Source organism: Tauraco erythrolophus, chromosome 1 (assembly GCF_009769465.1).
Source record: "Tauraco erythrolophus isolate bTauEry1 chromosome 1, bTauEry1.pri, whole genome shotgun sequence".
NCBI lineage: Eukaryota > Metazoa > Chordata > Aves > Musophagiformes > Musophagidae > Tauraco > Tauraco erythrolophus.
The window spans coordinates 51,367,233-51,495,466 of NC_141465.1; the positions used below are offsets into that span (position 1 = coordinate 51,367,233).

The following is a 128,234-nucleotide window of genomic DNA, read 5'->3' on the forward strand; positions in this document are numbered from 1 at the left end:
AAGTCCATCAGTATTATACCACTTTAATTAGTTTTTGAACAGGCCTTTTGTAAGTTTGAGTAGTCAGAAGAGAGATTTCCACCTTTTAAACCTTCCAAAGTAAGTAAAGATCATTAAGAAACAGAGATCTAGACTATGACAGCAGCCAGCAGAAGTACTGACTGAACAATGACAAGTTCCAGGAAGGGAATTTTAATGTCAGAGGCAATCAGCTGTTTTGACCAATGACTAAAATTTGTGTGACTTAAAGCAAATAGGGTGCATATGCTATGGATTTTCAATCTAATTTATGTTAAATGGGGAAAAACCTACTCTTTGTAGAACATTTTCTTTGTATAATCATTATCCCAAGTGTAAAGAAGTTGTCTTTCCTTTCTTGACTGTGGGATTTGAACAGCTTTCAGTAATGGTTAAAAGAATATGGTACCGTTTCACCTTTCAGCTGCCTGTTTGAGAGAGTGCGTTTGCCGTACGTGGTCTTGCAGGGCGGGGATTTCAGTATGCACCGCTGTGTGGGTGTTGGGAGAAGGAGAATGGAGAAATACGCCTTGCACCGGGGCTGAGGTCTCTCCTGAGGCTGCTGGTTTGATTACCTTCGGGAACCCAACCCATTGCTTCATGTTGTTTCCTGAGGATACTTCATCTCCTCTACAAATTAACTTCATCCTGTTTATAAAAAGGTCTGCTGAGATGGGAGCTTCAACTGCAGACTATTCCTGGACTCCAAGAAAGCTTTTTAGAGAAGTGCTTGATTGACATCAAGTTTTGATGCTGTGTTATGAAACCTTAGGATAAGCCCAAGACCTCTTGGCAGCTGGACTGAAGCATATGTCTGAGCAGTAATGCCAGAAGCAAAGTAAGAACTGTGGTGACCGTGGTGAGAAGAGGATTTGCGCACTGATTTCTTGCAAGAGAAGGGAACTTTCTCTGAAGGTTGGGTCTGAGTTGTTTTGTGCTTTTCACTAGACATCTACAGAAATAAAAATGCACAGCAAAATTGTGGGTGTAGCAAGTTTAACCAGAAGTGGCTGAATTTGCAGCTACAAATCTTTGGACTGCTTCCCTCTTCCCACTCTCCTGGTTGAATCTGTTATATGGAACACGCAGTGTGTAGGTTTTAACATCCCCAGCATTTGCTGAATCTGCTAGGCGTCTTTGCAGCCTGCGGAATTGGCTGCGGCGGCTGGACCAGCGAAGCCTGCCAGACCGCAAAGGCCATTACTCCATGGTTGCTCCATCGTCCTACACACAAAAAGGGGTGCCTTTGGGCACGTCTGCCCTGTGCAGCGTGGCGCACTGTGAGGCCATCGAGACAAGCAAAGTGACAGGCAAGGTTAATTAGCCTCAATACAGTACACCCTGGAATACATGTTATCTTGCGGTTTGGAGGGTGGATAATACCCCTACGTGGTGCTGCCCTGCTCTGCGGCTCCTCGGCACGGGGCTGCTCAGAGTGGGCTGGGGACACCTAAAGTCGCCTTGTGGAGTGCAATAGAGACGTGTCCTGGTTTCGTTGCTCCCAGAGCCAGGCTAGTACAGCTTGTGAGATGGTGCTGCAGTCTGTCTGGATTTAGGGGAGCGGTCGAACATGTGCTTAACAGCAACTCTGTGCTTCACTTCTGAGCATGGCTTTAGGTCTCTAATGGCAGACATCCTTTTAAACCCAAGCTGTGTTTTCTTAAAACATTTTATCCCTTAAAGGATTGCACGTGTGTTTTAGGTTACTTGAGCTTGCTTCCTTTCTTCTTGCTTGGATTTTTTTTATGCTTTTTTTCTTTCCATCGTGCTTGCTAGTCAAAGCAAGAATTTAAATTTTCCGTGTACGTATACATATGCCCACTTTTGCTTTTATGCGTCTCTCACACAGTCTTTTGCCTTGGGTAAGCGGAACTTACTCGGCAAAGAAAGCAAACAGAGAGAACAGACCCATCGCCTCCTGCCCCTGGAAGGAGCAGAGGGCATGTGGAATAAATCAAAACGCAAAGCATAATAATGAGGTCCCATGGGAAAGAGAGCCTTGCGATTGTGTGTCTGTGTGCACTCCCCTTAGAGACGGCAGCTGGGGGGCTCCTTTCTTTCTCGCCCGCATCTCCCCTCCCGATGTCACCGATCCATTCACCACCCAGGGAATTGATTAACATTCGTCGGGAGCCTTGGGAGACGGGGAAAGAGAGGGAGGGCGGAGGGCGAGGAGAAGGGGGACGAGAGCTGGTGGTGCTGGTCCCCGCGAGGCGGCAAGCCGGGGCACGGTCGGGCGCAAGGTGGCTATTTTATAGCTGGGGATCGCGGTGACGTATGGCTGAGCGCTCGCTGGCACGGCTCCTCGCGGACCAGTCAGCGGAGCGAAATTGAAGCTGACAAGACTTTTCTGGCGTTTTGGAAAGGACTGTAATCTACTGTAGGGGAGAACAGAGCCGCTCAATCACCGCCGCCGTAAATAGGAGACGGAAGGGAGTGAGAAAGGAGGCGAAGAGAAAAAGTGCTTGCTGGGGGGGAGGGGGGGGTGGCATTTTTGGTGGATGGTATGAAGCCAGCCATGGAAACTGCAGCGGAGGAAAATGCAGAACAAAGCCAAGAGAAAAAAGGTACCCAGGGGTCTAACAATAGCCTGTTTAAATCTTTTGATGCAGGGGGCTTAAAGAGGTTTAGGCCAATTTTGTCACTTTTTCGGATAGCTCTTAAACAATCATTACTGCGTCTTCGGGCTTTCAGCCGTCCTTTCCTGCATGGCTTCACAACAAATTAATAGAGCAGCAATCTTTCTGTCTACGTCTGTATTTGTTCTGAATCTGTCCTAACTCTACCAGAATTGATGTTTGCAAAAAAAGTCTTGTTATTGCTGCGTCTTTGATGGATTTTGGTAAATTTGGGTTACAGAGGTAGCGTGTGCCTGTGTGTTTGCATGTCGTTTTCAGAGCCATAATCTGGTGTTTTCATCGAGACTAGCCATGTAGCAAGGATTTGCAATGCAGTGTGGGAGACCTGGGTTATAGTAACGTATAATAGATTATAATATCGTGCAACCTTCGTGTAGTTAGCTTGGTGCCAAATGCTACTCATAATTTTAAAATTCATTTTCCTTTTCTGTGGTGTCATCTGGCAAATTTTGCTTCTGTAGAGATCTGCCTGAGCTATGATAACGGGGAATAATGCAATGAGTTTCACAACATTAGGTTTCAGTATGTGTTAATGACCAAGAATTGCTGCTTAATGGAGAGAACAGTTCCATGGTAGTGGTTCTGCAGTAGGGAGAGGGCAGCACAGAAGGAGAGGTCCTTCATCCATCCCAGCCTTACAGGTGATTTATTCGATCTGGAGTGCTGAACTTCAGAGGGTAAATTCAACTGGCAAAGGATGTTTTGTTTCTGCATCATATAATTTATGCCAAATAAATGTCCCTCTTCAGTGTAGCAGAGTAGTACAAATCATAGCAATATTTTTTGGCTAAATAATACAGCAATAACAAATTAAAATTTCCACTGCCTTTTTATATTAGTCATAGTATACTGTTGAACCTGTTGTGTGTCATTTATAAGCAATCTGGGTATCTCATGGGCTGATACACAACTAATACATTTCCCCAAGTAGTATTGTTCCATTTATTGTTAAACAGTTTAGATATGAACGTAATGATAAATCCTAATAGTGTCCAGTACCAGATTTGTTTTCCTGCTTTGAATCTGATTCCTCCTACATGCTTTGTATAGTTCAAACCTAGCTTCAGTTTCAAGTAAATGAAATTTGTCAAGTGATTAGAGATAGTACTACATAATCCCTTAGGGATTTCACAAAAGGAGGTCCACTGATGAGAGATTAAACTCTGAAAGCCATTAGTCTATGTGGACAATAACCCACCTCACTGCAGATTTGGAGTAATTAATGTGCAAAATGTCCTAAATACCTTGACTATAAACCCACCTTGAACTCACAGATCATTCTTCAAAAATTAAAAGCAGTTTTTTCTTCTGATTGATGAGTTTCTTTTAAACTGATAGAACTCATGTACAATAAACACCAAAGAAAGTTATCCGTATGCTTTAGCAGCTGTGCAAAACCAAATGTGTTGCCGAGTGTGTTTATGATGAGTTTATGGTTTCCCTTTTATTTTGGCAAGGATGAAAGCACAACATGTAGAATAGTAAATCTGTTACCAAGTCAAGGTGGTTGATCTGTTCCTTTCATAGGATGCAAGCAGGGAAACTTCCTATCTTAATTTTACCACCATTTGCTAGTTTTTCTGTGATAATTTTATACTTTGGATCTGTTACATAGGTATGTGTATGTAAGACTTCAAGGCTTCGTTGTTGCCAGTTTCCTAATTTCTGAAAGTAACACATGGTCTCTCACATTATGCTCTTCATTTCTATTCACTTAAATTCCCAATATGTTTCACAGTGGATTGAAATGCAGAAAGCTATAACAGTCCTATTCCTGGTTTCAATAGCAAAATAAATAGCCCAGATCCCCCTGCAAAGTTGCTGCCATGAAGTGGTGATGTAGGAGGCACATTTGGGTTTGGGGGGCAGATTTCCCAACATCCTAAGACTGTCAAGCCCCATTGGGTTTTTAGATGGGCTCAGCGGGCATCAGGTACCTCTGAAATAGCAGGATTTTTCAAAAGGGCTCTTGGAAAACGCTGCTGCTTCATTTTGGGGTATAAAACAGAAGCTGACCCTTTCAAAAATGTGTCCATTTACTGTCTGGACTGGATCTCCTGCTTGCTATGCCTTACATGCTTGCCAGGCTTGCATCATTTGCTTCTTCCTCTAAGATGCCACCTGGACTTAGTGTAATGGCCGTCCTTTATGTGCGGCCCTAGACCCAGTGATTGCAAGGCAGCTGCCACAGCTTGAAGCAATTGAAGTGCTGTCACCAAGTCTTTTAACTCTTCCTTTCAGAAATGAATTGCAAAGTCCAAGGAGATGAACCAACATCTGAAGGGGTTTGGGGGATGTCACTGTTGCTAAGACTGAGCAAGAGAAGATCCTGAGCATTTCACTTTGGGTGTTCAGGTTCACACACAGTATGTTTTGCGCTGCTAAGTTCTGGGGAGAGTATCTGCATTTATCTAATAGCAAATTGTACTTTTAAGCTAAGCATTTTTTACCCAGTACCAGAATTTTAAACTGCAGGTTTGCGGGTTGTGTTTTTTAATGCAAGGACCTCCTCAATGATATACTGTAATTGTATGGAATAAACATTTCGAAGAAGTTGGGCTAGAACTACGTGCTTTCTATATACAGGGCTCCCCGTACTCGAGAGAACACTGGAGAGCAATGCTATCCAAGCACTTGGAATGAGCAGCAAGATCTAATTTCAGTTTGAGCACCTAATACAGTCAGATAGGAACGATGATGTTGCATAGGTACTGGTTTGTGTTTCCTATCCCTATAGCAAATGTGGATGGCCAGCTATTTTGGATTGCAGTGTAGCCGAGACAATTTACACAAGCTAATGTACTTTATGAATAACTACTGATGGATAAATGAAAATGGTTGATCTTATTTAGATTTTTAAAGTTTGCTAAATTGTATGTGAAATCCAGTTTTATATTTTAATAATTATTTCCATGAATCCCCTGCCTGATTCAGGCAGTGATATTACCCAGCTGATGGATTCAGTGTTTATCAGACATTTGTTTCTCTGCACCCAGATGAGTGGCTGCTGCCCCAGTTTTTTTAATTGGAAATGGAACAATACCCATGTTGATGGAGATAAGAAGTCAGCTTTATGCTGTGTATCAGCAGCCCTTATCAGAGGAGAACACCATGAGCAAGCCAAAGCAAAATGTTTAACAGATACTTTACAGGGCTGCAGGACAGATTGGATGCATTTTAAAGATGAAGGTTTACAAATTATTACAAATGACAGGGTTTATCTTGCAGGCATTAAATTAAATCAAAACGTGAGGACTGGGGAGGCAGATTTACTGAGGTGGAATAAATTAGAAAAACGAAATGCCGTTTTGCATCAGCAGAGAAGGGTATAGATCCTGATGCACATTAACAGAGACAAGAAGTTTCCCTTTTCATTTAATTATGAGAAATACTACCAAGTTGCAAAATGAAAAAAAAAACCACCAAACCAAAACCAAACCTAACTGTGGATGACCATGTTGAAATCACCAGTTACACAGGGGAGGATGGAAGAAAGCCATTACTTTAGGATATAGTTTCCTTATATGAATGCATACGATGTTCAAATCGCATATGGTGTGCTGAGGAATAATGAAAACCAGCCTGAGCAGCTGTACCCAAGGTTCCTTTTAATTGGCTCTTCCCTACTAATGTGCCCTCGATGAAAGAAGACCTCGTGCTCAGAAATGGCTGTGAGCTTTTTTAATTTTCATCATGTACGAAGTGATCTTTCAGCTTTTAAACTCTAAATAGACAAGTATATGCTGGTCAGAAAGAAAACAATTCCCTTTAACACAATTGTGCAACTGTGTGGAGTGGCGTAAATGAAGCTGCTAAAGTGCGCCGTGAGGAAGGAGCGAATTAATGTGCAGTTTATTGTTTTTTTAGCAGAATTCTTTTTACACAGTGAGCTTATGACATTTTGATGCATCATAGATAGATGTATTTTTCATTATAGCAAATTGAAAAATTGGGTTTTTTTTAAAATGTGTCATGGCTATTAACCAAAATTTTCAAACGTAGCCCCTTAACGCTAGGCTCATGCAGTAGTATCAGAGCTGTCAAGTCATGTAAAGATTTTTAGTGTGCTGCGTGCTTTTTCCCATTTCAAGCAGTTTATTGGTGTTTCAGATCCCCTGAAAACAATAACTGCTTTAAGTATGAGTCCCTGTAGAATACGACTGTAGGAAGAGAGGTCCAGCCCAGAGACAATCTAGGACACGCGATATTCTGGGGATAATAATTTGGCAGGCTTAGTGATTTAGGTTTTAATGAATAGGATTTGGTTTCTAAATGGGAGGGGGTTGAAAAGCACTCGGCGAACGTACTCGTACTGGTCTGAATGACCACATGAAAGCAGAAAACTTAGACATATGTGCCACAGGATATGGTAACAGGGCAAAAAAAAAAAACCCAGATGGCACTGTACATGCGCAGTGGACTTTGCAGTGGGAGCAAAGGGGCTGAAGAGGGGAGAGAAGAGGGGTGGGGGGGAACCCCCTTCAGTTACTCTGACCTTTCTCCATTTTCTGGCCAGCCTTGCTTCTAATGCAGTATTCATCACCAGATTGCCAGATCGTAAACAACCAAATGACAGCCCTCCCTCCGCTCCTGTGGACTGCTCCGTCAGCTGCGACCGACAAACGTCGCAACTGTTTTGTTTCCTCTAAAACCGTATGCTAAAGGCAGCAAGCGTGAGGATGTTGGGCACTGGGAATTTTATTAGGGGTGTGTGAGATGATTCATCCGAAATGAATATTGAGCACCGCAGTCGTCGCCATCAGTGTGCCTGCGTGGTGTGACATGGAAACGTTGTCAGTCCTGACTCGTCGGCGCAGGATCGAGCACAGCCCGGTTCGCACAGGAGGCCTCGAGCTGCGTGAGCTTGGCTGTGCGTGGAGAGTTTTGTAACCGAGGCCTGGGAATGCAATCAGTGTAGTTAATTCCTCAAAAAGATAAAGAAGTCATTTAAACCTATTTCCTTTCCTAAGTATTCGGGGCACAGAGATAAACTCTAATGCATATGCACTGTGTGCAGTGGTTTTTAATGCCACCGAAGCCTGTGGGACTTTTGACTTGGTGGTGATTTTGCATGAGGGGGCCTGGGTGGGTCCCAGCAAAGTCGCCAAAAGATGCTCTGCACCTTCAGAGGTCGTGCCAGGCGTAAGGCAGTAAGGGCTACCAAACAGCTGTTGCTAAGTGGCTCTTTGCAGAGCAGTAGAAAAACTGAGATTCCTTAGGGAGTTTGGACCGGCTCCTCATGAAGGGAGCCCTGTCATTGCAAAACCAGAAATTGCTAATTAAAAAAAAAAAATCCAAACAACTTCATAGAATGTTTTCACTTACTGAAATGATGCTACAAAGTTTAGATGATACTATCTCCACGTTTCAGGGTTTGATGTTTGTCCCACAGCAGGCAGTGGGGACTTCACTAGTGTCCACCCCTCCAGGCTAAGGGACAAACTATCTGTCTGCTCTGCTGCTCTGAGCAAGCAGGTCTTGTAGCCACTGCAGGAGAAATCTCAAATTCTGGGTTCAGGCCTAGTAAGACAAAATCCTTTTGGTCTAGATGCTGCTGCAATGCAAATGAAGATTTTTATTTTTTTTTCTGCCCCCAAGTCTTTGCAGCTGGTTGTCTTTAATTTATTTATTTTTAAATCTGAATCTCTTACCGATTTCCAGTAAGTAGCTTCAAAAAAGCAGGGAGCAGACAGTTGGGAGGGAGGGGGCAGACCATATGCAGTACTAGCAAGGAATTCTGTTTAATTTTATATCCAATTCAATTGTTATGACGTTCCTTGTGATCTCATAAACAGGATTGTTCCTGTGTAAGCTGAAGGAGATGATGCTATCCTGAGCATGCACAGTCATTTTGGAACAATACTTTCAAAACATTTTTAATTTGATTATGGTCATAAGATGGGGAATTTGCCTTTCCTGAAAGGAAGGGTAAGCTGTACAAAACAGAATAATGTCTTTTAGGAGAAACACACTACCTGGTACCTGCTCGCAGGTTCATGCTTGAGTCACAGAGAGCCGAGAAACTCCAAGCCACAGAGTATCCTTTAGAAAGCCATTGATACTAAGGTTGTATCCCAAACCCAAAAGACTGTTTTAGTGTTGGAGTTCATTTGCTGGTGTAGGAGATGAACAAATTCTTGTTTCAAATCTCTAGATCCAATATTTGGATTCGAGGCCAAGATTTTTTTTCTCTTCTTGACATATGTAAATCTAGCTGTGCCAAACTCCTCGTTGTACCAGCAGGAAAACCACATGAGAGAGGGACCAGGTCCAGGAGCTTCCTAGCCCCCTCACAGGCCAGAAATTTACGGCATTCCTACTCCTCTGACCCCCAAAATTTGTCTCTGATCTATGATAGGTGGGTTTTCAGCATTGTAACCTTCACTTCCTCCACCTGCTGGAACACTGCTTAAGTCGGATTTATTTTGGCCGGATGTGGTGGTTACTTTTTCATTTAGCCCCTGCAGAGTGGGACTCTCATACATTTTAAATAAAGATCTGTCTGTCTCGCCTTGATAGCCTTGACAAAGCCATAGCAGTGCAGAGGGGGGAACATGTAGATTCAAAAGCGGTTTGATGTTTTGCCAGTGGTCTCTTTCAAGGAGCTTGGGAGGCTGTGCCGATGAGCGTGCGAGCAGGTCGGGTGTGTTACTGCGCATGGGTCTTACTGCTGAGCTTCATCTGTCCTCTGAAAACACGAGAAGGATAACTGCTCTCCCTCATTGTAAACCCAGAATCAGTCTGGTTTAACGTACTTGGTCCAGGTTTTTGGATGTGAGTAAAGCCTATGTGAAATAAAGCCCATGACCTTTTTCCTTTTTTCAGTGTAAGAAAGTAATGGAGAAAGCTTGTGTGTGTGCCCTACCTCTGCACAAGACAATAACCGTTTTCTTTGAGAGATTTAGGGTCTTTAAAAAAAACGGGTGGCGTGGTTTTCCACGACTTTGTCTTCCTTTGCTTCTGGAGCAGAGCTCTGCCATGGACAAAGAGAGGGAGATATGGCAGTGGGTGGGGGTAAGGAATAGAGTCTCCTTCCTTATGTGTTTAATTCAAATCCTAGGTGAAGTTTTAGATATTCGACCTTTCTTAACACTTGTGTGTCTCCCTGTCGATGTCCCTCCCAGCCCCTCCCTTGGTTTGAGAAAGTTATGTCATTTCCATTCTGAAACTACAGCGTGTTTTTCTAGGCTCTTTTTTTTAAAGTTAAATGACTGAAAGTACTGAACTAAAACTTGCTGGTGACACTGACTTTTTACCACCTGAAATTGGCAGTGATCACCAGACCAGAAATGGAAATTGGCAGGTACCACTGGATGTACAAGAGTTCAAGGCCACACCGGTACCATCATGTGCCAGCATTGAGAGGCAATATTAGTCCTTTGGGGATTCAAGGTAAATAAAGGGCTGGGTGAAAGGGAAATGGAGAGTTCAGAAATGGTAGTAGCATAAACCTAATGCTTTGCACTAGTCCTAACAATTTAAGATAAATGTTCTTCTGTTTTTCATGTTTTGTTTAAGGCTATAAGGAGTCTAGTTCTTACATAAGAGTACTTGACATAAATTTAAATTCAGTTGTTAATGCTTGAAAGACAGTGTGTGTTGAGGGACACCTCCCTGTTAACTGCTGCCCAATTGCTTCAAAAATGTTTTCAGATGAGATGGTGTAGTATGGGTTTTGTATGCAGGTGAATCTATCAAACTGATCAGCCACAAATGCAGTAATTGACACTAAAGCAGTGACAACACATCTGATTTACTAGTCTCCTACAATATGCTTCCTAGACAATATTCCATGGTTTTGTTTGCATTTTTCCCTTGCTAGAAGCGCTGAGTGTGTACATCAGAGTGTAAAGGAGGATTTCAGCTGAGGCTTTATAAATTGTTTGGAGATTCTACATGCCTGTCCTTTTGATGTCTGCCTTGAGTCCTCAAAAAGATCCTATTTTGTTTCCCTGAAGCTTCATTTTGAGAGTCGGGGAGGAATTTAGTTTTGAAGTATCTCAGAGGGGCACCTGAAATCAAGCACATAACTGACCGTAGTGGAGAATTCCAGCCTGACCAAAGGTTAACACAGCAAAGGATATAAATGCTCAGAGATAGCATTTGCAGCTCACCCTATCCAGCAATCCTCTTCCCTTTATGGAGCTGACTGACTGAAGGCTGCTTGACAGCTTGTTTGCTGGAGATGCCTGCCTCCGCATCAGAGACACTAACAGCTGCAGGGAAATATTCACCAAAGCCTGCTGCCTAATCCTTCCCTTTCCCATTATATTTTCATACACATTTGTTCTTTAGGACTCAAATGTTTATGTATTTCAAAATGGCTTTTTTTTCCAAATACTTAGATTGCAAATTATGATCTCTGTCTGCAATATTGATATTATTTTTGGCCATGATTTATGATAAGACTCTGTGCTGCCAAAAGATGCTCCAAAACTTCACTGCACATGGAATGTTTTATACAAGGGAGAAATGGTTCAGGAAGGAGTGACAGATTATGAGTTCTGTCTGCCTGGGAAGGAGGACATGGAAGGAGCTGGCTAGGTGCCTGGCTATCAGGGTCTTGTGCCCTATCAGCTGTTCCCAGTGATGAGATATCTTCGTATGTGCTGGCACGGATGAGGCAGGACACAGAGGAGACATGCAGCCTTCTGTTGCAACAGCTGGGAGTCTGGCATCTAAAGTGGTGCTAGAAACCCTTGCAACTGAACCCTATGCAGGCTGCCTTAGGAAGCTTCCTGAGCTAGGGTGCAGGTAAATGTGGTGCCTGTCATGGAGGAGTTGAAGATGAAAGGGTTCTTGCTGATTGGGGGTAGAAAAAAACCCACCAACAAAGGCCAGAAATGCCAGTTCGAGGGAAGGTGCTTTAAATGGCTACACTTAAAGAAATAAAAAGTTTTTTAGGCAGCAATGGAACTGCTCTGAACAGGTCTTGAGTAAGACTGATCTACCGGTGATGGGTTAGCCACAGTGAAAATAATGGTCTTTGCTCCTTTCCCTTAGATCGGAGGGAAAACGTCACTTCAGTCATGACACAAGTCACAGCTGTAACATGCCTCCCTTCAGTACTAGCATACAGCTCCCAGCTGCTGGGTGGCACTGGCTCCTGTGCTAAGATAAACTCTCTGTTTCTTTGACAAGCCACATTATTTCTTGGGTGCCTTTGCAGTACGGATATTTCTATTTTGCCTCCTCTGTCAGTGTCCGAATGGACATCACTAGGAGACCACCTCTGTGGCAGTCCTCATGGCATCCATCGTTTCTCCCAGGGCCTCCATGTATGACATGATCTCCCTTTTCCATTTTAAGCTTTAATCCGGCACTTGAGCAGCAAGGGAAGAGTCAGCGTGGGATAGTCACTGTGGTGCTGGAGCCAAGACATCCCCAGAACACCTGCAAGCTTAATGAGCCTTTCAGAATGCCTAAACCAATTTTTTTTTCCCCAGGAAGCAAAGAACCATCTTTTTCTTTAGTAAGAGAAACTTAGCAATGGTTGTTTAACATCAGCTTAGCTGTAGGCACGCTTCCAGGCTGGGTGGGTGTTGTTTGCTTTATGGTAATTTTTTTTTTTTCCCTTAACTTGCTTCCCCCAGATGCTCGGAGGTGTTTCAGCTGCTTTGTAAGTGCTTAAGGGCATGCAAATGTGGAGTATCTCACTGAAACACTCTGCCCCCTTACCGAAGCAAGCTTAAACTTTGAAAATGGTGTGATGGGGACTCAACTAGGGAAATACCTTCATGAAAGCTGTCGCAAGGCAAAGGTCTTCTGCAGTTGTGGATCAGGTTTCTTACCACTTCTCTAGTTCCGTAGTTGGATAAACATCTGGGAAGATCTTGGCAGCTTCAGTTATCTCTGATATGGAGAATTTACCTTCCAAATCTTAGATCCACCAGGCTGAAATCCTCACACACCCTGTTTTTGGCCCTCAGCTCTAGGGAGAGAGAGCTTGTGTTTCTGTTTGCTTCTTTGTTTTCAGCTGCCAGAAGGGTGGAGCTAAGAGTCACAACTCCAGTCTCCCAGGTAAGATACTCACCTTTGATTAAAGTCAGCTTTAAAAATTGTATCAGCCAAGTACAGGTGAGTCTGGAGGATGGTTGAATCTAGGAAGCCCAGATGTCTTTACAAAAGATTTCACAGAACTGCTGAAGAAGCCCATGGGACTGAAGTGCTTATGCGCTTTTGGACCTCCCCTAGTGAGCCTCTCTGGACCTTCAAGCATTTCAATATCTTTGGCAGTCTGCCTATCACTTCATCTGTTCTACCTCTTTGGCCTGAGTTTATCCAAAATAATCACTTGGGCTGGCACCTACTGAATCAGCAGTTCTTGTGTGATCACCCTACTGAGTGTTTCGCCAAGAAGGCAAAAATAGGCAAAGCGAGGAGAGTGAGGTCAGGGTGAGGGCAGGAAGGAGGAATGTCATCAGGCACGTTGAGCCGTGGGTTGTTGATATGTCAGCTGAGAGTTAAAGTCACAGTTTGGACCAGAGGCTGCCCTTGCTGGTACGGTGCGTTTGCACTTCAACCTCTGTGCATCCAAAGAAGGGTTATGAAACTGGTGAAAAGTGTAGAGCACAAGTCTTATGAGGAGCAGCTGAGGGAACTGGGGTTGTTTAGCTTGGAGAAAAGGAGGCTGAGGGAAGACCTTATTGCCCTCTACAGCTGCCTGAAAGGAAAGGAGGTTGTAGTGAGGTAGGTGTTGGTCTTTTCTCACAAGTAGCAAGTTATAGGACAGAGGAAATGACCTCAAGTTGTGCCAGGGGAGGTTTAGATTGGATTTTAGGAAAGATCTCTTCACTGTTGTCAAGCACTGGAACAGGCTGTCCAGGGAAGTGGTGGAGTCACCATCGCTGGAGGTATTTAAAAGACATGTAGATGTGGTGCTTAGGGACGCGGTTTAGTGGTGGACTTGACAGTGTTAGCTAATGGTTGGACTCAATGGTCTTAAGGGTCTTTTCCAACCTAAATGATTCTATGATTCCATGATTCAATGAGCCCTTCCACATGCTCAGACTATGCAAAATCCCAAGGGTTATTTTGGATAGAAAAACACTAGAACGAGTCTTCAGGAGGAATAGTGCCAAAGCTTATATCAGTACTGCCTGAGGTATTCCTTATGTGAGAAGTCTTTTTAAACCACCTACTTATTTTTTTTTTCTGCAGAAGCAAATTACAGCTAAAAAATACCCATCTTCAAGGATTCCTATATAAACCTGTTTGAAGTACGGCCTTTTCCAAAATATAAGTTAGGTATTTTTCTTCTGCTGTGATTTCTGCTGTTTCGTGGGCCAAAAGTAAAACAGAAAAGACATGAATAAAATAAACAAACTTTTGCCTGACCTTTGTCCAAGAGCAGTGAAGCTGGACAAGAGCGATTCTCTTGTCCTACTGTCTCATGGGGCAGTAGCATTCTTCCCATGCAGGTCTGACTCCTTGCTCTCACACAGCAAGGGCCTGGGATGGGTGCTTGCAATAAGCATGGATGTAGTGATTCATATTTCCAAGACGGCACTGTTTGAAAAAGATGTCTTCAGAACACCTGTGAGCTCAATAAGCCTTGCAAAGGCTGGGAATGATACAGATGGGGATTGTGTGTATTTCAATAAATTTGAAGAAGATAAATTAGATAAGCCTGTAGAAGACCAGCCAGATCATCTGTCCTCGCATGAAACAGGCTTGATTCCTGCAGTGGGAGTGCTAATTTTTTTTTTCTATAAGAAGTGCTGATTTGGGCCTGAGATTTGAAGAAAAAAAGGGATTATGTTTACTGCTATCTGTTCTTAGAGTCTTCTCTGTGTCATTTAACAGCATCCAGAAGAGAAAAATTTTGCCTTGGTAAAACAGCCTTTTCTCTGATTCGAACATCATGTTTTCTTCAGCAAAAGGAAACAAATTTAGCTTGTTCTGTTGATGAACATTGATAACCTCTGCAAGGGTTTTTTCTTTGTTAATCATGTTAGAAAAAAAATGCGCTCGATTTTAAACCTTTGCTTAGTGTATTTTTGCTGGACTATTTAGTTTATTATCATTGCTTATACAGTACCACAGAGATGTTGGTGCTTTGTGGATATAAAAAGGGGTCTGTTAATGATGCTTCCAGGCTGTGAGATGCTTGATCTTAGTGTGCACCAGTTCTCCTGGTTTCTCTGTGCCCATTCCAAGACGGGCAGCAAGAAGAAGGATTTTTAGTTCTCTGCTACACGAGAACCTAATGAAGTTTAAAGATGGCAGACTTGAAACTGATGATGGACAATAAATACCTTCTCAGAAATGGGGAACTGGCTGTATGACAGTGCTAAAACCAAAAGTCTTGCATATGAATCAAGAGTATCTGGAGAAGTTGTAATTAATGCCGCAAACCTTCAGAAGGGAGCTACTTGTTCTTAGAGTAGCTCTTAAATAGTAGAGGTTGGAGTGAGATTTACTAGATGGATCAGACTACCTCAATCTCATGGTTTTTCACTTGAATGAAGCATCTTGTGCTTGTCACTGCGAAGGATGAGAGTGGTGATGTTGCTGGATTTCAGGTCTCATCCTTTGTGGCAGCCCCGATGGCTGTGGTTTCCAAAGGTCACGTCTTCTCCATCACAGATGCTGTGCTGGCTAAGAAGGAGTATTTATTGATTTACAGCTCTGGAAGAGGGGGATGCGAACGCAGAGGAGAGGTTATCGATCTGACTAGGCTAAAATACCCTTACATTAAGTTTTCTGGCTCTCATGAGGAGTTCATTTTCAGTATAAGTTAATTTCACAACTTCTGATTTGGGGAGGACAAAAAGGCAAAATTAGGAAAGGTTGAACTTGAAAGGAAGTTTTCTGTGAAATCGCTTTAAGAGATTTGTGGGAGGAAAATACACGGTTTTCTCTGTGTTGTGGTTTTAGGCTGATCCAGCAACTAAAACTCACACAGTCTCTCCTTCTCCAGTAAAGTAGAGAGGAGAGAAAAAAAACCAAAGGGACTGAGGGTTGAGACAAGAACAGAGGGAGCACCCACCAACCATGGTCCTGGGCAAAACAGACAGGGCTTTCTCAAAGCAAAACAGTTTATTAATGATTACTTAGAAGGACAAAGGGAAACAAAAGTTTTACTACAAGTTGGTAGTGATGAGCTAACAGAGAGAAGTCCAAAGGCCATCAAAAGGGACTTTAGGGCATTGGGACGATTGGTCGAAGGGTCAGGAGCCCAGGTAGTGTTTTCTTCAATCCCTTTAGTGGCAGGAAAGAACATAGAGAGGAACAGAAAATCAGATTTGATTAACAGATGGCTCAGAGACTGGTGCCACCGACGGAAATTTGGTTTCTTTGATCATGGGGAGGCTTTCCCTGAACCAGGTCTGATGGTACCAGATGGAACATGCCTTTCTCAGAGGGGAACCAGGGTCTTAGCTCAAAAGCTAGCAGGGCTCATTGGCAGGGCTTTAAACTAGATTTGAAGGGGGAGGGGGGGAATATCAAGAATGATAAAGATATGGTGGAAGTACCCGTAGAACAGAAGAAGGGAATTCCAGCCGCTCCAGCCAAGAAGTCAGATTCATACTGCTGTCAGCATGGCACCAGTGCCAGCACTGAGGGTCCAGAGGCTGGGGAAGGATCGCAGGTATGTTCAAACGAACTTACACTGCCGTCCAAGAGAACCCCTGTCGCTCCAGCCAGCGAGTCGGCTTTGTCGGAGGCCCAGCTGAAGTGTATGTACACCAACGCACGCAGCATGGGAAATAAACAGGATGAGCTGGAGATGCGTGCACATGAGCAGGGCTACGACCTTATTGGCATCACGGAGACGTGGTGGGACGACTCCTATGACTGGAGTGTCAACATGGAGGGGTATAAGCTTTTTAGAAAGGACAGGAAGGGGAGACGAGGAGGGGGTGTTGCTCTCTATGTCAGCAACCGGCTGGAATGCGTGGAGCTTCGCCTGGGGTCGGAGGAGGAGCTGACAGAGAGCTTATGGGTCAAGATTAGAGGACAGAGACGGATAGGGGATGTTACGGTAGGGGTCTGTTACAGGCCACCTGGCCAGGAGGACAGAGCAGATGAGGCGCTTTATAGCCAGGTAGGAGCAGCCTCGCGGTCACAAGCCCTGGTCCTCATGGGGGACTTCAACCACCCTGACATCTGTTGGAGAGACAATACAGCAGGGCACAGGCAGTCCAGGAGGTTCCTGGAATGCGTGGATGACAACTTCCTCCTGCAGATGATAGAGGAGCCGACAAGGAGGGGTGCCATGCTCGACCTTGTGCTCACCAACAGGGAGGGACTGGTGGGTGAGGTGAAACTTAAGGACAGCCTTGGCTGCAGTGACCACGACACAGTGGAGTTCAAGATCCATGGGGCAGCAAGGAAACCATTCAGCAAGCTCTGTACCCTAGACTTCAAGAAGGCGGACTTCGGCCTCTTGAAGCACCTGATGGGCAAAGTGCCGTGGGAGGTGGTCCTGGAGGGACAAGGGGCCCAGGAAAGTTGGTCCACATTCAAGGAGCACCTTCTCCAAGCTCAGCAGAGGTGCATCCCGACGAAGAACAAGTCGGGCAAAAAGACCAGGAGGCCGGCGTGGATGAGCAAGGAGCTCCTGGACCAACTGAAAATGAAGAGGTTAGCCTACAGAGGGTGGAAGCGGAGACAGATAGCCTGGGAGGAATACAGAGAAGCTGTAAGAGTGACCAGGGATCAAGTGAGGAAGGCTAAAGCCCTGAAGGAATTGAATTTGGCAAGGGATATAAAAAGCAACAAGAAATGCTTCTATAGGTATGTAGGGGACAAAAGGAAGTCCAAAGAGAATGTAGGCCCCCTCCGGAAGGATACTGGTGCTCTAGTTACCCGGGACATAGAGAAGGCTGAGGTACTTAATGAATTTTTTGCCTCAGTCTTCAATGGTAAAGCCTCTTGTCTTACCACCCAAGCTGTGGAAAGAACTAGCAGGGACTGTGAGGATGAACCACCGCCCACTGTACTTGAAGACCAGGTTCGAGAACATCTGAGGAACTTGAAGGTGCACAAGTCCATGGGACCTGATGAGATCCATCCGCGGGTCCTGAAGGAACTGGCGGATGAAGTTGCCAAGCCACTGGCTATTGTATTCGAGAAGTCGTGGCGGTCTGGCGAGGTCCCCGATGACTGGAAGAGAGGGAACATAACCCCCATTTTTAAAAAGGGGAACAAGGAGGACCCGGGCAACTACAGACCGGTCAACCTCACCTCTGTGCCTGGCAAGGTCATGGAGCAGATTCTCCTGGGAACCATGCTAAGGCACATGGAGAGCAAGGAGGTGGTGGGTGACAGCCAACATGGCTTCACCAAAGGCAGATCGTGCCTGACCAACTTGGTGGCCTTTTACGATGGGGTGACAGCATCGGTGGACAAGGGTCGACCAATGGATGTCATCTACCTGGACTTGTGCAAAGCTTTTGACACTGTCCCGCACGACATTCTTCTCTCTAAATTAGAGAGTCATGGGTTTGATGGATGGACCACTCGGTGGATAAGGAATTGGCTCAATGGCCGCACTCAGAGAGTAGTGGTCAACGGCTCAATGTCCAAGTGGAGACCGGTCACGAGTGGCGTCCCTCAGGGGTCCGTGTTGGGCCCGGCCCTCTTCAACATCTTTGTCGGTGACGTGGACAGTGGCATGGAGTGCACCCTCAGCAAGTTCGCCGATGACACCAAGCTGTGTGGTGCCGTCGACACGCTGGAAGGGAGGGATGCCATCCAGAGGGACCTTGACAGGCTGGAGAGGTGGGCCCGTACCAACCTCATGAAGTTTAACCAGGCCAAATGCAAGGTCCTACATCTGGGTCGTGGCAATCCCAGGCATAAATACAGACTGGGTGGTGATTGGATCGAGAGCAGCCCTGAGGAGAAGGACTTGGGAGTACTGGTGGACGAGAAGCTCAATATGAGCCGGCAATGTGCTCTTGCGGCCCAGAAGGCCAACCGCGTCCTGGGCTGCATCAAGAGGAGTGTGGCCAGCAGGTCGAGGGAGGTGATTCTCCCCCTCTACTCTGCCCTTGTGAGACCTCACTTGGAGTACTGCGTCCAGTTCTGGAGCCCCCAACATAAGAAGGACATGGACCAGTTGGAGAGGGTCCAGAGGAGGGCCACGAAGATGATAAGAGGGCTGGAGCACCTTTCCTATGAGGACAGGCTGAAAGAGTTGGGGCTCTTCAGCCTGGAGAAGAGGAGGCTCCGGGGTGACCTTATAGCGGTCTTCCAGTACCTCAAGGGGGCCTACAGGAAAGATGGGGAGAGGCTGTTCAGGAGGGCCAGTTATGATAGGACAAGGGGTAATGGTTTTAAAATAGAGGGAGGTAGGTTCAGGTTGGATATTAGGAAAAAATTTTTTACTATGAGAGTGGTAGAACACTGGAACAGGTTGCCCAGAGAGGTGGTGGATGCTCCATCCCTGGAGACGTTCAAGGCCAGGTTGGACAAGGCCCTGAGCAACCTGATCTAGTTGGAGATATCCCTGTTCCTTGCAGGGGGGTTGGACTAGATGACCTTTGAAGGTCCCTTCCAGCCCTAACCATTCTATGATTCTATGATTCTAAAAACCGATTACTCGAGAGGACAGAAAGAAACAAAACCAGATCTTAAAACCGACACCTTCCCCCCCCTTTCCTTTTCCTCCCGGCTCTACCTCCTCCCCCCAGCAGCACAGGGGGCAGGGACTGGGGGAGTGCAGGTCAGTTCATTCCGTGCTGTTACTGCTGCTTCTTTCTTAAAGGAGGAGGAGTCCTTACACCCTTTTCCCCTGCTCCAATGGATCCCCTACCCACGAGGAAAAATCCACAAACTTCTCCAGCATGAGTCCAGCCCACTGGAAACAATCCTTCCCCACAGATTGCTCCGGTGTGGGCTTTACCACAGTCTTGGGTACTTAGGGAGCTGTAGCCACTCGCTCCGGCGTGGGTCGTCACGCAGACTCCAGATGCCTCTCTGCCTTGTCGTGCACCCCAACACGACCATCCTCAGGCTCAGGCATCTTCTCCCCACGGGCTGCGAGTGGGTCTCTGCTCCACCGAGGCCGTCCTGGTTGCAGGGGGGCCGCCTGCTATCTCACCATCAGCCGCAGGGGAAACTCAGCTCCGGCACACCTCCTCCCGCTCCATCCTCACTGACCTGCTGTCGATGCGGCTGTTTCTCTCAGATCTCAGTCCTCTCCAGGTGAACTCAGCCCAGTGGGCACCCCGGGAGTGGGGTGCCCCCGAGATCCCCAGCTGGCTCCGCCGCCGCCATCCTCCGTGGGCGGTGCCGGCCCGACGCAGGCAGCTGCCCGGCCGGGAGCAAGGGAGGCGGGGGCAGTGCCCTCCTCCCTCCTCTGCTCAATCCTGGGCGAAGCACCTTTTCCGGTTCCTTTGTCCTGACTTAAATAGGGCAATTCGCAGAGGCGCCCTATTGGCTCAACCCCAAGGGGGATGGCAGTCTGATCTGGTGGCCAGAACTAAGCCTAACCCGGTTCCAAAACCGGGGAGGTCTCAGGGACCAAAACCCCTCTCCTGCCACCAGAACCACCCCCACCTCCACATCAAACCATGACACTCTGTTTGACCTCGTCACTTGTGTAATTTATGTTTAATGTACTTAGTCCAAAAGTGTGGTGAGTGAGCATTTATTGTAATTAATAACAGAGGTTTTAGCTTTGTGTCATGTTTTCTAAGTCAGCAGAATTTAAGATGAGCAGGAATAGGTAAGGGTAGAGCTTCAACAAAGACATCCAAGTGATTTAACACACAGCCTTTTTATTTTAGTGTGCCTATTAAAGTGTAGAGAGGAATTTGCCACATGCTTTAAACTTACCCTTGTAAGATCAAATGTTTTATCTTATTGTACTGTTGCCATTGACCCTTGGCTGCTGCTGTGGCTGATAGATGTGAGGAGAAAAGTTATCTTACTGCCAGATACTGGCTTATTCTCACACAAGGAAGAAGGAGGTAAATTCCATTTTTGCTTCTGAGGTATTAGTGTATTCTTGCATCCCGCACTGCTTCCCCCGTAGCTGTCAATCATGCTGTAAGGTATGAAAATGTACATCCTAGCATGCATAAGCCATTCAGAATGAAGATTTCAAAAATACAGTGGGTGGCAGAAAGTAAAATCGGCATTTGCTTTCATTGACATAAAGTTCATTTTCTACAAAGATCCACAGTGGTTTAGGGCTTCGATGGTGTTACGCACACTTGGTGTTGGGTAATCTTCAGCGCTGGAGAAACAGGAGGTGAATGTAGAGTATTGAGTTCTCCTCTTACATTTATTTGTGAATTGAGAGTAATGCTCCCAACACCAGGCTCCCGTCTATGTGTAATAATGAGCCTGATTTACACGCGTGGCTGCATTTGAGATGTTATCTAGTGCTTTTTCTTTCCTCGGGTCTCTCGCAGCCTTCTTTTTGTTGAAACAGTTCCTCCTTGAGTGCTCCCTGAGCTGGGTGCTGAAGCCAACAGAGATCATGGTTCTGTGGTGGAACATGCCATGTAATTTTCACCATGTATTAACTGGACAGGTATCCCACATGCCAGGATTTCTAAAAATGCATTACGCCATTACAGGAAGCGACGAGAAAAAATGAGGCCTGTTGCTTCATCTTTTAGAACAGCAGGACAGATTTATGGGAGGGGAAGAAATGAAACTTCTAAGGAAAAGAGAATGGGGACTAACTCAGAACAGCAGCCTGGAGGTTTAACTCCCTGAAATGGAGAGCTTTTCAAACCTCCTTTCAGGTTTTCTTTGTTCCTTGTTTTTTTTTGTTCCATACTGACCTTGACTGTGGGATCAATGGTTCATAGCCAAGATATATTGAGGGACTAGTTCAACCTAGGAGGAGTTTGGGACATTAGAGGACAGGCTGTTTTTCTGTCCGGGAGGTGTGGACACTCTTTCCTTACATCACATCTTCTGTGCTTCGCTTTGAGGGACGGCTTTGTGAACATGTGTCTGTCTCAGCTTTTCAAGTCTGGGCTTCAAGAGCTGATGTGTGAACTTCCTAGAGCAAGCCCTGGGAGTACTCAAGAGAGCTACCTGATCCCATTGCATTGTCTTTTGTCATTTCTGAAGCACAGATTTTGTTATTCCACTCCATGTTGACCTCAGTAGGATGAGTTAGAGTCTGAGAATTGTTGTGTTTGGTTTTTTTTAAAGACTGCTTTCCATTAATTCTGCATTACCTTGCTTTTCTGAGTTTAAATCTTAAAGCCGTACTTAAAGTACCAAAGAAGTTTTAGCCACACGATTGCCATTTGACGTGGGGAATTGAATGGCTAAGCCCCTGCATATATGCAATAGCTTGTATGCTGCTGGGTAGCTTGTATAATTGCTCTTTATACATTAAGCAACCAAGTGCCGATTTGTGTACATATGTAGGTTCATCCTTTACCAATTTCCTGTGACTGATAGTTTCCAGGAGATTAAAAGAATAGCTGGTTCCTGTTTTTTTTTCTCTTCTCTTTATTTTTGTCCTTTAGCAAGAATATTTTTGTGTGTGTGTTTAATAGCATTCATTCCCTAGAGAATAATCTCAGTCCTTGTTTTAGCTGGCCTCCTTCTGAGAGTGTGTTAAATCTGTAGCCAAGATCACAGGCAGCTCTGGGCAAATCATTGGGCTGTTATTAACCTGCCTCCATGGCAACTGCTGCTCGCCAGCCTGAGGACAAAAAATGTTTTTATTCTGCTGAGTTGCACAAAAGGTTCTAGTGCTGCCTTGCACAAAATGGCCATTGAAGGGGGAGATGCAGTGATGTGTGTTTGTGCTGTACAGTTTCATATTTAAATCGTTTTGCACTGCTGTGTTGGAAGTGGATGAACAGCTGAAAAGTTCAGCTGTGTTGGCCATATGAAAAGTAAAAGCTAGCAGAAAATTGGAACTAAACTTATTTTAATACTACCTGTTTTTGTCAGCTTGAGTTCACAGGCCTTCAGCCTGCGGTTGTCATCAGTGCGTTATCAAGTTACTTTGTGAGCATGAACCAGGCAAACATCATCATGGGGTTTAAGTTGCACTATATGAAGATACTTGCTTGGGGTTACAGAGAGAGATCATAAAGCAGGTTTCCTGGATAGCTTTCATTTTTTTCAGAAATCCTTTGATTTGCTTCAGTGCTTGTTTGGGAAGCTTGGTAAGCATAGCTTAGTGGTTGATGGGCTTCAAATTTTATCTGTTTTTGAAAGCTGCTTCTGGCAGTACTCTTTTAGGCTTGATTTGTAACAAAATTATAAAACCAGCTGTGTTGCTCAGGCTAGGCATGGATTTAAGCTGCTCATAAAAAGTGTTCGCAGTAGGATCTGTGGGGGGTCTGGCAGCCCCAGCACCATGATGAGGTTGCCTCCTGCAGTTAGTTGCCCTCTGGCAGGAGGCTGTGCAGCTCAGCTGTCAATTTGGGTGCAGAACAACTATGTATATATGGATGCTGTCTCTTGGAAACGTGCTGGTTTGGGATGCTTCCTGCGCTCACAAGCTGGCCGCACACTATTTCTCTGTGAACTGAAGTCCCTCTGCTGCCTGGTTTAGTCTTGGTGCAAGGGCGAGTAGTTTCTGCAGATCTATGTTTGGGCAGTTTTCTCTGCCTTGCTCAAAATAACATGGTTGCTTCTGAGACCTCTTAGGGCATCTGTTGGCCTTGATCTGCGCTGACGAAATTAAGTCCACCCAGATATTGTGGTGTCTTTTTTCCTTGGGCTGTAGAGGAAGACATAATGAGTATGGCCACAAAGATGCTATGTGCAGCTGCCAGTTGCTGGGAAGTGAGAGGGGATTTGCCACTGTTGGCTTGTGTTGGAGGGTCCGTGGATTAGCGGCAGACATTGTATGTTCGGGTAAGGGATCTGACAAACTCACCAGGGCGAATGTTCTGTCAGTGGCCTGGAAAGCCGACTGTGTGGTGTGAGGTGCTGAGGGTACACGTATCTAGTTGGGAAGTGTTATTTATCTATCCTGGGTCTACATGGTGTAGCCAGCAGGACTAGGGATGTGATTGTCCTCCTGTGATCAGCACTGGTGAGGCCACACCTCAAATATTGTGTTCAGTTTTGGGCCCCTCACTACAAGAAAGACATTGAGGTGCTGGAGTATGTCCAAAGAAGGTCAACGAAGCTGGTGAAGGATCTGGAGCACAAGTCTTATGAGGAGCAGCTGAGGGAACTGGGGTTGTTTAGCCCGGAGAAAAACCTGATTGCTCTCTCCTACTACCTGAAAGGAGATTGTAGTGAGGTGAGTGTCAGTCTCTTCTCCCAAGTAACAAGCTATAGGACAAGAGGAAATGGCCTCAAGTTGTGCCAGGGGAGGTTTAGATTGGATATTAGGAAAAATTTCTTCACTGAAGGGGTTGTTAAGCATTGGAACAGGCTGCCCAGGGAAGTGGTGGAGTCACCATCCTTGGAGGTATTTAAAAGATGTGTAGATGTGGTCCTTAGGGACATGGTTTAGTGGTGGACTTGGCAGTGTTAGGTTTGCAGTTGGATTCAATGATCTTAAGGGTCTTTTCCAACCTAAATTATTCTATGATTATATTCTACACCAATTTCTAGTTTTGTCAAGCAAGCTGCTACCATTTTTTGAAACTAGCAGCTTTTCTTCTGGACCTCATCAGTTCCTTGGCTTTGCTTCCAGCTGTTTTCACTTCCTATCTCTGATGGGATCCTTCTGCAAAGCAATCTGTGGATCAGCATGATTAGATGATCAACCTCCTGCACACCAAGCAATGATCTGTCATTTAGTCACCTTCTCTTAGAAGTGTGGTCTGAAAGGCCATTCATTTTCTGCTGGGCCGGGGCCACATGTGTGTTGAGCGTTGCTCGTTGGATTGGAGTGTGGTTGCTCTTGGATCATCCTTCACTGCTAATCCTGTGCCAGGTGCAAGGGTTTCTTGGATTAACTGTTGGAGGTTTGAGTCTGACCTGGGAGCAGATGCTGCGGAGGCGAGCCAGCCTCACATGTATGACTGCCATTGCATCTGGCGTATGGCTTGTGAGCTGCATTCAGGCAGATTCCCCAAAGTAGAGGATGGCTCTGCGAGATCTGGTGTCTGAACTTGACTCTGGACCTCTGTGATAAGATGAAAACCAAAGATATTTCCTTGAATAGCATGCCCTGTCACTGCTAAGCTGCAGTGTTTGTTCTTTTGACAGTATTTTTGTCGTGAAGATAGTTCCTACTGAGTGGACTCCAGCTGTGGGCTTGACTATAAAAGCTTCCCAGGCTTGTTTCTGTACAATTAAATTTCGTGTGCAGTTAGCGAAGTGGCGTTTTATAAGTCATTTTGGTGGTGATAGCTGTGTAAGCCTGACTAGGACACTTGCTAGTGACTCTCTAAAAGAAGAGTTTCCCACTTAGGAAATGGGAAAGCTTTCCATTATCAGATGCATATTATTCCCCAGTGCTTCACGGAATTGTCTGCTCTGCAGCTCATTCATTAGCGGGAAAGGGAGGGGGATAAAAATAAACTTGCTTCATGTGGCGGGTGAAGGCTTGCTGATCTTCGTGAGGAATTTTTGAGGCGGGAAGATGTGACGTGATGTACGGGTTCACCAGCTGTCTCCCTGCCTTCAAACACTTGGTTCGTTTAGTGCCTTCCTGTAGAAGCAGCAGGCTGTTCCTGCGACGTGCAACGCTGGTCGCTCCATTGAACGTTGTCTTAATGGCTTGCGTTTTGCGTAGTTGTATGAGCTGCACATTAATGGAGGCAGCTTAATGCCATCACCCTGAAGTAATGAATTGGTATGGATTGCCATTACTGTTATAGTGCAGTTAAAAGCTGTGTTTGTTTCCGATTTACGTTTCCCAGCTCTGCAAGCAGATGCGTTTTCAGGCCGCGCAATCAGGAAGAACCTGGCAATTCAGCTGCAACCTCCTTATTACAGTGTTTGTAGAGCAGCAGTTATGGGGAGATGTTTTGTTAACTCAGACTGCTCGAACGATGCATTTCATTAAAACTGTGATTATGCAACTACATACTGTATTCAGGGATAAGTGTAACCCCAGTGTATCCTGTAAAGCTGGAAACACGTTGTCTGCATAATACAGCTTCACCTCACTGCTCTTGATAAAAATTGCTACTGTTTGGCACCCATTCAGTTCTTCTGTTGTTAAAATACCTGTATCCCTATAACCTTATATGTATTTATACAAAAAAAGATATTTGGGAATGATTGGGAGAGTGTAGCATGGTTAAGTTTTGCAGACCTCAGTATGTTCCTCTTCAAGTGAAAGTGCAAAGTATCTTTTACTTTTCCAAAAGGCTTCATTGTCTTTGAGTATTTGCTTCTCTGGCTTCCTGAATGGTGCCAGTGTAGCTGATGCTCCTGCCGTTAATGTTGGTAATGCTGAAACGTGGTGAGCTCTGCACGAGCATCTGAATTGCCATGCATCACTTTGGACAAGTGGGTTTTTTTCTTTTTCCATTTCATAGGCTCTCTCATCGATCTCCTCTTGATCCTGTAAAGATAGGAGCACTCAGCCCACTTTCTGGGCTTTGAGTCCATACCAACAGATCTGTAGGTCACAGCTTTAGAGGGTGATGCTGTCTTGCACCACCTATAGATTTTTGCTTAGCATGTCAATGCCTGAGCCTTTTAGTCGCTATGGCTTTTACCAAGCAGAGGACAGATATTCTTTTCCTCACGATTTGCTTTTTGCTCATAACGTTTCTTTTGCTTTCTCTTTTCTGCTTAGGTTGCTTTGAATGTTGCATTAAGTGCCTAGGAGGAGTGCCATATGCTTCGCTCGTGGCAACCATTCTCTGCTTCTCGGGGGTAGCGTTGTTTTGTGGCTGCGGCCATGTGGCGCTCACAGGAACCGTGTCTATCCTCGAGCAGCACTTCTCCACGACTGCCAGTGACCATGCTTTGCTGAGTGAAGTGTAAGTATGCCTCCCGTTTCCATTATTCCTCATAACACCCTCATGCTAAATGAGTAGAGATGGATTCAAACCTCAGTCTCCATCTCGAAGTATTAGGTTGCTTGTTTGTTCAGCAGCACTCAGTGGTTTTTTGGTGTTCATGCACAAAGAACCAGAGCATGTATCCTGCTTCACCTGTTTATACTGGGACCAATACCTTTTAATATCTTCATCACTGCCATAGACAGCGGGATCTAGTGCACCCTCAGCAGGTTTGCAGATGACACCAAGCTGAGTGGTCCAGTTGATATCCATGAGGTAGGGCATGCCATCCAGAGGGACCTTGACAGCCTTGAGGAGTGAGACTCTGTGAACCTCATGAGGTTCAACAATGTCAAGTGCAAGATCCTGCACCTAGGCTGGGGCAATCCCCAGTATCAATACGGACTGGGGATGAATGGATTGAGAGCAGCCCTGCAAAAAAGGACTTGGGGCTACTGGTGGATGAAAAACTGAGTATGAGCCGACAATGTGCACTCGCAGCGCAGAAAGCCAACCATATCCTGGGCTGCATCAAAAGAAGGGCAGCCAGCAGGTTGAGGGAGGTGATTTTGCCCCTCTGCTCCGCGCTGGTGAGACCCCACCTGCAGTACTGCGTTCAGCTCTGGGATCCTCAGCACGGGAAAGACGTGGACCTGTTGGAGCAGGTCCAGAGAAAGGCCACAAGAATGATCAGAGGGATGGAATACCTCTGCTATAAGGAAGGGCTGAAAGAGTTGGACTTGTTCAACCTAGAGAATAGAAGGCTCTGGGGAGCCTTCTAGCAGCCTTCCAGTACCTAAAGGGGTGAAATATGGAGAAATACTTTTCACCAGGGCCTGTTGTGACAGAACAAGGGGTAACAATTTGAATCTGAAAGAGGGTAGATTTAGTGTTTGGTGACACAAAGTTTGAAGGGATAACAGGGGTATCAGGGAAGTGGTGTTCTGATTACCGGCTCTCAGAAGAAGGTGGACTGGTATTGTACAAATCAGAAAAAGGAAAGACTGGAAAGAGCTTGAATGTCTCTGCAACTGTAGCCTTTGGAAATAACCACTGATGAGTCCAGAGGAGGGCCACGAAGATGATCCGAGGGCTGGAACACCTCTGCTATGAAGACAGGCTGAGAGAGTTGGGGCTGTTCAGCCTGGAGAAGAGAAGGCTTCTGATCTTATTGCAGCTTTCCAGTACTTAAAGGGGGCCTACAGGAAAGCTGGAGAGGGACTTTTTACAAGGGTGTGTAGTGATAGGACAAGGGGTAATGGATTTAAACTGAAAGAGGGCAGATTCAGATTAGATACAAGGAAGAAATTCTTCACTCTGAGGGTGGTGAGGCACTAGAACAGGTTGCCCAGAGAAGTTGTGGATGCCTATCCCTGGAAGTGTTCAAAGCCAGGTTGGATGAGGCTTTGGGCAACCTGGTGTAGTGGAGGGTGTCCCTGCCCATGGCAGAGGGTTTGGAACTAGATGATCTTTGAGGTCCCTTCCAACTCGAACCATTCTATGATTCTATGAAATAGTTGGGGCTTTTGTGTTCCCAAGGCTTCTCCATGAAACCAGAGGAAGGCCCGGAGGCCTGTGCCCAGCGCCCGGCCCTCTGGCACGAGCCTCTCATTCCTGTTGATGCTGAGGGCCGTGCCTGTCCCAGGCTCCGGGCTGGTGGTCTGGACACAGTGGGCCTCACACGGCCCCTTCAGCCGGACCTCCAGGCTTTGGAGCAGCTTTTGTCCCGGCAGCAGCGAGGAGTTTATCTCGAGTTGCAACTCAGGACACCTGTGCAGCGGCGTCAGGATGCTGACCGGGCTGGGGCTTGGCCTCCTGCCCGCCGCTTCCCGCAGGCTGGCGCTGCTCATGGGCACAGCGCGCCACCGGTCTCTGTCCCAGGACAGGGCTGCCGTGTGAGGAGGGGATGTCGAAACCTTCTGACGGCCACCCGAGGGCTCTGGGGCAGGCCGTGTGTGCGAAGAACTGCCATGCACCTCCAGGACTGCAACCCACCAGGGTCCCCACCCCAGCACCTCGCACCCCGGCTGTGGCTGGGCACTGCGTCCCTGGCTCTGGTGCACGAGTCGCAGGGACTATGCAGTTAGCCTTAAAATTTAGCGAGAAACTGTAAGAACCTGTTCTTCAGCAGCTGAGTAAAAAAACGTCCTTGTGCTTGTATAGGCTTTGTTTGTGCAAAACAGAAGAAATTGCAAAAGCAACCGTAACAGGCAACGAGTTTTAAATTTTGGAGACTTGTTGACAATGTTTCTTATCAAGTCAGGAATCAGCAGCTGAGGAAGCACATAATTCCTACCAAAGCAGTTGAGATCTTGGACTCCGTGGAGGCCTAGCAAGAAAGGCAAGGGAGAATAGGTGCTAGAAAGAGGCAAAGTTTAAGACCACAGAGACATAAAATAAATGAAAAATATACACCCTTTGGAAGAGATTATTTTAACCATGTTTCACATTACTAATTTCTGGTACCATGCATTGAGTCCCTTTTAGACAGTGATAGTGAAGCAAATTCTTCTATACTCTCTCAAATCCTGACTTAATTTTTTCATACTTTACAGCACAGGTGCAACAGATTTATTGTTATTTTTAATCAGTTTGGAAAATAAACATAACACTTCCCACATATAATTTTAAATGAGCAATATCCTATTTTGATACAAGGGATGTGCTGTCTGTCTGGATAACATTTAACTATATAAATGGCAGTCATCAATTTTCTTTAAATTAAGCTAAAACAGGCAGATGCTCCTTGAGGATCTGTGCTAGCAGCTAGCTAGCAGAGAGTGGCAAGAATTGAAAAAAATATCTGAGGAAAAATATATTTATCCTTAGAAAATGGGCAGTATGGATGTATAAAGTTAACCTCTCTATTCTGTGAATAGCTTCATCCAAAATAACCATCTTACACTCAAATTATTTTTAAGAAGGCATAAGTTCTGGAGAAGCTGTGCTAATAACAAAGTATGACTTTTGGAGACCAGAAGTGTTGTACGGAAGACCTGGCATTCTGGTTCTCCTAAAACAATTAGCTTCAGGTACTGAATCTTATTGATAATATTTAGAGATTATTCTTTCCATTTACCTATTGTAGCCAGAGTTAAAGTGCTGTGTCATTGCAGATGGCAGATTTTCAAGGAATCGAGAACTTGCTCAAATAATATCTGAGGGAAGGCTTATACCATGTGCCCTGAGATGATCTTCCTCAGGATGGTTCCAGAATATCTCAAATGGAAGCATTTCCTAAATACTTCTTGCAGTTTTTTTTAAATTTAATTACACTTTGGGGAGCTCAACACAGCTGTGACTTAAGGCACTGAAAATAGCTGCTCACTTGGAAGTAGTACCCTTCTGGGCTGTAGAGCAAACCATTCCTCAGGAGAAGTCAGTGCACATTCACAGAGTTTTATATCAGACAATCATAGAATCACAGAATGGCATAGGCTGGAAGGGACCTCAGAGATCATCTAATCCAACCTCCCTGTCATGGGCAGGGACGCCTCTCAACTAGACCAGGCTACTCAAGGCTCCACCCAACCTGGCCTTGAACACCTCCAGAGAGGCGGCATCCACAACTTCTCTGGGCAATTTATTCCAAAGTCTAACCACCCTCATACTGAAGAATTTCTTCCTAAGATCTAATCTAAATCTGTTCTTCTTCAACTTAAACCCATTTCCCCTTGTCCTGTCAGTGGACACTCTTGTAAAAAGTCCCTCCCCAGCCTTCCTGTAGGTTCCCTTCAGGTATTGGAAGGCAGCTATTAGGTCCCCCCGAAGTCTTCTCTTTTCAAGGCTGAACAATCCCAGCTCCCACAACCAGTCCTCGTAGCAGAGGTGCTCCAGCCCTACATTTAACTGGATTTTAGAGGTGGAAACAGTGAATTTCAGGGTCTGCTTCCTTTCCCTAAGCCAAAGGAATCACCACGGAGCCTGGTAGTTCAGCTCTAGCCTTTGCCATTTCAGAGCCCTATGTTGACCCTGTCAGGCATTCCCTGAGTTAGGTGTCAGGATCAATAGTAGGAAAAAAAAGATCTCCATAGTGGAGACATGAAATTGCAGCTTGAAGCTGGTGACTAATACCAGTCAGTGTAAGAACAGAGGATGCTTGAGCAGATGCCAGACTAACGCACATTAGTGTTGCTTACCTGCAGAAGTAGGATAGTTGTACTGGTGCTCTCCTGCAGCCTGCTTGCTAAAAATGCATTAAGGAGCCTTGAACTGTATTTCTAGAAGAGGAGTTATCTCATACCTATTACGATTTAGGAGGACTGACTTTGTTGTTATAGGACTGAAATTTAATATTTTTTTTCTTTTCCCTTTTAGAATACAGCTAATGCAGTATGTAATTTATGGCATTGCATCATTTTTCTTCTTATACGGAATAATCCTTTTGGCAGAAGGTTTTTATACAACAAGTGCTGTGAAGGAGCTTCATGGAGAGTTCAAAACGACAGCCTGTGGCCGCTGCATCAGTGGAATGGTGAGTAGCGTTAGAAACGGGAACAGTCGTCTTTGCTTGCTGTAACCTCTTGGGCTCAGTTTGACTCCTGTGGTTTTGAACCTCAATATCTTGCTGCCTTCTTTGTTTAAATCCTTACGGGTTGTCAGAGTCAATCCCTGTTGCTGGTCCTTCTTGGTCAAATCCAAATTCTGCAGATGGACTGTCAGGGTGCTACTGTGGTCTCCCCCATCATAAAGCGACCCATTGGTGTAAACTAAGTTGATGGAGACTGCTAACTTTGAAACACTGAATGAAAGCCTTAATGAAATTTGCGCTTTTAAACATGGAGCAGTGCTTAAAGGCAGACTGTAGAATGGCTGTGGTTTGCAGAGCTATTTAAATAACAAACTGTAATGCCTCTGACTTCCATAGTCATTTCTGCTTGAGGACGTCTGGATGGAAGAGTAATGAATGAAGCTTTGCAACATCTTTGCACTTGAATCAAGTATTGCTGTCTTGCTTTTGCAGATGGCGAAAGGCATACAGATGTAATAGTGAGTCTTTTTACAAAGCTGAAGTACTTAAAGCCTTAAAGTTACAAGCCTTCTTCCCTTCAGTGTACTTCTGTGTTAGAACAAAATTTTAAGCAAAGTTTAACTGAAAATAAAACTTCAGATTCTCACCCACGTTGCCCCCCAGGGTGCACTCTGCAAGAACAGAAACATAGCTGTGTTGCAGAGACAGGATTTCAAAGCTATTTCTGAAAATCTGAATTCAAAGCTCATAGTTATGGAGGAACATAAGCAGTATGACAGATTGCCCACGGGAAAGTGTGGGTGAAAAGAGAAGAGGCTTTTGATGTGATTGTTGCATTTTAATATACAATCTATATCCTGTACTTAAAAAATATGTACTTTCAGCTGGTTAAATACAAAGGAGATGCATGTTTATTTTCAAGAGGTTTGACAATTTTCCACTGTGCTTTGGATGCTTGCTGAATTTTTCAAGAGCTAATAAAAATAAGACATCTGATCATTTTCCACTTAAGCAGCTATTCGCTTGCTCTTTCTCTAGCAAGTATGATCTTCACTGAGGAGCAAAATTGGCTCTAAAGCAGTGTTTTCCAAAGATCCAAAATACAGTAGAAACATACACCTATGTGCATCTTATTAGTACAGACAATTGCTTGAGCAGTTGAGTAGTTGCAGGCACGTGATTGTCAGCTGCTTATACAAATACCAGTGTGACACATGGAAATATGACAGGAAAATGTGTTTTCATGTTTGCCTCTATTTGTCCACGCAATGAAGGAGAGCATTTAGCAGCTAAGTAAGGGCTTGGAGCTCTGGTAAGACACATCAGTGTTCAGCGGTGGCAGTCATGGCATAAAAACATCTGTAGGTTGCTGCGTAGCAGTAGAGCCGCTTAAAACACCAGGGTTAGAACAAGGTTTGTGAGGAGATACAGTATCTTAACAGACTAGTGGCTGCAGCTGGGTACGGACACAAGCTTTTGGACATACAGTGATATTTTTTTTTCTTTTGCCTCTTTGATTAAGAGCTTCTCCACTTCTTCCTCTGTTACGTTACCAAACGAAGTCCTGGAAGTCAGTCCCTTCCATCTTGTGTAAGGTTATTGCAGAAGACAGACTTCCAACTTTCCTAAATTATTTATGTTGGCTGTGGTAATGCAGAATAGCGATTTCCCACAGTTATCACATTAAATGTGAGAGCGATTGTGTTTTGTCCTGGCTATTTTAGGAGTTAAAGGCTTTGTGTGCTTCCTGTCCATACGCAGAACCACGTTTTGTGTGTAGTGCATCTATAGGATTCCTTTAAACTGGTCCGCTTGGTCCATACCAAATCCTATAAGAGAATTCTCAATTCTCGCATAAAACATATAGGTCTGGCGTGTGTCACCGTCTAGTATGAAATAAGTTATTTTAGTTCAGTTGTGTATAAATTAAAGGCTAGCTGGGTCTTTTATAGGCCTTAGTTTTGCAAGCACTTCTGCCTCCCCCCACACTCTACCTCTGTGGACTGTAAAACCTAAACAACTGCTCAGCCTTTGCTGTAACATTTGCAGTGTTGTTCAGCACGTCTGGACAAAACCTATGAGGATGCAAACCTCCACCACTGCAGCATTGGTTCAGTCTGTCAGTTGTGGGTCAAGCTGAGACGACCTCCTCCCCCTGAGCTTTCCCATCCACGCTGCTGTTCTCTGGCACACAAGTTTCAAGTAAGATAGTACAGCATCAGTGCTTTACTGGAAGTAAAGCCTTGCCAGTCAACCTACAGTTAAATAACAGTGAAAAGGGAACACATAGAATCACAGAATGGTTAAAGTCGGAAGGGACCTCAAAGATCATCTAGTTCCAACCCCCCTGCCATAGGCAGGGACACCCTCCGCTACACCAGGGTGCTCAAAGCCTCATCCAACCTGGCCTTGAACACTTCCAGGGATGGGGCATCTACAACTTCTCTGGGCAACCTGTTCCACTGCCTCACCACCCTCAGAGTGAAAAATTTCTTCCTTAGATCTAATCTAAATCTCCCCTCTCTCAGTTTAAAGCCATTGCCCCTTGTCCTATCACTACACGCCCTTGTAGAAAGTCCCTCTCCAGCTTTCCTGTAGGCCCCCTTTAGGTACTGGAAGGCTGCTATCAGATCACCCCAGAGCCTTCTCTTCTCCAGGTATACACATGAGATGTAACAGCATTCCCCCGCCTTCTGAGTAGGATCCAAATTCTCATCTCACCAAGAGGAGGGAGCTGGGAACTGATGCCAAAGTTACTGTTTCACCACAAACCTTAGAAGAACAGGGAAAAGGGAAGAGGTCCAGTGGGAGGGGGAAGCTGGAGATTTCCAAAGCAATGAGTTCCATACCTTATAATCTTACCAAAGAAAATGCATGTAGTAATTCTTTTTTAAAAAAACAGCAAACTCAAATCAGCAAATTTCAATGGAAAATCCACGATTCTCTAAGGTGAAGTGACTACTTTTGTTCTTGGCAATGTGTGTTACATCAGTTGAAACTTTCTGATCTGCTGTAACGGTTGTGGTATGTTTTCAAAAATAGTTATTCTCAAATGTTCACAATTGATTTCAATAAATCAGGGAGTACGGGAGAGCTCTGTGAACACCAGTTCACTCTCTTGCTTTGATTTGCAAGTTGTATAGAAATGCTAGCATGTTACAGTTAACTAAAAAAACCTCCTTAAATTGATTTTTTTTTTTGGCGTTATATTGGTTTTAGCCTACAACCGGCATCCCTGCTTAGCTGAGAGTCTTGAGAAATTAACGGACTGCTCTTTGAGGAGGCCAAGCTGTTTACTCAAGCAGGCTGATGAAAAAGGAAATGTCTGAATTACATTCTCAGTAGCACTTAAACTACCAAAGTCTTTGTAAGCAACGAGAATACTGGTTTTGTTTGTGCCTGGAAATCAATGTTTTATTACTTGATTTCTGAAAGTATGCTTAAATATTACTTTGAAGCATTTTAAAGGAAAATTCAAGTACTGTCTTCAAAGAATAAATGTGAAGTGCTTGTGTTTTCTTTGCCCAGTTTGTTTTCCTCACCTATGTGCTTGGAGTGGCCTGGCTTGGGGTCTTTGGCTTCTCTGCTGTGCCTGTCTTTATGTTCTATAACATATGGTCAACTTGTGAAGTCATCAAATCACTTCAGACAAATGTGACAGTTCCAGGGGACCAGATCTGCGTGGATATCAGGCAATACGGTACTTATTTTAATCCTGATTAAATGCTTTATCCTTTCTCCTTGGTCTGTCTTCAGTAGTTTTGTCTCAGCCTTATCAAATGAACCAAATGCAAAAGCATCTTGTATCTCTGAATGTGCTATTACTTTTCTAATTAATTCAGATTACACTGATCTCTTTCCAGATGCAATCAATTTAACTGAACTGGCAAGTCATTTATCTAAAATGATGTTGTAGCCGTTTCCAGTACTATAATATTAGGTTTAAAAATAGTTCAGCCTCAAAATAAACTGCTTAGAAACAGTGCTGCGAAGTAGATAACCGGATTCTGTTTTTTGAACCCATATGCATACATTCTTTCCTTTCAAAAAGCTGGTTTTACATTTAAAGACAAAGTTAACACCTGAACTTTGCTGTTACTTTCAGTTAAAAGACCAAAAACCTGCAATTAAGAATGTGCCTTAGAACTGTTAATGAGTTAATACTGCTTTCTGATGACACACAGAAATCCGAGGGGGTGCAGGTAGCAGAGGAGTGGGACAATGGCAGAGAAGCAGCTGGCTTTAAAGTAAATCCTGTAAAATCTTTTTGAAAGCTGAACCATCCTGAGATAATTTCAATGACCTGCCCCTTACAGAGTGGCTAATTCCAACCAGCTGAGTTTGAAAGGAAGGAGACAAACTGGTTTCCTCCTGTTTCGAATGGCTTTTGCTTAAGCTTTACATCTGTTACGGGCCTAAAAGTTTAGGTTATTTTAAACCTTCTAGATCCTGTCAACTTTTCAGATTTTCAGTCATGTAGGAAAAGTAATTGGGAGTACGTGAGGTGCGGCAGACTGAATTTTCTTGTAGCAGTGTTCACGCTTTTTTACCTACTGGAACTAATCCAGAAGAAATTCCTTCTGTAATTCTTCCCTCTATCTCCATATTCACACTATTCTACAGTAGTTACTTGTTCAAGTAGAACTTAATCTAGTAAGTGCTATCCTGAAAGGTGCCAAGTACCTCTGAGATGCAGATTATCCCCTTCCGTGCTGAGTGGGAGAGTAGGCAGTATGTGGCTGGACCTGAAGCGCAAAACCCAACCATTTGGCTGCCAGATGGGAAAACCACATCTGAGAACATGCCTTGGCAGCGAGCCTCGGTATAGGGAGAAGGCACAACTTGAGTGAGTTGTTTTAATTCCTGCTGCCAACTCAAAGCCGTACTGGTCAAGGTGCAGATGCCCGAGACGGGCAAACAACTGGCAAGTGGGTGGAAAAGTTGAGAGAGGAATAGAAAGCGTGTGTTGATTGCGAAGATTAGTGGTTTCTTTTGCCGTGTTTTTTTCAGGTATTATCCCTTGGAATGCTGTACCTGGCAAAGCCTGTGGCCCGATTTTAGAGAACATCTGCAACACGAATGAGGTACGGAAACATAACCTATGTGCAGCTTTTGCCCCTCAAGTCACTTGGGCACAGTGTAATAAATAACCTGATGAAAGTTTTTGGAGAAAACTAATACTAATAGTATAAAGAGATTGATTTAAACACAACACTGAAATTGTTCTGTGTTAGGTCATCCCAGAAAATGAAAACTATTTCAGAACATTTTATTTTCTAAAACTTTGAATAGCTTGCTACAAAGATGGTTTTGTTATCCTTATTCTCTAGAACAGTTGAAACGTGTTTTATGCTATCCTCAGTTACTTCAATGTTTTTAACGTGTTTTTTTCTCTAGTTCTACATGTCTTATCACCTGTTCATTGTGGCTTGTGCTGGAGCTGGTGCCACTGTCATAGCATTGGTGGGTAGCATTTTTTTGTTGTTTTATTGTGTAACATGTTTCTTTCAGACTTAAGATGCTTTAAGATTAGATTTTGTGTATCTTAAATACTAGGCATTAAGGAGGGTGAGCTGTAAGCGCCACGATTTGCTGCTACGGTTTGGTCATTACAAGTCTGCAGGTCCCCAACTTTTGCTTGAAGAAGTCATCTTAACCCACCTTCCCCCATCCTTGGAATAAAATTCTTTGCATGTCCTTTGAAAATCAGATTCTACCCGCTATTACTATTTTTACATCCACTCTTTTTGTTTTTGTAGTTTATACAATCAGTCACTTGTAACCTCTTGGTTTTCTTGTCTGGATCCAGGCAGTTTGACTAGTCCCACTCTGCAATGCCAGTTCCCGGTAGCAGTTGGAAAAAGGGACATTAACAAGATGACTTGTTTCGTGTGTTTAACGCTTCCTCTAGCTGCCAGCTTCTAACCTCATGTCAGCCAAGCCCAGGTGTAATACTCGCTGTTTGTTGATGAAACAGCTGTAGGTCCGTAGGTAGATTGACCCCTCCAGATAAATGGCAAGTTACTCACCGCGCATCTTCACCCTGGAAGAAGTTACCTCAGAGTAACGTCTTTGTAAAAGTATCGAGAGTTGCCCAAATGGGCTTGAGCCGTCACCTTGCTGTGTCTTACTCTCCTGTATTTTGTTCTCTTCCACCAGCTGATCTACATGATGGCTACTACATATAACTATGCTGTTTTGAAGTTTAAGAGTCGGGAAGATTGCTGCACTAAATTCTAAATTGTATAAGCCCAGTAAAGAGCTGCATTTGCGTAGCTTGAAATACCACTGACACCCTAGGCTCAAAGTCTGGCTTTCTGAGTTTTGTTACAGTAATTGTAAATAGCTTCAGTGAGCATCATTTAGCTTATCAGATTAATAAAATGACTTCTTGTATATGAACTGTGATGTGGATGAGGTCTGGCTATTTCTTCATGTCGAGAGGATTCAGTTACTGCAGGGGTGTTTGTAAAGCATCCTCCTGAAGATGCGATGTTTCCATTGCAAGTCTCCGCTTGCTTTCTAACAGTCATCTCTCAGAAAAACACTGGGACAGTTCAGGGTCAGGATTACTCCTTTATTCTTCATCCTGAACACCAAATACAACCGCTCTGAGCATGCATACAAAATATCTGTGATACAAAAGAAAAGGAATAGTAAAGTAGTGCCGGTCTCTTTCGGCAGAAATTGGAAGCCCAGGTATTATGAATTAGTTGGCTTGTGTTTCCAGTGCACGGATGATAAAGTTGATTATTTTCTTCCATTTTCAAGTAATTGCCAAATTATGCTCTCTCTGGAATAAAATACATCCTTGTATTAGCTCTGCGTAAAACAATCACATCCTTTCTTTTGGACCTTGAACTAGTAAGAAACAGCTTATAAATAGCTTCTGTTCTTGAGTGGTGTGCACTTTAGTAACTGATTTCTCAGTAGCCAGATCTCAAAACTGTAAGTACGACTGCACGGGAAGCAAAACCATGCATAGATCACAGAGGCGTTTTTACACTGTTGGCATTAAAAAAAAAAAGAAGTGAATCAGTGTTTTCAGATGTAGATTTTTTTGCATGAAGTATGGTGAAAAGAAGTTGGGAAGAGATGGAATGTGCAAACTAGAAAAAATCCACACAATGGTGATGATGATGATGATAAAAAAAACCCCACCAGTTGCTAATATATGATATAAAACTCTTCACCTGAGGTTGGACAATGGAAGTTTAAAATGTAGTTATAAAAATATATGATTAAGACTTCTTAACTCAGAGATTGCATGCTTTTGCTTAGTTTTGGACTCATGTTTTGTTGTTTGATTTTTCAATATGTTCATGTAGCCTTGTTCACGAAAATAAACCTGTTTACAGTTTCAGGCTTTTTCCAGGGGGAGGGTGGAATTCTCATCTGCTTGTTGGGGGAAAAGAATTACCGGGATCTGGGCTTGGATATGCATAAACACCTCAACCTTAGAACGCAGTTCTTCTGAGCACCTCGTAGTTTACAGATCACATAAATTGCCACGTACAAAACTTTCTTCCTGCTTCCCCCCATTCTGCGTTTTAATTGATCCGTACGACTCTGTAGCTCATTTTATTACTGTTATACTAACTTTCTCTAAATTGTGAATAACCGACTGAAGTATTGGCATGCCAAATCCTAGAGATCTCTGAAAGTAGCCTCTGTGCTTGTTTTAATAACAGAATGCTTATTAACGTAGAATAACTGGTTTTTGGTCGTTATTTTGAAGAGCGTCTATTAATCTAACTAGCAGCTTGCTTTGCCTCTTGACATGCTCACTAGCCATCATGCTCACCCTTCTCTTCCAGATCCACTTCCTCATGATACTGTCTTCTAACTGGGCCTACTTAAAGGATGCCAGCAAAATGCAGGCCTACCAAGATATCAAAGCAAAAGAAGAGCAGGAGCTTCAGGATATCCAGTCTCGGTCAAAAGAGCAACTCAATTCTTACACATAAACGTGTTTGCCACAGTAATTCAGCAGAAGAATTCTGTAGCTCTGACAAATCAACAGATAGCTGCTCTGCAGTACAGATGTGTGTCTACCAAACAAAATTAGAGAGAAGTGCAAAAGCTTCACATTCCAGCTCCTGGATCACATTCATAGGGAAATCTTCCCGTGGGTAATCTTCCATCCTTTCTTACAGAGAATGGAGGTTTTATTACAGGCATTTTAAAAGGCAACACTTCACAATAAGTGACTAAATTATTCTTCTTCGAGACTTTTGGTGTTTAGTATTTGGCCGCGTTCTGCAGCGCGCCGTCCCGCGCAAAGCCACGGCGGGTGCTGCAAACCAGCCGGCAGTGAGTCCCTGTGCGGGCCTTTGCCGGCGGCACGTGTGCGGTTCCGTATCTCGGTTTGGGAACCAAACGCAGCTGCTGTGGCCGGCTCAGGTCTCCGACAGCTCCTGCTTATGCCGTGGCACGGCTGCAGCGCTTCCTAGGTTGCAGCAGGGCCGTCTTTGACCACTCTCTCCGTGGGCCACAGGAACAGCGCTCCGCTTCCGTGCCACGCTTTTTTTACGACGAAGCGGTCACGCTTCTGTGCTGATGGGAGCGTTGAGCAGATGTCCCAAGTTTTAATCTTTTTATTAACTGTTTAATGGAATGTAGATCCCCGGATCTGGATAATGATCCCCTTCTTTGAAAATAAATGTCAGCTTTGCCTTAATATTTATTTTCTATAAATGTCTTAGCATTTATATAGCAGCAGGAGACCATTATCCTACATTTTAAGTAAGTGAAAAGTGTTACCTTATTAAAATGACACTGATCTGACTTTTCCAAATGAGCGGATGAGGAAGTTTGCAGAGTTTTACACAAACGATAAAAATTACAGCCATAAAACAAAACAACAGGATGTCCACCTTTCTCTATCTTGGTGCTTAGCAAATTTATAGTCAGTGCTTACGTGTTTTCCTTTTTACAAATTAATTAGCACATTAAGAAAACGTGGTGTTCGGAAAACAAACAAACAAACTGGTGCCATTTTAAGGTCGTTTCCCATAGAAGTCTGCCTTCTAATTAATGTTTTTTTCAGAAGCATTCAGTGATAAATCTTGAGTATTAGTGATGGTATATTTGGTGTTTGTTCTATATGATATATATATATATAAATGTTGGGGGTAAAACACATCAGTCATTTGAAAAAAATTATTCAAGTCATACCCATGCTAAGATGACGTGTGGTTTGATGGTTCTGACTGTTTGCTGAATACAAAGGAAAGGAAGCACAAATTTCTTCCGAGTCAGTATTGAGAGAAGAGGCATTTTGGGGGGGGTATTAACTTTAAATACAATTTTTTTTTGTTGCGTATTGAAGTCTAATTTGACAGTTTCAAAAACGGGGCAGAGTTGATCAATGTAGAGCAAATATGAGAAAATAGCCTAGTGTATGTTCCTACCTGTTGCATGAAGGAGACATTTCTACAGCAACGCAGGTGATGTTCTAGCCCAGTGTTTGCATAAGGGTAATAATGGAGGCAGTGTCTTAAAGCCTAATTCTTTTCTAATTCAGTGTAGCTATTACTGGGAGTTTTTGAAGTTTTGTTTAAGTAGTCTAATATTTTTATGTAAAGAGCATTAAATTTTGCTATGTATAAATTTTTGTAACCTAACAGTGAATCAATATTTTCTATCAGTGCCAAGGGCTTCCTGTAGTTACATCCAAGTGTTAAAATAAATATTTGTAGATAATAGACCACACCCGTGTACGCTTATTTGAAAACAGACCTACAGCTACTCTCTACTAGCGCATCCTCTGGGCTTTATGTCTCTTTCCTGAAGTTAAACACCACGTTTTGTTCGGTGGTGTCCGTTTGCTCCCGCATGGGGAAGGGATGCCCTGTAGCTGTACGCTTCAGCATGGTGAGTCAGCGCCTGTTTCTAGCATGAGGCATTGGTAGTTGTTCCAGGCCAGCATAATGCAACAAGCACTACTCCTCCCAATCCGGACATCGAATGGACGGAGTCTCTCCTCAGAAATTTTGTAAATGGCAGCAGCGTTGCTGCAACACCAAATGAAGTGGCGTGTCAAGTTAGACCAGCCACCAAATAAATCACTTTCTGTCTTGATTTCTAGAAGCGAGGTTTATTTCTGTCACGTTTTTGGTACATGACGTTTCAACACCTGGTGAAGTCACAGGACAGAGCTTTGGGTTTTGCCCCTAAATTCTGTCAAACTTGGCTTCATGTTCGTGTAGCTAGGTCATGACGAGCAGCCTCAAATGCAGTGCAAGTTGTACAATATGCTGCCACCCAAAATTACTTCATTGATAAAAGATACTGTATTTTATACTGTAAATAAAGTTTAATGATCTTGCCTATAATCTACCTACAAAATACAAAGCTTAAATAAAGATGAGTTAAATAGCATTTTCATTTGAATCTCTCCATTCTGGGCTGGTTGATACCAACAAGGTGGTAACAATGACACAAGATAAGGCTGCCTCTAGAAGGGTTTGCTTCCCCTGCTGCAGCAGTAAACGGGGCACATCAGCTCGGGTCTGTCACACTCCGCTCTCTGAAGCTGCACCAGCCAAGAGTCTCCACAGGACACCTCTAAAAACACAACCATGACTGAATTTTTTTGCTACCTGAACACTGTTACCTTGACCTACAGTTTGTAATAGTTGGAGGGGAAGGGGGTGGGGGGGCACCACTTGAAAAGCTGTCAAAGTTTGTAGGAATTCAGTGCCAAAGCTGATCCAGCAGGACATACGGATTCATTTCTTTATACGGCTTTGTCCTTTCTCTCACCCCGCTCACGGGCCTCCTGGATTAATCATCAGGGCTCAGTGAAGTCAATGACTGAAGCGACAAAACAGCTCAAAAATCAGCTTTATTAATTTGTAATTGTACAGCCTGCAGTCTTTGTGCCTGACATTTATTACAGCTTCTTACAGGTAGAAATCCACTTTAAAAACATTTTTATTGTAGTAGTAATAATAGCAATTTTTAAAAGTCAGTATCTGTTATTCACCAGAAGTTTTCATCCGTGTCTCCCTGAGAAATGCCTGTAGCACTGTATTAAGGATAGGAGGGAGGGAAAGAAAGGGATAGGTGAGTCCAGAGTAGTTTCTTATTTTAAATACAAATACTTGTTTTAGAGAGAAAGTTCCGTGCAGTTTGAGAGACCGCAGATAATCACCGGCTTTGTTACGTTCACCCACGCTGCCCTTCTCTTACTGTTTCAGTGAACTGAGGTACATAAGCCTTTAAGGGTGAGGATTTGGGCCTTCAAGAGCAGAAAAGCCATCTCAGCTACCAAAGAGCAGTATGAGCTGTCCACTGCTCTCGCAGTGGTCACCCAGAGAAAAGAACACTGCACAGATACCAGTTCAGGCGCACCAGGGTCAGGTCTGGTATGTGAAACAGCACTTTGAAGGCACAGATAATGCTGAATCATTACTACGGTTAGTGCGGGCGTTTAATTTTGTTAACCATTCTATATTTTTTGCTTATGTATCTTTTCAATTCCACATCTTCAAATAAACTGAAAGGTTTGATAGATGTGGGGTTAGGTTTGGGTTTTTTCCTTCTCTTACCAAGCAACTGGAAACTACGTATCCTTATTTATCAAGGTCTAGAGAGACCCAGAGGAAATGCCCCGCTGTGGTAGCTGTGCAGGCAGCCAAAACCTCTGGAAAAAGTCTGTGAACTAGATGATTGTTGAAAGTCCACGCTGCTATGGATAAACCAAAGCTGGATTCAGTAACAGACCATCTGCAAGGTGCAGTGCAGGCGAACTTTCACGGGGTCATTACCCACGACGAATCCCTTGTTCTGTGAAAGAACGGGGATGCTGCTCCGTGGCAGATAAAAGGTTTTCATTGCCACAGCTACTGAAACAGATCACAGAGTGGAGCTCCCAGATCCCCATGCCGTGTACTGCAGAGCTTCTCTCTAAGAGTTGGAAGGATTCTCAATTTCTCCAACATGTTTGCTTTTGATTACTGGTTTGTTTATATTTTATTTGCTTTTTAAGAAGGCAGATGTCTCTTAACTGTAATTCATACCATAACTATTTATTAACATAGGGTAATAGAAGTGATTAATAATAATACATGAGCCTTACCTGTCATCCTTTTCACTAGCTGTAAGTCCCTCCTCTGTAAGCGACACGTCTTTTTCTTCTTTCTTTGAATCCTGGCAGACAACAGGAAAACACACTTCCTGTAACAGGTTCTTAAGTCAAAGTTTATGTGACTCTTAATAACAGCACCTGTACTTTAGGGCACCTAATTGAAAATAAGCCCCCTATTTCTACAAATGCTGCACTGCATCTAGAATAATGACCCTTTGGAAAATCAGGATGGGATAGCTGGAACAAAAATATGGCTGCAGTGTTTCATCAAAGTAACGTTCGCCCATGTACTAACCTGTGTAGATTCAAACTATTTAAACACAGTTTAAAATAAAAATGGGGGACATTTAAATTTAAATATTGTCCTAGTACCTAAAAACCAAACACACACACACCCCACCCCCACCAGCATACCAGGAAAAACCCCACAACTCTTACAAAAGAAAGAATTTTCAGGTTCTTTCTTTTGAATCAAGACATTTCTGCAATACAAATCCAAACACTCATCTCTGCAGGTTGTTACGTAAAGCTTCTGAATGAGAATATTGTTTTCATTCTAAGCATATTCTACCGAGACATAAATTCAGCCAGTAATATTTTTAGGACTGGGTTTTGAGAATAATTACCTTGTTTGCCAGTTCCTGCTCTCTGCTCTGCTGAATTATTCTCATGTATTTTTCTAATGGATTTGGAGTAGGATCTTTTAAGTCATCTTCAGCACCAGAATTACTATTTTCAAATTTTCCTCCCTCCTTTTCTTTGTCATCTATTTTCATTGAGTCTTGGGTCCACTTTAAGACACAAAATCAAAATTAAATACTGATCAGTTCCAGAAATAACACCTTTATACATAAATATCTGCACTACATGCAGGATTTCATGTCAACCTTGGTAAAACATGCCAGTCTCAACAGCATTAAATCTGTTACGCACTGTTCAAGATGAAGCGTTAAGCTATTGCTTCAATTCAAAAAGTGACATTGAAGTGGAAGTTCCCACTCTAACCCTGTCTGGATGTCTGGGATGCTGTGAGGCCTGAGGCTTCTACGTATGACATCTACACGAAAATTGAAGAAGATGAGCTGGCACAGGTATGCAAGTTTCTTGAAGGGCCTAGTTTGCCAGCGCAGAGGGCAGCACGAGCACGTCTGATCACTACCGCTGCTCTGAACCAAATTAACCACGGTTTAGAGGTGGGAAGAGGCAAGACGAAATGGGAGGGGGCAAAACCTGAGTTTTATACAGATCCTAGAATTCCAGAACACTACTTCAACACATGCCTACATCAGCTCAAAGGAATTTAAGCAAACTCCTTAAGGTCTCCTTATAACTTCCAAGAAAGCACCCTGGATACTCTGGTAGAGACTAATGAACAGATAGACATAAACATGTTCTGGTGGTGTCCCACCACCAGCGGTCCAGACCAGAGCAACGGCGAATGTGTAGCTTGTTCCAATAGCATGGTGACAGCTGCCTTGTAAGTTCTGGCCATAAAACTGTAGCTTCCAGTTACATGAAGCATAGAAGAAAAAGCATCTGTTTCCAGTGAAAAAGTTACTTGGCGTAAGGAGAAATTCTAGCGAGACTCTCTGGTTAATTGCACAAGTACATAAAAGAACTTGGCCTCTACTACTTTCACTTAAAGAATAAAATCTATTTTTAACCAAGTAACACACAGAGCAATCCTAAAATACATGACACTACAAAGCTGCGTTACTGTCACAAATTAAAATGCTAAATCACCACGTCTTCGTTAAGCTTTTCCACTTCTTGCTCTCCTTCCAAAGCTTCCTGTTGTTCTCTCCTTTCTTCTCTTGCTTTCCTTTCTTCTTCTAAGCTTTTCTCTTCTTCTCTATTCTGGTCTTCAATCTGTCTTTGATCCAGCACTGCTGTGAAAAATTATTTCAACATCTGTGATTTGATTTATGTAGTTCAGTAATCTACCACAGTAGCATGCAAATAAGTAACAGGTTCCTGTATAACATGAATAGTAAATGAAAAACAACTGGATATATTGATAATACATAAACCAAAGTTATTCTTAGGTATCTGGTGATATTTCTTCCCACCTCTATACATTTTCAGCCTGGTATATAGAATCATAGAATGGTTCGGGTTGGAAGGAACCTTAAAGATCATCTAGTTCCAATCCCCCTGCCATGGGCAGGGAAACCCTCCACTATACCAGGTTGCCCAAAGCCTCATCCAACCTGGCTTTGAACACTTCCAGGGATGGGGCATTCACAACCTCTCTGGGCAACCTGTTCCAGTGCCTCAGCACCCTCTGAGTGAAAAATTTCTTCCTTAGATCTAACCTAAATCTGCCCTCTTTCAGTTTAAAGCCATTGCCCCTTGTCCTATCACTACATGCCCTTGTAAAAAGTCCCTCTCCAGCTTTCCTGTAGGCCCCCTTTAGGTACTGGAAGGCTGCTATCAGATCACCCCGGAGCCTTCTCTTCTCCAGGCTGAACAGCTCCAACTCTCTCAGCCTGTCTCACTCAAATCTCTTAACACAATAACTAAAGTAGAGGCCAGAGAGTTGACAGATCTCTCTGTGCACTTCTCATTCCTACCATGGACTTTCTCATTAAATCTCTGTTATCCTACAGCTCATGTTGCTATATTCTCTCCCTCTCTGCAATATGGCTGGATGCAATTCTTTGTATTTATAAAGCAAAACATTTAAAAAACCTTTGAAAATTATTGCAGGACACACTGCTGATGTGACCAGTATGCTTAAAAAGCTGTGTAAGTATAACAGCATTCAGATAGTAATTAGATGGGCGAACTAGACACTGGGAGTTGTTAGAAGCTAGAAAGCTCTTCTCTAAATAAAAATAATCATAATGCTTCCATCTAGAACAATTAGAAAAGCGGCATATGCTGCACTGAAATCATCCTCATCTACCCAAAGAATTAAAACAGCATTGTGGTAATACAGTTTGTGAACAGAGTCAAGAAAAATTAAAAAAATCCAGACAGGCAGTATGTAAAATACTTTGAAAAAACAAAACAAAACCAAACCTTTCAAGTCTTACTTCCACCAAGAACAGAAATATTTAATTATCTTAAAAAAAAATAAAACTGTGTCTCTGGACAGGAGGGTGAGACGGGTGGCAAAAGTGTTTAAATTAAAAACGAATTTAATGCAATGCAGGGTGAAAAAGTCATCCTCATACCGTAAAGCAAAAGAAAACATTCCTTCCTCTTTATTACATAATTAGCACTTTGGGAAAAATGTTTCGATCGCTTCAGCATGCATACCTACAGAACGTTAAATATTTGGCTTTTTGGTTTCTACATTTGGCATTTACAAAGGGTGCCCGCTTTTGTTTCTGAGCTGAGAACTCACTCAAGTCCTGCAGCGAAGAGGCTGTTGCTCGTGTCGTGGCTGTGACATGGTTTCCATTGACCATGTCCCCAGATGGATGCACGGCATCACTTTCACACTGCTCTGGAATGTCCCCCTGATCTGGAGAAGAAATTTGAACAATGGCTTCATTATTTTGTAATTACAATAGCGGAGCACAGCAATGGACACAAAGTGTGGGAATGGCTGAATTAGAACACATAAATATCAGCACTAATTGAGCATGTTCCCTTCAACTTGACCGTTTCCCTGAGGATTAAGAATTATCATAGGCTGTGCTTGCTTCTTTAATTACAGAATTGTTAGTTTTGAAATTAGCCATTGGAACACATCTGTTATACAGAGCCAAAACAGACTCATGAATAAATATACAACAGAAAACCAAAACGTTTTCGTTTCTTTACATAATCAAGATAACAGGTCACAGAAAAATTACATGCCCATGCACATAAAACAACCTCTAATTATTTGATCATATACTATTTCTTTATTAGGATTCTTGCCTTCTTTAGTGCACAGGATGGATACTGCTGACTCAGATATTCTACATCATATTTTCTTCTCCCTGCGCAATGTGGCTCTGAATTTACAAAAACACAATTACTGTACTTCCTCTGTGACCATGGCTATCATCCTCAACTGCTTCTTAGTTACTTATTTGCAAAGTATGCAGATTGCCATTATCTCAATTTTAAGGGAGAAAACAAAAAAATAAAAAGTCAGACGTAGCGGTTATATCTAGGTAGCCAAACTGAAATACACAGGACCATTGCTCCAAGCACTTAGTGTAATATAGTACAGATACTTCATGTATCTCCTTATGTTTGGGGTAAAGGTTTAGAAAATATCGAGTTCACATCCTTTAAATATTATCAAGGTTTCAAGCATTTTTCTTTTCCACATTATAAAAAAATTGAAATATTTTGCAGGAAGGAAAAGAAGACACCCAAACCCATCAGCCTCTCTCTCAGAATGGTCTGATTCTCTTTAAATTAAAATTCTTTAAAAGGAATTACAGATGAAAGCACTACAGAAAATTTCTGCCAAACTGTTAAGTCTACCTAAGTTATGAGAATACTTTCAGTTTCTTACAAAAGCAACAGGAAGTCCTAACAGCTTTGCCTAGGAAAGTAAATTCTATACATGTTTTATGTAAGACCAAAATAACGGGCTATCACACTCAAAAGAAAATCTGTTCTGTTTTTTTTCTCTCTCTTTAACTTTAGGTTTAAATTATAACATTATTTCCATATGAGAATCAGTATGTTTCAGAGTATGTAATATTTAAATAGTCAAAAAATTCCTTTCACAAATAGGTTCCTGTTAAACATTATATCTAATTTCTAACAGTCTGCTAACCACACAAACCAAACACCTCAAACCCAAACCAATATAGTACGAAACATCTTTACATTAACCATTCTGCAATGGAGAAAAAAAAAAAAGGTAACACTCTTTGTACACCTTTACTCCTTTACAAAAGGATGGACATCAGGAGATGCATTATTTCCTTAAGATGAGCACATCAACTAAAAGCAGTTCCTGCCAACAGAAATTCCAATCTTTTCTTGCTAGAGCTCACTCACAGTAGGATTAAAAGGATTTGCATATTTTCTGGCATCTCCTTCAGCCATTGTTTTTTTTTTCCTACTCTTATCAACTTCTTCCTTCATTATATCTTATTCTACTTTTACTTTTTAGATTTTATGTTCTTATTCCACTTCAATTCCTCCTCCCCTTTTTAGCCATTCTGATTTCTTTCTACAGACTGAGATTATTAAACAAATAAATCAAAATCTAATTAAAACATAAGTTAAGTAGAAACCATTAGTGGCTATAGGCTCGGTTCACATTCAAATAATGCATTTAAAGCTTATAAAAAGAAAACTAAATGAGGTAAATTAAAACCCAACAAACGTGCAGAGTAAAGCTTCACAGGGAAAGGCATAGATGAGACATCAGCTTCTGCCAGTTATCACCAAATGCTGTCAGCACATCTGCTGTTTAAACAAACAGTATCTTTTTTGGTTGGTTGGTTGGTTGGTTTGAAAATACTGAAAGCCATAGTGCCACAGGTTCAGGAGAGTGAGCGAGGGCATCACTACGTCTTCCATACGACCTAACCACAACCAAAACAATAAGCCAGTCTCAGACCCAGGAAAACACTCACACCAGTTAGGAATATTTTCCTTGAAATCAGTGATTCTAACTCTCCCACGCAATAATTACAATCTCTTCACCAACTACGAATTTAATTATACCACCATCGATGTATCTCCACCAGTTGCAAGACTTTACAGGCCTAACAAAATTTGGAAATGGGAAAGATGTTTCGCTTACTGTTCATATCTTTCTCAGTGAGAATTACACTTCTTTAAACCCACAGTTTCATGGGAGAGGAGGCTGCTCAGGTCCAACATTAAGATGTCACTCAAATGCTGAAAAACTAGGAAATAGAGCCAGTAACTGTGCTTCTATTTCTCTCTCCATATACAAATGGCTGTAAAGTGCATTAACTTTTATTATCCTCCTCTTTCTACAGTACCTTAGTGACATCAAAAATTTTTGAACACTGACCCTGCAGGCTTGACTGCAGCATATAAAGAGAAGGAAACGCTTTATAGCATGCAATGCAAAACACCACATAACAAGAAAGTTCTTCCTGCAATCAACAGAAAGCAGATATGTAAATAAACAAAATGCTGATCTCGGAGGAAAAAAAAAATTAGGATAAAATTCATGTTTCAGTAACTGAACCGTACGTTCCAAAACTACTCAGAGATGCTGATTAATGACAGCATAATTGCAAGTGTTCTTCACACATTTACACACACTTCTAAAGTAACTTCTTATTCATAATGCTATTTAAGCCTCAATTACTGAAGGAAATAAATCAACAAGACCATATGTAACGGCTGCAGAAACTTATCTTCAGAATTACAGCCTGGTAATACTGCTCTGATATTGGTCCATGATGAACACTCCTTGGAGTTTTACTTTATGCAGCAAATATAACACAGCCTCAAGTTAGCTCATACACTAGTACGCTCTGCTGTTTAAAAAAAAAAACCTACACAATTTAAAAACATTCTGAAACAACTGTCAGACCTACATGCATGAATCAGAACAAGGTCGTGCAAGATTTCTGAACAAAAAGTATCCTCACAAATTTCAGAACCAGATTTTAGTGTCTAATTATTACTACATACCCTTCTCTACAGATGCAAACATGAAGGAAATTAGTTCCTCATCACCTGAGCCAGTTTCTTTTTCTTATTTCCAGCATGAGTCGAAACTTTTTCTCTCCAACCATGAACTATCAAGACAATTGTCTTGCAACTGTTAAGCCCTACCGCGTTAAATAAGCCCTCTAAAATGTACTCAAACTTACACTCAAGAGGAGAAATGCGTTCTTCAAGGTCCTCATACGTTAGTTTCTCTGGTTTGGGGATATCACTGAAATTTTGTTTGTCTGTTTGTTGATTATGAAGTCTGAAGGAAGAAGGAAGAACATAAATAATTTAATAAATGCTAAACTTTTAAGCAAATAGCGATCTGAGATTTAAACACAAGGATTACTCACATGCTTAGCAACAGACTAAACCAAACATAAAAAACATGTAACCAAAATGCTGTAACTGTAATGACTCAAAAGTTAAGGTATTTAAACACGGTTCTTTCACTTTTACCAAAAGTCAGCTCCATCTCTCTGATAGCCATCTCCCTGCAGCCTTTCCCCAAGGCCTGTGTATGACATAAAGGCATTACATTAAAACAAAATACACTCTCAAAGAGCATAAAAAGGAGTAAGGAAAAAAAAAAAAGATAAATACAATGAAGTGTGATACTTAGTCAACTAAAACTAAGAAATTTGCCTTTTAGGCTCTGTGTTACAGTCTCTAATTCCTGCTTTGATGTCATCTTAACAGATGTGTTTGAAATATATTAGGATTAGGTGTCTGGCAAAACATATATGCAGGGGTGAAAATCTGGGTGCTATGAAAAATGAGGTTAGTGCCCTCATTCTAAATCCCCATTTATCTCACCAGAAAGATCATATGAAAGAACAATATCTCCCACGTGACCCAGCTACTAAACTCTGACCAGAACCAGAATAGCAAAAGGAGCGTAGGTCACTAATGAAATTCAGCAGCAGCACTTCATAAAGGAGCTTACTTCACACCAGCTGGTGCTTTTCACCCTGGCATAAACATGTTTGTGATTACAATTTCCAAGGAATTCAGATCTTCTATGGGGCAAAAGCAGAGAACAAACAAAACATACCCTCACAATGAGTCATGTTCAATAAAAAATGTAAATTTGCGGACAAAGAAATAAATCTGCATTGTCAGAAGTTCAGTAACATCACTGGGGAAAAAAAAAAAACTTGTAAATTAAATATGACAGAGTAAACGGAACTTCAAGTTTTTGGAAGTCTACTTCATGTTTTTAGTCTTTCCTTCACAGAAATGGTGAAGTGTTAAATAATTCTTACGGTTGCAAGGTTAAAGGACATGCACACCACTTTCTTCAATACTGTGTCCTGCAACACTGCTAGAAAGAGAGTCAATACACTGCCTCGGATTCAGCAAACGGAAGAGGTCTGCTTCATGAAGACCAGTAAACACGTGTATTTCCAAACAGTTTTCAAAATTCATTCCATCAAACAAAGTTGGCAACCAAACCCTGGACTGTACCTCATGTCAATATTCCATAAAACAGTACTGGTACGTGCCAATCAACACCAAATTATTAAATTGCATCAGGTATGCTTAAAATTTCCTTAATATGCTTAAAAACAGAAAACAAAAGCACCACCATCTAAACTATTTCGTTAATGTGCAAAATTACTTTTTTAGCCTAAAACTGGTAACAACCCTCACAATCGTTTTCTTCAGCCCCAAACAAAAAAAAGGAATGGTTTAGATAATAATCTGCCTTATAACTCTAGTCTTCCTGTCTGTGTTTATTGGCTTCCTTCATACCGTTCATATCTTGAAACATAAACAAACAAGGAGCTCCTGTAGTCACAGAAGCAATTGTTCTTCCCCACTGACAGAGGTCTAACTTGTAATGGCTTACTGGTGTTACAGCATCGTATTTTCTTTTATTTTCTTCTTAAAGAAGTTCCCACTGCCACTAAAAATCTGCAGGCCATAAACTAATCCCAGAATACACTTCAATGATGTGGCATTTGCCTAATAATGAGAGTAAATAACTGGAAAAGCCCACACATGCATTTCTCAAATATTTTATGTAACAGGAAACAGTCCAAGGCACAACAAATTAAAAAAATACTCAACAAAAGAATGTTTTTCCTTTAAGTCTTGGGAAAGCAGCAAGTTCAAGAAAATTATTGGGACCTCATACCCTCACTTTGTCACAAGGAACCCAAGAAAGCAACCACAAGCCCTAGCTGCCTGCCCAGACCCTGCCCTGTTCTCTGCAACACGACTCGCTCGTGCTCTTCACTCTTCAGGCCGTGGGGACTCTACGACACTCTTCGAAGAAGTACAGCCCCTCACGGCACTAGAGCTTTGTACCGTATCACCTTAACGTGCAGGTTAACATTCAGCCTTCACTTTGGAAGGTCTGTCACAGGAATACAGGAAATCTGAGACATACTGTGGAGCAGGGAAAGAAGAGACAGCCACTTAAAGGAACTAATCTCACAGTCCCTAGAAATCTCAACAGCTTCTTTTCAAGGCCAAGAACATAAAGGCTCCCCCTAAATTCTAACAACAAAAGAGACCCTCTCTACATTAAATGTATATTGAGGACTTGCTAACAAGATAAGAAAGCCCTACGAATGCCTGCTAGAGCTGCCTCAGGACAAGCCGTCTTTCTCCAGCCATCAAATCTGGAATGATGGCTAGCAGGTCAAGGCCAATTCAAGTGTCTCTTCTTAGGAAAGAAACATTAAAAATTAATTATTCGAGTTTTTTCTGAAGACATCCATGCAGGATTCTCAGTTTTGGAGAGTGGAGGCAGCAGTGACAGTTAAAACCAGAAGAATTTCATACATGGAAATAGGAGATACAGAGAGGAAAGAGAAGTCTTTTTTATGCAGCTTGATTTTGCCAAGTTATTAATTTACTTAAAAGAGATCTTAAAAAATAAAAACGAAAGAAAAAAGAAAAGTTCTGCCACCCATCCCCTTTCCACATGCAAAGGAGACTGGAGATTCCTATTCGGAAAATGATTACACAGGCATGCGAACAAGCTCTTCAGAGGAAAAAAAGAAAATTAGCTTTACAGCTTGTTGAACGAAGTGAGAGTGTACAACTGCCTTAATTTAAATTCTCAGACAGACAGCAGAAACTACCGAGCTTCAATCACCAAAAGCTCGTCAGTCATGAAAAACAGAGACACAATAAAAGACACAACTCTGCTCAAGGAATTAGTAGCCTTTTTCTATGAAGGGTTTTTGTGTGCATCAAAAAACATGAACATGAAGCGTATACAAAAGGCCTCTTCTGATACAGGAAAGACAAGAGATTATCACTACTGTGGAGAGGAATTTGTGATGAGCTTGTAGTTTTACCTTTTTGTTGAAAAATTATTTCTAGCCATTGAAACATGAAGTCTACCCCTCTGAAGACCCAACACTGTCTTCTGAAATGAAGTTTGTTCTCAAATTAGTCTACCGTGTCATCAGGAGTTGTTGTTAGCCTTACCAGGATCACATTTGTATGGATGGTACAGAAGCCTACTAAAGGGATCAAACCTGTCAAATCCCAAAAGAACTCATGACAACAAACTGCTAAAAATATGTTCACATTCAGGTAATTCATATGAGGGTGAGGATCTCTGATAAGACTGTTATAAATAAGACATGCCAAGTGATAGTCAGTTAATTGGCCACTGTAGTACCTTCACACTCCCATTTGCAACACAGTACAGGAATTATTCTTACTCAAAAAAGTATACAGTCTAAATGTTTAAATTATCAATACGGTCCAAAGTTATGGGACACCTGGAGAAATCTGATATATCTTGGACACGTGCATACATTCCTCATATGTTTAAAAAACACATTATTTTCATAGATACTCTACATAGGCATGCAAGTCAGTTGTTGTTTAACTCAGATTGACTTTTAGGAACAGATTTTATGTTTTTAGGAAACTTTTAGAAAATACATTTTCTGAAATTAGTGATTAATGGAATGTTTATTTATCAACACTGAATCTTTGCTTAGCTGTCTGAAAGTGATCTACTGTGGAAGGAAATACAATCAAAGAGAAGGTCTACACTGACACAACAGATTTCAAGTGCTGCAGAACTTGCAGCTCTCTTGAAATATGAGGCTCCACAACACACCTGGCCTTAAATAATGGCATCCAACGCTTTCAAAAGTTCATCAGAACACTGACACATGAAAAGTAGAAAAGCGGAGAAGAAGGGGGAAAGCGGAGAAGAAGGGGGAAAGCGGAGAAGAAGGGGGAAAGCGGAGAAGAAGGGGGAAAGCGGAGAAGAAGGGGGAAAGCGGAGAAGAAGGGGGAAAGCGGAGAAGAAGGGGGAAAGCGGAGAAGAAGGGGGAAAGCAGAAGTTTACTGTTTAATCTGTAGCTAAGATTAACAGCTAAGATTAACAGGAGGTATCTACAGCTGCCTGAAAACCAACAAAGTAAATCAGCATGATCTGAGCCAAGGAACATCTAAGCTTTGTCTGACTTGTACTGGTCAGGTGTGCCTTAATGGTGACAAAGCCAACCACATGAACCACCTTCTGTCTTCAAAGCCATACACAGTCACTGAGCGATACTTACATTGGTTGAAGCAGTGCAAACTGAAAGTGCTGAGAAGCACAGCTCCAAAAAGTGTTTTAATCACAAAGAACTAATATCCCTAAACAGCAGAATTTGACCTAAGCTTCAATGATGGATGTTTACCAATTTGCTACATATGCATTAAACTAACATGCGCTTAGGACGTCTCACATTCTAACTCTCCAGGCTTTTCAGTCCTTTGCCTAGCACTTTTCCACGGCAGTGGACTTTCTAGGCTCTGGAGCTAGTGGTACCATTACAGTTTCTCCCCAACAGAAAGAATCTTTGGAATAACCTTTCATCCTTGCTCAACGACAACAGTGAAATGACTTTACAAAACACTTTGTAAATCAATCAAGTTTTACTTTGTCATAGGACAAGACTTTTTTTTTTTTAAAAAAAAAAGGTTGCATTCATCAGAAGTTTCCAATGCACTTGAGGTTTAAGTATTTCACTGCACATAACTTTGCACTGTAAGGAAGCACAAATTTAACAGAGGTGAAAATGTCAAATTGTATTTGCCAAAGGTGTTTAGACTTGGGAGGAGAAGGTGTTTGATTTTTTAAACGAAATTCCTCTTGAGGCATGATACTGAAAATAGAAATCCTTATTCAAATTTTCTAAAAATTTCTCACTTATAAAATTAATGGCTTACTTGAATTGTAAAAGCAACTATTGCCATGAACAGTTACATAGATGTTTCTTTAAAAAGCAGGTTAAAAATGTTGCTTTGTAAACATGTTACCTGATTTTCTGGCCATGACTGGATGGTGAGGAAGAAACAGACTCAGAAGATGAAAGTAGATGTGGCTTTGAAATAGGAGAAAGCACCTGGTCAACACTCTGCTGCGAAGAGGCAAGATACAAGCCACTGGTGTCTGCAGAATAAAAATACCACGATTCGTATTAGTCAGTTATTTGTCCTACCATTTCTCAGACAAGGCTGTTTTTTTCAACACTTGCATAATTGGACTGTGCAGGCACCACCACTATAGGGCAACTAACATCCAGATCTTAACATGAACTTTCTTACACTGGTTATTTCTTATTTCTTTTTTTTTTTATTTACCTCTTCTGTAGGGGAATTCTCCTCTACATGCCTTCACCATCATAAACTTACTCCTCACAAAGCCTATGATTGTCATCACCCCATAATATGTCCACGTTCCCCACAAACTGTAGTGCCTCTGCCAAACACCAAATAACTTCTCCCATGCTGGGCATTAGAGGAAGCAGTTATGGACTCGGATTTCAAGCTAGGAATGTGCTTACTAGCCAGCAAAAGATAGTGCTTGAGGTCTCCCAAAGGCCATTCTTCATTAGGAAGTTTAACTTGGAGGTTTCATTTTCTACAGATTTATGAAAATGGGTGATAAAGGAAAGAAGAAAATCTTTGAAGATTTTATCTTCTTATCAACAGCTGTAAAATTAACCAGGGAAGGAAACAGACAGACAGTATGACTGAAGAAGTCTTGAGTTTCCTAAGAAACCAAGGTAAAAAACAAACCCTCTGCATTAAAAAGGCTTTTAATCAAGCTTGCAAAGTCCAGTGCAATTTGGTTAAATTTTGCTTTGCAATCTTAATCTTCCTTTCCTGTGCAGTTGCACAGGTCTTTCTTTACTAGACTATGAATTCCTGTTTTTTCCACAAGATACGGTATTCACTCAGTAAGCAGGTACCGTTTTTTCTTCTCTTTATAGACCAAATAACTTTTACTGTAGGCGGTGCTAATTCAACTCAAGAGATAGAGAAAAAGCCATTATTAACACTCCCTGACCTGAAGTTCTTCCAGGTGGTCGTATAGAAGTGCATCTCGTTCACGGTGCACATCACACTGCAGAAGCCAGGATGCTTCAGACTAGGGATTGCCAATGGATTTTTATCTCCAGACAGCCCCTATGTCCATGCAACGCAACACCCTCTCAGAAAGCTGAGCACTAACGGAACGGGACCCAATAACTACGTCATACTGGTGTACCAGCAGTATCTGTTTGTGGTGGGAACCCTCAGCTCACCCACATCCAATCTTTTACAAAATGACTTGTCAAATTTTCACACGCAGAACAAACGGAGAACAGCACGTAGTATTTAACGCATGCACCTCCTCAGCGTAACACATGCTGCATGTCAGGGGACACAGGTGGCACACCAGCCATCTCATATGGTAATTTACTACAATCTACTACTATTTAGAAAATATCTCTGACTGAACTTACTGATTTTCTACTAAAAGACAAATAGTTGAGGTCTTTGGCTCACAGTACGCTGTCTGCAAGAGTCACCAACCTTGCTCTTTCTCATCAGAAGGTATGAACTTTGGTCAAGTAATGATCAAGGTGAGAAGTACTGATCAAGTAATAGGGAGCATGGGTCAGATGGCAATCTGAATTTTTTTCTTAATAACCTTCTTGGCCTGTGTTACTGCCTAGAGACTGCAGACAGCAAGCAGGGGAAAACAGAAGAAGATGCTGTCCTGCTTTTAGTTGCTCTTAAAGAAATGGGCTTACTCCTTCCCGAAAGAAAGTCGAAGCCTGAAAGATGTCCAACATGCACAGGCTTGGGCAGGAAAACAGTCAAACGCATGAGCTAATTTAAAGGAAGAGAGAAACCCGCATATATTTCCTCTGGAAGATTATGCAGTAAACCAGCTGCTGGATCTGCCAACTGCAAGTATTTTACAGGAGGACACACTTCTTTCTTTCATCCTTCGAAGACAGGTGCTGACAACTGAGAGACAGTTGTCTCTGCAGTATACCTCACTTAAAGGAAAAGCAAATCTCAGACTCACGTGCACAGTATCTTTTACCTCTTAAAATTAATTCTGAGCTGTTCAGACTGGCATCTTCAACAGCACTGAAAAGCTCCATGGAAGCTTCCAGAATGACTTATGGTCTTCTAGCAAAACACATCTGGTGCTTCAGCCATCTCTAGCACAAAGGATAACATATATACTGGTACAAAAGCACTCCTTCTCAGAAGACTCTTGAACCAGAGATGACAGATCATCAGGGAAGCAATCCCACTGGAAGCAGATAAGTCACTCCACAGCACGTTAGCACTGAAGCTACCATGCTTACTGGGGCAATTACCACATCAGTTCACCTTGAGAATAGATCACCTAGCTGCAACCTGGTTTCCTCCACTACATACTGCTCAATTTCTGTAACACCTAAGTCAGGTAATTCCCTCCTTTGTTACTCAACTCTTATTCCTCTCCAGAACAAGTCAGTCTTGTGTATTAAGCAAAGAGCAGATCCAATGGAAAAAATACATCAGCAGTCACGTAACCAGCCTCTGACAGGTACAAAGACAGGAAGGATTGTCAAGGTTATGGACACAACTTTCATTTTTACATTTCCCAATTTTACAACACCACCTTACTTTTATGAAAGACTTGGTGTGCGTGTGCTATATTAAACAAATAGTCTGTAAGTACTGTATATAGAAGATGACGAAGGAAACTTAGGACTGCTTTGGAAGTTCAAGTTTTCAAATATGTTTTCAGTAACAGAGCACGGTGTTCTACATGCAGAAACACAGGGAGAGCCACAATAGATCAGACTGTAACTTATTTGTAACAGTGCTCATTACTAAACAAAACTAAACTAAAATTCAAAAAGGAAAATACTCAGATCTTACTTCTGGCAATACCCACCTCGATTTTTCCTCAATCAATTCTTTTTTGGGTCGTCCTGACAGGGAAGTTTTATTCCTCCATCTATACTTAATGCCACATAAGCCATACATTCCACAACTTACTCATAATTCCTTACAAACTAATTCAATCTCTTTCATTTCAATTTCATAGATTTCTGGGGTCTGTGAAGCAGTGATTAATCAATCCCTCTTTCCCTTTTCTGCATCACTCATTGCCTTCCAGATTTCATCAGCCAATTCTTTTCCAAACTAAGCTGTCCTTCTTGTATTTAACCTTCCTTCATGCAGAAGGTGATTTTTTGTTGTTGTTACTTCTCTTTTTATCAGGCTATTAAATCCACTTTGAGCTAGGGTGACAAGAATTGCATGAATCAAGAAGCAGATGTACTGCAGGTTTGAAACAACACAATGTTGTTTTGATTTTAAATTCCTTTTGATTTTGCTTGCTATTCTAAATACTGCCCTTTTTAAAAAAAAAGACTGAGTATTAGACACACAATTTTCCAAATCACGACCAAACACTAATCCCCTCCCCCTCACAATTGCTCAGGAATATTTGGTAAAGATGTCACAGCAAAAAGAACAAACAAAAGCAAATCTGGACCTTTCAGACTGGAAAACTCAAGAGGAGTCAGGCAAAGCAGTCTTCTGCAGCACACGTTAACTACAATAGCTAAATGCAAGGACAGGAACAGAGAGGGAGGGTTACTAAAACTACGAAACGACAATTAATGTTGCAAAGTAGTTATACTTAACAGTGACTTTTGAATGAAACTCTGCACATCATAAGGTTACACCTGTAGTGCATTATATGGATAGTCTCCTCTTTAAAGCTACCTCAATTAAGTGCAGTTTAGCCTCCCCTCAACGTACTTCTCCAGTACTTCTTTCCATGAAGCAGCAATACTCCAGGCAGTTAGCATGTTTTGTCTCTGACTTCTCCTGCCTCTTAGCAGACAACAAATGAGTGAAAGGCTATCACTGCTAAATCTTTCTCCTCCCATAGCGCAAGAGCAACAAAAAGTAAAACTCCACCACACCACATTAACAATCGTGACTCACCATCCGAAATTTTCTTGTTACTGAGATCTCTCTCCAATTTAGAAACAGGAGTAGAAGAAAGGCGTCTTGAAGAAGACGCTCCTCTGTGCGGTGGTGTTAAGGGATTTTTAAAGACATCAACCTCCCCACTTCTTTTGATGTGTTTTTCACCTCTTGGGCTGCTCAGGGGGGAATGCTGCAAGCTAGGATTATCCTCTAGAAGTTCATGCTGGGTAGTCAAGGGGGGTCGACTAATAGCACACTGTAGAAGTAAAGGGGACTGCATCTTTCTCGGCGTTCTGCTCGCAGCCGCCTCCTGCATGACTCTGTGTTGGTAGCTCCTGTAGGCTTCTTCCAAACACTCTGCCTCTTTTTCTAGTTCTCTTATTCTAGCCCGGGTTTGCGCCATACACTCCAGGTCAGAATCCGGAGAAGCACTGCGAGGCTGTAACTGCGGACGATAGCCAACTCTTGGTACAGCATTTACCTTCATCACATCTGTCATAACCTGACTCTTCAGGAATGTGCTATCCACATAAATATCATGAGGTACAATTCTGTCACCAGCGAAGTCAAGGACAGAGCGATCGACAAGCGAAGGCTTTGGGTTCCGATACACTTCATTTTCCAGAGCTAAACGACAGCAAGAGAAAGTGAGCGACGGTAAAAAGTGAGAGGGGAGATCCCTAACAAAACAGAAACAGTAAAACATGGCGTTTAAATTCCAACTGGATCAAAACTATTTTAACATGGAATTGGCTTAAATTTTGATAATTTAAGGGATTGATTTAAATGTATTTTTAAAGTAGCTGCATAGCTGCAAATTACCACTGATACTTTTTTAAAATACATAATTCTTCTGTGTAAAACTACCTGAAGCATGCACTATACATGTTATTTCTTCATTTATGCTTAAATAAATAAATAAAAATGAAAACGTCACCACTTTGGGCACATTATATCCAGTCATGCTACTAGAGGGTGAGGGACATAGGGCGGGCCATATGTCTTCACAGTTTCTCTGTATTCAGATCAAAAAAAAAGTTTGGAGAAAAACAACATAGCACATAGCTAATGTTGTTGTTTTTTTAAAAAAAGTACTTCTCCAAAATTGTCAGTTAAATTGAATGTTTCAGGGCTGTCTGCTTCCTGGCTAGCAACTGTATGCTTCAGCAAGCCCAAAAGACCAACCTATAGGGCTGTATCTTTCTCAGCAAAATGACAACCTTGTTTTTTCTTCTACATAAATGATTCTTCAATGGCGTCCTTAACTCTGATACAAAATACAAGTCCTGCGCTACTTTCGGTCATTTAATTAAAATATATATTTGCTATTTTGACAATAACAAATTTCTAATTCCAAATAGCACTGATACTTGTACCATACATGAAAATGTACATATAGGTCCAGTGAATAATATAAAGTATTGCATATACTGAACTATGATGCAACACATGCAGTACATAATGTATACTTGTTGCAGAATTCAATTTCATATTTTCAGATTAAATATACGTCCCAAACCTTTTATTTATCATACTTGGTATTAGCAGTTTGACAGATAGGCATCTTTAGAACTACATTTCTTCAGCAGACTGAATTGCTTTACGCAAGTGCTTCTCCCTTTCTAATGCCCATACGATGTGCACAGTTATCAGCCTTGACAACAACTGTTTACAAGTTACATTGAAATTTGCGAGGTACACAATACAATTTCAAATTGATTATTCTTATTATGAACATCCGAGCATCAAAATGCATTAAAACACAACTTGTCTCCTGGAAAACGGTGATTATATTATCACCAAACATTAATGTCTTCATACTGAAGAAAAATAGACAATAAAAACATGCAAGTACTCAGGGAGGAATGTTTTCCCTTCCTCCTGTATGTTTGTTTTCTGAAAGGAAGGGAAGTTTTAATGAGTCTGCTTTTTAAAGTAGGCTTTTAAACTTCCATTTTAAACCTGGAATCTACTCATTGTTGTTATATTAGTTCTATGCAACTGCAGCTTTTTTAAGCTTCTGAAAATTCTGACAAGTGAACTTCATAAAGGACTACTCTGGTGTAAGATACAAACCTGCCTGTGTTTGTTTCACCTGCAGTTTCAGTTCTTCAACCTGCACATTTAACTTCCTGACAGTAGCTTCGGAATCCAACAGCTGGGTCTTTAACTGAGCACAACGCTCAACCTACAGGACATCGAAAGAAAAACAAAACCCAGCATAATTCAAACAAAAAGAATAATCTCAATCGCCTGAATAGTTGTTTCTAAACATTTTTCAGGTCCAGTCAAACCATACATACATAGTACCCTATTGAAAGTCAGTGCTGACAACTTAATGACTTGGAAAGATTTACTTTGGTTATATTGGGGTGGGGTATTTTGGGTCAGTTTGGGGTGTTTTGTTTTGCTTTCTTTAGAGTTGTTTACATAAAAATAAGCAAAATACAAACCATCCTTGTCACTACACGCTAAACAGCCTGCACAGGTACATAGATAAACATGAACAAGATGCAAGGACAAAGAAAGGATTCAAATTATTTAGAAAGAATAATTTACCTCACTTTGTAGCTGCTTTTCCAAAATCTGCCTATGACTTTCAAATTCATCCAGCGCCAGCTTCCTAGAATGTTCCACTCTCCTCAGCTCCACTTGGCAGGCCAGGTACTCTGCCGAGGGCTGGGACAGCTCTACCCAGAAGAGAAATATCAGACGCTCAGCCACTGAATAACAAGTGCGCACTTTTCTACCTGACACCCCTTCAAAACGTAAAGCTGATTTGTTTTTAGGAACATAACAAGGCTTTGTTTGAATAAAGGACTTAGGGATATTTTTTCTTCCTTTTACAAAAGACCAAAATTGTTGTTGGCACAGTAATTTAAGAACTAGACTCAGACTGTCCTGTCTGGAAGAAAAACATATATCCCTACCTTACATAACTAGGTGTACATCTCTACTTTCTTGTCATCTCAAACGCATGTTTAAAATACTTGGCATTTTATAACTATAGTCAGGTGAGTACTGAAAAATAATAATGTAATGTTCTTTTAGCATTATTAACCATACTAATGCTATGGTTAGAAATATTGCACTGCTTCTTTCAAAGGGTGAAAGGGATATTATTCTTCTTTTTATAGCTACCACAATTCAGGATTTCTACTACAAAGACATAATAAAGAAAATGAACTTGTTATGTCAAAGACTGTTTCATTTTACACAAAAAATAGTTGGAGTTTAATGCAAACTACTCACAAGCATAATACAAAGAAAGTATTTTACTAAAAAATTATTTCTAAACAAATACTTGTAGGGAAACAGAAACAAGGAAACTACTAAATCATTCACACTGACTGTCTCGAAGATGCTGGTTCTCACTGCGAGTCTCATCCAACTGTTGCCTAAGTAGTTTATTCTGCACTTGGAGCTCCAATTTCTCCTCCTTTAGCAAAGGATAGTCTGATACCTCTTTCAGTTTTTCTGTCAACAACTGATTTTGTTTATTTACCAGCAGAACCTGGGCCTTCATTGACTCCAAATCCAGCTGCAGACAAAAGAACAGTTTAGAAGCTTATGAACTGCTGTACTACTTAACACTTTTATTTTACATTTTCTTCTTTTTTTTTTTAATGTACCTCAAATGCACTGATTAGAATACAGCTTCTTTAAATTCATGTTTACAATTACCTCAAGCTCTTTTGTGCGTGACACTGCTTGCTTGAGTTCCTCCTTTTTTGAATTAACAGCAATGGCTTCTTCATGCAAAAGCATAGCTTTCTCTGAAGGGGGGGATTACAAATGCTGAATTAGAATTAGTGGAGTATTACAGTAAAAAAACTGTATCAGCAAAAAACAGTTTAAGCTGCGAAGCCCAACATTCAGTTTAATTCAAGACATGAAAATGACTGAATGTCACACACACTCCTTGAAAATTAAGTAAATCACACTGTGAGTGTATATATATATGCACACATACACTCCTTTAGACTTTAGTAAATCAAATTCATGTGCACGACATGTAATTTCTTTCACATGTCCGTAAATTAAAAGCCTAAATATGTTATCTGTCCCAGCTCTCTTCCTCAAGCTCCAATTAATCACCTTGTGCACAATACATGTAGAAACTGGCAACTATTAAAGAGTATGACACCAGACTGTACCAGAGTTCAGTTAAAGAATGAACAAGCTCGTAGGACTTCAGAAGATGGGAAACGGAAAACCAGGATGCTTTGCAGCCTCTGTGCAAAGCACCAGCTCACAGTCCCCACTGCATTCTGAACTGCGAGGAGTTGCTCACCTGTCACAGGATCCTGCTGCATGTTTTTCCAAATCTATTTTGATGGCTTTTCTGTCACTTACACCATGTTACTGAACACTGTGACTGTTTAGTAACAGTGTTTTGATACCTGTTAGTAAAAGTTGTAGAGATAAACAGCTACTTTATTAATATCAGAGAGAAGGTTACCTTTATTTTTCTTCTCATCTTCAGTAACTTTATTGGTCCTGGCTATGTATTCTTCTTTTAATTCAAGCTGATATCTAAAAGTAAAAAGAATTATTTATTCCCAAAGCATAGTGTGCGCATTTGTGTAAATTCCAGCCTTTCCCAGACTAAGCTATACTCACAGCATTCTTTATTGACAAAACTAGTTATCACAGAGCCACTTAAATGGTTGGAAAGGGCTGTGTCAATCACCTCATTCAACTACCTGCTCAAAAAGCAAGACTGCCACCAACTCTAGATCAGGTGAGCTGTGGCTCTTCCTAGCCAAGTCTTGAAAACCTCAAAGTATGTATATTCCACCACCTCCCTGGATGACCTGTGCCAGAGCTGCACTATCCTTCCAGTAAATTTCCCCCCCCCCCCCCCCCATGTCCAAGCTGAACTTTCCAAGCCACAATTTATGACTCCTGCCATATGCACTCAGAGGTCATGTCTGATAGTCCCATAACTATCTTAACAGACTTCTACTAGGCTCCCTCCAGTTTCTTCATGACTTTCTTCAATGAGAAAGCCCCCAAACCTGGGCATCATATTCCTAGAGCAGCCCTCACCAACACCTAAAGGGGATAACAACCTCCCTCAGTCTGTTGGCCATGCTGCTCCTAATATCACCCATCATGCTGTTTGTCTTGTTTGCCAGAGAGTGCTGCTGGATTGTAGCCAACCTGGCATTCACTGTAACTCCCATGTCCTCTTCAGAAACACAGCTACTCGGTCAATTCCTTTTACTCATTCATACTACTTCATAGGGATATTCTGCCCCAAGCACAGAGCTCTGCAGTTCTCCTTGTTTCTAAGATTTATGTTGGCACAATCCCCAAGTTTATCAAAGTCTCATATCCATCCTTCTGCATTTTTGCAAATGGCCCAGACCACTCAGATCCTTCCCCCAAATACAGCATTTTATGTTTACCATAGAAATAAAAAAAGATTCCTTTTCCAACAAGCAACGTTATTTCTATACAACAAATAGTAGCTCTTCACTGCTTTTCATCAAGGATTTAGGACAAAAGGACATGGATTTTATCTTTCTGAGCATCTGCAGCATGTTTAAAGTATTTTGTGTGTTAATAAAATAAGTTGAGCAGCAGTTCATCCTTAAATAATTTGCTTCTCCTCACGAACCAAAAGTACTTTATAAGCATTATTTGTAACTAGCTGTTATGGACTAATAAAACAAGTTACCAAGGTGGGTCAACTAGTTGCATTTCATTGTTCTCTGATAAAATCCTCAAATCTACCCTGTTTCAGCTGAGGCACCATTCTGGCCAAAACCTACTCCTTACATCTTTCCTCTGTAACTTACATAAAGACACACTAACACAGATAATAATTCTTGTTCACCGGTTTGCAATAAAAAGCAATGATACATCAGTTGTTTGGTTTAACTGCCTAACTGAAAGACCGTTTCATGCCACCGAATACACATGAGCAATAAGATGCCAAGAGCACCTGCCTGCACTGAAGCATCAAGTAACCCTTCAACAGAACGAGGCACTCCAAGAAAGTACCACAGCAAAGTTAGGATATACGCACTGAAACACCTCAAAAGCAGTCACAGATGATGTCTTATGCTTTCAAAGAACATTTCTAAGCAAATTCCCTGAAACCATGTTCAAGCAGATGGTAGTCAATAACAGAAGGGTGGTCTATAACAGAGAATCTATCTCCAAAAATGGGGAGGGGTTAAGGTAAGAGCCAACCTATCTGTACAACGGGCTAGTGCGCCTCTCACTTTTTCCAAAAACCTCTAACATCTCTTTAATGCTAATTTCACCTTCGTGCCTCTTCTGCATTCGTAAAATGGTCAGTTCTTTTAATTGCCATCAAAGGAAGTCACTAATACTGCTTCACATTCTCTTGTCTAAACATACAACTGATGTCACATCTCTTTCCCAGATAACAATACAGAATTAAAACTACAACAATAATGTAACCTATAATCAAAAGATAATTATTTTCTACAGCAAACCTTTTTTTGAACCTGACAGACCACTTTGTATCACTAGCAAAGAGCTAATCAATAATGTAAAGAATTCAAGCTGATAAAAACAAAAATGTAAGTGCACATTTTCAAAGTCCTTGCTTTGTTACACTTTTCAAAACAAATCCTATAGAATTTATTATTCTATTTTCATAGGAATTAACATGTGTCCTATTAAAAGAAAAATTTACTTTAAGAGTTCAGTCTTAAGCTTTTGGTCATATGTTTCCTCTACGTTCTTCACAGCAACCTCCCGACGTCGAAGTGCATCATCAATAGCTTTATTTTTCTCTTCCTGAAGTTTTTGAGTGCTGAAATATCCAAAAATATACAGACAATGACCAGTTATAAAGTCAAAACTTTAGGTTTTGGGTTTTTTTTTTTAATAACATTTACAGGCATCAAAGGGTAATGTGCTTGCTTGGAACCGTGTAGCAATTTAAAATTATCATTAGAATCTGTCATTGTAATGCATTAAGAACAAGGAGATGTGACACAAACTAAATTGCCCTATTTAAAATCCAGTACCAATCAATTATGCAGCTACCCCGGGGTAACCCTAGCTCAGCCTCCCAAACCAGAAAGCCTTCAGAGAAGATAGTGCTGAGCATGCTACTCTACCAGCACCCTCTGCTGGCTTGTTAAAAAAATATAAAAGTTTTTGTTAGCGGGATACTACTCATTCTGCTATAAAAACAGATGACAAAGTAATGATATCGAGTAGTATTGAAAATCTGGCAAAAAGTGGTTTAGTTATTTTTTTATTTAACCAAAGAAAATTGATCTTACTAAAGACAAGTTAAAAAAAAAAAACACAGGTTTTGACAAAGACAATCCCTCCTCAGACAAAATTTGCAAAATATCATACACAGAATCATAGAATGGTTTGCTTTGGAAGGGACCTCAAAGATCATCTAGTTCCAACCCCCCTGCCATGGGCAGGGAAACCCTCCACTACACCAGGTTGCTCAAAGCCTCATCCAACCTGGCCTTGAACACTTCCAGGGATGGGGCATCCACAACTTCTCTGGGCAACATGAGCGTTAGGATTACCTACTGTGTTGCTTGGTTGTGGGCTTTTTGGTTGGTTGGTTGGTTGGTTTTGGGTTTTTTCGTTGTGGTTTGTGTGGGTTTTTTTTTAATTTAAGCACTTCAAAGCAAACATCTGGTTCCTTGCCTCCAAAGTTACACTGCGCTATTTTGGTCAGATGAGGACGAATAGGAAAAAAACCCAAAACTACTTTTTATACAGGGTATCCCTGCTAATAGAGACAATATACAGTACTGCTCAAAATGGAAAACACAACTCCAGGGATACATAATCTATTACAACATCATAGCAGCAGCAACATCTGGAAGCATGCTTTCCAGAATAAGAACAATAGCATCATTTAGCATTGTATATGCCCTTCAGCAACTTACACTTCAAATGCCTCAATTCTTTGCTTCAGTTCCACCTCTCTGGTCCTTATGACTTCAATATCTTTCAGCAGACTTTGTCTCTGAGCGTATACTTCCTTTGCTTCTATCTGAATCACAAAATATTATCACAAGTTTTACTTCACACTTTATATAGGAATCTACTATTTAATATGTTCAAACTCTTAAGGATCTTTTTCAAGAATTGGTCTTACTCCAGTAAATATTATTTACCTAGTCATAATTTGAAATAATATCGGAATCGATTGTAATTAATTTTTTTTTATTCCCTTTCTCCTTTTACTCTGAGTAAAAATGTTTTAGATGGAGTCACTACTGGCTACCTGTAAACATTTTTCTCTTAAGAAATAGCACTGATTAAAATCTATGTAAAAGGAAAAACTGTTTTAAAAAGTCTACAGAATAAACATGTTCAGATATATGAATTTTTAAAACAAACAATAGTTTTGTATGTTCTTCATCAAAACAAAATTGAAAAAATAAATAAAAAAAAACCTGACAAAACAAGATTTAAAACAGAAATTGAGTCAACCAGCATTCCTTGAGTTTTTGCAGTTTAACTTATAGAAATCAAACAAATTGTAAAAGTTTTTTTTTTTTCACATTATAAGCACGTGAATACCAAAAGTCACATATCTTCTTATTAATAAAAAATAGCTTTTCTTGTCCTTAAGCACACAAGGCAATATTTCTCTCCAAAGAAATAATAAGTGTCTAAGAAAAAGAAAAATATGATTTCGTTTTACAGGTGGTGATATCAATTTTGCAAGTCTTACGCATTTGACAGTGCTGAAAGACTCAGCTGCTGATCCTGGGGCAAAAAAATGGAACAGTTTGTCAAACCATATCTCCTGGGCATAAAGTTATAATACAAGTAAGATCTGAAGGTAAATCTCCCAAAGATAAAAGAACAGTTTAATCAACTCACTGAATCATTTTGTACTAGATTAAGAAAAAATATTTGGAATTTTACCTCTTGCTGTTTTTGAAGCCTCTCAATAGCATTCTTTTCACGAGAGATCAAGGCTTCAGACTTTGCCTGATGTGTCCTCTCTAACTCATGACGTAGCTCAGATATTTCCTTCTGGGTCTGCAATTTCTCCTCCATTTTAATCTTTGCTATTTCAACTTCTTTAAAATGTTCTAGCTTTTACAGAAAGGAGGAAGAGAGGCTTAAGTAGGGCCATCTTCAAATTGACAAAGACAATCCCTCCTCAGACAATTCTAAACTTCGCTTAGAAATTCCTGTTATGAAATACAGGATAGTTCAATGAAATTAAATTACTGTGATAAAAGTATTTTAGCAGCACATAGTATCTGCATGCCTCATATAGTTTTCATGCATTTATCTGGTATCCCAAAGCAGATTTTACATAAAACTACTAGCTTTAGACAAAAGCAAAACAGAGGCCTATGGAGAAAAGCACACTGCAGGAGTGATGCTCTGCTTGCAATTAAGGAACAGACACACTCTTTAATCCCTCCTCTGACACTGTCTCTATTCTTGTCCCTTCCCAAAGAACCATTTTTGACTGGTGATGCAAGAAATGGCAGAAGCAGACCCATCCTGAATCACTCAGGAACAACAGAAATTCATCTGGATAAAAAAAAAAAAAAAGACTGAACATGTTAAAAATGCAGAATGTGTAACTGCACATAAAAAGAGTTACAGAATGAAGTTCTGACTCACAGAGTTCTTAGCACAACTGGAAAAAAATAAACGCATACAAACAGGAAAGTATGCATCTTGCAGCTGCGCAGAAGAATTGTAGGGAATGTGCCTCCGTACAATGTGCAAAGTGCAATGTATGCAGGAATAAACAGAATTAGAAAGAATTATAATAGAAATTTGGAAGAAAATGAAAAGCAAGCATAGAAAAAAAAAAAAAAAACAGAAGAAAAAATGAGCAAAAGAATAAAAAGAGGATGACAGAAAAAATTGAGAGACCGGAAAAAACAAGGAGGTTAAAGAGAAGGCAAAAGCATGATCGGAATGCCTTATCCTGGAATCCAGGTCTGTGGGCATAAATTTTCCAGAAAAATAAAGAAATGGTGAGACAGTACATCACCATTTGTACACACACAAATTGGATTAGAAATGCCTTACAGTAACTCGCGTCACATTGCTAAGGAATCCATGAAAAGTTAACTGCATTTGGAAGTGATTTATATTTGGTTAAGATTCCAATCTCCTTTGTTGCAAATGCTTTGCTTAAACTGAGGCAAACTCAGTAACACACGTATTCACATGGTTTACACACTAAAAAGACAGTGCCTGTTGGGGAATGAAGACTAAATGAAAAGTGAAGGTAAAACATATTGGCAGTTTTAACTCTCCATCCTTCTACTTGTCTAGATAAATAAATATGACTAAATTGATTTCCTCAAACAGTTTATATGCAGATGAGTGCCTTTAAAAGTGTGTCTATTAACTGACTATCAGATTATCATTTTTTTATCCAAATAAACTATTGATTGTGACAGAAAATCATGGGAAAAAACATCTTTAAATGAACTACAGATAAATTTTTCTATCCAAATAAACTATTGATCTTGACAGAAATTTACAAGAAAAAAAAATCCATATTTAAATGAAGTGCAGTGTATTCTCTCTGCTTCATTTTTCAGACATAAGGATTATCAATGGATTACATGACCAAAAAAAAAAAATCTAATTTTACTCCCAAAATGAAGGTCAAGTCCCTAAAAGAGTTGTCTTCAATTACAGGAAAAAAAAAACTTTCAGAAATAATTCATAATACTGATAATACTGTTATGATTTCTGTGTTTCTGTGTAATGTTCTGAAGTACTATGAAAATTCCCATCAGTATTAAAAATTAACTCAACTATCCGTCAAGCTACACAGCAGCAATTCACACCTCTCAGTCGCTATGCACTACATTGAAACTGAAGTTTCAAAAAATTAACTGGGAAGGAAAACGAATAGTATGACTAAGCAGAATAAATATTTCTCCATTAAAAAAAAAATACTCAAAAAGCAAATAAAATTTACCAAATTAAGGCAATCAAAATAAGAAAAAGTTGTGTTACAAACTAAGATCAGAATAAAGAGCTTAACATTCTGTGCACATTTAAGAAAAAAGAGGAATGGAAATATACACATGCTGTATCATCAAATTAACAATTAATACTGCATGAACGTAGCCTTTTGTGTTTGTTTTAACTCACTATTAGATCTTTTCTTTCAATTTACCTTAGGTAGTACAAGTTTGTAACGTGCAAAGTCAAGATTAACAAATGTCTCCCTCAAATTCAATGACCAGAGTTATACCTTTTGACACATTTCTGCTTGAAGCTGCTTCTCTATTTCTTTTCTATATTCATGAAGTTTTACTTCTAAAGATTCATATTTCTGATGCTGGGGATAAGAGTCTGCAAACTGTTCATCAATCAGCTGAAGCTTCTCAGCTATAAAAAGAGCAACATGTCCATCACAATTCAAAAGCAGTCACCACAGTTACCCTGCCAAAGAGTGTAGGAACCTGTCTTTCTGTAGGAAGTTCTTTAGTTCCCCTAAGTAGCACTGTCATAGAAAGACCTGTGTGGCACACCAGCAGAGGCAGCACAGAAATGCCATTTGTCAGCACTTTGCCACACCACATACACCTAGAGGGAGGCACTGAGCTGTTTAGGCGGTATTTGTGGTATTACATGGTCATTCATCCTCTTTATGATGGATGGACAGGAAACTTCTTTTATATGCAACTTTTAGGTCTTTTGTATTACTAACAGCATGCATATTACAACTCAAGAACTCCCAATCTACGGCTAACTTTCACTGAAACACTGTAATAGAAAGAGAAGCAAGGCATGCATTTACGAGTAAGTTTTCCAGAACATATTTCAGCACATAACATTTACAGTCCATCTAAGATGTTACAGTTCTTAGCTAAATGCCTAAGGAAACATCTGAGTGATTAAAAAAGAAAAAAAAAAAGAAATCATAACAAGAATTTTGCCTTATTTTAAGAAAGGTTAGAAATCCAATGTACTAGTGATAGGTATGACCTTTACTTATTATTACTTTAGGCTGCATTTAAGTGATGAATGAATACCATTCATACAATTTATACATCTTTGCTGTTTACCAGTATGAAAATGCTTGAGGAGACTTGCTTGCAGAGACTGCACTTACCAAGAGATTCTCTGTAAGGAGGCACTGAGGTTGTCTGAGTTTCTGTGTCATGAGTTTCCTTACTTAGATGATGCTCTGTAAGTCCGATTAAAATCTGCATAAGAAAACCTATCAAGACCCAATATATTAGTTCTGATTTCACAACAAAACTGAATTTTTGAGCCTGTAATTAATGAAGTCATTTTCACTGTACAATAAAACCTATTCAATTTATGGAAAGAACAAAGTATTTAAGTACAAATCAATACTAGTAAACTATTAAGATTTTTATTATAAGCATATTCCAGTCTATCTCATTCTGCAAAAGCTGTCCTTTTGCAACTTATCCTTTCATCCATTTCTCTTTGTTTCTTTGACTTCCAAGGTCATTTGAGAGAACAGATAACTACTATTTTAATTATGAGGTCATTAGGCAACAGAGGTTTCTGAAGATCAAGCTACTTTAGGCTATACAATATAGCTAGGTTTCATCATACAGACATAAGAATCATTTGCTATATAAACTGATGCAAAGTCAATTATATTTTTAACTAGTTTTTGAAGTACATTATGCAAGCTAATAGAGTCAGTTATAAACACAAACCAAAATTTGAGCTTGTCAAAGTTAGGGTGAAAAGCTTCCAAAGAGCGTTATATTTAATACTTGATTACAGACTTTTTTTCATATTTCTAATGTTCAAGTCATTTGTTTTGTAGGCGAATATTAACATTCAACCCACCACAAATAGGAGCTGGATAATCCTGAAATATAATATTTATCATCCTGATGTACTGCAAGTTTCAAAATCTTACTGGTTCCATATTATTCCACACCAACATACACTCAAGAATCTTGAATTTCTATTGCTCGTATCTTAATAAATATGACGCTGACACAATTATCCTTGTCTGCATCAGGTATAAGCATCTCGTACCTTTATTTTCCTTCTGAGTTCCTGAAGTCTGTAAGAAAGAAAAGATGTTCTAGCCAGTCTATTTCATCACAACTGTAATTTAAGCTTATTTTCAAAATCAAAGTAACTTTACCAGTGATTTGTAAAGACTGGATTTTGGATTGATCCTCATTAATTGAAGAAGATCTTGCAGAGTCCACAGCTTTTGGCGGGGGGGAGGGGGGAAGATAAGTTAGAAAAGATTAACTACCTCAAAACATTTCAAATACATCATAAGCACTATTTTACAGTTGTAGAGTGTTTTTCATTTGAGAAAGGTCTATTTATTGCCTTGCACAACCATTTTCAGAGGCCTGCTGTTCTAGTACTACATTTACTTATCTCCATAACCAAAGACATACGGCAGCCAGTGTGCAGTTTCATGACCAACTGAAGCTGTGTAAAGAGATAGTTTTGTTTCCTCCTCACCTTGGATACAGGCTCTTGCTACTGTCCTTGATGTATCGTACAAATCGCATGAGCTCATTAACCCAAATCATGACTAACCACTTAGTAGGTCAAAATATTAATTTTCAGTTAGAAACAACTTCACCCTATCACATGCTCATAGAGGAGAAACAAAGAGAGGTCAAGGACTACCCTTTTAAGCCACAGCTTCTAGTTAGATTTGCTTAAATTGACCATGAACCACACTTTCAAGGAACTGAATGGTCTAACAAGAGGCCAGCTTAGAATATAACAACCCCTAGAAAGCAAAGCTCCTAGAAGTCGTAGAAGAGGTACATTACTGGACTTACCTTCTTCTTCTCTAATCCACTTTCCGGAAAGAAAACAGAAAGTGCATACTCATAGCCACATCTCTGTAGATGATCTGCCACCAAACTGTTGGAAGCTGTGATCAAAAGTGAACTGTCATCATTTGGAACAGCCCGTGGCTGAAGTTCTCCACTTAAAATTGGGTGCATTAGTTCATGGATTAGCTGGTTTCGGAGCTGTGTCTGGTACAGAAAAGACATTATATTCTCAGTTTACATGTTATTCAACAAGCGTTTTTATTTTTCAAAATTGACAGGGAGTCTCAGTTTACTTGTGCATGTTATACTACAACCTACGTAACTGAAACGGGCAGGCTAACTTTGGCAAAATTTACAAAAGTGCTTAGGACACCATGCCTTTCTTCAAAACACTCTTAACGGTGGCTACAGTGATCTTTGACTTTCCCTCAAGATGCATCAAATGTAGAACTGAAAAGAAGTATTGTTCTCAGTCAAGAACTCACATAAACGCCACTCTAGTACCCCCAGCTTCATTTTTAGATCACTGCTTTCCTGTTCTCCTTCTCTCTGGCTTAAACAAAGCCTTCCTGATGTGTCCTCAAGTTCAGGTGTACACGGAAAACTCACTGCTCCTCTTCTGAGTCTCACATCAAGAAGCTGCCAATGTCATTACAAAAGCAGATGGGAAAATAAACAGGAAATTCAATGTCTTTAATATCAATTATTTTGTCAGGAAGCAAAAGTGTACTAATCGAAAAAGTTTACAGGCACTAATAACAACTGAATTGGTTTTCTTATTATTTATTTGCATTCTGTGAGATACAATAGAGAAAAAAAGTAACTTAAAATCAGAAAGTCTCCCTCCTGTAAAAGGAATACTAATTTTCACTACATAATTATAAAAATTGTTTATAACATACTAAAAGATCATGACAGAAATAGCATTTTCAGCTGTCAACAGCAGGCATGCAACAGTGACAAAGTAGATTAAAGAAATAGTGTGTCACCAAAAAATGGGGTGAAACGCTAAATGCTTACCAAAACAACAAAGCTAGATCATCACACTTGCCTGATATTTTAGCGCAGCTTTCTACAGAAATTAGGCTGACAATAGAGAGCAATGAAGACAACTGAAAAAATTGTTCTCCTTACTAATTTCTGAACTTGTCCAGTTTCAACCCACTTTGACAGATCAGGTGGTCTCAAAAACAACTGAGACCAAGCACTTCTTATACGCCTCATGAAAAAAGGCAGGTGGAAAACCCAGGGCTAAATCCCTGCCCCTACTATGGGAAAAGAAGGCAGAAATCAGTTGTTCTATGTTGGCTATTCAGCATATCTGTAGCTCCAGATCCGCCCTGCAGAAGCAGTCAGATAAGAAAGACTACAAGAAACTTGAGAGCATTCTCATTAGAAGATGTAACAGTGTTTGCAGGAATCCATAAGAAACCCAACTCTGTTAATTCTTCAGCTCAGAAAAGCTCCAAAAAATGCAATCCGATGATGTTTAAAGACTAGCAAAACTGAAACTGCACAAAATACAACATTTCAGCATTTAAGGCCCAATATGAATTTCTGCTGTAACACAGGGGATCTATTGTTTGGACACAGCAAGATGTGGATGTGTCAATCAAGCCATTACTAGTGCTACAGGTGTAACATGCATCAAAAAGAGACAGATGCAGTCTTCCACAGACTTTCCCACAAAAATAGGGAAGAATTAATACCATTCTAAACTTTGTCTGGAAAGCTCACAACAATCATGATCTACTTCCTTTAAAAAAAGGGGGGAAAGACTTCGAAGTGATGCAGAAGACTACTGGGATAACCAGCAATGAGACTACTGCATCTTGGCTTGCTTAGCATTGTAGAACAGAATGCTGAAGAGAAGGTATGCTGCTGCCTGTAAATTCATTAAGAGGAGCAAGAGCTACTTAAACTGAAGGACACTTTCAGCACAAGAAAAAAGGCCAGAGTAACCATAAACAAACCCGGGCTCCAAAACAGAATAAAGTTTCACTCTCGACACAATCATACTCTAAAACATTCTCCTCAATGAGCGGACAAGGAGAAAACAACTCAAATAGTTTTAAAACAGAACTGGAATATTTCAGGAGGGTAATTCGCACAGCATATTTACTTATAATCAGTAACAAACAGACTCTGCACCCTAAGAGGTCCTTTCCAATATTGTGTGTTCTCATTTATTCCTCTCTTCCCTGCTTGACTTCTTTCTCAAGCACGGAAATTTTCTAAGACCCGATACAGGCCTTTAACCTTCCTGAAAAAAGACTATAAGACTAACTGACAACGAAAAACACTTCTGTTTAGGAAGCACCCTGTTTCCGAGAAAAAAAAAAACAACGCAAGCACTAAATACGAATTAGGCTGTGGTAAAAACAACACATTTGGAGAAAGTAGGAAACACACTGAATCGGCGCGACTTTCACTGCTTTCGATGTTAAGTAGCACAGCGAATCACAGGTAGCACCTGCTGAAAATGAAACACACCTTCAGTGTGTCCAGCACACCTCGGTTCTTAAAAGTCTGATAGAGCCTTTTCCGGAGCTCATCCTGGGACAGCGTCTCCCTTTCAACTGAAGCCATCCTGCCCTACAACACCAGAAAAAAAAAAAAAAAAAAAAAAAAAAAAAAGAAAGAAAGAAAAAAAAAGGGGTATTATTGATTCCTATTATTGATTCCCAGCGAGACAGCGAGCGACCGAGCTGCCCCCGCCTCCCCCTCTGGCAGGCCCAGGCTTTGCGGCGGCGGCAGCCTCCCCCTACCCGCGGGGAGGGCGGCAGGTCCCGACCCGAGCCCGCCGCGCCCCGACGCTCTGGTTCCAGCCCGAGCAGCTCCGGGCGCCCCCCGGGACCAGCCGCCCGCCGCCAGGCCGAGAGCGGCGCCGCCTCCCGCCCGGCTCCCGGCGGCCGCTGAGGCGTCACGGGGGCGCCGGATGTGGGGGCGGGCAGAGGGCAGCGCTTCCGGGCGGCCGTTGGGAGCCGTTGGAGGCATCGCGTCGCGGGTGAGGCGGCGGGCCCGGGCGGGCCGCGGCGGGCGTACACCCACTCTCTTCTCACTCCTCCTTTCCTCCTTTCCTCCTTTCCTCCTTTCCTCCTTTTTCCTCCCCTCTTCCCCTCCTTTCCTCCGTTGTGCGGGCAGCCCCCGTGGCGTCCAGCCCTTCCCCTGCAGACGGCAGCCCCGGCGGTGCAGAGAGGAGCCGCCGGGAGCCCGGGCGGGCCTCTGGGCGCTGGGGCGCGGCGAGAGGGGTCAGTCGTCCCCCCGGGTAACTCAGGAGTCCCCGGGGATAGAGCCGGGCTGTGGGACTGTCCCGCGGGCGCTCTGTGCGAGGGAGGACGGTGGCTGTCGTCTGGCACCCTTGCCCTTTCTGCTGCCTGTTTGTAGGGCCTCTGGGCAGGGACAGATGAGAGAAGGTTCTTCAGAGGATGATGCACCACGTTACTTCATGGGATGGTTGCCGTCCAGGACACTAGGAGGGTTGTCGGGATAAATCATCAGTCAGTTGTAGAGCAAGACTTTTTAGGTATTAGTGACTAGATTCGCTCCCAGGAGATGTTCCACTTAATAAGGAATTTCTTTCTGCCTTTTTTAAGTAGAAATGCACATACCTTAAAAGGTGTTGGTATCTCTCTTTAATCTACGGTAAATATGAAGTAAGTAGGCTGATTTTTAGGAAGACTTTGAGATGGATTAAGAGTTTGTGTATAGGGTCATCAGTAAAGCATGTCTTATATATTTTATTTTTTTTTTCAAGGAGCACTATATTGAAGCATGTCTGGAAGCTTCTACTTTGTGATAGTTGGTCATCATGATAATCCCATATTTGAAATGGAATTTTTGCCTCCTGGAAAAGTAGAGTCCAAGGTGTGTTTTTTACCCTGTAATACTCCAATGTTGTAATTACGGTGCATTTTCTTTGATAATTTTACAGTGTGTTAGAAGCATGACAAGCATGTGGTTAAAAGTGTTACTAAAACACTAGAAGTGTTTCCTGGGTTTTTTTTACAGAAACTTTTTCATAGGGAGTAGAACTCTGGAGTTCTTGAGTCTTTTAAAAATTCTTTGCCAGATCATACTTGTTTTTCCTAAAACATGGTTTCCTTAAGTATTTGATGCTGTATGGTGAAGAATATATATGCTAGTCATGCTTCGGTCATTGCTTTAGTGTGTAGAGCTTTTATAATAACTGTTTATTATTTAATGCTACTTACTGTCATTCTCTATTTTAAGGCATCTTTATACAGTAATAAGGTAAAGTAAGGAACATAAATTTGAAAGCTCCATTCAGGCCTTTGTGCTATGAAAAAATCTTTTTTTAAATCATCTTCAGTAATCCTACTTGCTTATAATGAAGAAAGGTTTAAAACTTGTATTGAGAAATATAAGTCTGAAAATGTGAGAAATGTAAGACAACTCAGTAAGTAGTGTTTCCAGTGGAAAAATAATAAATCTATCCATTGTGGTATTACACCAAAGAAAAAACAGACTTCAGAATAAAAGTGTGTGGATCTGTATGTCCAAAAATGGAAGTATATGCTGTCACTGATTTGAACAGCATGATGTCGTCTGTATTTTGAACTAGCGTCCCACAAAAAATCGTAAATAAGACTTGTCGGACTGGACTTGGTGAGCGTGAGGATGTGTGAGATAGTGGAAAAATTCATTTCCTACATTCTGCTAATGGAATTAACTGGTACGAGTAAGCTTCTTGTCTGACTGAGGTTGAAATACTAAATTCTCTCCTAAGAGAGAATCTAAACTTGGTGTGCACTGAAGGAGAACTAGTAGGCATTGATACATTTTGGCAACTATCGCTTCCGTGTCTGAGACATGCCGTTTAGGAGTGCATTCAGCGCAGATGCACAGCTGCCTGAAGTAAGTGGTTTGCATAATGTAGGTAGTAAATCAGCACCATTTCTTGCCCCTTAAACTTCACTACTTAAGTCTCTTCCTCGGTAGGGTTTAATGGAACTTGCAAAGCCGTTAATGCCCTGAGCCAGACTTGATTTGGGGGAAAAACATAGTGCACTGAGAGGTGCGAGAGTGGCTTTAATAAGCATGCCTGTATTATGAGAAACAGTGCAAAACTACTTATGTTTCCAGTCTAATAGAAGCTGACAGTATGGAGAAACCTTGGGAGATGTCCTCCAATGTTCTAGTTAGTATGCAAAGTAAATAGCTCTTTCCTCACTCGACTCTAGTAGTGTTAGGGCCAAATGCTGTGATTACTCTATGAAGGCCATTCATGTTTATTATAGGAAGAGGTGCAACTTATGTCTGCAAGCATATATTTAATGCCAGTTGCAGGATGTTTTTCTGCACTAGGCTCTTAGGAAAAAGAAAACCCCCCAAAACAGTAAAAAAATCCTGTATTTCTAGGCAAATAACCTGAAAAAAACAGAATCTTTAGGTGATAATGTTATCAGTGTATCTGTCCTCTGTACCTCTCTGCTTTCCCCATCTGTGCCTCAATTTTTATGCATTGTAACCTGTTAAATTTCTGCCAAATTTGACGGAGACATTACGGTCCAAAAAATGCTAAATTGCTGTAAAAGTCACGAAAACAGGTGACTGGAAAGCAGAGAAAAAGCAAAAAGAATTCATGCTTAAATTCATTCTTGAGCTATAAATGTAAGCTTTGTTGGTTTTACTGCTCTCAAGATTGTTTTTATGACAACCTTTTTATTATGACCTTCTTTCTTCCTTGAAACTGAGTACCGTGACAATATATACTAGTTTCACTTAATTACAGGATGGCAGAAACGAAGGGTTTTTTAACTTTACGTAACTTGAGCAGTATTGTTTAGCCACTTGAACAAATTATTGTTTATATTTCACTCCTTTCACTGAATTACTAATTCTCTGTCTTCTGGAAATACATTAGGATGATCATCGCCATCTCAACCAGTTCATTGCCCATGCTGCTCTTGACCTAGTAGATGAGAACATGTGGCTTTCTAACAACATGTATCTGAAGACTGTGGACAAGTTTAACGAATGGTTTGTTTCTGCTTTTGTCACAGCTGGACATATCCTTCCCTCTTCTCTTTCCTTATATTTATATAGGAAAAGCCTTTTGCCAGAAAGTGACAAGTTAAATAAAATGAGTTTGGAACAGATTTCTCTGGCTGTTCACGACTATTATTGTCAGAGAGAGTCACCAGCTTCAGGATTATGTAAGTTGGCAGGCACAGCAGTTGTTTAAAACTGGCACCAACTGGAAAGGTTGTTTTTTCCTTTTGGAGGAGCTGAAATAGCCTAATGAAATGTGGACCTCACATGGATTAGAGGAAGGAGGTATGAGAGGGTCCGAGCAAGCTTATATAATTCTCTGGTCCCATCCCTTTGATAGCACTAGAGAGGAGGAGGAGGAGAGATAAACATGGTTGGTATCAATCACACCCATCTTGAAAATGCAGGGTCAAAGCTTGATCTTATGTACAGATATTCCTTTGAAGTGTTTGTTGCGAAACATTTGTTGTACATAGCAAGTAACATCGAATGTCATTTTAACTTCAGGGATATTTGGCAGAGGTGCTTAGAGTGTCATCCACATTCAGAATTGTATAGCTTTAAGAAGAATAACCTTAAATAGAGAGGTGATAATTTTCAAATAGGGGAATTTTTAAATATAAAGGTAATGCTTTCTAAATTTCACTGCTTCACTTACTTCTTTAAATGCTTCCTCCTACAGAGTCACTGTTATTTCCAGCACAGCTAAACATTTTAAGTATATGCAGAACTAGGTGTAAATGCTTATCTCAGGATATGTTAAATGTCTCTCTTCTTTGTCAAAGTTAAATTTTCCTTAATTGTTTTACATATGAGATTCATAATGCTTCATGATGTAAGGCAAGAAGACGGAATTAAGAACTTCTTTAATGACGTTTATGACTTGTATATAAAGGTAAGAACCCATTTCTGATGGTCTCACTGCAGTACTTTTAAGTGTGTTCTGCTGTACATGCCCAGGCATGCCTGTGTTAGCATGTTTTCTCCTGGGAGCCTATGTAAGACCCCACCTGGAATACTGCATTCAGCTCTGGAGTCCCCAACACAAGAAGGACATGGAGCTGTTGGAGCAGGTCCGCAAGCGGACCATGAAGATTATCCGAGGGCTGGAGCACCTCTGCTATGAAGACAGGCTGAGAGAGTTGGGGCTGTTCAGCCTGGAGAAGAGGAGGCTCCGGGGTGATCTTATAGCAGCCTTCCAGTACCTGAAGGGAGCCTACGGGAAAGCTGGAGAGGGACTTTTTACAAGGGCGTGTAGTGATAGGACAAGGGGTAATGGCTTTAAACTGAAAGAGGGCAGATTTAGATTTGATCTAAGGAAGAAATTTTTCACTCAGAGAGTGGTGAGGCACTGTAACAGGTTGCCCAGAGAAGTTGTAGATGCCCCACCCCTGGAAGTGTTCAAGGCCAGGTTGGATGAGGCTTTGCGCAACCTGGTGTAGTGGGGGGTTTCCCTGCCCATGGCAGGGGGGTTGGAACTAGATCTTTAAGGTCCCTTCCAGCCCAAACCAATCTATGATTCTGTAAGTGGAGGAACACCAGTGCTGTCCACGTTAGCCAGATTGATAATGTGTGATATAGAGGTTGTCGTTTCCATTAACAGAATAGATTTTTATAAATTACACTTTTTCAGAATTTATTTCATTTTAGTCCAGTGACTTTTTGGCAGTGCTGTGTCATTCATGGCGGTAACGAAAGCAGGAGCATTGTGCAGAAGCCTGGCCTCACAGCCTGGCGGTACTTCCACTAGGTGGGGCAGTCGCAAGCACTGAGGGGAGAATCGCCATCTCGGCCTCCTGACGGGACTCGAATGATGCTGATTTCCAAAACTGACATTTCCACCAGTGTCATGATGGATTTGTTGTGAGGAGCTGGTACTAAGGGAGGGCTGTGCACATATATGGGGAGAACGTAAGGGCCTGGAAAGCACGTGACTGTTTAGAAGCTCTGTGCTCTTAAGTGGCGCTAAATAGGCTGAAAGTTAATAATCGTTGCCATTTGAAATAACATTTTCCAGTGCTGGACATTGTGCTTATTGAGATTTTCTTCTTTCCTCAGTTTGCAATGAATCCATTTTATGAACTCAATTCTCCTATTCGATCCAGTGCCTTTGAGAGGAAAGTACAGTTTCTTGGGAAGAAACACCTTCTAAGCTGAGTAACTAGCTATCCTGAGTGACTTTTTCCATACTTACCTGATGATTTGTACTGTAGTTCTTCCAGTTAGTTCTCAGCATGTTTGATACTCATCTTTCTGAAGATTGACAAATTGGATGCTGAAGAAGGTTTGGAGTTTTTTTTTCTGATGTAGATAAGAACAGCCAAACTTCTCTAGTTAAAATGTGGATCTTAAGAATTTCCTTCTGTGTGTTACAAAAACTAAGTTTAAAAATGTCAGGGGCTGAAATGTACAAACTGAGACATGTAGGTGTCAATGTGCGTGCAAAATGGGAGCCTCTTGCACAGGGCGGGAGGCCATCAGATCTGAACGCAAAAGACATCTCCAGTCATGCTGTTTAATGTGGGTGAAAGGCAGTTCTTGACTGTAGGGCCTCAGTGGTTAAGTTTGTTACAAACTTCTCTACTTCCAGTCCTTTGCTAGAGAACTTGATCTGCAGACTACTAGACTAACTTTACTCTTCATGATACTAAATCAGGTCTATATTTATATTGTAATGTATAATGTATGTATTGTCAAGGGAAGTGCTCAGTAGAAAGAAAAGAGGATGTATCAGCAAAGCTGTCTTCAGTATTTCAAGAAGTTTAGAGAGAAAACCTTGAAGTTCTAAAGCTTAAAATTTCAAATTTACCAGATGTTTAGTGCAATACATGTTTAGTTGTAGTGTTGCATCAAGGAAATGACCAAATGAAGTAGACCAGAACAGCTATGTCTGCTCTGACTTTAATTCTAATTCACACATGTGAAAAACAAACAAACAAACAAATTAAATTTACATGTTTAAGCCCATCTCTTTCCATTATCTCTGCAAGGGCTGAAATTTTCTTTTCGAAAATAGAGTAGCATCTTTGAACTGTGAAACTATTTGCTGAGGTTTCAGAAAGGCATTATTTGGCCTGTCATACTACTATTCCATTCTAAAATGTGGTTAGGGACCCTTTTGCAAAACTTATTATCCAAAACTAATTTTTAAATATGTCATTTGGCATGCATATGTACCTAATATTTTGGTTGGTTTCACAATCTTTTAAGTAGTCTGTTTCTTTTTGCAGATAATCTGTGTAAGCCATCTTCTTGGGTGTTTTTTTTTTTAAATGTCTGAAAAGTAATTTCCAAAGGAAGTGGCATGCTGTTCCAGGAAGTACATTTTGCATAGTTTCTATAAAAGGTACCCCATGTGTATGTGCTTTAAATGTACAGTCAATCCTTATTTCTTTGTCATTTACGCTTACTGCTAAGCTGTCACTGTAAAATATTCCATGAGAAAAAGAACACGATATAAAGGTTGCAATATTTACCTTAAATAAACTGTAGAATGATGAGTATGGACGCCTGTAGAGTATACTTGAAATGATTTAGGAGAAAACTACATGATCACGATAAGGCTACCTTTATTGGCAGGGTGGCAAATGAAAATGGTCTTTGCAGTATTATTTCATAAAAACTGCATTGCATTGCACAGCATTTTGATAATGTCATCTAATCTTAGTTAATCAACTGTTTGGGTTTCTTTTTTTTTTCGAGGGGGGCGGTGCTATATACATGAAAGCAACAGAAACATACCTGAGGTAAAGCATTCTCATTCATATGATAAGGAACCATTAAGTTGGAGCTGTTACACTGTTTCCTCCCTCCTCAGCACGATGGCTGGAAAAACACTAACAGTAACTTTCAGTGAGAAAATACTTAAGTTAAATAATCATGTATATGACAGTAAGAAAAGTTTTGGCAAAGAGAAAGGATTAGTGCTAAGAGTTTGCACCACGTTTAGAAACTGGGGTTTTTTATAATCCTGTTCTTTTCTGCCAGCACAGTAGGAAGTTATGTAAAAAGAAAGCATTTTATCTCTTGCCTGATCTCTCAAGGCAGTTACCTAAATAAATGGTGCCTGTACTTACGCCCCCCATACGAATATAGGAATTATAAATAGGAAATGCAGTCTCATAGGTCCATCCAGGCTTTATGAAAACAGACTGTTACTGGCCACAGGCAAGGGAGAACTATGTGCTAACTAGTTATGTATAATCATGATTGATAGAGTTTGCACTGAGGAACATTGTCTCATGACAGAATTCCAGACCTGTATTCACAAAATACAGAAACACCTGTTTGTTACTAAGCATCTGATTTTTATTTTTTTGTACCCATCATCCACATCCGCTTGTCATAGGACTTTTTCTTCTTTCAAGTACTGAGTAGTCTCCCTCTGAGACCAAATCTGACCTCAACATCATTTCTATACTGTCTTATTTACCACAGCATGTAAACCCTCCTCACAAGCCACTTTTGTGATTAGTGTACAGTTGTGGTACAGCAGATACTCCCAGGGCACAAGTAATACACTTCTGTTGTTTTATTCAACTTTATTAAACCTAATTGTCAGATGGAGGCTTGGTAACCATGATGTTACATGGAAAGGGGACAGATGGGAAAACACAGATGGACTCTTTGGCACCAGACCGACCCCAATGGTTCTCATCCTTGTTTCCTTTTAACAATCTTACTTGAATCGTATCTACAGTACTCTAGTCACGGTAACTTCGTCTCCTGTTTTGTTTCAACCGTAGCCTCTGCTAAAATGAAGGTTACAGGAAGCTTTAAGTAGTAAGGTAGTAGCAGTTTTACAAAATTTCATGTCACTAACTTAGTAGCCCCCAATGCAAGCAATCTTAGTTTTTAAAGCTTTTTGCACTCTCAGTTTAAGAGGAAGGTAGCTAAGATTTTCTTCACAGATCTTTTTGTTCATTGATTAGAAATTAAACGTAACAGAAGTAGCAGCTCAACCTATATTTAGCTTAAAACACAGTCTGTTGCTGTATAAGCAGGACTGCTAGAATGAGTTAGACTTAGAATGTACAAAAAGTAAAGAAATGCCACTTTCAAGCAGGAGCAGCACATCTAAGGAGTGAAGTTGTCCTGGAGAGGTTCAAGCAAGAAGGCAATGCGTTCAGAAGAGTGTATTGAGAGCAACAAGAAGGGTTTGTTTTGCAAGCTTTACTTCCAAATAATTACACCTGGTACAGACTGAACAGATACATTAAGAAAAAACTCTGGCTGTTACTGTACCCTTAAGGAAAGCTTTTCTACTGGAACCAAAGTGTTGCTGTATAGAAAGCAGAATCTGTGTCATTTAGGGAATAACGTGGCCTGTCCTATAGGCCTCAGGCTTCCTTTTGAAGTCCGCACGTTGTGCACATGCACGCCTGTTAGCAGTCACATTACACACTGAAGCAATAGTGCACTATCAAGTTTGCTGTTACAGGGAAGTGGGTGCTCTGAGAGCCAACATTCAACAGCCTCTCGGACAAGCATTCTACCATTTAACTGCAACGGAGAGCCTCAGATACACCACCTGTGGTTTTGTCTGCGTTACTGCAGAAGGACTGTCCATTAAATACAGAATGCTTCTGTCCATCATTGTGTGATGAGTACAGTAGTAAAAAAAAGACTGTTTTAAATATTGAAGTCCATATCCTAAAATGGCAAATTAAATAAGGATCAAATTCAGCTCAAACACGAGCCGTAAGTATACACTTGTATTAGGGCTGAAAGCTGTCACAAGAGCTTCCTGAGTTCTCTACGTATTGCCAATCCTTAGTTTCACAGTGCAGAGATTACTGGTAAACACACTCATAGCTCAGGTTAACAGGAACAAGAACTTTGAACCTTAAGGCTGTACACTAAAAGTTCTCTTACAAATTTGTCATAACGTGGATCCCTGCAAGTGCTATTAAAGCTGACGGAATACAGCATATCTGTTTCATAACTAAAAATGGTTATACTTCAGGGACTCAGATTTTTTTACCTTATTGATCAGAAACATGCTAGAATGGGACTTAAGGCAAAGACACGTATTAACTTAAAAAGTCATAGTGTCTTGCATTAAACTGCTGGAGAAATTAGTACAGCATTAGAATACTAAATGAAAGGAAAATGGACATTAAATATGTAGGAAATTTATTTCCTACTTAAAAACCTACACAAATTATAGCAACATTAAGCAATTAGAGAAGACCTGAAGGTAATTTATATTAACTTATAATAAACACATTAGAGATGAAGTACCACTCACAGTAAAAGGAATGTAGTGAGACTGAAGTTTAATACCTAGCATTGTTAAGAAACTGACTTCTAGTGAAACAAAAATGGAATGCTGATTTCATAAAAATATACATATAAAAGTATCTTTGTGCCTGAATTCCAGAACAGTTTGTCCAAAGTAGTGCTTGTAGAACTTTCAAGTTTTAATTATATTCAAAGTATTTATCATTTGAATAAATTGGCAAATTACATTCTTATATTCACGTTTTTACTTGACACCTTCCTAAACAGAAAGCATTACTAATTCAATAATGGGTCTCTCACGAATGGGAATTTTTCTTTTGCTCCCCCAAGAAAGCAGCAGAATATTACAATTTTAATAGTAGAGTGAAACCCATTTGTTATTTGATCTACTACACCTTCCCCATCCTTTTACAGAGCAAGCTACTCAAAAGTAATTTGGCAAAAAAAAAATAATATTTAAGTCAACAACACGATGAACTGGGTTTCGGTTTCCGATGAAGGTTTACTGTATCTGTTTGAATAAAATGATCTGATCTGTCTTCAGAGGCTAGAACTCTTCTAACAGCTTCTTCAAATGCTGCTGCAACATTAGTGGCATCTTTTGCACTAGTTTCAAAATATGGATGGTTGCCATTATTCCTGCACCAGTCTTGGGCTTCTTCTGTAGACACTTGCCTGTCATCGATATCAACTTTGTTACCCAGTATCACAAACGGAAAACTTTCAGGCTCCTTGACATCAGCATAATAAATGAATTCTTTCTTCCAGTTGCTTAAGTTCTGGAAGCTTTGAGAGTCATCCACACTGAAGGTTAGCAGGCAACAGTCAGAACCTCTATAGAAAGGAGTCCGCAAGCTCCTAAAACGTTCCTGGCCTGCTGTGTCCCATATCTGCATTGTAACAAAGTGTCCATCGACTTCCAACTCTTTATTTAAGAATTCCACACCTATGGTATGAAACAGCTGTGCATCAAATTTGTTGGTGACGTATCTGTTCATAAGGGAACTCTTCCCAACTCCACCATCTCCTAGCAGTATTACTTTAAGGAGCGATGATTTTGCTGCCATTGTTACGGAAACAGATCTTCCTGTTTTTCTAGACCTGTAAAGATTAAAAAAATCATTAAAAAAGGAAGAGTTGTGAGCAAACAGTTTTACATGCGTAAATATCTATAAAGTGGTGAAGTCCACCGCACCAACATCGAGTTCCAGGTACGAAAGCAGGAGGACAATGCTAAATGGATGAAGCATAGACACTGATGGTGAGAATACCCGCTATGTGTTTAGAGGAGTCTCCTCCACAGACCACAGTCTGTGTGCCAGTCTAAGCAGTACACGGCTGGTCTGTCACTTAAAACTCCCAAACCCTCCAACGTTCACCCAGAAGGGGGACTGCATCACATTCAACGAGGCAACAATTAATATAGTTTCACTGGAAAAGATCCATGGAAGAAAGTGGAGTGAGAGAATTTTATAGAGCACATGCCTTGAACTAGTCGCTTCAGCACCATATTTCATTAGCAGCTGTTTTTTTAACATGCAAAAGTGGAGAGGAAGCTTGAGGAATAAAGCAGGACACTATCTGCTATACTGGAATTACTGCTGCACTTCACCCAAAATTGCAACCAGACAAGGAATTTTAAATCAACTCACAGGGAAGACAGTTACCTACAGAACAAATGCAAATGCTGTAGTTTTATTTTGAAAGTCAGACGACTAGGTATTGGTACACAAACATGCAGTATTTTACAGTTTATTCCTTGCAGAACAGCCATGATGAATGGAATACTATTACAACTACTACAAAAGCAAATTTGCTGTTGGTACTTCAAAGGGTACCCGAGATGCCAAACAGCGAGGCCAAGCCTGCACCAACAGTTCAGCTGGTAGGCGTCGACTCCCCATGGTAAAAATGTCAGAAAGAGCCTGGTAGTGCTAGTGAGTAGCCTGGCTGCCACCACAGGGATGGTGAATTAGTGGAACCAATGAAGCTTTTTTACTGTCAGATTTTAATGTTCAAGGATTAACTATTGTTTTTTTGAATTGGTTAACTCATTAGTGTTTTGTGCCAGCCCAAGGTATGCCCTCATTATGGTTGTGTCATCTAATACTGTAAAAAAGTGTTTTAATTGCTTGGGGTTTCATTTTAAAGAGCTCAACTTAAGTTTCTGTACAAGGAAAACTGCTGTTCCTATTACCTACCCATTACTAAAAGACCTCAAAGTAATTCAGCCAAAACAGGCTTCTCTGAAACCAGCACCTATTTAAAATGGAAATGGGTCACAAGTTGCCTAGTCCATCTCCTCCGAAGGAAGGAATGCCGTCTTGAGAGTTGTGATTAGCATTACTGGCATATACATCACCCGCAGAGTATCATTATGGAATTAGTACCTGATACACGCTGGTGTGAGAGTCATATGACTCTGTGCTGCCTTAGCATGAAGGCCTACGTTAGAAGCGAGACATTTCAGGAAATGTTTTGTCTTTAGCTTTCCATTTTTTAATATTTATTTGTCGGACACCATCTACAGCTGAAGCTGCAACACAGAGAAGTCTCAAAATACAAGGAACAGTGGCTGCTTCCATTAAAATTTTTTTCAGAGCAAGTAAGTTTATTCCTTCATACTATGTAATTAAAATCAACATTTGTATATCCTTAATTTCTACAAGTTTGTATCACAACTGTTAAAACTGCCTAAGAGCTACAAGTGGGTTGTTCGTTTACCTTTCACAAAGCTGCAGGATAACTGCAATGACTCGGGACATGAACACGTACCTTTTATGTTATGTGAAAAGCCTTCTTAAAGCCATCAGCCTGCTTGCACATGAGTTCCAGGTTCATGCTGAAATATTTAAAATGGTCCAGTGTCTTCATTTATCTCCCTAATTCCTACTATTGGTTAATGAATAAGTTATTTCAGCTATGCTATTAGATAGTAGGATCTTCTTAATAAATAATGCATTCATGAGAACAGAGGGTACTCTCTGTTTCCCTGTTCTTCCACTTCAGTGTGGGAACAAGTTACAATTACTATTTTTTTACTGACATCACAAGTTCCCCAGAAGACAAAGCGAATAAAAAAAACTGGCTTATGTGGTTCTGACTGGCACTATGCACTTGTTTCTTTAGCTTAGATAGTAACTAGATAGTAGTTTTCTAGATTCCTTTAGCTTAGATAGTAACTAGATAGTAGTTTTCTAGATTCCTTTAGCTTAGATAGTAACTAGATAGTAGTTTTCTAGATTCCTTTAGCTTAGATAGTAACTACAGTTTGAAGAACTGTAGTTACTATCGTGAAATTCTCCATGAAGCCACATGTAACACAATGTAAGCAAGGAAACTTCGTTAGCAGTATTAGTACTTTTGCACATCCAGAACCTGTCAAGTCAAGTTTCCACAATTGCAACTACATGGACCGTTATAGTGAGGTCCAGGAGACTAGTGACCATAAAAATACTTTCACTGGGCAGGCAATTATAGATCAGCCATAAACCATTAAAAGCGTATTTTCAGCTAGAAACAAACTGGTCTTTCTACACAAAGGCCACAGAAACAGCCTTCCCAAGGCTGATAAGCATGTATCTCAATGTGACGTTGCAGGCAACCTCACTTTTCAGGATATCCAGCATCCACAGTAGAAGCTGTCATGCTTAGCTAGCAGTTAATGGTTTTGTAAAGTTTTTAATCCCAAATTAATGGGATATATGTTCAGTCATTTAAGTACATACTTACAAGCTGGATCTGAAGCAGCAAAGAAGCATGTTCAAAGGCATTATTAAGCATTTTTGTTTGGAAGCAGCAGAGACTTTAATACAATTACGATTTTTTTTGACTATTAAGGGACCCACTGATTATGTGATTTAAAGTATCTGCAGAACCAAGATAGTAGTTTTCAGCACAATAGGCCACTGCATTTTTTCCACTTAAACATCTTTAAATAAGGTAAGATATTTAAAGAGCTCAATTTTTGTAATTTTATTTTCTAAGTTATGAAGCCTTAAAAATCCAACAAATAAAAACAAAATCCTTAAGACGCCTGGAGAATTAATGTTATTTCTCCTATTACATACTTTGAACTTATCTGTGTAATGTGCTTTTTGATAATGTTTTTGAAAGGAACAGTCAACATCTGATATCATATTTCTGAGCATTTATTACCTTAATAGCTCAGTTTAAATCATCATTCAGAAACCGAAAACAAAACAAAAACTTAATTTCCAATGTGAATCTGATTGTTTTAACCAACGTCAGGAACCGCAACACATCACAGAATTACAAATAACTATTTTGCTCCAGTTATTTCTTACGTTAAACTAATTGTGCAGCACAGTAAGAGTAGTCTCAACCTAGTACACACAGGAGTCTGTAAAGACAAGATTTTTCCCTCATGTTCCTCTATCATTTCAATATTGAAAGAAACTCAAAGCAAATAAAAAGCAGCCCCACTGTGGCTTATTTTAATAACAATCTCTGACCTGCCTCCACCAACTTCCAAGGACTCAAGCTCTTAGACCATTGCCTTCAATATTCCTGTTAAAAGCAGGAAACGGTTTCTACTAAGTGCCATTTCTAACACGATCATATACCATAATACAAATAGTAATTTGTCACCTCCCAGAATCTCCCTTTTAAACAGTGAACTAAATTACCAAACATTCCCATTAGCAGTCCAAACATTTACTGGCAAGACTGAAAACAACATGCTAAGGAACTTAAAAAAAAAAATCAGTTTGCATTTAAAAAAAAAAATCTTTGATTCCCAGTCCCTCAAAGCTTAGAGAAACACCACTACCTTGTCCAATCTATTCATCTAGATTTGCTTAATTCCATGACTGTCGGCTTCATAGCTGTCTTTATTTTGAGTGCAGTTACCTCTTTTAATACTTAAGTCCTGAGGCAGCACTCAAAGAAAAGTGAGGTTTTTGGACTAGAAAACCACATCAGCAACACACAAACTTAGTTTAGGAATTCGGGGGTGTTTGTTGTTTTGTTGTTTTTGTTTTTTTTTTTTTTACTATAGAAGTCATTTAATAGATTAAGGACAACCTGCTTACACCAGAGTACTGAAGGCTGAGGACAGGTGCTGAACTCAAGTTATGTCTATGGAAAAATAGCGTTAGCCAACATGGTAATGGCACTGTATCTATGATGTCAGCAAGCTACAACCCTACTTAAACTATTAAGCAAACCAAGTCAATTGAACCAATTTACAGTTTCACTTTTACCATACTGACACCAGGCACAGCAGCACACCATAAAAAAAAACAACCAGCACAACAATAGCAACTGTAATTTCATCTCTACCACCTCCCCTCCCTGATTTTTTAATTCAAGACACCAAAAACTGGATCTGTTGCACCGAATTCTCTCCATATTCTTGAAGAAACAGATGTAAGGGGAACTTCAAATTTCCAGACTATTGTTTATCCACTTGCACCTAATTTTTAACTTGGAAACAAGCAAGCAAATTTATTTCAATCACCATTTTCAGACAGAGGGCACTGATGAACCACCTGCTGCATGAAATCAAGCCTACACCCAAAGGTTTCCTTGAAGATACATGGTATGCTGCCCTTTAGTTGAAGTTGTTAAAGAGCACCCATTTGACTTGGAGAAGGAAAAAAAATCCAAGGTATGGCAGACTCAAGTTTGTTCCAACTAATGACACTTATTTACAGCCTAATACACTTTCTACCAAGATTTCTTTAAAAAGGGGCCATCCTTGGTAAAGATTTCAGGAAAAAACCTCTCAAAGTTACTGCCAAGCAGAAACAGCAGTTCCATAACTAGCGTGACAGTAACACTGACCACGTTTCATAACTTCCTACCTATTCTCTAATTTACATATATACAACACAACCATTTCAGCTCTGAAGCTTACTCACAATTTTCTTCGCTAAGCCATCTCATTTTGTTAAACCACAGGTATCAGACATAAACAGTTCAAAAAGGCCCATCAACACTTCAAGTATTTTGTCTGACAAAACCACTTTTCAATAGCATAATGTAAACTTACTCCCGCATTACTAATTATTTTTTTCTTAACACTAACAAAGCATTTGACAATATTTACCGGTAGCATAAAAAAACAAGCAAGCTTTGCTTCCTGTGGTTTGTTAGCTGCAGTGGCTCATGAAAAAGTTACATAATTGCTTTTCCGTAAAATGTGTGAAAAAAAAGTCCCAAGAACCATCAGATTTGCAACACAAGGTGCAGAATCCAAAGCTATGTCATTTTCAACGCTTAAACTTACTCTTTGTGGAGTTTTTACATCTCTCAGCCCTCAATCACTACAGAGTAGTTATACTTGTTACCTACAGCAGATTTGTGAGTTTCCAGAAATCTGAAAAGAAAGGACAGAAGCAAATTGTCTCCCTTTTCTCTGCTTAGCCAATCCTTGTTCTTGTATGTAGAAAGTACTGGTTTACACCTTGGCCAATTAACTGGCATGAGGATGGCTTTTTAGGGTGTAAGAGGCCACAAGCCTATTTGACCTGGAAGGATTTTGCTCTCAATTCAATGGGAAACATACAGATGGAAAGTCAAGATGCTACACACTTTGTACATTACAAGCTCAGACATGAGTCAGCCTCCAAACTGACCTTCCCCTCCACTGACACCGATGCAAGAGCTGTGCATCAGGAACATCCTTTTACTTGACAGCCACTTGACAGTTGCTTACTTCTCTGGAAGCCCTTCAATCATATGGCTAGACCTACTGAGATCTTAATCATCTTGCAAGTCTTCCTTCCTTGATCTACAATTTCACCACTGCACTATGAAGGTAGGTTGTGCTTTCTGTTGGACAGATCTTTAATAAGAGGTTATCCAAAAATTGCCTCTAGTTGTAAGCAGCCTAGACACACTTTATCTAACACCAAAATATCACTAGAGTTTATTCACAGCAATACGTAATATGAATACAACCCAAACTAAACTGATATACAGCTGTTGCCACCCATTTGTATACCAAAAAAGTTACAATTTTGGGGTTTCTTTATAAGGTTATTTTTAACTCCTATGTAGTTCAGGACTCTAGATCAAACAGTAGCCTGGCAGGACTCAGGACTATAAGAGAAGCAGCAGCCAAGGGAAGGAATCCTTAAGTCTGCATAACCCCTGGATCATGAAATCATCCCAGTACCTACTGCCAGATTCACTTCATTTATTCCAACTCACATCTAGCCACAAACTCACTCAGCAAAACTTTTCAGGAGAAATACCTACATTTATACCTCTGCTAGTTTAATCTTGCAGAGACCTGGCCTTCACTTTCCATCTCATTGCCCACATTCAAACAGAATAAGCAAACTATTATTTATTCTGATTTAATAAGAGCTGACGTTTCTCAGCAGCTCACAGTTGAGCATCTCCCAACTTAAATAGTCTATTACTTTCAGTCAACTTCAAAACACCCTGAAGTCCAACATTTCTAACAATTCATGAGTTAACTGACATGCGCCTTGCAACCTACTTCTATGTTACTACTTCCATGCTTTCAATAACCTATCAAGCAATTGTTTCTGCTCATATGTGCTCATCTTTCTCCCTTGCATTAGTTTCCCTTTTCCTCCACAGACCCGTAGCAATAGCAGCCACCACTGGCGAGGCTACATTCTGCATTCATATTCTTCCCTATGTAACGATGTGACCAAAGCCCATCTCTAAGAGTTTAAGTGGGTTACACTGTACCAGGCCAACACAGTCTATGCTGTAGAGAATGAAAACAAAAACAAAACAAGGAGAATGAATACCATAAAAAAAAAACAACCCAAACTTTTATGGAATTCTTACAAGCCTTTTTGCTGGGAAGCTTTTATTCATATTTCTGTAAAACTCCAATCCTAAGGAGCTGAAAGATCTGTTTCTCATGATTTATTACTAAATTGACACAAAATAAAATACAGCTTGAAATCTAAATACCTCATTTGACCCTCTGCAATTTTTTCCACATATTTTCAATTTAAGGAAACTGATGGTTTGTTTGAGCACTCAAAAGCAAAACAAAGACTGCTAGAGCCCCCTTTTTTTTTTTACTACACACTCCCTATTTTTAACTTAACAGAAAAGGCTTTACTAAAATTAAGGCAACAAACAGAGCTCAATACAACCTGAAAGAAAACAGAGAAAAGTAACAGTTCATTATAAATTCCACATTGGTACTGAAACACACATGTAGTTGTACCACCCTTTGGTTAGGTTTCTCTAGAAATAAAAGTGCCAGGGAAAAAAAGGTTTGGATTTGAGTGTGTCTGAGAAAAAGCACTCCCTCCAGTTTGACATTACAGCTCGTTACCTTTGTAAGATACTAAAAAGCCACAAGAAAATCCCCCAAAATACCCACCCCCACACAATCACCCTTGCTCTAAAAAAGCAAGCACTGACAATTTTGGTGTTGTATAATGCTTTGAAAGTAAAAACAAATAAATGCCACGTGCTTATTTTGTAGAGCTGTAAATTATTGTGGACAAGAAGGGAAGCAACACGTAGGGCAGCAGACTGCATGACAGTTATCTGCAGGCAAGCAAGCATTTCAATTCCAAAGCAAAATTTAACCAAGGAGTTCCCTACTTGCCGACCCCACCCAAATTAATAAAATTAAGGGCTCTCCATGTATTTACTTATACGTAACCTTGCTAGAAAGGTCACCAACACAGGTTTTTAAAACTAGTTTTCTTGCACTTTTCTGCAACTTATTCAATTGTTTTGCACAACTTACATTTAACATGGAATACTTAGACTGAAACTGCTCATTAACCACCCAGACGTAAGCGATTCAACAATCTTAACCTAATCCTTTTGGCTCTGCAGGCGCCACCACATTTAAGTTTGTATAACCATCTGCCACGATTAGAAAAGCAACCGGCCGTGGCAGAGAGGAGCTAAATCAAGTCACAGATTCAAAACAGAAGAACCAAAAATCTACATTGCTCAGGGTCCCCCTGGGAACGCAGTCGTCCTTCAGCAGACAGCGACAGGAAAAGGCGATAAAAGGATTTTTTTTTTTTCCGGTTTGAAAAGTGTTGAGGAGACAGGTACAAACCCGAGTTTCACCCAAACAGGTCAGAGATCTTTATCGGTGCTGAGGAGGCACCGTGGAGTCGGAGACTGATCACGCGCCGGCTGGGAATCGCCTGGCAGGAGCCGTTTCCCAGCGGAGCCCCCGCCTGCCCCGGAGTCACGGGATCCCCGATCACGCCACGCTTCCCCGCCGCCCGCACCGGCCCCGAAGAGCGCCCGGGGCCCGCTCCCACCGCGGCCCCGGCAAGGGGCGCACCGCAGGCGGGGGGGATCGGCCGGGGCCCCCCTCCTGCTCCCCGGAGGCTCGGAGCCGGCAGCGACCGAGCAAGCACCGAGGAGCGCGCCCGGGACCCGGCGAGCTCGGACAGCGGCGGAGGGGGCGGAGAGGCGAACGGAGCAATAAGCGGAGGGTCAGGAGGAAGGAAAACAGCGGAACCCCGGTCAGCTTCAGGCCGCTTCCCCCGCCCCCGCCAGGACTGCCGGGGGGGAGCGCGGCGCCGGGGAGAGCGACCCCCTCACCCCTCCGAGGCGGGCGAGGAGAGCGCTCGGCGCGGGCCGCCCTCAGCGGGACACTGGCCCCAGGGCCAGCGGCCGCTGCTCGCCCCGTGCCGGCCGGGGAAAAGGGGAAGGAGAAGCGGCGAGGAGAGGAAGATCTCGCCACGCCGGCCGATACCTGCCCACGAGAAGGCGGCTGCCGCCGGTCCCGAACCCGGACTGCGCCACCACCCGAAGCCGCCACCGCTCCCGGGTGCCGCGCAAGGGAGAAACAACATGGCGCAGGGGGCGGGGCCTGAGGCGATCACGTGAGCCAAGACCCGGGCACCCGGCCCCGCCCCCCGCCCCCGCCCCTCCAGGCCCCGCCCCCGGCCGGGGACGCGGGTGGCCCCGGGGATGCTGGGGTCGGGGGGGGCGAGTTTGTTCAACCACCGACTTGCGGAAAAGTGTTGGAGTTGGCAAGCACGGGAACGGGAACGGCTTCGCTCACAGCGAGCGCACAGGCCTGAGGTGTCCGCAGAGGGCCACAGGGCATTTAAAAGAAGGACCCACTGTTCCATCACAAGAGGATGAGACTTTCCTTTGCTCTGGAATGCTCTGAGTTATTAAGATTCAACACATGATTATATAGTATTTGCAGGTCAGAGTTTTTTATTAAAGGCGGTAGCCTCACTGCGCTCCAAGCCAAGGGCCCCATGTAAGCAAGCTCATGGTTGTAAGGCAGCTTCGCTTTGCAGGTAGAGACATTGGAGCAGGTCCAGAGGAGGGCCACCAACATGATCTGAGGGCTGGAGCACCTCTGCTATGAAGACAGGCTGAGAGAGTTGGGGCTGTTCAGCCTGGAGAAGAGAAGGCTCCGGGGTGATCTGATAGCAGCCTTCCAGTACCTGAAGGAGGCCTACAGGAAAGCTGGAGAGGGACTTTTTACAAGGGCGTGTAGTGATAGGACAAGGGGCAATGGATTTAAACTGAAAGAGGGCAGATTTAGATTAGATCTAAGGAAGAAATTTTTCACTCAGAGGGTGGTGAGGCACTGTAACAGGTTGCCCAGAGAAGTCGAGGATGCCCCCCCCCTGGAAGTGTTCAAGGGCAGGTTGGATGAGGCTTTGGGCAACCTGGTGTAGTGGAGGGTTTCCCTGCCCATGGCAGGGGGTTTGGAACTAGATGATCTTTGAGATCCCTTCCAACCCGAACCATTCTATGATTCTATGATTCTAAAAATTTGCATGTGCTAATGAAGGAAGTAACCAAAATCCAAACTATGCTATTCAGAAAGAGTAGTCACTTTTTTCCTGCAGTATTTTAGTCCACTTGACTTTTTAAATAAAACCATGGGAAGAAAGTCTAAAGAAGCTGGTGATAAAGAGTCTTTTCTGTGCTCTTACAACTCATCACAAGAACAGGGCAAAATGTCACTAAAATAAAAAGAGCCGAAATTATTTAAGTATATTTAAAGACATTCCCACATCATCAAGAGGAACAGGTGATTACAGGCATAAGGAAAGCATTTGAAATACATCTGTTTGCTCGAGCAGTCATCACGTGCTTCCGATCATCAGAGAGATGTAATCGGACTGGAATTGCCACTTGCAGAGTCATCTTGTTTTGGATCAGATTTACAACACGGAGCAAGGAATGGAAAACAAGATCTCAGTATCATCAAAGGGAAATGTCTCCTCCCAACAGGAGGAGGATTATTAAAAGGCAGTCCATGCTAGAGGCAAATCTGATGATACTAGACCCGTTCTTTTTTAACAAAGATGGACTTTTTTGAAGTACTTTTTTCCTGGGATCTGCTTTCATCCAATGCTAAAGTAAAATACAAGTAAGTGCTGGAGGGGTAGAAAAGTGGCCTCTTTAAATAATGGTAGTTCTAAGACATAAATTCTAATCAGTTATGGCATTATTTTGTGATTTAAAAAGAAAAAAAAAGTCTGCATTTAGAAGCGGAGGAAATAATTACTCTATTTTTCACTTGATAACCTGGTGGGATGAAGCTACAATCTTTTTTTCTTGAGATAACACTAGTTCTCAGACACTTAGATACATTTAAGGAAATTTAAAATCACGGAATCAAAGAATGGTTTCAGTTGAAATGGACCTTAAAGATTATCTAGTTCCAACCTCCCTCCCATGGGCAGGGACACCTTCCACTAGACCAGGTTGCTTACAGCCTCGTCCAACCTACCCTTGAATGTTGCCAGGGATGGGACATCTGCCACCTCTCTGGGCAACCTGTTCCAGTGTTTCACCACTCTCATTGTAGAAAATGTCTTCCTTATGTCCAATCTAAATGTGCCCTCTTTCAGTCTAAAACCATTATCTCTTCTCCTATCACAACAGGCCCTACTAAAAAGTCTGTCATCTTTCTTGTAGGCTCCCTTTAAGTACTGGAAGGCTGCTAGAAAGTCTTCCTGGAACCTTCTCTCCTCCAGGCTGAACAGTCCCAACTCTCCCAGCCTGTCTGCATAGGAGAGGTGCTCCAGCCCTCGGATCATCTTCGTGGCCCTCCTCTGGACTCACTCCAACAGCTCCATGTCCTTGTGTTGGAGACTCCAGAGCTGAATGCAGTATTCCACGTGGGGTCTCACCTGGAATTTCTTTTACATGAGAACATAATAGAAAAGGACCATGCTGTAGCTATGGCCTATTATGCTCATGATTTTATAGGCATAATGGAGTATCAATAGAGTTACTCTTACAGTTAAAACACAGAGGATCGGGAACTGAAGGCCCTTTTCCCTTGTGTCCACTGCGTTACTATTATTCATGTGTATAACAAAACCAATAGTTGCTGTAGAATGATCAAAAACTGTAGAACAAATAGGGCTGGCCGCGGGAAGTACACCTGCCAGTTCTTATGAACAGACAGAAGGAAATGCCCAGCCAAGATGTCATTTGAAACATGTACATCAAAATCGCTCCCATATTAAATTCTGCAGACTGCACAGGGTCCCAGCGGTGGGTGCTGTGGGCTCTGTTCCTACCCCAGGCCACTGCCTGACTGTCCCAGTGGTGGTAGGCAGGGCTGGGGCCATGCTGGTGGTGGCACTCACCTCAGGGTCCCACCACCAACGGGAGCCACATTTTGGCTCGAGCCCTGTCTGAGCCCAGAGGCCCTGGTCCTGCACCCCACCTCATGCCCAGACTCCCTCTTCGACACGGGGCCCCACCTCATCACGGCATCCTCCCTGTGGACTTGTCTGGTGCTCACTGGAGTTTTGGCTGATTATTGTCGCCAGACCCGCCCTGCTCTTCTTGTCTGGGTGTTGTGGGACGGTAACTCTTTTACTAAAGTCACTGTCCCTGTGTGCCTTGTCACCCATCCCCTGCACAGCAACCCACCCTTGCTTCTTCCTCACACATACGTTCATCTGGAAGCTGACTTTGCACCTTAAGGATTTTATTCACAGAGCTGTATTCATGAAGAGATAATTGTTGTTATGTCACGTGCTAGCTAACGGGGCAAATAACATCCCAATGGCAAATAAAGGGCAATTCTGTGTGTCTGTGCATGAGAAAGTTCTGTATCAGCAAAGCTCTTGTATAATAGAGCTTCTGAATAATGCTTTTTGCCATCTGTAGTTGGCAAGGAGACTTTGTCCCATCCTGGCAAGTGATGACATGGCCTCAATAAAACATGACTTTGTCACCTCCTGGCTGATTTACAGCAGTACAAAATAAGGGGATATGATGTCATCTGCCTTTATGGCTCTGCTAATACCAGAATGCAGCAAGTCAGCCCCCAAGCAATCCAAGAAATTATCAAAGTGCTCTTGTTTCTTTCCTTATCTTCCAGGCACTCAATGAACTGGGCCATTACACCCTGAACATTCCCTGAAGGACTGTAATTCAACATATTTGCTCCTTAACTACAGCCTGTTACTAGGTAACTTTTCTTTTTGCCAGAAAAAAAAGAGCTGTTCTTTTCTTGTTTAAAGAGTTGCAGTTCTTGGCTTTAGTAACAAATGTACATAGCACAGCAGACTGAAGGGAACACATTTTAAATAAACAATAAACAGCACCATTTTACTCTTGGCTTGGAAAGGAAGAAAAAAGTTACAAACAACAAATGGCAGCAAAGTATCTCCCTGAAAAGTGATGCAGTAAGAGGGTTATGAGGGAGATGCAAAAGGCCCTCGACAGAATGGAGTGAAATGGATTCTGCAGTGGATCTCCAGCAACCACAAGAAGATGATTTCATAGATTTCATTGATTTCTAGGTTGGAAAAGACCTTAGAGATCATCCAGTCCAACCGTCCCTAATCCCCCATTAAACCATATCCCTAAGTAGTTCAAACTACTGGGGAGGGCCACGAAGATGATAAGAGGGCTGGAGCACCTTTCCTATGAGGACAGGCTGAAAGAGTTGGGGCTGTTCAGCCTGGAGAAGAGGAGGCTCCGGGGTGACCTTATAGCGGTCTTCCAGTACCTCAAGGGGGCCTACAAGAAAGATGGGGAGAGGCTGTTCAGGAGGGCCAGTTGTGATAGGACAAGGGGTAATGGTTTTAAAATGGAGGGAGGTAGATTCAAGTTGGATATTAGGAAAAAATTTTTTACCATGAGAGTTGTAGAACACTGGAACAGGTTGCCCAGAGAGGTGGTGGATGCTCCATCCCTGGAGACGTTCAAGGCCAGGTTGGATGAGGCCCTGAGCAACCTGATCTAGTTGGAGATATCCCTGTTCCTTGCAGGGGGGTTGGACTAGATGACCTTTGAAGGTCGCTTCCAGCCCTAACAATTCTATGATTCTATGATTCTATGATTGAAACACCCTTTTCTTAAACACATCCAGGGATGGGGACTCAACCACCTCCCTGGGCAGCCTATTCCAGTGGCTGACAACACTTTCAGAGAAGACATACTTTCTAACATCCAACCTGAATCTGCCCTGACTAAGCTTATACCCATTTCCTCTTGTTCTATCACCCATCACTAATGTAAAGAGCCATTCCCCTACCTCCCCACCATCCCTTCTCAAGTATTTGTAGGCTGTAATCAGGTCTCCCCTCAGCCTTCTCTTCTCCAGGCTAAACAGCCCCAACTCCCTCAGCCGCTCCTCATAAGTTTTATTTTCCAGTCCCTTGACCAGTTTAGTCGCCCTTCTTTGGACCCGCTCCAGGAGCTCAATATCTCTCTTAAAGCGAGGGGCCCAAAACTGGACACAATATTCCAGTTGAGATTTGTGTTAAGGGAGCAACATTGCTTCCGGGTGATCAGGCCCAGTCATCATGGGTTTATGAAAGGCAGGTCTTGCCAATCAAACCTGATCACCTTCTATGACAGGGTGACCCGCCTGGTTGACGAGGGAAGGGCTGTGGATGTAGTTTTCCTTGACCTCAGTAAAGCCTTTGATACAGTTTCTCATAGTGTTCTGGTTGAGAAACTGATCACTGCTGGCCTGGATAGGCACACCCTCCTTTGGGTTAAAAACTGGCTGGATGGCCGGGCCCAAAGAGTGGTGGTAAATGGGGCTAAATCCGGCTGGAGGCCGGTCACCAGTGGGGTTCCCCAGGGCTCAGTGCTGGGTCCAGTTCTGTTTAACATCTTTATCAATGACCTGGATGAGGGGATTGAATGTACCCTCAGTAAGTTTGCGGACGACACCAAGCTGGGAGGCTGTGTCGATCTGCTCGAGGGTAGGGAGGCCCTTCAGAGGGATTTGAACAGACTGGATCGTTGGTCTGAGGCCAATGGCATGAGCTTTAATAAGGCCAAGTGCAGAGTCCTTCACTTGGGGTGTAAAAACCCCAAGCATCGCTATAGGCTCGGTGAAGAGTGGCTGGAGAGCTGCCTGGTGGAGAAGGACCTGGGGGTGTTGGTTGACTACCGGCTTGATATGAGCCAGCAGTGTGCCCAGGTGGCCAAAAAGGCCAATGGGATACTGGCGTGTATCAAGAATAGTGTGACCAGCAGGAACAGGGAAGTGATCCTGCCCCTGTACTCGGCACTGGTGAGGCCGCACCTGGAATATTGTGTCCAGTTTTGGGCCCCTCGCTTTAAGAGAGATATTGAGCTCCTGGAGCGAGTCCAAAGAAGGGCGACTAAACTGGTCAAGGGGCTGGAAAATAAAACTTATGAGGAGCGGCTGAGGGAGTTGGGGCTGTTTAGCCTGGAGAAGAGGAGGCTGAGGGGAGACCTGATTACAGTCTACAAATACTTGAGAAAAGATGGTGGGGAGGTAGGGGAAGGGCTCTTTACATTAGTGTTGGGTGATAGAACAAGAGGAAATGGGTATAAGCTTAGTCAGGGCAGATTCAGGTTGGATGTTAGAAAGTATATCTTCTCTGAAAGTGTTGTCAGCCACTGGAATAGGCTGCCCAGGGAGGTGGTTGAGTCCCCATCCCTGGATGTGTTTAAGAAAAGGGTGTTTGAACTACTTAGGGATATGGTTTAACGGGGGATTAGGGACGGTTTGACTGGATGATCTCTAAGGTCTTTTCCAACCTAGAAATCTAGGAATCTATGAATCTATTAACTGAGTGCTGTTCAGAATAATATCTTCGCTTTTACACTGAAAGTTGTGCGAAATTGTTAATTTAGCTCTAATCTTAAAACACGTATTACAAGTTCTGCACCTACCAGTTGCTTGAGCTTTGAGTGTAATCTACATTTAAGACCTTATTGCTACTGTTAAATCGTAGGATTCAAGAAGCAGCTGAATTTACAGCATCTCTTGAAAATCCAGTGAAAACAAATACAGACTTAAGCCTTATTCAGCGTACATTTGTCCTATGTCTGTGTGGATCATCTCAATGTCATGCTCCTTTGTGGAGCAGCATCATGGATATGCTAAACGTACCAAAATTAATTGTCTCTGCTTTAAATAGCTAAGGGATCTTTTTCCCATCTGGAACAAACTGAAAAGAGATAACTTCAACAACATAAAAGAATCTCACTTTTCAAAGCTTTCCTTTTATTCTTGTTTCCGGACTCTGATATCCTTGTACTCCAGTAATCTAGACCCTCCTGTTGGCACATATGCTGCGTAGTAGCAAATTGACTTTTTAAAGCCATTTTGAGCCAAGGCATACAATCTTATCCAGTGAAACATTTTAAGCCTGTGCAGTTACACAATCTGGGTAGGGACAACATAACCTATTGACAAACTGGGGCCTGAAGCAGTACTTTGCTTAGTGAAACTGTGACCACACCTTTTCAAATAAGAGCAATGATTTACTTGAATGACTGTCTCTCATATTTGGCATTTCATGATTGTACAGTATTCTGATTTATAGTGGCACATAACACTACGAGACACGTGCTTTCTACTAAACCTTTCAAGTTACGAGAATTGGATATAAACACAGATAGAAAAATGGCCAAAGCGGCAATGAACTGTGTTAGATGAAAACAACCAATGGCATAAGATGATCAAGAAGGTAATGCAGTAATTCATGAATTTGTACACAGTTTCACTGTTGTATGTGGAGTTGTGGGCAGTATGTTTACCAGCATGAACTAGGCATAAAGTGAAACTGAACCTAGATGAGCTTTTTCACAAGCCCTGGAACAACAAAGCCTCATTTCCTATAGATGTGTGCCTTCAGCATACTTAACAATGGGCCCAGTCCCCTCTCCCTGCCTCCCAATACTTTCTGCTCCTTTCTGCCGGTATTCCCAGATGTTCTCCTTGTCCCAGACTACTATCTGGGCAAGCAGCAGCATATTTCATGTCTGACTTTCAGGTAATATTAACCACCTAGCAACTACATGTGTGTTGACTCAGCAGCTAGCAGCTTGGAATAGGTAACTCCTGAAAAAAGGTAAGGGCTTCATCTCTTTCAACAGGAACATAATTACTTTTCATGATTACTGAATTTCACAAAATTTACAAATATATTCTCATATTTTAATGTCTAGCTTTAACTGGATTTGTTACAAAGCCGGCTATCAGGTTCCATTGTTACTGGGAAGGAAGGCAATGGAGGAATGCCTGCTCACAACGTATTACCATGGAAAACCATTTTAAAATTCTGAGTTTACAACTGGGAGGGTACCAAGGACTTGCCCTAAGAGTTCTGACTGCTCTCAGTTTGAAACAGAAGGAAGAAAGTTAAGGGATAGTTGTAAACGGGGCACAGTTATAATCCATTTTTTGACTATTTGTAGTTACTGACAGTTGTTTCTATGCCATAAGCTGCAACCGCAGTTGTTGGCAGTAACTGCATCTTAGGAGAAAAGGCAAGATGTGAAACACTAGAACCAAACGACCCTCTTGCTGCTGGAGGTACAGCTCACTCAGATCCACAGTGAGGCACGCTTGCTCAATGACATGAAAAAGTTCTAAAACATCCGCTGTTTATGTTTTCTTAGCTGCTCAGTAAATATGGATCGGTAGAAAATCCCAGTCATTTTCAGGCATATAGCTTAGCACTATACATTTCGTGATGGGCAGTTCAAAAGAAAATCATGTTACACATTAAGCTACAAATGTAGTCAGTATTAAGCTACAAATTTTACCCTTGAAATATGTTATATCAAAAACACCACCCATGCTTTGTAACATTTCCCTTCGCCAGGACAAAACTTGGATGAGCTGCACATGACTGGAATGGCTTCAAAACCACCCGCAAGCAGAAATTATTTATAAGTGTCTGTTGTTCATAGCTAAAATAAAGTCTCCTGCTACACGGTGTTCTGACACAGCACAGCACTGGCACACAGCTCTCCTCAACAGGACCATGGCCTCCAAAATGACAGCACAAAACTCCGTGCTTACTGCGAACCAGTGACACAGAAGTGTTTGCTTTCCTACGGTTTTATTTTTAGCTTTCAGTAATACTTTGCGCAGAAGCACTGCCACTTAAGCAAGCAGGACTACTTGTACGCATCGATTCCAGCACATGGGTAAGGGCTGGAAAGGAAGGTCTCATCTTAACTGGTTGGTCACAGAGTTGAACACTGGGGGTTTGGCCTATTGCTTTAATGTTTGTTTTACATCAGTGCAATTCCACTAAAACACAGGTTTTCCTATGATAAAAATCTAGGTAATACCACAGTAAAGCACACCGCTGAAAGTTAAATGTTAACACTTCACAGAATGGAGATGTTTCTTGTTTTTTTTTCAGTAGAGTAACTGTAAGCACCTCTTTGTAGCATCAGGTCACACGCCATTTTCACCACATGTGGATAAAGGCCTATCTACGGTTTTATTTTTAGTCCTGGCTCACTTTTAGTTCACCAACAGCTATTTTCTCATCTCACACCCCTAACTCCTTCCTCTGACAGGTTATGTGGCTGGAGAGCTCCAGGGCAGTGCCTTAGCCTAGAGAAGCTGATGGGTCTCAGCTGTGTTACAGCTGGACGGGTGCAGGAACTGAATCCTTAATTCCTCCAGCAAATACCTACTCGGTTTCTCTCCTCAGCTGATGCATCTTAGCCTTGAGCTGCAAAATGCCTGTTGTGCGTTTGTAAAAGATATCTCCGTTAATGCCACGTATGCAGCTATATTGTGTTTACACAATGGGGTGAAACGAAACATTTTCCTCCGTGCCTAAAGCATGACTTCGGCAATTTGTTGACCCATTTCATCATCTTGTCCGTACTCCAACAAGGAAACTCATTATGAAGGTTATGTTTCCAGGCGGTACTACTGCTTTGCTGCAAGAACCTAACCTCTCAGGCAGGGCAGGCTTATTCTTCACTGTATTTCCTTAGGTCTGTGAGTTGACACATGCATGTGCTCAGAAAATTAGGACTCAATGTGAGACCCATTTCCTCTCATTTGAACATTTAAAGTAACTCAAAACCAGGGAAGAAACCAAAATAGGGACACAGAGTATGAACACAGTCTTTTACAGACCAATAGACAGCTGTGAAAGACACCTGGAATCAGGTGGTCCTCTCAGTTCCGAAAAGAAACATATCCCTGAGCTCTGATATATACTCCATTCGAAGTATTCAGATAGCTGATTTTGAAGTAATTTTAAGTTTTCCAGAAAAAACAAACAAACACAAAACAACAGGACTATTACTTGAGTGAGAAGAATGCTAAGGTGGTATTTTTTGATAAATACATGCTTCTAGTATACAGCTAGTGGGAATCCTGCTAACTCGGGAACAAAAACATGCATAAAAACTTTAGTTATTAGATTTCCTTCTATTCATTTTTTTCTGAGTAACTTGCACTACATAAAAAATTAATTTGCTCAGTTCAGGACAGATGTCCCAGTTCAAGACAAGAAAACCATTCAGAAAGTAACTCCTGTTAACATCATGCTTTTATATATTGTATAACAATAAATTTATTTATGTATTTACATGATTTCCTGAAACAAACCGCTATCTGATCTTGCCTTAATTTCTTAGCAGTTGCAGGACACACCATCCTACATTGCAAATCTGAATTGCAAAGTCATAGGTTGTCGCAAGACATATTTTCCTCCCAGTAGCTATAAAAAGCTAAAACAGAATTTCATTTTTGCTTTCATTTTCTAATTGCCTTCTCCCTCTTTTACACTCTGCTTTTCATTCCTTTTTTCCTGTTAGACATTACCTCTCAAACCAACTTAATAATCTAACACTTACTTGCAAAAAGTCATTTCATTAAGGAGTGAATCCATGCTGAACATTCTGCAACGCACCCAAGTATGTGAACTGCAGTTTTGGAAACAGTTTGTTTACTGTAAACAAAACTTATATTCTATGCAAGAACTCGGGCTGAAGATAATGAAAATTCCAGGTACTCAGTACCTCGGGGGAAAAAAACTGCAGCACTTAGAATATTTTTAATGGATTTACTAGTGAATTTATTAACTCTCTTGGATACAGTGTTACCATTTTTTTCCTTTTTTGTTTATTTCTTTACATATTGATATTACTTAAAACCACATAGATTTATTCAACTTATCTTAAAAAAATAACTTTGCAAAATCAGTTTTAAAAAATTGCTCTTTTTAGTGGCAGCATCTACACAGTATCAACACAAAATTTTAAATTATACAGTTTCAGCAGAGATACCTTCTCATATCTATGTTTCTAAACCAGTTACTAAAGAGGGATAGCGTTACAAACAAATCCATCTGCTGTGATACCACTGTTCTCCGCATTCATTACAAATAACGTAAGTCAACATTTGCTCATCTGGATTTGTGTTTCGCACCCAGCCTGGAAGAAAGAGAGTTCCTCTGGCAATCATAGTGACAGTGCAGTCAAATTTTTCACAGCGCCTACACTTTATTTTGTTTGTTTGTGTGCCATTAATAACTTGTGGAAGCTGATGTTCCTGAACAGATGATTCTGTATACAGAGCCCTGAGCTCTTTCAGTTCATTGCTGGCCATTTCCATCACTGTCATCTCAGCAAAAGCCTTTGGACTCAAAGTCCCTGAAAAAAGGTTATGTTTTAAGTGGCAACTTTTTGGGTTTTTCAGGTTAGAGATTTTGCTTCTGATGCAATTTTTATACTTTTTGTCATTTTTAGCATAAAGAGCAAAAACATGTTCTTCTATTTCTTTAGATAGCTCCAGCCATTTACCAGTTTCTTCTTCATCTTTGGCAGAACCAGCCAAAGCTTTATAAAGAAGATCCATGCATTTACACCTCAGAGCTCTAACTGGATCCTGCTGCATACTCGCTTCATTAACAAGAGGTTTAGAATCTTCATTATCAGCATGTTGCTCCCGAAAAGAAGCAAGCTGATTCATGCTGCCTTCTGCGTCGTTACGTACTACATTTTTAACCGTTTGCGAAGAGACCAAAATTTTAGAACTAGTACCATCTAGAGTCTCCTGCTGACATGGTCCTTCAGACAGCAACTGCTCTCCAGGAACCACACTGAGATGTTCAATTTCCTCTTTCACATGCACAGAAACTGACTTTTTAACTTGCATTGACTGAGCACAGTTATTCTTGTAAAGTGCTTTCCACCTTGATAATAACTGCTTCGCTTTCTTTTTCAGCTCTACTGAAGGGCAGCTCTTGAGTACTCTGTATACAGCCTTGGCAACGTCTGTCCCCTGAAGATATTCTATAGTCATATCAACATCTTCAAGTTCTTTAAGATGATCTTCAATATCTTGGAAATTGTTCTCAGACAGTAGTTTTTCAATACAATGGGCTCTGTGTACAATATTTTTCTGGTCAGACATTTTTAAACCTGAAAGTGAAAAAATGTTTATCATATTTATTGCAGTTATGACATGAATTCATTTTCTGTACATTCTCAGAAGGTTTTATTTTTATGTTATTTTACACTATTTTATTTGTATATCTCACTGGTTTTGCCAGCTTTTTCTTGAAATGGTGTAGTGCAAACGCAAAACACAGAGGAGACCAGGTCCTGGAAAAATGCAAGTGGGCATGCTAGTCTAACTTGCACAAGGAAAATACTGGTGGAAAGGAGAGGCCACAGGGACTTGGGCTGGGGTAGGGTTAACAATTTAAAAAGTAGAGCATGACACTAATTTTTAAGGAAAAGCACACTGTCTTGCCAAAAACCATACTAACAAAGACACTGCTAGCATAACAAAAATGTTTGTCATACTTGTTTTCCTACGCATGCACACCACAACAGAAGTTCACAAGGAGACTCTCAACTGCTACAAGAAGGCAGGTAACTGCACAACCACTTCTCTGTAGGAGATCACAGGTAGACTTCGCAGCGTTTGCGCATTAGTAGGCTCCAGTACCACTGGACTACCAAAAAGCGACAAGTTCTCAAATTCAGCATTTTTCATCAAGAGCACCAGATGATCACCTGTTGATGTTTAAAATCTAGACACTGTTATCAAATGATACACTTTTCAAAAAATAAAAAGGAGGCTTTATAGGGCATGTATCTCCCCCTCCTCACACATACAGAGAAACAATAAAAATATTTGTAGGGCTTTTAAAGTCCTAGTGTCAAGAGATTGAATTTAGTAAGAACACTGTTTTCAGAAATTCAGTTTGTTTTTCTATCACAGAAATTTCAACTCTATTAAAAACCATGTCTGAGACCTTCTGCTACAAGTATTTGAATAGCATAATGATCTCACACCGTTGAGTACATTCTGTAATAGCTTCCTGATAATCTCCAAAGGCAGATTTGTAAGCAAACACTGCACTAATTTAATCTGAAAGTTGCAATGACGAGGAAGTTTACTGCAACTTTTATTTGCCACCATAACTTGATGTTAGGGATTTCTTCAATTACTAAAGAGTAGGTAGCTGAACACATTTTATTGAGAGCTGCAAAGTGAAGGTTTGGAGCTACTCTGCAGCAAGTTTAAGTGAGCCTGACATAACTCAGTGGATCTTAAGCCCAAAACGCCCTTCTGGTTCCTACGCAATCATCAACCTTTCACTTGCTAAGCAAGAGATTACATGTTATATCTCTTCCAAAAGTTTCTCTTTACAGCTGCTAACAGAGAAGCAAGTTGGACTAGTAAACTTTTAACTGAGGTCCTTGCCGCTGCCCTTTCCCTTGCTAGCTTTGGCATCACATTACAGCTTGGTTATCAAGGCAGGGCAGCTCAAAAATACTGGCACTTGCAGAACACTTTCTAAACAGTGACATCTACAAACTCCTAATTGCTATTTTCAGAAATTCTTAAAAGTTAAAGACACAACCTTCTACATCCTAAGAAGTACCTATTTTCTTACAGCCGTAGCATTGTAAAAGCATGCTCCCATATATTCTGATGTGTTAAATGGAAAGAAAAAGAGGATTTCAGAATGCAGAGTCTTCTGGCTTAAATAAGATTTGCTTTTGATTCCTTTTTATCAAGCCCTTTGACCAAAAAATGCTCAGTGCATTGCTATGTGCAAATTTACACACGAAAAGAGTCAATAATACTAACATTATCCTCCTGTTTGTTGAAAAGAAGAATTAAATGTAGACTGAATGGTGCGTTGTGAGTGTTAAGTGTTCCTCTTTTCTTAGGAGTTAGTCTTATAAATTTGTGCACAAACCCAGTGTTTTGTCTGAAGTTGCATACATCCTAATTCTACTCTAGACTAAAGTCATCTGCCTGACAGAGACTGATACAAAGCTAGCTACATGTGTCCATGTTTAAAGGAACTCATAAGCAGATTTCTTGCACCATCCCTATTTCCATGATGAAATCTCCTGAGAACAGGGGAAAGGAGGGACAAGTGACACAGTTGGGTAATTTGCACGCTCTGTTGCTTTCTATGACCACCAGCCCAGCTAACTTGTTTTCTGCATGACAGACATAAGCTCAGACTTTAGGTAGGGCCTCAGAGCTCCTCAAAAGAAAAACAAAGAGAGAGAGAGAGCATAAACCTTCATCTGTTTCTATAATCTTGAACCACAGACTAACCTGACCTCCGCAGTGAACGATCTCTGCATTCACTTAACCTGTATTTAAACAGCTCGTTCTTGTCTGACATTCTGAAGTCCTGTGAAACGTCAATGGCAGCTACTACAGAAACTGATTTACTACTCAAGAAGTTTCAGAATCAGAGAAGCAGGATGCATTTTTCAAATTAAATTAAATTAAATTAAAGTTGAACTCTATGCATTGTCATACTGAAAAGCACACATAATTGCATCCTCACTCATCTGTTCTGCTGCAGGAACACGCAGAGCTGTGAGAGTGGAACGAGGTGTTTCCTTATGCAGGGCAGCCATCACCACAGCAGATGGTTCCCTGTCTCCCGAACACGAAGTAGCTGACATTAGAAAACGATGATCTGCTGGCACTGACTGTTTTTCAGGCTATCTAGGGTAGAGTTGGTGACACAGCTCAACCAGTATGATTGCCCTATGCCTTAGAATCAGTTCTGCTCCTTCCAACACACTCTACTTCAAACGTAATTTTCTTCAGTACTTGTAGGTATCTATGTATGTATTGTATTACACTACGCATACCATAGAATACACTTACCCATCGTTGCAAGATGACTTCATGAATTCTCAATATTTAGTACACAGGACTATGGACATGCAAAGAAATTACTACACATTAAGTGCCCTGCTGATAATTTGTCCATGCGTATACTTTTCCTGTGTGATAAAGGTGAAGTATTTAGATCTTTCATTGAGAACTATGCTTCACAGAAATTTTCCTTTCCAAAACTGCAGGGTGAAGATCTGTACATAAGAAAGGGTGCATAAAGTCCATGGATATCATCTGCTTATGGTAGTGGTCCTTGCTGACGGGTATCCAACTGACCCTAGGCAGCCCACCAAGGTGGTAAGGTGAAGACTTGCCTGTTTCTGTGGCTGATGTCACACAAGAAAATTGTATGGCTGAAAGAGACTCCTGCGGCTCCACAGCTATGAGAAGGCATTGGCAGTTGAGGTGACTAACACAAAACCTCTGAGGAGAGCTGGAGCCCACGTGTTAGCATCTCGCAGCCATTCTGCCACACACTCACAGTGAACTATGTTATCAGACACCTACAGCTACTGAGACGGAGCTGACATTCACTGACTCATCACCCCCCACTAAGGTGCCTTTTTTCTAATAGGCAGATCTAAGACAACCTGTTTTGTTCTGTTTTTTTCAAACTCTCTACCAGATATATAAAAGGCTGATTTAGATTAGATTAAATGCAGCATATATGTTCTACCTTAGGATTTTTTCCACACATGCGCTAAGGCAATAAATTAAATTACCAGAAATTTTAAGATGTTCTTAGTCATGCACTGACTTTTTCAAGTTTATGCAACATTAAATTCAAGTACATAAATGTTGTGGCAGCAGTTAAATAAACAAACTGAAACCAGAATATAGACATCAAAATATGAACAGTGATTTTAAAATCGTTTTGGAAATTCAAGCACCTAACACACATTTAAATCAAAACAATCACTTCTAAGGGAATGCTTTCCTCAACATGTACAACATACAGCAAAAAGGTAAGACCGACTCCCTTCAAACTTATTAAGCAAAGCTAGATAAAAGTAACAGAAAAAATAAGCCAACAAAAATATATGACAAGAACAGAACCCAATCCATCATTAATTACTTCAATGGAGGGGGATATTCACTGGCAACTGGCAGAAGCACAAGAAACAGCCAGCAGAAATCACTAAATAAAGGTAATAAACATGATTTTGTCAGTGACAATAGAGAAGTTTCTGTGGGGAAGGCACTCTTGGAATGGCACGAGCTTTGTTCTGTGTACCTAGTTTGCAAAGGCTTTTAAGATCTTTCAAGATGAAAAGTAATACATACATCTGAAATATTACTTTAACTACTCAATCATAAATTTCATCTCAGCTTCCAAATTAAAAGGTAGTATGGTGAAAAAAAGTTGTGCATTTGTTGCCCTATAGGTCAAGCAAGGACTGGATTTATCACCATGGTTGACAGAGATCGATATTTTACAGGATCAGAAATTAACTTATAAAGAACGTATACGGTTATGAAATGGTTCATTTTACTACTGTTGGCTTCCTTCAAAGGATGAGGCAGAGCTCCTCTTTAATACTGGGAATGCTGCGTAGCATTTTATGTTAAGTCTGGACATGAAGGACCTCTTCTGCTTCTGTAATCAAAGCACAACATCATTTCCTCAGACAACTGCAGAAAACATGTTTTTCATGTTCTTATAGGGAGAAAAAAGAAATTACTGATGCAGTGGTAATACTGGAGTGTATTTTCTAGCCAAAGTTCACTGGGAACCTAAGCAAACCTGAGTTCTTTCCTGCTCAGACTCCTGTTGCTTAAACTCTGATGTTTCTGTTGTAAATCAGGGTTTTGCTGTTCGTGGGATGACGGCAAAAGCTCTAGGTACAGGCATGCTTTATTTTGTTACTTTGTAGAAAGAATAGTGGAAGTCTTGTGATACTAAGACAGCTGTCAGAGCTCTGACTGCCCACTGACAAGAGATTTTTGAGTTTTCTGCTAGGTCAGATAAGCAAAATCATTGATTGAAATAAGAGTTATTTAAAAAAAAAAAAAAGAAATAAGAGTTTAAAACAACTCTAGGTAGTCTACAAATATTTATCATTCTCCCTAGTTCTCAGACGACAAAAGTGAGGCTTACAGGGTGAAATAACCTGCCCAAGCAGAACCAAGACAACGATCCTAACTCTTCAACTCACAGCTCTACTTCTCTGATAACCCCACAGCCCAAAGCAGCTGTTCATAATATTCGGGGCGGGGAGGGGAGGGAAAAAAAAAAAGAGAGAGAGAGAGAACAAAGAGGAAGCTGGGAGAAGCCTCAAAACTTTCTAAAGCAAAGGCGAGTGTTCCACAGAAACCAAGCTGCAATTCCAAACGCGAAATAAGTTTACCACTTGAGGGAGCTGTAGCACAGCAAATCCATGCAGTCTCGTGAAACGTGCATAATGAGAAACTCCAGCTTGTTAAGAAAAAAGATAAAAGCAATTTCCCTATCACCTTGAGGAGACATCACATTTTTAGGGTACCTATTTGCCTAAATTTGGCAAAAAAACCCTGTAAGTCCAAAGGTGCTGAGATACAGACAGGAGGGAAAGGGTGCATCCCTTACCTAGTCATTGTCCTGTACATTGCTCTTTCATTCAACATTGTTTGAATCTGGAATTTGACCACTCTTCTACCTGATTTAATGCTAATTGGCAAATACTGCTGAAGAAATATTTGTAAAATTAACTGAATTCTATTCAGTCAGCACTGTTCCGCTGTCTTAGTTCCAAGAGGTAAGAAATCCAAGAAAAATGACTTCTTTTCCCCTTTAAGTTATGGAATGAATTTTTGTTATTGTAGAGATGCAAGAACAAATGTACAAATGACAGTATCACAGTTTTGTGCAGTACAAAATAAAGATCTTCATCCCTCCTACAACTACACAAGGCATTTCCATCCTGCGTAGGTTTAAAATACGGTCACCCTGTAACAATACCAAGTTGAATCAGAACTTTTTTGAACAGTAAAATGACTAAGCAGGAGAGAACGAATAAACAGACAAAAGAACCCCAGCGTGAGACACTTGCTGCTAACTGCAAAGCCAGCCTCTGGGAAAAACACTGCCGTCTCCAAAACCACTTGTGGTAAATGCCTTGTCTCTGCTCTATGCCTTATGTGGTTTGAAGCCATGGCCTATTTTGCCTTAGCACAGCTAACTCCCACCGAAAAACCAAGACGAACTCAGAATGCATCCAAGTAAGTGTGGATGAACGTCTTGGAAGGGTAGAGAAGGCTGAACACCAGTCCTCTTCTCCCTCATCCCAACGGCAGATGTAGATGATTTTCTTCTCTAAGGGATTCTATGTAAGCAGAAGAAAATCCAGACCACAGCCAAGATAAAGATCAGAAGAAGCCAAGTATTCCTAACGGTGTAATAAATTTTCTGCCAAAAATGTGGTTAATGGTACAGCAGAGATGGTGCATAGCACAGTCTTGGAAACACCAGACTTCTTGTTTCGGCCAACCTAAATTCCACATAAACAATGGAAATGATCAAATGCTATTTTAAACTCAGAGCCTAAGAGAAAATCAGAGAACTCTCAGTCAGTTTCCAGACCCAAAAACATTCCTTCATCCTACCTACAGTGGCAGAGCGGATATCAAAGATGTCACCAAGAAATCATTTTCCAAGGCTTTTATTTCATCTTGGCAAAAATCAGAGCTCTTCCCGCCTCTCTCAGCAGGACTGCCCCCCACCCTTAAAAATTTCTGAACTATTGTCATGGTTTGATGGGGGGGGGGGGGGGTGGTTCTGGTGGCAGGAGAGGGATTTTGCTCCCTGCGACCTCCCCGGTTTTGGAACCGGGTTAGGCTTAGTTCTGGCCACCAGATCAGACTGCCATCCCCCTCGGGGTTGAGCCAATAGGGCGCCTCTGCGAATTGCCCTATTTAAGTCAGGACAAAGGAACCGGAAAAGGTGCTTTGCCCAGGATCGAGCAGAGAAGGGAGGAGGGCACTGCCCCCGCCCCCTGGCTCCCGGCTGGGCAGCTGCCTGCATCGGGCCGGCGCCACTCACGGAGGATGGCGGCGGCGGAGCCAGCTGGGGAACTCGGGGGCACCCCACTCCCGGGGTGCCCACTGGGCTGAGTTCACCTGGAGAGGACTGAGATCTGAGAGAAACAGCTGCATCGACAGCAGGTCAGTGAGGATGGAGCGGGAGGAGGTGTGCCAGAGCTGAGTTTCCCCTGCGGCTGATGGTGAGATAGCAGGCAGCCCCCCTGCAACCAGGACGGCCTCGGTGGAGCAGAGACCCACTCGCAGCCCGTGGGGAGAAGATGCCTGAGCCTGAGGATGGTCGTGTTGGGGTGCACGACAAGGCAGAGAGGCATCTGGAGTCTGCGTGACGACCCACGCCGGAGCGAGTGGCTACAGCTCCCTAAGTACCCCAGACTGTGGTAAAGCCCACACCGGAGCAATCTGTGGGGAAGGATTGTTTCCAGTGGGCTGGACTCACATTGGAGAAGTTTGTGGATTTTTCCTCGTGGGTAGGGGATCCATTGGAGCAGGGGAAAAGGGTGTAAGGACTCCTTCTCCTTTAAGAAAGAAGCAGCAGTAACAGCACGGAATGAACTGACCTGCACTCCCCCAGTCCCTGCCCCCTGTGCTGCTGGGGGGGGAGGTAGAGCCAGGAGGAAAAGGAAAGGGGGGGGGAAGGTGTCGGTTTTAAGATCTGGTTTTGTTTCTTTCTGTCCTCTCAAGTAATCGGTTTTTCTATTTCCCTTTGTCCTTCTAAGTAATCATTAATAAACTCTTTTGCTTTGAGAAAGCCCTGTCTGGTTTGCCCGGGACCATGGTTGGTGGGTGCTCCCTCTGTTCCTATCTCAACCCTCAGTCCCTTTGGTTGTTTTTTTTTTTTTTCCCTCTCCTCTCTACTTTACTGAAGAAGGAGAGACTGTGTGAGTTTTAGTTGCTAGATCAGCCTAAAACCACGACAACTATACAGAAATTCACCTAAGTTATCTCTTGGTCAAGGATCCAGAAGCAGTGGAGTACGTGAGCTCAGGGTTATTGCAAAACCACTCCCCAAAAATTTCTACTTCACTCGCAGAATGCTATCAGCGTAGTGTTAGAGGCAAAATGCATCTTTTATTCTTCTGCACACAACAGAATGGAGCCACAGTGAGCAAGAAGAGGAAAATTAAGCAAGAATACTATGTAAAACATTGGTTCCAGTGAGAGAAACACAGAGACAGTGTAGCTCCAGATTAGTTAAGAGTGCTGTAGCTCAAGCAGTCACTGATGTCAAAGACACAGAACAAAGATATTGCTCTATCAGACCACCTTCCACTATGCACATACTCTTTCATTAGACATTGTCCTGGAAAACTTCTTGAAACCTTCTCCCACAGCATTCTCCCCAAGAGAGGGAAGTTTGCAGGGAGAGAGGGCAGAGTACATCGCATTCATGTGAGGATGCACACGGTAGCCTCTTTTAAAAGGCAAATTTTTAATCCTGATTTGGAGTTGCTTTTCCTAGACTCTCCATTTTTAATTAAAATAAAATTCTTATTTCCCTTTAAAAAAAAAATAAAAAGATCAATAGACTGCATAATGAAGTTATCAAGCCTCAGGGATCAATCCCAAAGTAGAACTGTCAGCATATTTTTCTAATAAGATCAAACAAACATGCATGGATTTAATGAAACAGGAAAAGCTGTCGCCGTTACCAGATCACTTACCCACTGGCTTCGTTTGACCTCAGTACATAAACTGGAGCTCAGGAAGAGACTCAAAATATTACGGCTACACCAGATAAATAATACCTCTGACTTGTCTCTCGGCAAAAGTGGCTAAGACAATTCTTTCTGAGTTGAACAGCTACAGCTGTTTTAAGTTCTAGGAGCTCCAGCCAATGTCACAGTGGACACACACATCCCAGCAGAGATGTTACCTTGCTAACAGTTTCTTTCAATAATTTCATTTAGAATTAAACTAATTCTCACTGGAAGATATTTTACCTTTTCCTGTATCTTGTCTGCCTTACCCATCTGAATTTTTCTATGGAATTGACTGATCATCTGAGTTAGACAAACACCTTAAACTCTGAAAATGTTACAAGTAATGCATCATTCCACTGATTTGAAATCTTTATTTCTATTGATAAGGTTGATGTTTTTAATAAAATACTTCTAAGTAGATAAAATATAGCTTTAAGTTACAGATTGCAAGTATCAAGTGGAGGTATTAGCTAATCTCTTCCACAACAGAACAGCTATATAGATCCACAACACATTCTAATACATTATGATTCAATGGGGCAATAATAAAATGTATATACAGCTTAGAGAGATTTGTAATTATCACTTTCATTAGAAATTATGTATAAATAATGTGTGCTTCTATTTGCTTTAAAATTTGCACCATTTCACATAAAGAAACACTTACATGATTTCTCTAACCTACAACCAGGTGATTTTTCAGCATGAACTGACTTTATTCAAAATCATGCTTTCAAGTTCGGGCACAAGGTCACACAACTTTTCCATGGGGCTTTCAAATTTTTATGACAAAGCCTTATCAAAGCTAGCAGAGGAATACCTTTTCTCTCAGTCACTTTCCACTACTTGCCAGCATGAGGTATTAGATGGAGCTCCCGGCAGGTCAGAAGGTGGGCTCTTGACACACAGGGTACATTTTCAAAACATGAACTACCAGTTTGGCCACAAGTGGCAAATACACATAGGAAAAGAAGAGCGCTGAATGATATTTTAGCAGATGTCTCAGACACGAATTAATGCTACCTAGCTATGGCAGGGACACAGACTGTGACAATGCATTTTCTCTAATTAAGCTGACCTGGTAGAGTGAAGTTTGTCAAGGGGTTCAGGCTTTTTTGGGGGCTGCACACAATTTTTCTCGAATCATACAATAATTTTTGTGATTATAAACTAAGAGAGTCTCTTACAAACTAAAGAGTACATCTAATCATCTGCACACAAACCCAAGCTTGCTGGAAGTACGTTTGGCATCTTCCCAACACGCCTCTGTCATGAAGAGCAAAGCTTAACCTGGGACAAGTAGAAAAGGCTAATACTATTCCTATAATATCACCGACCTTAGTACTCAATCAAAACTTCACGGTGTGAAATTATTTCATTTGCATTTTCTGAAACAATTGCTTCATTTCCTAACATTCATGTTTTTCTAACAGTAACAGATTTTAAAACAAAAAGATTTTTTTATTATTGTTAAATTTGAAAGATAACATGAAGAGTATGTCACTATTTTCCCACAGCAAGAGGATGCCTTAAACATTACTTCTTCACTCAAGAAACATACCAGGTGATACCAATATGATTTAAGCACCTTAGTGTCATCATTTATTAATTAACTACTTTAATTCAATACAGTTCAGTCTCTTCAACTGTTCATCTGGATGGAAGCGAATGATCATATTCATAATTCTGATCACTTAGGACAGTAAACCAGTCAAACAATTTCAGCAAGGCTGCAGCATCTTCCAAGGGGAAGCTGGTTTCTTCAACATACATTAACTGTATTGCCTTATATAGGTAATGCTAACAGTTCCAGTTCATGAAGCCTGCTCTCTCTCTCCACCATTGGGATTGTATCAGACATCTGGACCACTCCCACTACTCAATGTCTGTGCACAAGAAGCATTTGTAACGCTGTCCTCCAAACACTAGGAAATCATAATTCAAGATCCCCAATACACTGAGACCGGCTTATACACGATAATGCTTTTAGAAGTAAAAAAATGGGAGCTGTTCTGCATTTCTTTTAAGGGTGTAAGCCTCTAGTGTTTCCCTCTTTCCTCCACAGACAAAATGACTAGGAGTTTACTTTTTTGAAAAAGAAAGGTTACACTATCATGTACAACATGACTTCATGGATCAGTACTTGAAGAAAATAGAGTTTTGAGCATTCTATTGTAACTGTAGAAGAATGACAATACTTTCCCTGTTCACCTATAATGACAATAATGATGCTACCTCTCATGTTCCTGCTTGGTATTAGAGCCTTCCTCCACTATTTTCTAACTTTGTTTTGAATTTCTTGTTCATTTACCTAGGTAGAATTAATTGGGTTTAGGTTTTTTCAGAGCTACTGAAGTGAAGAACTTGTTGTGAGCTGCAGGTTTAAAATTGTCTTTTAAGTGACAGATATCATCTAACATTCTTGCACATCCACTTATTTTTCAGTCTCCATAAATACTGGAGAAATTGGCGCCCAACTGGAGACTGAAGAAATATTCTTCTTCATATAAAGCTGCCAAAGACTTCAGTTCTAGCACACTATAAGCAAAAGTAAACGTTCAGTCTGCAATATCGTTTTACAGCAAATTGTGCTGCACAAATTAATATAAAAATGCAACATGTACGTACTAAATATGTTTTATGAACTTTTATGAGTTTTTGATCATTAGTCAGATGAACACAGACTTTTTATTGCTTTAACATTCAGTTTCTAGTTAAGCCTTGGCTCAACACTATCCCTATTTGTCATTCCATTGTCAAGGACATAGTTACATTAGATATTGCTTTAGCATTCTTTTATGGGTTTTCCACTGAAAAATGATACACTTTTTCCCTTTAGAAATAAATCCTTTGTATGCAGAAGAGCACATATGTTCCTGATACCTCTACAGAGAAAGTATATGATATAATCAAAGGATATGTATAAGGTATTATTAGTGTGTGCTAAAATTCCTGCTGCTAAAACATGAATACTTAAATATGAAAGTACACAATGTCTAAACGTCTGAGAGTCTTGATCAAGACACTTGATGTACTGGTTGAAATACGATGTGAAATACACTTGAAATTAAATGGATTTTTATACATTTAACTACTTTAAACAACACTCCATTGAAAAGTGTGAACCCTCCAATTCCTTTCTAGATTTATACCAGCCTTTGACTTATGTCAAGACATCAACGCTGCATGGAAACCAATCTAATACATACCTGCAAAAGTCCCATAATACTACCATTACAGACATCCATTCTGCAATTTTCAAAGTCAGCCTCTTCAGTGAGCGGCAATTACAGCCACTTATGATACAACTCAGTAGGGTAATTACAACAGCTAGAGAAGCAGCCCAGCCATATGTATGTGCCTGAAAGCCGCTGACGTTGGCCTGAGGGTGGAAGCCAGCCACAGACGACAGGGTGTCTGGAAGAGGTTTGGAGTCGGCCTCGCGATGCCGACAGCTGACCAACGCTACTGTAACCTGCATCTCGGACACTGGCCCAGAAACCAGGTGGAGATCAGCCTGCAGTCACTTCCATAAAACAGGCGGGCCAGTTCACGCAGTAACTGTGCTCCAAAATGCCACTCAGTAATACCATGGATATGCTAACTCCGTGTTTTTTCCCCAAAGCCGTCACTAAAACTTCTTAGTTTTAGAAGTCCGTTCCTCCTGCACATCCTCGGACCCATCCAGCTTAAGTTTGAACCCCTGCTGTATTGCCTAGGGGCAAAACGTCGCCCTTCCTCAGACTGCCGGCACACCCGAGGCAGAAGAAGGAAGCACGGACCCACCTACCTACACCCACGCTCCTCAGGAACCCGTCACCGCTGCAGCCGTTCCCCTTTGGCCCCGAGGCCCGAGCCGGGCCTAGGACCGTGCTAACGGGAAAAGCGACCTGGGGAGAGGCGGGACGGGGTGGTTCCCCTGGGGGTCGAGGCCGCGGGGGACTCCCCCCCGCCGTGAGGCGCCATTTCATGGCGCTGCGGAGCCCCCCCCCCCTCCTCACCCCCAGCACCAGGGCACGGGGAAGCGTCTCCCCAGCACCACCTGACGGGGAACACCGAGGAAAGGGAAGCTGCGCGCCTCCCTAACGCTACCCCTGGCGAAACGCACGCCGCTGTCACCTCCCCCCCGTCCCCCTGGTACCCCAGCAGCGGGGCCGGCGCCGTTACCTCCGCAGCGGGCCTCAATATGGCGCCTCCCTCCCGCTTCCTCCTCCCCGCCGGGCCGCGCCGCCGCATCTCTGCGAGCGGCCGGGCGGGCGGGGCAGACTGCTGGGCCGAGCAGCTGCACGCTGGCCCCGGCCCGCAGCTCCCTTTGCGCCCCGGCGCCGGCACAGCGCCCTGATGCGAGCGCCAGGCCCGAGGCGGGCACTTGCCTTGGAGCGCGGGCAGCCCCGCTTGCTCCCGCAGCGGGCGGGGGGCCGGGGCGGGAGCTGCCCCCGGGCCGAGAAGCCGCGTCCCGCTGTGAGACGGCCGTGGGGGTGGCGGGAGGCGGGAGCCGGGAGCATATTCATTGTGAGCGCCTATGCTGTCCCCCAGGGCCATTGCAGGGCTGAAAGCACCCCGAAGAAAGCAGCAGCCGCGGGAATAACTTGTTTTCCTAAGCAGCCTCAGGTGTGAAGGTACAGCTTCCACTGTGGATGCCACCATGTTTCGGGCATCGCTCCATTCTGGTATCTGATGGCGCCGTGAGGTGGAAGGGACGCTGCGGTGCTGCCCCGGGGCGGCTGCGCCGAGCACGGCCGTCCCCCGGTGCCCGGTGCGGGGCGGTGGCATCGGGAGCCCCGCTGTGCCGATGCAGAGGGAGCGGGGCACGGGCCTCGTGACCGTGGCTTTGGGAGCACTCTGCTGGGAAAGCTGGAAAAGCATTTCGGCTCCCTCAGCCCTGAGACGAAGGAAAAAGATATTTACAGGAATTTAGCCTCAGTCATGACACGGTCCTTCTTGAGCAAACACGGCTCGGGAAAGAGAGTGTGACACACCAAGTGGGTGAATGAGTATCATACCTAATGCTAACCGAGAACAGAAAAAACATTGTAAAACTTCTCATTTTCAACCTTGTGCTGCATTACTTTTGGTATAACCAACTAGCCTTTTGGATGACAAATGGAGCTATTGGTATACACAGGGTTAAAGAAAATAAAATACTATAAAACTTACTTCATGGTCTAACAGCTTTTGCATATAATGAAGTGTGCCAGACATATCAGATTATGCAGTGAACATCTAAAAGTTGATGTATTTTAGTCAAAGCAAAGGTGTTTGTTGTGGCCTTGATTGTCATGCTTTCCTATTTCAGATGTATGTTTTATATAGAGCATTCAAAATGATTTTGTAAAAGATTCATACTTCCAGAACTTAGGCTCTAGAGCAAATGTACAGGTGTATGCTGGGGTTTATTCTCAATTACAGTAAAAAGTCGATGTGATTTTTTAATAAAGGTTTTTGGTTTTATTCACTAATGAGGACTATGTTGCCCTCTGCTGACAGTAAACTGATCTTACCTACCTGAACCCACCAAATAATATTTCAGCATATCATGGATGGCAGACACACCTCTTTTTCCCTATTTTCACATAAAGAACGTCACCAGTACTAATCACCAAAAAAAAAAAAAAAAAAAGAAAAAGCCTTGCACTGTTGTATTGGATATAAAAAAATCACATAAGCAATTTATTAAATTATTGTAATGAACCAGTGATCAGTGTTCGTTATTGAGTGGTATCAAACCTTTCCTTGCTAGTGCTGCACTCGTTCCATTATACACTGGTAGCTGAAGAACCCTAAATGATTGCTAATTCTGTTTAATACTTAACTCACAATGTATTTGTGCCAAACTCACAAATTCGTCAGTGATTGAACGTGTGGTGCGATGATTAGCCCTCGCTAGCTGGAGGCCACAGCTGAGATCAGGCTTCCTTTTTGCCTTGTCCTTGTGGCTCACACAGCAGCAAAGCATGGGATGAAAGCTGTCCAAAGAGTCTATAGTTTTATGAAACAAGAGATGAAATGACTTTCCAGAACTAGCACAATAAAATAGTAGCAGAATAGGAATAGGAATGGGTAGTCTAAGATTTCCAGATCCAAATGTGGCATGTCATCCAATGGCCTGTCTTACATATTTCTAAGTATTTTTGCAGCATACATATGTCATGAGCTCAGCAGCAACTATCATTGCAATATTCAAGAGTTCACAGTCTCAGTTTGAGACTCCCAGGATAAGGCTTTTGAATGTTAGTATTCTTTAATCCCTATCTGTACAATTGTAAGCATGGTACATATAGGATTCCTTATATCCTCAGCTGAAAGTGCCTTGCCTGCTGCAGAGGCACAGAGCTTCCTTGGCAGGAAGCACAAGAAGGAGCATGACTTGTTCCTTATGATCAGCCCTCCTGTGAGCAGGGATCGGAACTAAGGGTGCCCCTGCTGGAAGCAGGTTCCTCACTCAAAGGACTGCTCAAATGTCTCCATTAAATCATCTTTGATCTAATGAATAAGGGTTCTCAGTTTCCTGTTTATAAAACAGAGACAACAGCGCTTTCTAAATTACCCCTGTTCAACAAAGTGAGATATTCCGCCAGCTGATGAAGTGTTAAATATTTGCAGAACTGTTGGTAAAATGTTGGTCAAACAATGTTCATCATAAGATTCTTGCAGAGAATAGTACCAAATAAGCCTCCCTAATTTTTTTTTTTTTCTAAAATTATGGTTCTATTTAAAGAAAAGAAAAGATTATTATTCATCCTATAAAATTATTTTTTATATTTTAATTTTATTTTTAAAATGTCATATCATAATATCATAACAGGCTGCTATTTTTTCATGTAATTTACTGCTTTGTTATATAGTCCCACAGTGGTACAACACATAATTTTGGTCATACTATAAAAATTTAACATTTCTGAGTTTAAACGAGTTGTAGTTTTGCATTTTCTGCACGTGATCTCCATAACAGACAGCATTAGCATAAGAATGCATGTGAACAGTTCTGTCATGCCATTGAACAGGAAACTTATTGCAAAAGTGCCACAATTCTTAGTTTGTTTATTTATTAACTTACGCCTGTATCTATGAAAGAGATCACAGTCACTGAAGTCAGAACAGTGATAATGCAGTTTCTTTTAATTAAATAAAAAGCTTTTTTTTAATTGAGTTTTGAAGGTGTTGTATGTCGATAGTACGTTAGCAATGAAATACTGCAGACATGTACTCCCGGTGACAAAATATTTGTAGTGAAGTTATTTGAAACAAAATATGTGTGAGTTCCCTTAAAGTCTTTCTTCAATTTGTTTTTCAAAGGATAAGCTTTGATCTCTCCTTTTTATTGTCCATTCTTGGAATTGTAACAACTGCCTCATCAGAATAGCTCAGGCAAATGTGTTGTGGCAGGAAGGACTGAGGGACAGGCATTTCCTCTAAAATCCCTGGAGCTTCGGTTTGAACTTTCTGAAACCTCTTGCACAGGTAATGGCAGCAGCTGTTCCTTTCAGAGTGGAGTCAAGGAAATTGCATCCTCCTTGAAAACCTGAAAGGGAACCGGTAACTGGTCACTTCCTAGAAACGCTCCTAGGCAGGAAGACAAAGTCAATGTCGACTCTTGGTAAGACCACCATAAATCAAAGTGTCTGTAGTGAAATCAAATGTGTAATAGATTTACACAAGCATGGCTGAGAACAGAATTTGTCTCCATATCTTAAGCAGAAAGCTTGAGTGCCAAAGGTGTGATAAATGATTAAAAAATGTTCTTGCCTCCTGACTGAAAATCAAAGAAAGGCAGAATTACAAATATCATTATTAAAAGTACCATTAATCCTATAAAGAACCATCATCTTTTTTTTTTTTGGTTTATACATCGTACAGCCTTTTTTATAGATTTGTAAAGCACTGAATTGAGTTTTGTGTTAAATCTCTGTGATAATATGACTGCAAAGACAAAATGAAAGGTGGCAACAGTTCAGAAACACTTAGCATGGCTGAATAAAATGGATTTGTTCAGAATTACGGACATTTTCTGGCACTGACTTTAAAACATTTTTATTGTTGTATTTCCTGCCTAGGAAGAATTAGATCACATTATCTTTGGAAATTTAGAAAGCCAAGAATGATTAATCATGGCACTGACTGGGTAAGGAGAAGAACCCCTGATGGCCTAGTGTTCGGGAAAGGATGTTCCCAAAGTAGCAGAGTGGCAGCAACAAGCAAAGAGATAGGTACTGCAAATAGCAAACTGGTGAAGTTGGAGGTGAGGGAGGCTACTAGGAAAATACCCTGCAGTGATTTTGAAGACTTCTTTCCCACTGCTTGAATTCCCATGGAAGCCCTGAGCGGCCAGTATGTTCATGCCTCAATCTGTCACTGGCAGGAGATTCCATGTCTTTGCAATTGTATCTGTCTCCCAGATCGAACAGGCACTATCCAGATGAGGCATCTGTCTCCTAACAGATTGTCCATCAGAAAGAAGACTTTTAACTTTGCATGCAGTTTGAAAAGAAGCATACAGTTATATCTCTTCTAGCGTAAAGCCCTCAAAATCATAGAATCATAGAATGGTTAGGGTTGGAAGGGACCTCAAAGATCATCCAGTTCCAAATCATGTCCATATTGTGTGGAAAGGCACCTGGATAGCAGGAAAAGCAGAAGTATACAGCACTTTGGAAATGGGTTGTTTATTTAATAATTGAGTTGATTGATTGAGATACCAAATCTTATAGTTAAGAGGAAATATGAATATGGTCAGGGAGCGGTAAGAACCAGACACAAGAAAATATCTGTCCCTGTATACCTGCATTTGAGGTTGGCTTTCATGTTTCTCCCATGCTCCAATTAGTGACCCTTACCCTGTTCTTCGGTTGCCTAATGTCGAGTTCCTCCAGTATTTAGTTATGTAGTGGCCAGTTTGTACCAGTGGCATAACACCGTAACAAGATTTGTGCTCTCTAAAGAGAGGTGCTCAGATCTAGCAAATCTTGAAAGAAATAAAAAAGGGTCCCCAGAGAGGCCCTCCCTATGGCATTCATTTAGTGGTCCAGTGCTGTAGTTCCTTCTGGAGAGCTTTCTTCCTTTTAAGGTTTCTTCAGTTTGAAGGTTATTTTGCGAAGAAGTCTTGAATTTATATTGGTTTTAAAGTTCCCAGAAAAACAAGAAAATCTGTCTATGATCTAGACATATGATTCAGTTCATGAAAAGGCTCACTACCATTCTGCTAGCAAGTAAGGGAAAAATGATATAATGCAGGCACTATTGAGTGAATCATTATAATGAAATGAAATGAAATGAAATGGAGACCAAAGTGTTTTAAACAATCACTTCTTTTTCCATCTCAATGATATGTGGAAGAGAATATACATAAATTCTACACAAATCTCGTGTCCATAGACTCTGAAAATCCAAGAATTGGGCCACACTTTGGGACTCTGACAGATTTCATTTCGTGAGAGTACCTCCCCTCACAGCGTTTGAAGTGTGTTCATTCACACAAAGAAGGAAGTCTTGGGTGGCTATTCATTTCAAGGGTCACTCATGTTTTTAGGCTCTGATCCAGTTTTGAGAGGGAGATGGATCAGTCCCTGGCTTTTCTTAGGCCAGCTTCAAACTGCTGCTGCTTATGTGTGATCAGGTAAAACGTTCAGAACTGGGCGGTGGATGAGCTTGACAGTCACACTGCTCGCCTCTCCCATTACAGCTGCTCGTGCTGTTTATTTCCACGTGCCCCAGTCATGGTGGGTTAAACCCACTCCAGCTTGTTCTTGGCCACTGGGTGGGACGCTCATATGACTGCCACCCACCAGCTAGTCTGTGACAGTGAGGGTGATGCCTTCGTGTCTTCAAGCACTGCGATGCCAAAGCCTCTCTCCTGTCCTGTGTCTTGGCACACTGGTTGCAGATGGATGTAGTTGTAGTAATCATCTCTCCTGTGTATTTCTGTTAGTGATGAAAATCAAGGATGCCTTAGATGAGCTGCCTTCTGTTTGAGGGCCAGTCAGTAGGAGGCAATCCTGAGATGCCTGTGCATTTTCTGTAGCCCTGGAAGGTGCTAAGTACTGAACTTAGAGAATGAGGATGATGCACTTAAAGTGAACTTGGTAGCGTTAATGAGAGATATTTCCCATGTGTTTCCTGGGTCTTCCATGGCAGGAGTACCAATACATGGTGGGAATATCATACCACCAGGAAGACCTAAAATTGAATTACCAGTAGGATATCTGAAGAAATTCTGCCAGGATCAGCGGAGTGTTATGAAGCCATCTAAGTAACTTGCCCAGTTAAGTACTGCACAGAGTACTTAACTTGAGAGAAATTGAGAAACAGTTATATCTCTCTGCCTCTCCTTTTCGGCTATACATCCACAGCTAACCAGTCTGATGTTGCTTAGTCAAATATGAATTTGTTGTGTGAGCCCTGAGGTTGTTGACATACACACAGTGTTCTTGAATTACTAACTGATGTCAGAGAGATTGAATGTCTAACTTTGTTGAAATCAAACTTTAAAGTGAAGTATTTGAGAGGTTAATAACTATAAAAATTAGAAATTAATTTCCATCAAAAATATTTTGCTCTGATGAGCTTTTATGTAACAGTACAAATATGACTCAATAAATTATTATCTACACTTTCTTGTTATTTACCTTTTCATTCATATATTGTCAGGAACTTCAATACCTCCAGTACATACAGGTGTATGACTCTGTCCTAAAAAATATAGCAATTATGAAGTAAATATGAGTGGCAATCAGTCATTGAAAGCGTCTCTCCATTATCTTCATCTTTATGATCCTTAAAAATTGCAGTGTGAAATCCTTAAAAATTGCAGTGGGAAATCCTTATTTAATGTATAAAAATAACATCTAATAGCTGGAAAATGTTTTAAGTTCCTTTCAGTTGCAGGTTACAAGATAATCATCTTGTGGGAACGTGCCTCAACATTTCCATGTATTCATGGTTGACAAAATGAAATGTCTCCTTTAATTCTTTTGGCAGTTGAAGAAAAGTGATTGAAACCTTTTGTTATGCAACCATCAAGATTAAGTGATCAGATCTGTTGAGTGGTTTTTGAAAGATGTAGTATAGATTTGAGTAATTAGCTAGAAGCTCTTTTTTTTCCATTAACTTGTAGGCAGAGTACTGTCTCCAAAGTTCATTATCAGACTTAAGAGTTGCAAATGATGTTACAAAGTTCAAGCCACTTGATCATAGCATACTTATAACATTTTCAAATGCTCCCAGAGCAGTTTCCTTGCTGTCTAACACAATCAAGCAGATAATGGATTTCACATTTCACAGTAATGGAAAACTGTCAGGAACATTTTGAGGCATTAATGACTGCGGGCACAATATGCCCTTTAACTGTTTTCTTCTGAAGGAGAAACATGTAGGTTTTGCCCTGAGCAGTTGCATCTTTTGAATGAACATTGCAAACAACACCAGTTAATTTGCTGATGCACTGATGTTATTTATTTTGTTGCTTCTGCAGAAGCTAGATTTGAATTTATTCACAACAAAAAAGGTGTCGGTTTTGCTTTTCAGATCTTATTATGCTAGAATTATTTTTGTGATCTGCCATGATGCAAGCTATCTTGTATCTGAAAACCCGTTGCAAACAAAAGAGAAACATCTTCTGCATCTGCGTGGAAGGCCTTATGGCAGCTATTGCAGTCTGTACTGATCTGTCCAAATTGTTTTCTTACTCGTTCCATGAAATGCAAAATCTTTTCTTTTTATCTTGCTTTTTGGGTGGAATGCAACTACTAAAGTAATTGTCACAGTTGTGATTCATGATGGGCTACAATTCAACCAACAACGAATAACTATCGGCATATCTGGCTCCATGTCAGACCGTGTTCATGTGTTTACTCTTTATTGTTTGTGTATTGAGCAAATAGTCTTTAGATACTATGCCTTCCACACGCAGTATTTATCTCTCCATGCCCAATAACTGCACATGCAAGAAATGCCTAGCTCCACTTTTTTAGGCAGACTTGGTTTGCTCCACATATATATTTCAAATATATCATTTGCACTGTAGTGCTCAAGACTGTAACTATTCTTAGGCTTCTTATGCTTTAGGGGCACTGTATATGTGTGAATTATTGCTGTTTGAAGCTAGGCACAGAATTTGATTTCAGTAAAATTGAACTTTCATTTTCTTGGTCTTCAGTAAGGGTAGTCCAATGTCAAAGTCAGCCAAAGAAAAGTGAGTTTCACTTTTCTGCCTCATTCTGACTGGGTTCTTCAGCACCCGTTCAACTACTGAGGGAACTTTCCTCTCACTTTGAAACATCAAGACTCTTTGCCCTGAAATTAAAGAGACTTTGCTTTTCTCAAGTCCTTATTCTGTAATTTCCTCAGCACCTCCAAAGACGCCAGGAAAGAAATTCATATGTCAAAGCTGAAGTCCATGTGCAGTCCTCAGAGCACCTGTTTTGTAACACAAACCAGTTCTAACAAAGAACAAGCATTTCCTGATTACACAGTTATTGTAAACTTCACAGACATTTCCAGTCTTGATTACCTTTTCCTAATCTTTGTGCAAAGTGAAAAAATACTGAGTTTCCACAAGAAATTTCTCAAGCATCCCTGACTTGCTTCATAGGAGCAATTCAAGGTATTTGACTTTTTGTCATTGTTTTTTTCTTAAAAAGCTTAGGCTTGTAAAGGTTGAATTCTTCAAAGTTCTTTAGTGTCGCTTTATAAAATTCTATGCAATTATTTTGGATGTCCCCTTCTACATACAGAAATAAAATAAAGAACTTCACTAATAATAAACAGTGAACAGTCAACCTAGAAGGGGATACACAGAGCTAACCAAGAGGAAAATGTACGCACACATATTTAACTGAGCATTGCCTGAACCAGAGCTTCTCCATGGGCATCTCTGTCCTCTCAGGATTCAGACCATTAGGCACTTTCAGAAGATAACATAAGGCAGAAGAAGATGGTCTTGTCCTCCATAGCATTGTCATTTGACTTCTTTTCAGAAAAGGTGGAACCTGGATACTAAACCCTCCTGAAACATGTACATGTAGGCGCAGGTGCATGTGTATGTATGTGTGTGTACATGTATGCATGTGTGTGCATGGGCAAACGCGACAGGGGGTGGCAGGGTGGCAGCTCCTAGTTTGTGGAAGAAGGTTCTTCTCACCTCCCTGCTCCTGGGGATGGTGGATAGTCTCCATCCCTTTTGTTGAAGTTTGAAAGGACATG

At 41.4% G+C, this 128,234-nt stretch overlaps 5 protein-coding genes across 12 annotated transcripts; 2 read left to right on the forward strand and 3 right to left on the reverse strand.

Annotated features, from left to right (window-relative positions):
- The first annotated feature begins 2,524 nt into the window (after positions 1-2,524).
- Positions 2,525-38,956, forward strand: GPM6B (glycoprotein M6B). 3 transcript variants are annotated; one of them, XM_086609315.1, is made up of 8 exons: positions 2,525-2,585; positions 9,930-10,049; positions 26,311-26,497; positions 30,836-30,992; positions 34,518-34,689; positions 36,000-36,073; positions 36,387-36,452; positions 38,807-38,956. In XM_086609315.1, the coding sequence occupies exons 1-8, from the start codon at positions 2,525-2,527 to the stop codon at positions 38,954-38,956; spliced, it is 987 nt and encodes a 328-aa protein (XP_086465441.1). The 3 variants fall into 3 exon arrangements, with proteins under 3 accessions (XP_086465441.1, XP_086465448.1, XP_086465452.1); XM_086609322.1 differs by lacking the exon at positions 38,807-38,956 and adding an exon at positions 37,149-37,229; XM_086609326.1 differs by lacking the exons at positions 9,930-10,049; positions 38,807-38,956 and adding an exon at positions 37,149-37,229.
- A 2,869-nt stretch (positions 38,957-41,825) lies between these two features.
- OFD1 (OFD1 centriole and centriolar satellite protein) lies at positions 41,826-75,496 on the reverse strand. Of its 5 annotated transcripts, none has more exons than XM_086619002.1 (23): positions 75,467-75,496; positions 75,192-75,293; positions 72,702-72,902; positions 72,038-72,106; positions 71,926-71,953; positions 71,012-71,086; positions 70,148-70,284; positions 67,828-68,001; positions 66,837-66,943; positions 65,606-65,725; positions 63,392-63,465; positions 62,614-62,705; positions 62,281-62,470; positions 61,489-61,619; positions 61,006-61,117; positions 58,945-59,556; positions 54,970-55,102; positions 49,845-49,945; positions 46,436-46,555; positions 44,827-44,972; positions 43,710-43,874; positions 43,075-43,145; positions 41,826-42,021 (listed from the first exon to the last, which is right to left on the reverse strand). In XM_086619002.1, exons 2-23 carry the CDS (start codon positions 75,285-75,287, stop codon positions 41,976-41,978), a joined length of 3,000 nt encoding a protein of 999 aa, XP_086475128.1. In that variant the 5' UTR covers positions 75,288-75,293; positions 75,467-75,496; the 3' UTR covers positions 41,826-41,975. The 5 variants fall into 5 exon arrangements, with proteins under 5 accessions (XP_086475128.1, XP_086475112.1, XP_086475107.1 ...); XM_086618986.1 differs by having other exon boundaries at positions 44,830-44,972; positions 71,012-71,119; XM_086618981.1 differs by having other exon boundaries at positions 71,012-71,119.
- Positions 75,497-75,667: 171 nt separating this feature from the next.
- TRAPPC2 (trafficking protein particle complex subunit 2) lies at positions 75,668-82,216 on the forward strand. The gene is made up of 5 exons (XM_086619032.1): positions 75,668-75,705; positions 76,456-76,565; positions 78,586-78,730; positions 79,523-79,608; positions 80,772-82,216. Exons 2-5 carry the CDS (start codon positions 76,473-76,475, stop codon positions 80,868-80,870), a joined length of 423 nt encoding a protein of 140 aa, XP_086475158.1. The 5' UTR covers positions 75,668-75,705; positions 76,456-76,472; the 3' UTR covers positions 80,871-82,216.
- Positions 82,217-84,974: 2,758 nt separating this feature from the next.
- RAB9A (RAB9A, member RAS oncogene family) lies at positions 84,975-94,742 on the reverse strand. Its single transcript, XM_086619020.1, has 2 exons — positions 94,651-94,742; positions 84,975-86,057 (listed from the first exon to the last, which is right to left on the reverse strand). Exon 2 carries the CDS (start codon positions 86,021-86,023, stop codon positions 85,418-85,420), a length of 606 nt encoding a protein of 201 aa, XP_086475146.1. The 5' UTR covers positions 86,024-86,057; positions 94,651-94,742; the 3' UTR covers positions 84,975-85,417.
- Positions 94,743-105,231: 10,489 nt separating this feature from the next.
- On the reverse strand, positions 105,232-111,728 carry TCEANC (transcription elongation factor A N-terminal and central domain containing). 2 transcript variants are annotated; one of them, XM_009991177.2, is made up of 2 exons: positions 111,666-111,728; positions 105,232-106,571 (listed from the first exon to the last, which is right to left on the reverse strand). In XM_009991177.2, exon 2 carries the CDS (start codon positions 106,561-106,563, stop codon positions 105,481-105,483), a length of 1,083 nt encoding a protein of 360 aa, XP_009989479.2. In that variant the 5' UTR covers positions 106,564-106,571; positions 111,666-111,728; the 3' UTR covers positions 105,232-105,480. The 2 variants fall into 2 exon arrangements, with proteins under 2 accessions (XP_009989479.2, XP_086465460.1); XM_086609334.1 differs by lacking the exon at positions 111,666-111,728 and adding an exon at positions 106,959-107,405.
- Between the last annotated feature and the right edge of the window lie 16,506 nt (positions 111,729-128,234).

Bases quoted from the DNA above. Each gene is read 5' to 3' on its own strand.
- RAB9A (XM_086619020.1), bottom strand. From the start codon at position 86,023: ATGGCAGCAAAATCATCGCTCCTTAAAGTAATACTGCTAGGAGATGGT.
- GPM6B (XM_086609315.1), top strand. From the start codon at position 2,525: ATGAAGCCAGCCATGGAAACTGCAGCGGAGGAAAATGCAGAACAAAGC. The intron at 34,690-35,999 runs GTACTTATTTTA...TGTTTTTTTCAG, and splicing joins CGTGGATATCAGGCAATACG to GTATTATCCCTTGGAATGCT. The intron at 36,074-36,386 runs GTACGGAAACAT...TTTTTTCTCTAG, and splicing joins ACATCTGCAACACGAATGAG to TTCTACATGTCTTATCACCT.
- TRAPPC2 (XM_086619032.1), top strand. From the start codon at position 76,473: ATGTCTGGAAGCTTCTACTTTGTGATAGTTGGTCATCATGATAATCCC. The intron at 76,566-78,585 runs GTGTGTTTTTTA...GAAATACATTAG, and splicing joins CTGGAAAAGTAGAGTCCAAG to GATGATCATCGCCATCTCAA. The intron at 79,609-80,771 runs GTAAGAACCCAT...TTCTTTCCTCAG, and splicing joins TTTATGACTTGTATATAAAG to TTTGCAATGAATCCATTTTA.
- OFD1 (XM_086618981.1), bottom strand. From the start codon at position 75,287: ATGGCTTCAGTTGAAAGGGAGACGCTGTCCCAGGATGAGCTCCGGAAA. The intron at 65,726-66,836 runs GTAAGTTGCTGA...TGGATATTTCAG, and splicing joins AGAATTGAGGCATTTGAAGT to CACTCAAAAACTTCAGGAAG. The intron at 42,022-43,074 runs GTAAGGCTCATG...TCCTTAATACAG, and splicing joins GCTAGTGAAAAGGATGACAG to TGCTACAGGCATTTCTCAGG.